We start from the raw sequence: 144179 nt of genomic DNA on the forward strand, positions 1-144179 counted from the left end.
ATATTGCTAACTGGTCAGCTTTAGATTTGCTTCGGTGGGTGTACAAGTGGAAGCTGCAAGAGAGTTTGACTAACTTTATTGATATTAAGAATCTTTCTAACTATCACTGTTTCAACTGCCAGTTGTGAAAGAAGTTTCTCAAAACTTAAATTAATCAAATCATATCAGAGATCTACAATGAGCCAAGAAAGACTGAGTAACCTAGCAATACTGTCTATTGAGAGAGATTTCAATATCGATTTCCATTCTGTTATTGAAAAATTTGCAAACATTAAAACCAGGCGATTTAAAAAAAAAAATCTGTGTATACTAGCATTAAATGCATTTTACTTTAATAACTTCTATTAGGAATTTTGCATTGGCGTCTGGGTGTTTGTCAGACCGTTGAATTTGAAGATCTGTTATTTTTGTTGTTAAAAATAAAGCTTTGTTTATTTTAAAACAAAAACCTGTCTCCTAAGTTGTTGATCTGGCTCCTAGATTCAAAGCAAATTTGCCAATCCCTACTGCTGGAAGAGACTCAGTTAGTGCTAATGGGTTAGGGGGGCGCAATTCTTACCTTGCCCTGGGCGCTGACAACCCACGCTACGCCACTGCTCACACACACAGCACCCACCCCAGTACCTTATATACACATATATAATATTATAGAGGTTCCCTCTGTCTCACACACAGCCTCCTCCCCAGTACCTTATATACAAATATATAATATTATAGATGTTCCCTTTGTCTCTCACACACACACACACAGCACCCTTCCCAGTACCTTATATAATATTATAGAGAAGTTTCCTCTGTCTCACACACAGCCCCCTCCCCAGTACCTTATATACAGATATATAATATTATAGAAAGGTTTCCTCTGTCTCACACACACACAGCCCCCTCCCCAGTACCTTATATACAGAAATATAATATTATATAGAGATTCTCTATGCCTAACACACAGCCCCACTCCTGTACCTTATATACAGATATATTATATTATAGAGAGGTTCCATCTATCTCACACACACAGCCCCTCCCGAGTACCTTATATACAGATATATAATATTATAGAGAGGTTCCCTCTATCTCACACACACAGCCCCTCCCCAGGACCTATATACAGATATATATTATATAGAGGTTCCCTCTATCTCACACACACAGCCCCTCCCCAGTACCTTATATACAGATAATTATATATATATAACTTTATAATACCCCTACATTATAATTACACTTTGTCCTTATATTAACCAACTATAACCTAATATCCCTCTTTCACGCACTGCCCTTATATTACCCATAACTTTATAAGAACCTCCATTACCCTCTGCCCTTATATTACCCCTCTATAACTTTATAAGAGACCCCTTTGTCACCCTCTGTATTGCCCATACATCAGCGTATAATACAGTTAATACTACCATTTGTGCTCTACCACATCCTTGTATTACCCATACATAATAACATTATAATGGCCGCCATTACCCCAATAATTTTAATGCCCCATATATCACTAACGGTTTCCTGTTCTTATAATACACGACTCACTCTACTCTACATAACCCGGTCTTTGTCCTTATATTTAACCTCCACCATGTTCCATCACATTATCCATCTATGATCTATCACCTCCTCCTGCCATTAATAGTACACATGGTTCATTACCACTTTCCTCTTGCCCCCCTCCGACAGCAGCCAGTTCCTTCACTATTACTTACCTTCGTCGTCGTCGTTGTCGCCTCGGCCCGTCCGACTCAATCCTCCTCAGCAGCCGGTTCCTTCACTATCACTTACCTTAGTCATCGTCGTTGTCGCCTCGGCCCGTCTGACTCAGTCCTCCTCAGCAGCTCGGCTCCTTCACTGAAAATCACATGTGGCCACTGTCTGTTTGCTGCAGCTGCCACCTAAGCCTCTAATGCGCAATTAAAATTGTGTGCGCACGGAGTGTGGAGGCGGAGCTGAGCAGCCAGACAGAGCCAGGGCAGCTGATCATTAATATGTGGACCGGATTCCAGATTTATACACACCGGCCAGTCCATATATTGCTGGGCAGGCTGCCGCTTACTTTGGCTCCACACTCCAGTCCAGTCTTTTCTTTCCTAGAATCCTACTTGTCACGTTACCTTCTAGGCTAACCGTCTCCTGCTTGAGCTAAGTTCCTTGACTTAATTCACACAAGTCTCCTCCACCACCGCACCGGGCCCCTCTGCAAAAAATTTTAAAAATAATTTAAGGCACATTTTTTTAAAATATATTAATAAAAAAAGGTAATAGAAAAAAAAACTGCAGCATCAGTATGATGCATGGGGCCCCTTTAAGAAGCCGGGCCTTGGGCCAGGGCCGGTTTGCCTGACTTGTCAGTCCGCCCCTCTTAAGAGCTAAACCCAAAATGTTGTCAGATTTTCAGTCTTGGGCCAATAAAGTAACATACATAGTAACATAGTAGATAAGGCTGAAAAAAGTTCATCTAGTTCAACCTATACAAATCTTAATATACTTACGCTCCAGTTGAACTTAAATGAATCCCATTAAACAAGCTGACCCATTTAACAATCAATCAATCATTTACCTGAATTATGTTTCTAGCCAGAAATGTATCTAAATCATTTTTAAATGTATCTAAGTAATGGTGCAACTGTCTTTAATCATTTGTAGTTCTGATAACAGAAACACAGAGAGCTTCAGGGGAGAAGGAATGCAGTGGAAGGTACAGTATGGAGATAGAATAATAATTACTCCCCCTTCTTATCTGTCTACAGCCCTGGGAGTGTGACTAAATTACAGGCCACCATAGGACAGAGAGGCTGCAGCAGTTGTGTTAGAGGAGGACAGCCAAGTTTCTGTGAATGCAAACAGGTTAAAGGTACATCGTACACTAGATTTTTCATTGCATAAATGTTTTGTAGATGATCCATTTTTGTAGTACATCTGGTAGTGTTTTTGTAAAAATGTATAGTTTTGCTTATTTTTAAATAGCATTGTGCTGATTTTCAGACTCCTAACCAAGCCCCAAAGTTTTGGACGTATACTGATGTCTACAGACTCCAGCTTGCTCCTGTTTGTGTAAAGAGTCTTTTCATAAGCAGGGGAGGGGGAGGTTTTATAATGGATTTTTATATCAGTATCTGTGCATATTCTTCTTTATAGTACTGTCTATCACATGCAGTTATATGAAAATTGGTCTATATGGTCCCTTTAAGTGATCATGAAATGAATAGGTCATGAATACAAGTGAGATTGTTGCATATAGAGCGTGCATTCAAAAGGGCACACGAGAATTGTGGGGTATTAGCGGAAGTGCAGTTAATGTGATTGAGAGGGTAACCCAGGCTAGCTTTTGGAGGTGTTAGTCATGGTAGTGACCAGAAAGAGACAGAGGGTGGACCTGAGTTAGGCAAGACATCTACAGCTTCAAGGAGGAAAAAAAGATGAGACAAACAAATGTGTTTTATGTGTGTCTAAGCATAGAGTCAGTAGAGCATGGTTGTCTGAGTGATGTGAGAAAGGAATAGAGTTCATGTGTGTTGTAGAGGGAAAAGAAAAGAAGAGACGGTGAGATATGAATAGTCTGAGTGTTGTTTGGTAAAGGAAGAGCTGTGATATTAAAGAATAGCATAGTCAATGCAAAAGCACTTAGTATAAATTTCATATGAGTACTAGATTTTTCCTGACACATTTCAAAGTTATTTTTATTTTCCTTCCCTCTGCATCATGTGACAGCCATCAGCCAATCACTAAATGCATATACAGTATGTATATTCTGTAAATCTTGCACATGCTCCATAGGAGCTGATGCCTCAGAAAGTGAATATAAAAAGATTGTGCATATGTAGATTATAGATGCAAATTGGAAAGTTGTTTAAAATTGTTTGCTCTATCTGAATTATGAAAGTTTTTTACTTTAGTGATCCTTTAAAGTGACAGTTTACCCAACATTTTTCTCCCCTTTAAATTGTTCCAAATGATCGATTTTACCTGCTGGAGTGTAGTACATGATTTACAAGTAACTCATTTACCATTATTTCTGCATTTAAAATAGCTGATTTAGCCTGTGGTATCCCCATATATACTAAAAGTTTCTATACTGAAGTATGAGCTATTGATAAGACTATGTAAACACAGCTTAAAAGTTTGTAAGAGGGCAAATGTATGCAATGGTAAGGTTGAAAAGACAACAAAAAAATCACAGGTAGCTGTGTATATCACCTGTCAGCAAGTTGCTGTAAGACATCCACATCCTCACATCCAAGTCATTTCAAGTAAAACATAACTTTTATTTAAAAGCATGAAGTAAAAATTGCAGACCTGAGTTGTCTATGAAGTACTGTGTACTATTGTAAATACCTCAGACCCCCTTGAAGCGTCACCAGACGTGTTTCGCCGTAGCTTTATCGATAGTGACTGATAGTTTGACCAAAACCGCCAGCTTTTAAATATCGCTCTGATCACGTCACCTCCAGGCTAAGAACCGGAAGCCTCGTTTCAGCGATATTTTGCCCAATTGAAAAAAAGCAAGAGATGCTAAGTAGTTGTAAGGCAGAATACCTGTCAATACACTTTGATACAAAGTCATATCTTTATGCATGTTCAACCGCAACATATTAGAATATAACTTTGTTAGAAATATCTTGTTGGGAAACACTAAAAGATGATTTGTTACAATTAATTATTGATTCCTTGCTAAACTATCTATACTTATTAAAATTCTTCAAGTATTAAAAGCTGTTAAATCCAATATTTGTATTCAGGCAAAACGAACTGAATTAGAATAGAGAATGAGTTGTATATATTTTATTTTATATTTTATACGAATAGTAGACCAGCCCTCTTTTAAGAATTTTATCTAGAGGGTTACAGCACTAATACTATACTTTACTATTTTTATGAAACCAAATTCATGTTAATTTATGCCCTTACATGTAACTTATTTTTCTGTGTTTGTCTAATTGATACTTACAAGGGCATAAGAAAATATAGAAATGTGTCTACCAATAAAGTGAACTAATTTATTGGTGTTACCCTAGAAACACAGCCAGAAGAAGAAATTACACTCCCAGTGGGGTGCAAAATAGTTAAAGTGAATGTAAATTTTGATGCTAAAGTGCCCGGTTTTTAAAAATTCGATTAAAAACAGGGGCACTTTAATTCATCAAAATTTACATTTCACGAGTGTTGTGAAAAAAAACGTACCTTTTAAACTTGACAGCCGCTCCAGCTTCCCCCGGTAGTCGCAAGCCATTTCTGATGTCAGAAATGATGCATCGGTCATCCTCCAATCACGGCTTCCCCCGGGGGAATCAGTGTCTGATTCAACGCCGTGATTGGAGGAAGCCGGATTACTCATTTTAGACCCAGGAAGAGGCTTTGCGACGGGTGGAGGAAGCTGGATCGGCTGTCAAGATTAAAAGGTAAGTATTTTTTCACAACATGAGTGAAATGTAAATTTTGATGAATTAAAGTGCCCCTGTTTTTAATCGAATTTTTAAAAACCGGGCACTTTAGCATCAAAATTTACATTCACTTTAAATAATAAAAAGTTAATTTTCCATTGTCCTCTCTAAGTATTGGGCTTTGGTTTACAGACAAATATAACAAAGCAAGTCTGTGTACACAAATATATAACATAATGAGATCTGATATTACTTGCAAGCTCAACCCATTTCAATAGGTTGTGGTTTAAAAGAACAGCTAATTTATATACACAAGTAAACCTGAAAATGAAATTTCTCATGCATTTATACTCTGCAACTGGTATACCAAATCTTTTAAAATACATTAAGGAAAAAACTATAAGGTAAAGGCAAACAGAAGAATGTGTAGCATGTTTAATTGACAAGGGAAATTTAGGAAGACAGACATTTGACATACTTAAAAGGACACTGAACCCAAATTGTTTCTTTCGTGATTAAGGTAGAGCATGATATTTTAAGCAACTTTCTAATTTACTCCTTTTATCAAATTTTCTTCAGTCTCTTGGTATCTTTATTTGAAATGCAAGAATGTAAGTTTAAATGCCGGCCTATTTTTGGTGAACAACCTGGGTTGTTCTTGCTGATTGGTGGATAAATTAATCCACCAATAAAAAAGTGCTGTCCAGAGTACTGAACCAAAAGAAGAAGCTTAGATGAATTATTTTTCAAATAAAGATAGAGAACGGAAAAAAAAAATTGATAATAGGAGGTAAATTAGAAAGTGGCTTAAAATTGCATGCTCTATCTGAATGACGAAAGAAAAAAAAATGGGTTCAGTGTCCCTTTAATTATTGTCCCAGCTAGATTATGGAGAAACACCATGGAGATAGATAATGCGAGTCCTTGGGGTTTTAGGGTGGTGTGGGGGTGCAAATGACCCCTAATCAATATTGTTGCACCTACTAATTAACCTTACCTTACCAGCCCATAAAGCACACTTGATAGAAACATAATTATGGAAAAGACGTTTAGTTTTAAAACATGTTTTTTGTTTAGCAGAGCTCATACGTAAAATTCTATAAAAATATATATAATTATATATATTATTATATATATAATATAATTATATATATTAGACTAATTGTTCACTCATATCAACACAACACGGTGGGCAGCGGGCTTCGGTTTTTACAGCTATCAGAATGAAACCCGAGTTCCGATTATTGCCGAGGAGCCGAAGTCCCGGAATTCTACAGGGGAACCATTTATGATACAACAGTCAATCTCTACTGTGCAGCCACACCTCCTTCTATAGCCTCTATTTCCCCGCCCCTGTCAGGCTGCAGCGCCACGTCAGGACAGTGTAGGTCCGGTTAGCTCAGTACTGAACGCCCCGTCTTAACGCGCTTCCGGAGGTAGGTGCCCTGATCTGGACCGGTGGTGTACTGAGGAGTAAGTCGGTTACTGACAAATTCATATGTGGCGAGAGACTGCTGAGTCAATGTAGGATCACCGGGCACTTCACTTACATGTTGATTATAATAAGGGAAACTGTCATAATACTCAATAATGATACATGGCTCACTTTTTATATCTAGGACGCTGTGAGACTGCAGGATGGAGAGCCTATATCGTGTACCGTTTACAGTTCTGGAATGCCCCAATCTAAAGCTGAAGAAGCCTTCTTGGCTACACATGCCCTCAGCTATGACTGTTTATGCTATGGTGGTGGTCTCCTACTTCCTGATCACTGGAGGTACTATACCTTACCTGTTTAATACAATAAGAATCTGTTGTATTATATTTATCTTGTGCTAAATTGATAGATATCTGCTAATATAACCCTGCTCCAGTCAGTACACTCCTCTGTATTGTTTTCCCATGTACTGTGATTCCTATTAACCAGCAGATTAATAAATTAAGATGCTGTAATATTTGAGCTTTCAGGAGTGCAATCTTGAAAGTTTATGGAATACATCTAGATTTACGGATGCATTGGTACATTAACATGTACAGTAAAACTACAAAAATTATATATATTCTCTCTGCAACCTATAATGCAGCTGAGCATTGTCCTCTAACACTAAATGACACAATTCAATAAGGCTGGGTACAGCTTTTCTGTTGTGCTATTCCCAATACTAAGTTGCATGTAGGCTTTCAAATCACTGACACTGCATTAAGGGAGCACAGAGCGTCTCACATTCACTCTTCCTGGTAACACATTAACAGGTATAGAATTAAATCTCAATTTGTTTTATTATCTCCTTAATATATTTAATTGATGATAATGATACTATATAAATGAAAGGTCTTTACAATTAAATGGACTGTAAAGTAAAAATTTAATTTTAGTAGTTCTGAAAGAACATGCAGTATTAAACAGCATTCCAATTTGCTTTGTTGTTTTGGCTTCCTTTGTTGAAGAATAAAGCTAGTTTGCTCATAGCAGCTCAGGGGCATGCACTTGTTTTTAGAACTTTATGGCAGGAATGTTATAAACTGTGCATAACACCGAACAAGTTCTGGAGACCCTATAAACCCGCCTAGATTTACTCTTCAATAAAGGATACCGAGAAAACAAAGACAATTTAAATATAGAAGTAAATTGGAAATTATTTAAAATTATATGCTGTATCTGAATTGAGTTTTTAATTTTGACTTGACTGTCCCTTTAATGTTAGATTATACCAGTCCTTAAAGGTGCACTGTACTGTACATTTTTTCTTTTTAATTTATTCCCAATTATCCATTTTACCTGGAGTGTATTACATTGCTTACAAGTAACTTATTTACCTTTATTTTGTAATTTGAAATAGCTGCTTTTGCCTGTGGTATCTCCACCTGTACTTAAAGGGACACTGTACCCAAAAATTTTCTTTCGTGATTCAGATAGAGCATGCAACTTTCTAATTTACTCCTATTATCAAATGTTCTTTATTCTCTTGGTATCTTTATTTGAAATGCAAGAATGTAAGTTTAGATGCCGGCCCATTTTTGGTGAACAACCTAGGTTGTCCTTGCTGATTGGTGGATAAATTCATCCACCAATCAAAAACTGATGTCCAGAGTGCTGAACCAAGAAAAAAAGCTTAGATGCCTTCTTTTTCATATAAAGATAGCAAGAGAATGAAGAAAAATTGATAATAGGAGTAAATTAGAAAGTTGCTTAAACTTGCATGCTCTATCTGAATCACGAAAACATTTTTTTGGGTACAGTGTCCCTTTAAGTATTGGATATATAAAATCTATGTAAACATAGCCCACAGTGGGGGGGTAGGAGACATAAGTAATATAATGTTAATTTTCCATTGTTCTCTATCAGCATTGGGCTTTGGGTTATAGAGAGATATAAGGAAGCGTGTGTGTATAGAAAGTGAAAAGATAATGAGGTCTGATTTTCCTTCAGGTTTAGCCTATTGAAATGGGTTGTGGTTTCAAAGAATAAAACCAGCTATTTCATCTAGAAAAATAAACACAAATAAGCAATTTATCATACATTTTATACTCTGCTGCTGGTATAACAAGTCATTGGAAACACATTAAGAGCAAACCAATTTTGAAGTACACAATTCCTTTTATCCTTGTCGTCATGGGCACAGTAATGGATCAGGATATTATAATAATGTTCCATCAGGAAAAAGCACCTTCAGAAGCTCAGTAATCTTGATTTGAGTCGCCTGCTCTCAAGCAAACATATCTTTAGATCCCAGTTTATTAGTGCAGCTTGCGGACACCATTGTGAATCTTTGCATTAGAGTATCACCTTGAGGAAAGGGGCTACAGTTTTGCTGCAGGACATATTATTATAAAGAGTAGATATGCAATCCTTGGCATTTCTTGCACTTTAAACATTCATTTGGGGTGACCATCTCTTTTTCTAAATCTTATGCTAAAGTATCAGAAAGTCATCTACAAGCTCCTTATCCCATACTATAGTAAGACACACTATCTGACAACCTCTTCACTATATGCTAAGGTGCATTCCAGCCTCATCCTGGGCTAACAGCACTATATTCTACTATCACTGCCTCTATACTAGCAATGTAAACAGTACTGAATGCAGAATAGTGATACACTGTATGTTACCTTAGCACAAAACGTAGATTTTATCATTGTTATACCTTAGTGCAGGGGTTTACAAACTTGGTCCTTCAGAGGTTTTGGAACTACATTTCCCATGATACTCAGCCAGCATTTTATCTAGCTGAGCATCATTGGAAATGTAGTTCCAAAACCTCTGGAGAGCCAAGTTTGGAAACCCCTGCCCTAGTGAATAGTACAAGGTGCATTGATACTAGGAAGCTACATTTTTATCTACTCTACATCTGTACTTAAATGACAAACCGCCTTCCCTAAACTATGCATCTGTTACAAAGAATACACAGCAAGGTGCTGTGATTGCCTCCTAATAAGCACATTCCCACAGTCAGTGTAGCATTTACTAATGTAAGGCTGGGTCATTTCAGAGGCAGGAAGCCGTTGTTCTTTGTCTCTTACTTCTAGCTTTTCAATTTTGGTACTTTTGTTTATCTACTAAATAAGTTTTTGTGTTTACCTCCTCAATTTTCTTTCAGGCTTGTAGATTCTAAATTCATTTATAAAATCACTGTACTTTGTAGATCAAATATATTTTGACATTGTCCTCATAATTGTTACACTATTGGAGAGTTGAGTTTAGTTATACTACCTCTCTAAACTATTACTAGTATTTTTGAGGGATGCCATTTTGTTTCCTACTCACAATAGGAATGTCAAATGAAGTGCAAATCTGAGAGTTATATCCATCCTCTGCTTATTGCACCTCATACTAAACACAGTTTCCATACTTGCCATTAGGGAGATTTTCATATACATCTTAAAGGGACAGGCTAGTCAAAATTAAACTTTCATGATTCAGATAGGGCATGCAATTTTAAACAAATTTCTAATTTTCTTGGTATTCTTTGTTGAAAGCCAAACCTAGGTACGGTCATATGCTAATTTTTAAGACCTTGTAGGCCTCCTCTTATAGAAAGATTAGGAAAAATTAGGGGATTTGTGACATTAAAGCCAAGTGTAGAATTATACACTAAATTATCAAAAGGAAAATGGTTAAAAAATTGCACTTTATTTAACATATATACAAATGGACACAACGATAGGAAGATGCTATAATGGATATCAGAGTTGAGAATATTCACTTTCAAACTCTTAAATCAATTCATCCAAAAATAAAGCATGTCACTGGTTAAAATATAAAGGACCAATGGACCCAGAGGAAGTGTGATTGGCTAATGTAATGAGGTAAAGCTAGAATCAGGGCACCTTACAGTATCAAACCCCACACATAACAATCTTATTCACACAGATTGCAAACAAACTAGGCTCTCAAGGGCGTCGTCCTGCCTGCGTACTGCTTTGATTGAACAAAGTCAGCTGATTTCTAGCTTTATCCCTATATATAAATTCATGCATTCACTGTACAAACATCAGTACACACTCATAAAAGTCAGATGGTGACACTTATATATGGCTCTTGTATAGATCAAAAGTGATAATCAATTTGTAAAATACAACTTGTTAGCTATATGGTACGCATTTTGTTAATCAAAGCTGTATCGAATGCCAGCATATTATCCTGACTATTCGCTCCCTGTATAGATACAAAATATCAGAAGCGGTATCAAACAGACCGCTAATAGGAGTGCTACGTGTTTGTAGGACCACACACTATCCAATGGGACCACGGTGGGCATGGTGATTATTTGATTATCTCTCACCTCTATAGTGAAACTTGGCAAGACACTAGAATACGCTCACGAAACATACATTTAGATCTTTTGCATATGAGACTTTTGATCTATACAAGAGCCATATATAAGTGTCGCCATCTGACTTTTATGAGTGTGTACTGATGTTTGTACAGTGAATGCATGAATTTATATATAGGGATTAAGCTAGAAATCGGCTGACTTTGTTCAATCAAAGCAGTACGCAGGCAGGAGGGCGCCCTTGAGCACCAAGTTTGTTTGCAATCTGTGTGAATAAGATTATGTGTGGGGTTTGATACTGTAAGGTACCCTGATACTAGCTTTACCCCATTTCATTAGCCAATCACACTTCCTCTGGATCCATTGGCCCTTTATAGTTTAACCAGTGAGATGCTTTATTTTTGGATGAATTGATTTAAGAGTTTGAAAGTGAATATTCTCAACTCTGATATCCATTATAGCATCTTCCTATCGTTGTGTCCATTTGTATATATGTTAAATAAAGTGTCATTTTTTTTTAACCAGGCCTCCTCTTATATCAGTACATTTTGACAGTTTTTCATAGCTAGACAGTGCTAGTTCATGTATACCATATACATAACATTGCGCTCACCCCCGAGGAGTTATTTATGAATCAGCACTGATTGGCTAAAATGCAAGTCTGTCAAAAGAGCTGAAATAAGGGGACTGTCTGCAGAGGTTTAGCTACAAGGTAATTACAGAGGTAAAAGGTGTATTAATTGAACAGTAGTGCTTATGCAAAACTGGGGAATGAGTAATAAAGGGATTATCTAACTTTTTAAACAATAACAATTCTGGAGTATACTGTCCCTTTTAAAGCTTCCCTTATATTCCCTTAAGTTTAGGGAAAATAAGCATAATGTATCTCTTTGTAGAACAAGAATGCAAGATCCAGTGGAAACAAGTCAAACGCAGAACCAATGGTTAGGAATCTTGACTAGTTACTGTAACTTTTAATTTTGTTTGGTATCTTTTGAGGATGTATTTGTAGCAATAAACTCACAATGTGACGTTAATAGAAAACAGATGTAATTTATGAGCAAAGATATGTATGTTCAGACATCTAAATTAAAGTGAAAGTCAACCCTAGCGTTTGTGGAATGTTATACTTCATGAATGAAAGTCCCCTTTATTTGTTTCAATAGTCAATCCTAGCGTTTCACAAACGCTAGGGCCGACTTTCACTTTAAATAAATGCTAATAGATTTAATAGGTTATTTGAATACCAGGATTTAGGTTCAATAAGATGCAGATATTTTAACAGTGCCTTGTAAAACCAAGTGCTTAAAACTGTTCCTCTTACCATTTAGTTATTGCCACCTGTGGTATACCAGGCTGACAAAATATCTCCAAAATTCACTGTGTCCTTACTTAAGACACAAACGAGATTCTAACCTGGTAATATCCGACTAAATCTTTTTGTCAATCCCTCCACTGAGTTCCTGTAGCTTCAATAATAAAATTAAAATCTTTGACCCTAACAAACAAAGCATTTAGCACTGCGCCTTTTATATATTTATTCTCCTCCGTTTGCTCTGTGCCAAACCTTTTTTCTTTATTCCTCATTTATTCATCACACCCTTGTTAAATGGAATTTTCTTGCACTGCACTGACTGTGCAATCCCTTGCCTCAAGCTTTCTGAGTTTTAAACGTTTTCTAACAAATATGCCTGTTTAGAAATGCATACAATCTGTCCTAACATTTCTGTTCTGAATCTTCCTCCTTGCATTCTGTTTAAAATGTTCCCAATTTGTTATTAGGTAAACTCACAGTCCCACCAGATCAACTTGCATAAAGGTGGTATATGCCAGATGTTCATTTACTGACGGAGCCCTCTTGTAAATATTATATTAATCTGTAATCTTGGGACATTTACCATTAAATATGAAATATGTTGGTGCTTTGTGAAAACTCCCCCCTACAAGACTTTTCTAGAACTGCACTTGATTACCTGCTGTGCTTAGGAAGACTTTCCTGTAGCTTTCAGCATTTCAGGGTTTTTTTTGTTTTTTTTGTTTACTCCTTAACAACCAGCGACATACCCTGTACGTCTCTGGTCTTTCTATGGGGGTGACTTTTTCAATAGCGCGGTCTTGCCGTTTAGAACGCCTGCAGGAGGAAGGGAGGGTCCAATATTATATTATATGCTATTATACGCACACAGGACCAGTGACATACAGAGCCTCAAAATAAACCGCTCATCTCTAGCATTCCTGCCACTGGAGCCTAACTACAGTGTATTTAGACAACAAAATTCTTCCACTCTATGCCCCACCACTAAACAAGGAATAGGGAGACTACAGCTTGTGTCCACTGCACGTTTATGCACAGCTCTCTCTGCAGCAAATATACTCTGTTCTTGTCACACTGGAACTTTGAGGATTTGTGCATTATGTATATTTTTCTACATTACCCTAATCTCTAATATAAATTAAGATAAACTACTCAGTGTGCAGCAAGAGAGGTTACTGCTTATCCCCACCCCAGAGGCAGAAATTAGGAAGTTACACTAAAGCACCAACTCAATTGCAGTGTTTTGATTAACTGGAGATATTTATATTACTTTGCAGCAAATAAAAAATACTTAGGGGTAAATTTATCAAACCCATTCTCCTTTAATTCCGTCCAAAATTGCGCATACGAACTGATCGTCATATTCATCAAAGCACTCTGCGCCTATAATTGTGCAAATCTGAAAGAAACTTAGAGTGCAACAATATACATTAGTAATAGGAGTAATTTAACAGCAATTGCGTGTTATATATTTCGCCATACAAACTGTGGCGAACACCATTATAATACATGTTTTTACTTCTTGTGATGCAGTACTTTCTTCTTTTTTAACTAATTTTTCAAAGGCTTAGCGCCAAGAAGAGATAGTTATTGCCAGAAATTTGTGCTTCCACAGGCGAATACGGTTACCAACAGTTTTTAGAGAGAGATATGGGGAAGCGGCACGCACCAGCATATCATCCACCTGGTGCACTTCAAACATGTAAAATACAAATATAATCCAGAACATACACCTGGCGGGGAGTATATGGAGAGTCCTTGGGAAAAAGTCGCTTTGGGCTCCATTTGAGAGAGGTTCTAGAGAGAACCGAAACGTTAAGGGTTAAGGCCCTCTTGTTTTTGCTTGGATGCATTTAAAGGCTTTTTATCTAAAATTCCTGTGCTGCCTGCTTTTTCCAAGGACTCTCCTCCAGGTGTATGTTCTGGAATATATATATATATATATATATATATATATATATATATATATATTCTTTCATGTAATTGGCAAGAGTCCATGAGCTAGTGACGTATGGGATATACATTCCTACCAGGAGGGGCAAAGTTTCCCAAACCTTAAAATGCCTATAAATACACCTCTCACCACACCCACAATTCAGTTTTACAAACTTTGCCTCCCATGGAGGTGGTGAAGTAAGTTTGTGCTAGATTCTACGTTGATATGCGCTTCGCAGCAGGCTGAAGCCCGATTTTCCTCTCAGAGTGCAGTGAATGTCAGAGGGATGTGAAGAGAGTATTGCCTATTTGAATACCATGGTCTTTCTCTAGGGGATCTATTTCATAGGTTCTCTGTTATCGGTCGTAGAGATTTCTTCTCCTACCTCCCTTTTCAGATCGACGATATACTCTTATATACCATTACCTCTACTGATACTCGTTTCAGTACTGGTTTGGCTATCTACTATATGTAGATGAGTGTCTTAGGGTAAGTAAGTCTTATTTCTATTCATGACACTCTAAGCTATGGTTGGGCACTTTATATGTAAAGTTCTAAATATATGTGTTTAAACTTATATTTGCCATGATTCAGGATAATCAGTATCCTTTTTTCAGACTGACAGTTTCATTTTTTTGGGAAAATGCTTATGAATTTTATTTTTTCTTACCGTAACAATTTTCAATTGACTTTTTTTCTAAATTGCGGGTTGTTAGGCTCGCGGGTGCAGAAAATTTATTGCGTCATTCTTGGTGCAAGACTTTTTTTGGCGCAAAAATTTTGTCATTTTCCGGCGTCGTAGTTGACGCCGGAAGTTTTCACATGGTTGCGTCATTTTTGATGTATGTGTGTTGCGGACGTTTTTGGCGCCAAAAAATATGGGCGTCATTCTTGGCGCCAAAAAATGTGGGCGTCATACTTGGCTCCAGTTTTTTTCACATTATTTCAGTCTCAGTTTTTAGTTGCTTCTGGTTTCTAGAGGCTTGTTTTGTTTTGCTTTTTTTCCCATTCCTGAAACTGCCATTTAAGGAATTTGATAATTTTGCTTTATATGTTGTTTTTTCTATTACATATTGCAAGATGTCACTACCTGACCCTGGATCAGAATCTACTTCTGGAAAGACGCTGCCTGATGTCGGTTCTACCAAAGCTAAGTGCATTTGTTGTAAACTTTTGGTAACTGTCCCTCCGGCTGTAGTTTGTGTTGTCATGATAAACTATCAAACACTGATAATATTTCCATTAGTAATAATCCATTATCTGTTGTTCCTTCAACATCTAATGTTCAGGATGTTCCTGTTAAAGAATTTGTTTCTAATTCTATTCGGAAGGATTTGTCTGTTATTCCTCCTTCTAGTAAACGTAAGAGGTCTTTTAAAACTTCTCATATTTCAGATGAATTTTTAAATGACCGCCATCATTCTGACTTATCTATTTCTGATGAGGATCTATCTGGTTCAGAAGATTCTGCCTCAGATATTGACACTGATAAATCTTCATATTTGTTGAAGTGTTGATTGCATTAGATATGGAGGCGTCTAGTCCTCTTGATATTAAAACTAATAAGCGTTTAAATTCAGTTTTTAAACCTCATGTAGTTATTCCAGAAGTTTTTCCAGTTCCTGATGCTATTTCAGAAGTAATTTCTAGGGAATGGAATAGTCTGGGTACTTCATTTACTCCTTCTCCAAGGTTTAAGAAATTGTAACCTTTGTCATCTGATAGATTAGAGTTTTGGAAAAAGATCCCCAAAGTTGATGGGCTATCTCTACTCTTGCTTAACGTACTACTATTCCTACGGCAGATAGTACTTCTTTTAAGGATCCTTTAGATAGGAAGCTTGAATCCATTCTAAGGAAGGCTTATTTATGTTCAGGTAATCTTCTTAGACCTGCTATTTCTTTGGCTGATGTTGCTGCGGCTTCCACCTTCTGGTTGGAGGCTTTAGCACAACAAGTGTCAGACCATAATGCTTATAGCATTGTTAAACTTCTTCAACATGCTAATAACTTTGTTTGTGATGCCATTTTCAATATCATTAGAATTGATGTCAGGTATATGTCTTTAGCTATTTTAGCTAGAAGAGCTTTATGGCTTAAGTCTTGGAATGCAGATATGACTTCTAAGTCAACGTTGCTTTCTCTTTCTTTCCAAGGTAATAAATTATTTGGTTCTCAGTTGGATTCAATAATTTCAACTGTTACTGGGGGGAAGGGAGCCTTTTTGCCTCAAGACAAAAAAATCTAAAGGTAAATATAGGGCTGCTAATCGTTTTCGTTCCTTTCGTCAGAATAAGGAACAAAAGCCTGACCCTTCCCCTAAAGGAACAGTTTCCGTTTGGAAACCTTCTCCAGTCTGGAATAAATCCAAGCCTTTTAGAAAGTCAAAACCAGCTCCCAAATCCGCATGAAGCTGGTAGGGGGCAGGTTATGATTTTTCAAAGATGTTTGGATCAATTCGATTCAAAGTCTTTGGATTCAGAACATTGTTTCACAAGGGTACAGAATAGGTTTCAAGGTAAGACCACCTGTGAGAAGATTTTTTCTCTTAACGCATTCCAGTAAAGGCTCAGGCGTTTCTGAAATGTTTCAGACCTAGAGTCGGCTGGGGTAATTGTTCCAGTCCTGGAACGGGGTCTGGGGTTTTACTCAAATCTGTTCATTGTACCAAAGAAAGTGTTAGGTGTTTTCCCAGGGGGGTAAGTGTCAGGTCAGGCCGAAGCCACGGGCCCAGTGTACCACCTGAGGCAGATGTAGATTATCTGATAAGGATCCCTTAGAATGACTCAGACCACGCAGCAATATGATCTAAAGCCAATCCTGTTTATTGAACAGTGCAAGCATTTCTTATAGTGTACAGTAACAGCATATAGGGTTAATGGGATGACACGTTAGGACCGCGTCATCTTACACAGTTTTACACAGTAGAGCACAGTGTGATTCTGGGAATTCAGCAGCTCATAACAATCATCTCATAGTCATAATAAGCTAACATGTGCGGAGACAGCAAGGTTTCTGAACCATCTTATTGACATTATCTTCTTCTGGGCGTATAGCCAAAGTACATTGACAAGGCCGAACAGCTAAAGAAACTAACATAACATGCACATAGTTCACCCTACGTAATAACCCATTATCATAAAGTCTAATCATTACAAAATGGATGTTAATCATCACAAAATGGCTGCGAGGAACAAGATGGCTGCCGTCAAGTTCATATTACCCCTAACATACCATCCTTTTATTCTAACAGAATAACATAAAAATAGACAGGCATAGAAAATTAGTAAAGCCTTATATTATGGTAACAGAACTCTGTGAGAATACTAAAGAGAAAAATATTCCTGTGTCGTGATATACTTTTATAGGCTAATTGTCACTGCATATAGGTACAGCCCCTCCAATACCTTCCATCTATCTTCCAGCCCTCCCAAAACTACCGGTCTACCGGCACAGAGACCCAACCAGCCCCCCATCTACCCCCAAACAACGCTGCATCGTTTATTTCTCCACCTGCATTGCTAGCACCCCCCAAGATGTCCAACAGTTCTTTCTCCACAGTAAAGCATGACATAGCAACAGCACAACTGTCTCTAGGTGGCCTCTGAGCACTTTAAGAACAGTCTTTGTCCATTTGAGAGCGCTGCACCTTGACACTTTGCTATAATACAGTTCTCCAACAGTTCATTTGCAGTAGGGGTGCTTATCCACGGTTCTTCCGCAGGGAGATACTGGAAATCTGATGGTTTGTTCATGGGGTAGACAAGGCAACCAGTGGATACCCATGGCAAGCAAACACTCGAGTCACAGGGAGTCTAGGAAGCAAACAGAAACAGTACAGGATGAGTACACACCGCAATACAATCACAATTATGTCCAAATAAAACGTCACTTTCATCCTATGTCATTTAAAATCAAACAAAACATTGTTGATATATAATACAAACTAAATACATTGATATTTCTCAGAGAATAATTTACAACTTCTCTATACACTTTTAAATGATACTTCATGAATACTAAGCAAGTGAAAACCTGCCAGACTTCATCAAGGGCCTGAAGGGTTATGCTAGAACTTATGCTAAGGCCTGCCCTGTAGCAAAAATGGAAAAAAAGAAAACAGTCAATAAAAATAAATGAATTTCTTTACAGTGTCACTTTGAACTTCTAAAAAATAAAAGAACCACGTGTAGCTTTATTCTGCATGGCTGCGATCTATAATGTTTATAATTCTCCAACCATGATCCTAATACTCAACAATCTCATCTGATATAAACACTACTAGTTTACTAATTATTTTATGCAACCTAAATTAAATTTCTAGTCTTTTTGTTATCTTTTCTGGTTCTAGGAAAGGTCAGAAGGCTTCTGCCATTTCTTTGGCATCTTGGATTCATCATGCTTATGTGGAGTCGGGTAAATCCCCGCCTCAAAGGATTATGGTTTATTCTACTAGGTCAGTTTCTACTTCCTGGGCTTTTTAGAATGAAGCTTCTGTTGATCAGATTTGCAGAGCAGCAACTTGGTCTTCTTTGCATACTTTTACTAAATTCTACCATTTTGATGTTTTTTTCTTCTGAAGAAGTTTTTGGTAGAAAAGTACTTCAGGCAGCTGTTTCAGTTTGATTCTTCTGCTTTATAATTTGTTTTTTTCATTATAAGATTAAAACTTTTTGATTTGGGTTGTGGATTAATTTTTCAGCGGAATTGGCTGTCTTTATTTTATCCCTCCCTCTCTAGTGACTCTTGTGTGGAAGTTCCACATCTTGGGTATCTGCTATCTTATATGTCACTAGCTCATGGACTCTTGCCAATTACATGAAAGAAAACATAATTTATGTAAGAACTTACCTGATAAATTCATTTCTTTCATATTGGCAAGAGTCCATGAGGCCCACCCTTTTTGTGGTGGTTATGATTTTTTTGTATAAAGCACAATTATTCCAATTCCTTGTTTGATGCTTTCGCTCCTTTCTTATCACCCCACTTCTTGGCTATTAGTTAAACTGAATTGTGGGTGTGGTGAGGGGTGTATTTATAGGCATTTTGAGGTTTGGGAAACTTTGCCCGTTCTGGTCGGAATGTATATCCCATACGTCACTAGCTCATGGACTCTTGCCAATATGAAAGAAATGAATTTATCAGGTAAGTTCTTACATAAATTATGTTATGGCAAAAACAGCACATAAACATTATATAATATAAATATAAGCTAAATGGTTACCTGAAACATGCTTTTTTAATAATCGAGACATGGCGGCGTAAATATTTATAGGGATGTACTGTGATAAATAGTGAGTAAATGCTTTTTCCGACAGGCAAAATTTATTATTGTTACGCCCCAGCTCGCCTGCACAAAGTTACGTCTATTTTTTTTTATCAATTCAGGCGCACATGTGCGCTTTTACAGAGGCGAGCTGGGGCGCAGTTACAGGCGAAGCACATACAGAGTTCACCTAGCCTTTGATAAATCTACCCCTTAAAGGGACAGTCTTCAGTTACACCTTAATCATTTTAAAGTCTTACCTTAGAATAAGCTGCAAATAGCCTCCTCTATATCATGCAGCAGGAAAAAATATCCAATGTTAAGTCTTAACTTAAACTACAAGAAAAACAATTCATTGGCAACAGAAGAAATACTAGACACAATGTTATCCAAAGTTGGAGGGTTTTCATTTATTTTTCTTTGCTATACTGATTTAAATGATCATTAATATTTGTCAACAGTTTCTACTTACTTTGATGTGCAAAATATAGCCAACCTCTCTACTATGCCCTATAGTAGGGGTTTATACACTATTCTCACTGTTCCTGAAGTTTTTTTTCTTTTGTGGAAAGTTTTTGTAATCTTCATTGTTTATATCCAGTTATAAAAGTAAGGCGAACATGGACTATGCAGATGCATTATGAAGAATAATTGAAATTATTAGTATTGTACAACTATATTCAACATATTATGCACATCAGTTGCTGAAATCAATATTACATTTACCCTGGCACGTTCTTCATGATTAACTGAACATGATGCTGTTTGTTTTTTTTTGTCCAATTAGGCATAATTTATGATGTGATTGTGGAACCCCCCAGCGTTGGGTCAATGACAGATGAGCATGGACACCAAAGACCAGTGGCATTTCTTGCCTACAGGTAAGAACCATCATATGGCATTAGTTATATAAAATTCTGTATCTTTGCTTTTTCTGGCTAATACGAGAGAGATCTCTCCCCTTCTGGGAGGAGACAGACTTGACCTTTATCCAAACCTACCCTATTAAGTCTATCCCTCATTCCATACCCTCTATCTTCTTTTTGTTCTTTTCATCTGTTTGTGGAGACCACTGAGAACCTCTCCTACCTGCCTTCGCTGTAGTGACTTCTGGCTTGTATAATCAGACATCAAGATGGTATTCTTGGTCTACAAAGGCTTCTGGATTTTCTTCTGTGTTCCTTGCAACCAGTTTTTGGTCTATGCCAGTTGAAACTGCAATGTTGGAGTGATGCCACTTCTGATGTCACCAGGTCATGACCTTTTAACCCTGCAGAGTGCTGCTTCTGGATCACAGAATGTTGTCAATTCTGCTTAACCCTGCAAGGCACCAAGCTGTCAGCTTCTTCCATTTTATTCAAACATAGCTCGGTTTGTATTGTCTGGCTTCCAGTGTTTCAGTTTCCAGGCAATTACTAGTTTCCACCCTGTTTGGGTGCTGGACGCTGCACCTAGGTTACCTGATGCCCAGATACATTAACATCACTTGTATGTTGCTTTCTTGTATAGGCTTGTTATAGAATTCAAATATATCTTTTTAGCTTACTAAATGTTTTCATCTCTGCTTATTGTGTCTTGTAGCCCTGGGCTTATCTGTGCCCTCTGTGATCTGACAAGTCACACAATTCAGTGAATTTTCTTTCCACTTAGATTCATGTTCAGACAAACTCATGCAAGTCCGTATGAGGTGCTCTTTGCCAGGGGTACTTTGTTAGTGGCAGGTGGACTCTAGCAGCTCCCCTCTTCTCTCAACTATTTTAGAAGTCCAGGCTATTTTATTAGGCCTTACTTCCAACCAATCTCTCAGTGCAAATTCATTAAGATATTAATGGACAGCAGGACAAGTTCTTATCTTCATTTACTTGGAGGAATAAGGAGTCCATTCCATCTGCTCCTGTGCTCGAAAGCATGTGCAGAATCTCACAGCAATTCATCTGCCAGGAATTTTGTACTTTGAGGTGGACTACTTAAGCAGAGTTAAGCATTTCTCCAACAGAATGACAGTCAAATGCAAGATTTTCAGTCTGATTGTGGACAAAGTTTGATGTGTCTTATAGTTTGCAGTGTCAATTCCCAGTCCTTGTCTGTCATGCCTCTCTTAGAGTTGATGCTTCGTCGCAACTATGGGAATACAGTCTAACTTGTTTCCTCTAATATATCTTGGGCAATTTATGTTAATAGTTGTATTGGGTTTCACAGTTAAGGCTAAAATAGGATCTGGTTCAATTTTCCGTTTAACCAGAGGGCAGGTTTTTATATTGGGTTAAAGTGACTTTTCAATCAGTCATAACTCTAGGCCAGGGTTTTTTAAAACTGTCTTTAGGGTTCCCTAACAGGCCAGATTTTCAGAATAACTTAAGGTGAGAGCAGTTTTATTACCATGGTTACTAATCCGCTATATCTGGTATAAAAACAAACATCTCGATTCCGCTATATGCCTGGCATTATTGCTTGGAATTAGAGGTACCTATATCAAGTTACAATGTACTTTATATTTTCATCCAAGCCCTTTATTGCATGTTGTAAAAGTTCTGGCTAAATTTCACCTCTCTGCTGATGGGTCAGGTTTAAAAATTGACTTAAGCCAAGGATGTATTTAATATTTGATGCAATTTAAAACATTGTTTGTTCACTTGGGAGGCAATGGAAAATTGCATGGTCATAATTTCCTTCTTTTATCAATCTCCCTTGGTGCAGAAAAGGATTTTAGTGTTGCAACTAAAGGACTATTGATATTTGTGTCCTTTTATATTCACGCAGTATTGCAATGTGTAATTCTGTTTAATTCTTTTTGTAATGTTAATGCACTGTGACTATATAATAAATATTCAGTTTATAAATGTTGCCTTAGTCTAAACCTGAAAAGACAACTTATAAATAACAGTATTGCATTTTTATATAGATTTTTATTAAATTTTGGGTTTTCAAAGAGGATTTCCAATTCCAATGATTCAGATTTGTTTCAGCCATTAGAAGTATATAACTGAGAGTTGTACTAAAAGGGGATTCTTTTGTCATTTTCTAAACCTAGATCAGACTAGAGTGGTTTTGTTAAAGGGACGGTAAAATCAAAATTAAACTTAAATGGATTGGATAGAGCACAGCATTTTAAATAACTTTCCAATTTTACTTCAATTGTCAATTTTGCTTGAGTAATCGTAGGTGAGCTCAGGAGCGTGCCCGTGTCTTTAGCCATCTGGCAGCAGTGTTTGCAAAATAGTTTACAGCGATGTTATACATAGTTACAAACACTGCTGCTGTAGAGACACGCACACTCCTAAACTCATATCAGCCTACCTACATTTACTCTAAAGAAGAGATATTAAGAAAACAAAGCAAAATTGATAACAGAAGTAAACTGGAAAATTGTTTAAAACTGCATGCTCTATCTGAATCATTTAATTGTGACTTTACTGCCCCTTAAACCCATGCAGCACACACTGAACTAAGTAACAGGTTTGCATAAGGTGGCCTGGTTATAAAACACTCATTTCTTGTTTGGTACCACTTTGTTCTCATCTGGTTGATGCATATTATCCAGGGAGAGCAAAGACAACAACAAATTAACACTAAAAATACAGTAATTTCTCTATATTAGGTCTTTTCCCTAGATAAGTCAGTGGGCTCCTCCCTACTTTTCTGTCCACTTTGATGGACACAATCATAGGAGGAAGAGGAGATGGAAGGATGGTTATACTTATATGGCTGTTTTTATGTAGTGAGTCAGTATAAGTAGCTATATCAAACCTCATGATAAAGTTAGTACTTAAATACAGCTTACATAAATACAGAAATACTTGTAAAGAAAGGACACTTAGTTTATAATCCACTATGTTTCCGTTTTGATTTACTGTCCATCCAACCACAATGCCGAAGCAATGTATTATGTAGATATATCTACTCCACCATCTCAATTATACAACTACTGTGCTGCAGAGCAATCACAATAAATCCTAAATTATCAAGGACCGCACTGTCTCTCAACTGCAAGCCGCAGATCTTCCTCTAACCACCAACTCTTGTGTTCCAACTTCTACCCAGGCACCAAAAATCATAGCAGCACAAAGGGGGGGATGCAGATGGAGGGTTTGCTGCTCTACTCACACCTTGACTTCTAACTGCATGTAGAAACTCCTATAACAATAAATGTACTCCAGGGGATTTCACATTAGGTGTCCTTATCCGACTGTAACGTCCTTGAGGGCTAATCTTTAGCTTTAAATAGATGGTTCAGAACAGTGTGCACTGAAATTCAGATATTATCCAAATATGTAAACAAAATTTCGGCACCCTAGGATTGCATTAAATGCATTGCATTAAAAAGCGAATGCTTATTGGTCACGTTAAATACATTTTAAATAAGCCAGAACGCAACTAACGCATTTCTGCTGTTACCTTAGTTCTATATGCTAGTTCTTCTCATGTAAATTAAACTTATAAAACCAATGCCACTTTACTACTGGATGATATAAGACATGTGACTCTACATTCTACTATCTCTTAAGGGGGACTTTGAGTTCCACTTTACTTCTCTCTGCAGTGCAGTTTAGTAAAAGACTGAAAATCGGGTAAACAGACGAAATGCGTTAGATGCATTCTGGCTTATTTACTTTGTTTCTAAATTTGCTTTTTATTGCAATGCTCCAGGAGTGGTGAAAATGTTACATATTTTGTTTTTGCGAGTGGTCAGGTCTTTCCATTCCCTGAAGGACAGGGGTCTCTCTGTAGATGTCTCAATGTCATATGTACTATGTAGGAAACAACCATATTTTACATTGCTAAATTATATATGCAACGGGAGCTATTTGTGATTAGTATACATGCTATGTAATTAATACATTTATTTGTGATTCATTCACTAAAATATTTGCTTGTTTGTTTTATTTTCCAGAGTAAATGGACAATATATTATGGAAGGTTTGGCTTCCAGCTTCCTGTTTACTATGGGTGGTCTTGGATTCATTATCTTAGATCGATCAAATGCGCCAAACATCCCAAAATTAAATAGGTTCCTGTTGCTTTTCATCGGTTTTGTCTGTGTCCTCTTGAGCTTCTTCATGGCCAGAGTGTTTATGAGGATGAAGCTGCCGTAAGTCATTTGTATCTTAAAATGATAAACTACGAGTTGAAAAAACTTCTATCAAATTAGATAATAAAGTCAAATTAGGGATGATTCAGAAAAGGCATTGTGTATAGAGAGCGCTGCGGAATCTGTTGGCGCTCTACAAATAACCGATAATAATAATAATAAAATAATAATAGAGACCTTTGTAGAATAACAACAAAAAGGTTAGAGACTAGAAGTAACAGCTGAATTTCAATGAGGTCCTAGCTGTGTATTTGTTCATACTTAAGCCCCATTTATCATAGCACTGTACATTTTTTGTTGTTATAACATTTTTCTTTTGTGTCTCAGGGCATACAATAAAATAAAACTTTTCCAAATTACTTCTATTATCAAATTGACTTTGTTCTCATGGTATTCTTTGTGAAAAGGATACCTTAGTAGGTAATGTGCACGTGTCTGGAGAACTACATGTCGGCAAACTGCTGCAATTTATTGCCATTGCCAATATATAACATTGCTAGCAGCTTTGCAAAAATACTTTTATCATATAGTGCTCCAAAAACGTGCGTGCTCCTGAGCCCAATTGTGTTCTTTTCAACAAAGGATACCAAGAGAATGAAGTAAATTGGTGGAAACTGGACCATGAAGAAATAAAATTGGGTTTCATGTCCCTTTAAAAATGTAGATTTCTCTGTGTAGCACAGGACACTTTTTTACATAAAAGCAAGAGGTTTTTATTTTAAAACTGTTCTGCTATTTATTGACTGTTGATAGAAGACGTACGGAATATTACTGCTCTGCGTTCTACCATAAACAATCTTGTTGTGAAGCTAATTTTGTTTCCTTATTTTTCCTTACAGTGGATACCTCATGGGATGAGCTCATCACAGTTGTAAGACAGGATTGAAGTTGTAAGCAGTAATCACAGACTGGCACATAAAGCCCAGCCGGTGGCCTAAAACCTCCTTCAGTAGTGAAGAACTGAAGAATAATTTCCTTTAAAGAATGTTGCTCATAGGCAGCAAAATATTTTTGTAAATGTTTTTCACTGCTTAGGTGTATCCATATCTGGTCCTAAATAATAAAATACTTTTTTTGTTACTTTGGCTTCAACATATTTGTGCACTTTTAAGTGGCTTCTAATATTCCTTCTATCATGCTAGTATGGGATAAACTTTAGCTCATTTCAGAATGTTTATATCATATTCTCATACAGATTGAATATAACAGTTGGTTTAATAAGGAGCCGTTTGGTGAATTTCATTTATAATTAACAAGCAAATAGATTTGTAGCTTGTAACCTAAAAATGTATTAAACTGATTATGATGAATACAAATGTTTTTAAATTAAAATCATATACACAAAGTGCTGTATACAGGTGTCTAGCTATATATGTCGGTGCTTAGAGAAACTGGAGTTAAAAGAAAATGCTTTGTGTTGTATACAGTTATAATTTATTTTAATTATGTACTTAACGTTAGCAGATGCAATAAACACATAGTTAAAGTCAGCTGCGGACCAACAATATACTGTTGTGACTTTTTGCTATTTATGGGGAAAATCAAGGTGAATGTAAATTTTGATGCTTAAGTGCCTGGTTTTTAAAAATTTGATTAAAAACAGGGGCACTTTAATTCATCAAAATATACATTTCACTCGTGCTGTGAAAAAATAATACTTACCTTTTTAATCTTCACAGCAGCTCCAGCTTCCTCCACCCGTCGCAAAGCTTCTTCCTGGGTCTAAAATGAGGAATATAATTTCCAGCCTCCAGTAAAAAGGTTAAAAGACCTTTATTTTCTCTTTGCAGGGTCCATCATACAAACAACAACGTTTCAAACCACACACTGGTTCTTAATCATGTCATGAGACCTGATTAAGAACCAGTGTGTGGTTTGAAACGTTGTTGTTTGTATGATGGACCCTGCAAAGAGAAAATAAAGGTCTTTTAACCTTTTTACTGGAGGCTGGAAATTATTTATTTGGATGTTGAATTAGGATTTGGCTGATCCTCTCCTGTGCCCCAGGTGCTGTCTTTCACTATAAATACCCAAAGATGACCTATCCATCATTTCTGAAGTCAGAAATGGCTTGTGACGACCGGAGGAAGCTGGAGCTGCTGTCAAGTTTAAAAGGTACGTTTTTTTTTTTGTTTTTTTTCACAACACAAGTGAAATGTAAAAGTTTGATGAATTAAAGTGCCCCTGTTTTTAATCGAATTTTTAAAAACCAAGCACTTTAGCATCAAAATTTACATTCACTTTAAGACCTTGGAATACTACTGATCCATGCGTGTATACTTTTGTAAGGAGAGAGTATCACAAAATGCCAAATGTATGCGATTCAGGAGTGTAAGCACATTAAGTGGCTGATTATATAAATGGAGCAAATGCTGAAAATAAGAGAGAGATTTAGGAGCGATATAGAACCAGTGCTCAACTCTAGCATTATCTTTAAATAAAATGATTATGCAATCTTTACCTTAAAAACACACACTTTATCAACATAAAAGCAAAACTCATTTAACCTTTTAATGTTGTTATGGCGTACTATTCTGTCCTAACCGTGCAGGGCTTTAGCGCTGTTAGGACGGAATAGAACATCCTAGCCGTTTGGCTGTCCTGAAACCAACGGCGCTTCCTGGATGTGATCGGGGTCTGGAGGGCATGCCTAGCATCATAGGGACAACCCCTGACCCAATCCCATAACTGAAATCTTGCGATCCCATGCACAATCACGGGATTTCAATTTGTCTACATCAGAAATTTTTGTGTTTCATGTCTCTAAGTAAAATGTCTGTTCCTGTTAAATGTAAAAAAAATATTTTGAATACACTAAGGCTAAGCTATTGATGATCCATAGTCTTAAAGGGACACTGAACTCAATTTTTTTTTTCATGATTCAGATAGAGCATGCAATTTTAAGCAACTTTCTAATTTACTCCGATTATCAAATTTTCTTCATTCTCTTGATATCTTTAATTGAAAAGCAAGAATGTAAGTTTAGATGCTGGCTGGTGAACAATCTGGGTTGTTCTTGCTGATTGGTGGATTGATTTAACCGACCAATAAACAAGTGCTGAACCAAAAAAATTACTTGGATGAAAATAAAGATAGCAAGAGAACAAAGAAAAATTGATAATGGGAGAAAATTAGAAAGTTGCTTAATTGCATGCTCTGAACCCAATTTTTTTCTTTTGTGATTCAGATAGTGTCCCTTTAATTGACTATTTTATTTTTTCAGATGTTTTTCTTAGAGTTAATACTGAATGATAAACTCCTTTTTTTTTTTTTTCTTAACAAATCCCCATATACAAAACAAGCAAATACAGACTTATTTTTTTACGTTTTTTTTTTTTTTCTGGTCACATTTCATTTGTACCATTTTTTTTTTTTTTTTAGGAAGATAATCCTCCATAACATTCTTACATTTAAAGGGACAGTAAACATAGATATTGTTTTTAATGAGATCATAGCGTGTAGTTATAATTGCTGCATCTCAATTACACTAAAATGTTAACCCCCCCAAAATTACCGTATAAAACCCCTCTGAATGGCTCCCGTGGCCACATTTTTCTTCAGTTGATGGTTTAACCAATTACATGTCTATCAATAGCATCCTTGTATTAAAGGGATATGAAACCCAATTTTATTATTTCATGATTCAGATAGAAAATGCAATTTTAAGCAGCTTTCTAATCAAAATTTATTAAAGGAGTAAATTAGAAAGAGCATGCAATTTTAAGAAACTATCTGAATCATGAAAGAAAACATTTGGGTTTTATATTTCTTTAAATGCCGACTCATTCCTGAATCTATGTCTACTTGGGCAGACATCTTGAACATGTGTATTTTATTCCACCACAGGGACACACACATGCAAGGCGTGTCTTTTCATGAAAGCAAAATATTCATATGCTAATTTCTTAGACTTTGAAGGCCTCTAATCTAGAATCATTTTGACCATTTTCATCACTAGAGGGCATTAGTTCATGTGTTTCATAGCAAACATTGAGCTCATGCACATGAATTTACCATGGAGTGAGCACTGATTGGCTAAAATGCAAGTCAGTTAAAAGAAATGAAATAGAGATAATCACAGAGGTAAAACGTATTATTATGACTGTGTTGGTTATGCAAAACTGGGGAATGGGTAATTAAGGGATTATCTATCTTTTAAAACAACAAAAATTCTGTTGTTGACTGTCCCTTTAAGTAAATCACATCTAGACATCCAACATACCATATCCAAACTCTCTTGTACTATGCTGTCAGGGTATCCTCAATTTTTAAACAGCTGGCTCATTCCCTTCAATCTAGTAGATGATCTTTCTGTATCGGTCACTATCCTTTTAACCCTGAGTAATTAACTTATAAGGTAGGGATTTTAAAAGAGATGGGGGGAGGGGCACACTATCATATCTTAAGATTATTCTGGTCTATATATTTCTTATAGATATCCATCTACAAACCGCATTCTATTTACACTCTAGTATCCAAAAATTCCAAACTAGATTCACTCCAGGATAATTTAAACTGAATATATTTAGAACAATGATTCAGATCCTCTACAAAGGCTAAAAAGGTTCCAACGTCGCCATACCAAAAATATCAATATAGCGCCACCATGGGGCCCATAGTGATGAAACTTTTTATTTTCATAAACATTTTATTCTTCAACACATTCAAAAAATATTGACATAATTTGGGGCTAAAGTTGGAACCCGTCGCCGTACCTTGTTTCTGAATAAAGAATTGATGCTGGAAGAGAAAATAGTTGCATCTTAAAGGGACAGTCAAGTCCAAAACTTTCATGTTTCAAATAGGGCATGTAATTTTAAACAACTTTCCAATTTACTTTTATCACCAATTTTGCTTTGTTCTCTTGGTATTCTTAGTTGAAAGCTAAACCTAGGAAGGCTCATATGATCATTTCTAAGCCCTTGAAGGCCGCCTCGTATCACATCATTTTTTATTTGCTTTTCACAACAGGGGAGAGCTAGTTCATGTAAACCATATAGATAACATTGTGATCCCACCTGTGGCTTGTGGCAGACACTGCACTAATTGTCAAAAAATGTAAGTTAATAGATAATAAATAAATAAAATGTCATGTGATCAAGGGGCTGTCAGAAGAGGCTTAGATACAAGATAATCACAGAGGTAAAAAGTATAATAATATAACAGTGTTGGTTATGCAAAACTGGGGAATAGGTAATAAAGGGAATATCTATCTTTTTAAACAAACAACATTCTGGTGTTGACTGTCCCTTTAACACAATACCCAATAGTTGCAACAGAAAATCACATTGTTCCTTTGAATATATACCACAAGTTACCAATACCTTACTGACTGCTCCCATACCACTCGTAAGTATGATGGACTTGTACAGGCTCACTACATCTAGAGAATACAAAAAGTGTTTATTGTTGGTAATCTGTAAATTTTCTACGTTAGGAAATCACTGGTATCCTCAATATTGGATTGAGACATTTCAACAAACAGTCTAAGGATCTTATCCAAAAAAATAGCTATATTTGAAAAGATAGAACCAGTACTGGCCACAATAGGACAACCAGGAGGATTCTTGTCATCCTGGTTGACTTAAGGTAATGTGTAAAAAATGGGTGTTCTAACATCTTCCATAATTAAGAATTTAAGTTTCCTGATTAATAATACCATTATGATCTGCTATTATCACTAAATGTCTTATTTCTTTACCAATTTCAAAAACAGGATCTCCAAAATATCATATATATTTCTGTCTGATAACTGGGACATAATCTCCTGGATATAATAATCCTTATCTAATATGACAGTTGAACCACCCTTGTCTGCCTACCTAAGAATAATATTTGTATTCTTTTTCAGGGATTCAAGGGCATCATACTCGATATTGGAGAAATTACTTTTGATCCTGTCACCGCTTTTTGTGATCAATGGTATACCTCAACCTCTCAACATCCTGTAAGACTACCTTAGAAAAAGTTTCAATACTGTGTACATGGGTACCAGAAGTAAAAGTACTTTTATGTTCTAAGACCTAAAGTTGTAATATTCAATGACTGGTTATCTTTACAAACCACCTCTTTAGTATCACTTGCAAAATGTGCTTTTAATTTTAAAGTGCAGAATAAACTATACAATTTCTGGTGCTATAGAAATAAAACATAATGTATGTAAGAACTTACCTGATAAATTCATTTCTTTCATAATGGCAAGAGTTCATGAGCTAGTGACGTATGGGATATACATTCCTACCAGGAGGGGGCAAAGTTTCCCAAACCTCAAAATGGCTTTATAAACACCTCCCACCACACACATACTTCAGTTTAAAGTATAGCCAAGTAGTGAGGTGTAAAAAAGCATACAAAAAAAGGAACTGGAAAATAATATTCTGCTTTTATACAAAAAATATAACCACCAAAAACAGGATGGGCCTCATGGACTCTTGCCATAATGAAATAAATGAATTTATTAGGTAAGTTCTTCCATATATTATGTTTTCTTTCATGTAAATGGCAAGAGTCCATGAGCTAGTGACGTATGGGATAAAATATCCAAGATGTGGAAGTCCACAGAAGAGTCACTAGAGAGGGATAAAATAAAAACAGCTATTTCCGCTGAGAAATTAAAAACAGAAAAATTAAACTGAGACAGCTGCCTGAAGAACTTTTCTACCAAAGACGGCTTCAGAAGAAGCAAATACATCGAAATGATAAAATTTAGTAAATGTATGCAAAGAAGACCAAGTTGCTGCTTTGCAAATCTGATCAACTGAAGCTTCATTCTTAAAAGCCCAAGAAGTGGCAACTGATCTCGTAGAATGAGTTGTAATTCTCTGAGGCGGAGACTGTCCCGCCTCCAAATAAGCCTTGTGAATCAAAAGCTTTAACCAAGATGCCAAAGAAATGGCAGAGGCTTTCTGACCTTTCCTAGAACCAGAAAAGACAACAAATAAACTAGAAGTGTTCCTGAAATCCTTAGTAGCCTCAACATAGTATTTCAAAGCCCTTACCACATCCAAAGAGTGTAACGATTTTTCAAGCGAATTCTTAGGATTCGGACACAAGGAAGAAACAACAATTTCCCTACTAATGTTGTTAGAATTCACAGCCTTAGGAAGAAATTTAAACAAAGTCTGCAAAACAGCTTTATCCTAATGGAAAATCAGAAAAGGATACTCACAAGAGAGAGCAGATAATTCAGAAACTCTTCTAGCAGAAGAGATAGCCAAAAGGAACAATACATTCCAATAAAGTAGTTTAATATCCAAAGAATGCATAGGCTCAAAAGGAGGAGCCTGCAAAACCTTTAAAACCAAATTAAGACTCCATGGAGGAGAAATAGACCTAATAACAGACTTGATACGGACCAAAGCCTGAACAAAACAGTGAATATCAGGACGTTTAGCCATCTTTCTATGAAATAAAAAAGAAAGAGCAGAGATGTATCCCTTCAAAGTACTTGCAGTCAAACCTTTATCCAAACCATCCTGAAGAAACTGTAAAATTCTAGGAATTCTAAAAGAATGCCAAGAGAATTTATGAGAACACCATGAAATATAGGTTTTTCAAACAAAATAATAAATCTTCCTAGAAACAGACTTACAAGCCTGCAACATAGTATTGATCACTGAGTCAGAGAAACCTCTATGACTAAGCTCTAAACGTTCAATTTCCATACCTTCAAACTTTGTGATTTGAGATCCTAATGGAAAAACGGCCCTTGAGACAGAAGTTCTGGCCTTAAAGGAAGTGACCAATGTTGGCAACTGGACTTTCGGACAAGCTCCGCATACCAAAACCTGTGAGGCCATGCTGGTGCTATCAGAAACACATGTGACTGTTCCATTATGATCTTGGAGATCACCCTTGGAAGAAGAATTAGAGGCGCATCCACCATCTCCGCCTGAGGATCCCTGGACCTGGAAAGGTATCTGGGAAGTTACCTGTTTAGATAGGAAGCCATCAAATCTTTCTGGAAGGCCCTCACATCTGTACAATCTGAAAAAACACATCTGGATGGAGAGACCACTCCCCCGGATCCAAAGTCTGACAGCTGAGATTATCCGCTTCCCAATTGTCTGCACCTGGGATATGAATCGCAGAAATTAGACAAGAAAGTTTCTGTGATACATCTTTCATTGCTAAAGGACTGCAAGTCCCTCCCTGATGATTGACATATGTCACAGTTGTGATATTGTCTGTCTGAAAGCAAATTAAAAGTTATCTCTTTAATAGAGGTCAAGCCTGAAGAGCCCTTAGTTCTAAGATATTGATTGGTAACCTTGCCTTTAGAGGATTCCAAACCCCTTGTGCTGTCAGAGACCCCCAGACAGCTCCCCAACCTGAAAGACTTGCATCTGTTGAGACTACAGTCCAGGAAGGACGAAAAAAAGAGGCCCCTTGAATAATACGATGATGGTCTAACCACCAAGTCAGAGAGAATAGAATGCTGGGATTTAAGAATATCATTTGTGATATCCGTATATATAATTTCTGCACCATTGATTCAGCATGCAAAGCTGCAGAGGTCTCATAGGAAAACGAGCAAAGGGGATCACGTCCGATGCTGCAGTCATGAGACCTAAAACTTCCATGGACATAGTCACTGAAGGTTTTGACAGGCTGAAACCAATTTCATTTGTCTCTTGTCTGTTAAAGACAGAGTCATGGACACTGAATCTATCTGGAAACCTAAAAAGGTAACTCTTGTCTGAGGAATTAAGAAATTCTTTGGTAAATTGATCCTCCAACCATGTCTTTGAAGAAACAACACTATTTGATTCGAGTGAGATTCTTCTAAATGAAAAGATTGAGCCAATACCAAGATACCGTCCAAACAAGGAAACACCGCAATACCCTGTTTTCTGATTACAGATAGAAGGGCACCAAGAACCTTCAAAAATATTCTTGGGGCTGTTCTACACCAAATGGAAGAGCGACAAATTGGTAATGTTTGTCTAGAAAAGAGAATCTCAGAAACCGATAGTGATCTGGATGAATCGGAATGTGAAGATAAGCGTCCTTTAAGTCTATTGCAGACATGTAATGACCTTGCTGAACAAAAGGCAGAATAGTCCTTATAGTCACCATCTTGAAGGTTGGGACTCTTACAAAACGATTAAAAAACTTCAGATCCAGAACTGGTCTGAATGAATTTTCTTTCTCTGGGACAATGAATAGATTTTAATAAAAACCCAGACCCTGTCCTGAAGCGGAACTGGTATAATCACCCCTGAAAGCTCCAGATCTGAAACACACTTAAAAAAAGCCTGAGCTTTCACAGGATTTGTTGGAACATGAGAGAGAGAGAATCTTCTCACAGGAGGTCTTATTCTGAGACCTATTCGATACCCTTGAGAGACAATGCTCTGAATCCACTGATTCTGAACAGAATCTGCCAAAATATTTTGAAATAATTTCAATCTGCCCCCCACCAGATGAACTGGATTGAGGGCCGCACCTTCATGCAGTCTTGGGGGCTGGCTTTGGCTTCTTATAAGGCTTGGATTTATTCCAACTTGAATATGGCTTAAAATTGGAACCAGAGTCCTTAGGGGAGTGGTTTTCTGTTCTCTATTCTGACGAAAGGAACAAAACCAATTAGAAGCTTTAGATTTACCCTTAGACTTTTTATCTTGGGGCAAAAAACTCCCTTCCCCCAGTGATTGTAGAAATAATAGAATTCAACTTAGAACCAAATAAATTATTACCCTGGAAAGAAAGAGATAGTAATCTAGATTTAGATACCATGTGCGCATTCCATGATTTAAGCCATAAAGCTCTTCTAGCTAGAATAGCTAAAGACATAGATTTAACATCAATCTTGATGATATCAAAAATACCTTCACAGATAAAATGATTAGCATGTTGAAGTAAACGAATAATGCTAGACAAATCTGAATCTGTTTCCTGATGTGCTAGGCTATCCAACCAAAAAGTTGAAGCAGCCGCAACATCAGCCATAGAAATGGCAGGCATGAGAATATAGCCAGAATGTAAATAAGCTTTACTTAGATAAGATTCAATCTTCCTATCTAAAGGATCTTTAAAAGAAGTACTATTTTCCATAGGAATAGTAGTACGTTTGGCAAGAATAGAAATAGCCCCATCAACCTTAGGGACTTTTTCCCAAAACTCCAAATTAGCCACTGGTAAAGGATATAACTTATTAAACCTAGAAGAAGGATTAAAAGAAGCACCAGTCTTAGACCATTCCTTAGCAATCACATCAGAAACTGCATCTGGAACAGGAAAAACCGCAGGAGTAATCACAGGAGGTTTAAAAACAGAATTGAAACGTTTACTGGTTTTGTTATCAAGAGGATCAGACTCCTCAATACTCAAAGTAACCAATACTTCTTTCAACAAAGGCCGAATATATTCAATCTTAAAAAGATAAGAAGATTTATCAATTTCAATGTCTGAATTAGGATCTTCTGAACCAGAGAGATCCTCTTCAGAGGAGGATATTTAAGTATCACAAATTTCATCAGTTTTATAAGAAGTTTTAAAAGACCTTTTACGTTTATTAGAAGGTGTAATAGCAGACATAGCCTTCTGTATTGCATCAGCAATATAATTTTTCATATCAACAGGGATATCATGTACATTAGATGTTGAGAGAACAACAGACGCTGTACTAGTACTAATAGAAACATTATCGGCATGCAAAAGCTTATCATGACAACTGTTACATAATATTGCCGGAGATATAATCTCAGCTTGCTTACAACAGATACACTTAGCTTTGTTAGATCTGTGTTCATGCAGCATGGTTCCTACAATAGCTTCTGAGACAGGATCAGACTGAGACATCTTGCAAAATGTTAAAGAAAAAATAACATTTAAAAAAATATCCAATTTCCTCATATAGCAGTTTCAGGAATGGGAAAAAATGCATATGCTAAATAAGCAGAAAAGCAAACAGCATAGCCCTCTAGAATATAAAGAGAGCAGGAGCATAAAGGAAGTGGAGTAATATAACAAAATATTTGGCGCCAAGTATGATGCATGAAGCAAAGTGAAATTTTTTTGACGCCAATCAACATCCGGAAATGACGCAACTCGCATCATAACAAGCACGCTAAACAACCTAACGTCAATAAAGATGCAGGAAATGATGAAATTTGCAACACTATAGACACAAATTTGCTCCAACAAAATTTCTCGCCAAAAATGATGCAATAAATAACAGCATTTTGCACCCTCGCAAGCCTAGATTTGCCCGTGAAATTTAAGGAAAAACTATTCAAATTGGAAAAAAGACTAAACCCCAGGTAAGAAAATATTAAAAAAATAACTTCCTCAAACATGATTCTCATACTAAAACTGTTAGACTGAAAAGGGAAATACACACAGACTTGACTCATGGCAAATATAAGTAAATACATATATTTAAAACTTTATATTAATACATAAGGCTCCAAACATAGCTGAGCGTGTCTTAAATAATTATACATACTTACCGAAGACACCCATCCACATATAGTAGACAGCCAAACCAGTACTGAAAACTATTAGCAGAGGTAATGGTATAAGAGTATATCGTTGATCTGAAAAGGGAGGTAGGAGATGAATCTCTACGACCGATAACCCTTGAAAAGATTTCCCATGAGTGAAACCATAAAAATCAACAGGCAATACTCTCTTCGCATCCCTCTGACAAACATTGTACTCTGAGAGGAATTGGGATTCAGAATGCTTAGAAGCGCTTATCATAGAAGAAATCATAAAAATCAAGCACAAACTTACTTTACCACCTCCATAGGAGGAACCGTTTGTAAAACTGAAGTATGTGTGTGGTGGGAGGTGTATTTATAGGCATTTTGAGGTTTGGGAAATTTTGCCCCCTCCTGGTAGGAATGTATATCCCATACATCACTGGCTCATGGACTCTTGCCAGTTACATGAAAGAAATCACAGTTTCTTTTAAGGGAAAAAGAAAGTTCCTTTTTCCAATACAGAGCATTCATATGCACTTGTTAATAGAAGAGGTATTTACTGTTAATGATGGTTGTTCTTCACCCTGGACCGGGTCTGGCGTGTCGATCGAGAGGGCTTCCCTCCAGTTCCGGTAATGTTTGATGCTGCCCCGGCAGCATCGCTGTCTGATTCCCCCGTTGTCGCATCCATAGATGACTCCAGATGAGGACACCAATGTTTTTGGATATAGTGAAATGGAAGCAGCCAGAATCACTACTTTGGTGCGGGGGTCGAGAGACTTTCTTAAAACTTCTCCTGCCAAGGTCTCAAGTAAAGTCTTTGAAAAGCTGTGTATTTGGCATTTGAGTTACATGCTACAACCTTGGTGGAATATCACAGGGTTAAAAAGAATCCCTCGTAGTCTTAGAATGACAGCATGCCCCAACTCTGATGCAAGATAAGTTTGAGCGGATATTGAACAACTGCTCACTTGATATTATTACTTTCACCGTAGAATGTTTACAAGGAGAGATGGAAACTCAAGAGAAGGAGTTAAAGAAAATGGAGAATGACTTACTTGAGCAGTTACCATTAGACTCAGCAACGAAGGTGTTAAGTGATATCAAGGAGACTTTGGAGGAGTTACAGAAGACGCTGGACGTTCCTAAGAGATGAGGAGGATTACCAGACTGGTCACATGTACCATTCAACATGTGATCTGATGGCGAGGGAACTTCTGAATGGAAAAGCATCCTGGCACTGAAAGGTGCGTACTAGAAGCAATGCCACGACGTGTGGATTCTCATCTGGGTCATCTACGGATGCGCCATTGGGGCAATAAGACAGCCTGAGCAGCAACAAACATCACCAGAAGCGGAGGGAAGCCCTCTCGACCGACATGCCAGACCCGGTCCAGGGTGAAGAACAACCATCATTACAGTAAATGCCTTTTCCAGTGACTTAAGTGCTTGAGGGACTCTCTTTTTCTCCTAAGAGGAACTGTGATTTTTTTCCTATAGCACCAGGAATTGTATAGTTTATTCCACACATTAAACTTAAAACTACATTTTGCAAGTGACACTAAGACTAAAGAGGTGGTATGTAAATATAACCATCAGTCATTGAATATTAGAACTTAAGTTCTTAGAAATAAAAGTACTTTTACTCCTGGTACCCATGTACTCAGTATTGACATTTTTTCTTAGCTAGTTATACAGGATGTTGAGAGGTTGAGGTATACCATTGAACACAAAAAAAGTGGTGACAGGATTAAAAGTAATTTCTCCACGATTGAGTATGATGCCCTTAAACCCTTAAAATGAATAAAAATGTTATTCTTAGGCAGGCAGATAAGGGTGGTTCAACTGTCATATTAGATAATGATTATTATATCCAGGAGAATATGGCCCAGTTATCAGACAGAAATATATATGATATTTTGGAGATCCTGTTTTTGAAATTGGTAAAGAAATAAGAGATTTAGTGAGAATAGCAGAGCATAATGGTATTATTAATCAGGAAACTTACATTCTTAATTATGGAAGATGTTAGAACACCCATTTTTTACACATTACCTTAAGTCCACCAGGATGACAAGATTTCTCCTGGTCGTCCTATTGTGGCTAGTACTGGTTCTATCTTTTCAAATATAGCTATTTTTTGGGGGGCTAAGATCCTTGGAATGTTTGTTGAAATGTCTCAATCCAATATTAAGGATACCAGTGATTTCCTGACTAAGGTAGAAAATGTACAGATTACCAACAATAAATGCATTTACATGTCCATCATACATACTAGTTGTATGGGAGTAGTCAGTGAGGTATTGGGAACTTGTGGAATATATTCAAAGGAACAATGTGATTTTCTGTTGCAACTATTGGATATTGTGTTAAAGGGACACCAAACCCAATTTTTTTTCTTTCATGATTCAGATAGAGCAGTGTTTTTCAACCAGTGTGCCGTGGCACACTAGTGTGCCGTGAGAGATCCTCAGGTGTGCCACGGCAGACTGACAACAGTGTGACATATTTTTTAAAATTTGCTTGTTTTTTACTCCCAGTGCAGGGGTAGTTTGTAGGAGGCATGGCATAACAGCACAATACATACAGTATGTGTGTGCTTGTGTGTATGGGTATATATATATGCTGTATTACGCTACAATGTGTGATTTTTTAAAATTTTTGGGATGGTGGTGTGCCACAGGATATTTTAATGTAAAAAAGTGTGCCACGGCAAAAAAAAGGTTAAAAATCACTGAGATAGAGCATGCAATTTTAAGCAATTTTCTAATTTACTCCTATAATCAATTTTTCTTCATTCTCTTGCTATCTTTATTTAAAAAGCAGGAAGGTGATGCATTGGAGCCGGCCCATTTTTGGTTGAGAACCTGGGTTATGCTTGCTTATTGGTGGCTAAATGTAAGCCTCCAATAAGCAAGCGCTATCCATGGTGCTGAACCTAAAATGGGCTGGCTGCTAAGATTTACATTCCTGCTTTTAAATTAAAGATAGCAAGAGAAGCGTACATTAGAAAGTTGCTTAAAATGTCATGCTCTATCTGAATCATGAAACAAAGAAAAAAAAAATGGGTTTAGTGTCCCTTTAAGGTGCAGCTATTTTCTCTTCCAGGATCATTTCAGAAACAAGGTACGGCGATGGGTTCCAACTTCGCCCCAAATGATGCCAATATTTTTATGAATGTGTTTGAAGAGAAATTTGTTTTTGAATATTATAAGTTTCATCAATATGGTGTTACATGGTGGCGCTATAGTGATGATATTTTTGGTATGGCGACGTTGGAACCCTTTTAGCCTTTGTTGAGGATCTAAATCGTTGTTCTAAATATATTCAGTTTAAAATATCCTGGAGTGAATCTAGTTGGAATTTTTGGATACTAGAGAGTTTATAGAGATAAAAGAGGTTTGCAGATGGATATCTATAGGAAATCTATTGACCGGAATAATCATAAGATGCACCCCCCATTTCTTTTAAAATCCCTACCTTATAAGTCAATTACTCAGGGTTAAAAGAATAGTGACCGATACAGAAAGATCATCTACTAGATTGAAGGGAATGAGTCGGCTGCTTAAAAATTGAGGATACCCTGACAGCTTAGTACAAGAGAGTTTGGATAGGATATGTTAGAAGTCTAGATGTGATTTACTTAAAGGAATAGTCTAGTGAAAATAACTTTCATGATTCAGCAAGGGCAGGCAATTTTAAGCAACTTTCAAATTTATTATCAATTTCTCTGCGTTCTCTTGCTATCTTAATTTGAAAAGCAATAATATAAGCATATGAACCAGCCTATTTTTGGTTCAGCACCTAGGTAGCACTATCTGATTGGTGTCTAAATGTAGCCACCAATCAGCAAGCGCTACCCAGGTGTTGAACCAACAATGGGCCGGCTCCTAGGCTTACATTCAAATAAAGATACCAAGAGAACAAAGACAAATTGATAATAGGAGTAAATTAGAAAGTTGCTTAAAATTACATGCTCTATCTGAATCATGCAAGTTTTTGTTGACTAGACTATTCCTTTAAGGAAAGAAAGGGTCTTAAAGAGGCTATACAAACAAAGGAAAAAAGTACTTTTGTAACTGAATTTACTAACCAGAGTGAAGATATACTTACAATATTGAGGAGACATTGGTATATCCTCAAATAATGTAATCCCAATGTAGAATTCCTTCATGCCTGCTTTTAAAAAATAACCTTCATTAAGAGATAAATTGATCAAGTCTGATATCGGTGCAGCTAAAACAGGTGGACAAAGATATATATCAGCTAACAAAGGCTGTTACCCCTGTTTGGGTTGTTTTAGCTGTAGTAAAATAATTAAAGGGGCCTCATTTGTCCATCCTCATACAGGTAAATCATTTTATATTAATGGTTATTATAATTGTAAAAGCACATTTTTCGTTTATCTTGTTAAAGGGATAGTCTAGTCAAAATTAAACTTTCATGATTCAGATAGGGTATACAATTTTAAACAACTTTCCAATTTACTTTTATCATACAATTTGCTTTGCTCATTTGGTATTCTTTGCTGCAAGCTAAACCTAGGTAGACTAATACTGATTTCTAAACTGTTAAAAACCACCTCCTATCTCAGTGCATTTTGATAGTTTTTCACAGTTAGAAAGAGTGAGTTCATGTGTGCCATATAGATAACATTGTGCTCACTCCCGTGGAGTTATTTAAGAGTCAGCCCTGATTGGCTAAAATGCATGTCTGTCAAAGGACTGAGGGGGCAGTCTGCAGAGGCTTAGAAAGAAGGCAATCACACAGGTAAAAAGTGTATTAATATAAAAGTGTTAGTTATGCAAAATTGGGGAATGGGTAATAAAGGGATTATTTATCTTTTTAAACAATAAAAATTCTGGAGTAGACTGTCCCTTTAAGTGTCCATGTGGTCTGTTATATGTGGGTAAGACCACTTGGAGAACCCGTGAACGGATGAACGAGCATAAATCCAGGTTAAGGAGGGAAGATTTGGAAGCACCATTATCCTATCATTTTGTTAAGGATGGCCACCAAATTTCTCAGTTCCGTTTTCAAATCATTGAACAAGTATTTCGGTCAAGAAAAGGGTAGGTAATAGGGAAAATTTACGGAAAAGGAGAGAGGTCTTTTTGATCTATTAATTAGGCACTCTGTACCCTAAGGGTCTTAACAGAGACCTTGACTGGTCAGTATTTTTTAAAATTATTTGTATTTAAACATGTTTTTGTGATTTTCATATCTACTTTACCTATGTATTTATTCACACTTTTTTTTGGATTTTGTATTGTAATTTTGGTGAGCTCCTCTAGATGGTGCTGTGATTCTAACAATTAGTTAATTGTACCTGATTATACCTGTCTATATAAACCTGTGAATAATGGCGATGTTGTATTCATCTGACTAAGGAGTTACTCCCGAAAGGTTGTGATTTCTGTTGCTGCCAATAAATGGTTGCTACTCACTATGCTGCTGTCCTTTGTGGATTTCAATTTTCATGAAAGCAAAGCAGTAATAAGAAAAAGTAAAATATATGCTTCACTGTATGGTGAATGAATAAGCTGCACTGTATACTGATGTGATTATCTATACACTGACGAGTATGCTGGGCAGTATAATAATGAAGAGTATCTATACACAGATAAGGACCACATATGTACATGACTATGTATGGACTGGCTGCTATGCCCCCCCAGCACTTGGACCCTGGTGCCACTATACAAGCTGCACCAATGGAAGTTCCGACCCTGTACATACAAATGTAATATAAATAAAATACTTGTACATTTTCCCCCCATCTATAATATGGCCACAGGTGCTTTATCTATACTGTCGCAGTGCTCCTGTGTAATTATTTAAGAAGGCTGGGTATTCCTGTGCTTCATCTATTAAAAAAAAAAATAGTGTAATATACACTTGATTATTCCTCTAAGGTATCATGTAACTAATGTTACAACAACTCCTATTTTAACATTAATAAAGTACACTTTAGGGAGCAGTGCAAACGCCTGACGTATGTTTCGTCCACTGCTTTTTCTATTACAGTACACTATTTTTTTTTAGTAGACGAAGCACGGGAATACACAGCCTTCTTAAATAATTACAAAGGAGCACTGCGACAGTATAGATTAAAGGTAGAGTAAACACCAGATTTTTTGTTGTTTAAAAAGGTAGATAATCCCTTTATTACCCATTCCCCAATTTTGCACAACCAACACAGTTATAATAATATACTTTTTACCTCTGTGATTACCTTGTATCTATAGCTCTGCAAACTGCCCCCTTATTTCAGTTCTTTTGACAGACTTGCATTTTTAGCCAATCAGTGCTTGCTCTTAGGAGCTTCACGTGCCTGAGCTCAATGTTATCTATATGAAACACATGAACTAACACCCTCTAGTGGTGAAAAACTGTCAAAATGCTTTCAGATTAGAGGTGGCCTTCAAGGTCTAAGAAATTAGCATATATACCTCCTAGATTTAGTTTTCAACTAAGAATACCAAGAGAACAAAGCAAAATTGGTAATAAAAGTAAATTGGAAAGTTGTTTAAAACTACATGCCCTATTTAAATCATGAAAGGTTTTTTTTTTACTTGACTTTCCCTTTAAGCCCTTGTTGAATATATATATAGATAGGGATCTTTTTAATGGTCGCAGTGCACTGTGTAATGGGAATAATTACCCAGTTTTGTGCTTGTCTAAATTGTACCTATACTCCAGTCTCATTATAGTTTAAATAGATATTTACACACCTTGGGAGCACTACATTTGTTTATGTTTTTAAATGATTTTAAGTGATTTTCACCTTTTTAACGATTTATTAAAAGCTATGTTTTATTTTTAGCCCTCCTTATCCTCCTCTTTGTTACTGTATACATCTACCCTGATAGTTTTACAGTGTGCCCAAAAGTGTTATCACTTTATACAATTTACTGGCACTAGGCACTGCCCTCCATGGACATATAGCTTTACCCTAGGAGGGATTGGGTAGTTTGTATCAAACCACTCCTCCTGACTAGCATCAGGATTATTGTACTTGTCTTCAGATAGCTCCCAGTAGTGCATAGCTGCCCCTTCAAATAAGGATACCAAGAGAAATAAGCAAATTGGATAACAGAAGTAAAGAGGAAAGTTATTTAAAATCACATGCTCTATTTGAATCATGAAAAATAAGAAAAAGAAAAATGTTGGGTTTCATGTCCCTTTAAAATGTCCAGTAAGTAGCAACGCCTTCTCTTTTACTCTTTGCTGCTCAGAGAGTTAAGTATAATATTGTTTTGGTGCATAAATAAAGTGATTAACTATTTTCTATCTTTCCCTTTTTTTTGTTCATTCATATTTAAATTCTTATTTTAATTATTATTATTTAAATTGTTTATATTTTTCTTTTATTTCCTTTTTTTCTTGCAAACTGTATTACTTTTTACTTTCATTTTATCTTTGTATTTTTACATATTTTTTCCACCTTTACTCTTACTTACTTCTCCAGGTGTCTTTATTCTTCTTTGCAAAGGTTCTCTGTTGCGGCTGCCATTTTCTTTCCTATTATGACATTGTAACACCTCCTTTTGAGTTACGTATTTCCTCACGTCCACTTTTCTGTCAATCTCCTCCTACTGTTTATACCACCCTCTTCAATTGCTTAAAGGGCCACTGTAAGTAAATATTTTCTATGCCTGTTACTAACTAACTACCCCAAATACGCTTTTTATCAATAGCATTTCATTAACATATCTCTACCGTATATCAGAAATCTTGTCTGCAAATTTAATTGTTTTCAAACCCACTCCGTGGGTATACTTTGCTCTGTACCAATCCCTTTACAATACCTAGGTTTCAAAATGGCGCTTTAAACACAAAGTTATTGGTTTAAGTATTTTGAACATGCAGTGCTGAAAATAGTGGGCCAGATAACGTGACATCATCGGCGAATAAAGATATAACTTTTAGAACGTTATGAAACTTCGTTTTGGAGAAAATATAGGTCAGTAGGTTTTAATTAATGTTTATTAACTTTAATATGTTAGTTGTTTAGCTTAAAAATTATAACAGAAAGTAATCCTTTAACCCCTTAACGACCGAGGACGTGCAGGGTACGTCCTCAAAAAAAAGGCAGTTAATGCCTGAGGACGTACCCTGCACGTCCTCGGTGTGGAAAGCAGCTGGAAGCGATCCTGTTTGCTTCCAGCTGCTTTCCGGTTATTGCAGTGATGCCTCGATATGGAGGCATCCTGCAATAACCTTTTGAAGCCATCCGGTGCAGAGAGAGCCACTCTGTGGCCCTCTCTGCACCGGAGATCGGTGGCTTCCTTCGTTGGTGGGTGGGAGCATTACCGGGAGGCGGGTGGCGGCCATCGATTGCCCTGGAGATGTGGAGGGGGGCGGGATCGTGGGCGGGGATGCCCGGGGGCGCGCACGGACGCGCGCGCGTGCACGGGAGGGCGGGGGCGGGCGCGTGCACGGGGAGGGAGCGGGTGGGAACCGCTACACTACAGAAAAAGGTGCAATCAGTTTAAAATAACTGAAGAAAAAAAACAATCAATGAGGTGGTTGGGGTTTGTGGTGGTGGTGGGGGGGGGGTTTGGGGAAGCTACACTACAGAAAAAAAAAAACTTAAGAAAAAAAAGCACTTTTTAGTATAAGATGGGTACTGGCAGACAGCTGCCAGTACCCAAGATGGCCCCAATAAGGCAGATAGGGAAGGTTATAAAGCTGTTTTGGGGGGGATCAGGGAGGTTGGAGGCTAAGGGGGGTCCTATACAGCAGAATAATTATTATTTTTTAAAAAAAAAAAACCTATACCCCCCAAAAAGCTTTTATTTTAGTACTGGCAGACTTTCTGCCAGTACTTAAGATGGCGGGGACAATTGTGGGGTGGGGGAGGGAAGGGAGCTGTTTGGGAGGGATCAGGGGGTCTGATGTGTCAGGTGGGAGGCTGATCTCTACACTAAAGCTAAAATTAACCCTGCAAGCTCCCTACAAACTTCCTAATTAACCCCTTCACTGCTAGCCATAATACACGTGTGATGCGCAGCAGCATTTTGCGGCCTTCTAATTACCAGAAAGCAACACCAAAGTCATATATATCTGCTATTTCTGAACAAAGGGGATCCCAGAGAAGCATTTACAACCATTTGTGCCATAATTGCACAAGCTGTTTGTAAATGATTTCAGTGAGAATCCTAAAATTGTGAAAAATTTAACATTTTTTTTTTATTTGATCGCATTTGGCGGTGAAATGGTGGCATGAAATATACCAAAATGGGCCTAGATCATTACTTTGGGTTGTCTACTACACTACACTAAAGCTAAAATTAACCATACAAGCTCCCTACAAGCTCCCTAATTAACCCCTGCACTGCTGGGCATAATACACGTGTGGTGCGCAGCGGCATTTAGCGGCCTTCTAATTACCAAAAAGCAATGCCAAAGCCATATATGTCTGCTATTTCTGAACAAAGGGGATCCCAGAGAAGCATTTACAACCATTTGTGCCATAATTGCACAATCTGTTTGTAAATAATTTCAGTGAGAAACCGAAAGTTTGTGAAAAAATTTGTGAAAAAGTGAACGATATTTTGTATTTGATCGCATTTGGCGGTGAAATGGTGGCATGAAATATACCAAAATTGGCCTAGATTAATACTTTGGGATGTCTTCTAAAAAAAAATATATACATGTCAATAGATATTCAGGGATTCCTGAAAGATATTAGTGTTCCAATGTAACTAGCGCTAATTTTGAAAAAAAGTAGTTTGGAAATAGCAAAATGCTACTTGTATTTATGGCCCTATAGCTTTCAAAAAAAGCAAAGAACATGTAAATATTAGGTATTTCTAAACTCAGGACAAAATTTAGAAACTATTTAGCATGTTTTTTTTTTGGTGGTTGTAGATGTGTAACAGATTTTGGGGGTCAAAGTTAAAAAAAGTGTGTTTTTTTCCATTTTTTCCTCATATTTTATAATTTTTTTTATAGTAAATTATAAGATATGATGAAAATAATGGTATTTTTAGAAAGTTAATTTAATGGCGAGAAAAACGGTATATAATATGTGTGGGTACAGTAAATGAGTAAGAGGGAAATTACAGCTAAACACAAACACCGCAAAAATGTAAAAATAGCCTTGGTCCCAAACGGACAGAAAATGGAAAAGTGCTGTGGTCATTAAGGGGTTAAGCCACTGACAGGCACAGTTTGTCTATTTCAAAGACACATTTTATGCAATTTTAAACATTTTATGCAATTTATCAGTTTTGTTTAACAACTTTAATTAAGTAATAGAATTGTTTTTCCTATCAATTATATTTCTTTTGAGACTGTTATTATATTTGTTATTAGTTATAAATAGTTTTTATTAAGCTTATTATAATAAGACTTTTATTCATTATTAATTATTAATTTTATATTCAATTTAAATTTATTTTTTCTGCTTTTTAGTTATTAATCTCTTTCATCATGTCTGATAATAATAAAACACATTATTCTGAAAGATTAATAGCTTGTTGGAGCCTTTTAAACAGCAAATGTTACAGATACAATTCTGTAATTAATTCTGTTAATGGAATGCAGGATTCAATTCCCAGAAAAGCAACTCATAAAACAAAACATTTAATTAAACCTGCTGCAAAAACTAATTCTCAAAATTTTTTAAGAGAATTAAGTGACGTCAGCTTTGTTCTGACATTTCCAAATCTGCTATTTAGCGCAGAAATAATATTTCCTCTGGTTCAGACAGTAATTCTAATATTGTTTTTAAAAAGAGACTTTTCTTTAGTAATTTAGCTCTTACATAAATACATTTAATTAATTAAATAACATTAAAACCAATACCAGAAAAATCTTTTACCAGTCTCAAAAACCTCAGAGTTTTTCACAGGGCTGGAAAGGGCGAAAAACGCTTTTCTAGTTGCAATTCAAACACCTCTAAGTCTCACTTCAATAACTTTGTCCCCCCTCATCCTCCCATACAAACATTTTTCCAACATGATCAAGGAGGCCAGTTACTAGAGCATTCAGGTTCAGACCTTCTAGAAGACCCTACCAAGGTAAGTTTTCTCACCTCTCACTCCACAATTTTTTCTCATCAAAAATAGGGGCAGGCTTATGTTGTTTCTAACAGAATGGCAAAATATCACTACAGATCAATGGGTGCTAGAAGCAGTATCTAGCATTCCTCTAGCTTTCATTCACTCTCCTTTCCAACATTAAATTCCTATCTCTGTAACATTTTCAAAAGAAGACCAATCTCTTTTAGACAAAAAGATTTCTGATCTGATATCAAAGAACATATAGAACTAGCCCCTTCTCAGATAGGTTCTTTCATAAGCAACATGTTTCTAGTAAAAAGGAAAGAAGGCTCATTCCATCCAGTCATAAACCTAAGGGATTTGATTTATTTTCTGGTTTCAACTATTTCAAAATGGAGTGCATACATTTATTAAGAGATTGTCTTTACAACAAAGATTGGCTTGGAAGATTGGACTTAAAAGACACTTACCTAACAGTTCCTATTCATTCAGGTTTCATTAAATATCTAAGATTCCTATGGAAAGATTCCCTCTGGCAATTTACTTGTCTTTCATTTTGCCTTTTTTCAGCTCCATGGGCATTTACAAAGATACTGAAACTTGTTACTGCTTGGCTTCGAAAGAGAGGAATTTGTCTGAAAATGTATCTAGACAAAATTCTTCTTATTCACCAATCTCCTTCTATTCTCAAAGATCACGTATCCCTCACAATTCATCTTCTTCGGAGACTGGGTTTCAGTATCAATTTAAAAAAAAATCCTCTTTGATTCCTTCTCAAAAGTTTGTTTTTTTGGGTTTCAATATAAATACTATGTCAGTTACCCTTAGTCTTCCGCAAGAATATAAAGAATAAGATTTCATACATTCTCAAAAATATATCCCCCCCCCCGTCTTTTAGCCAGAATAATTGGTCTCCTATCTTCAACCATTCAAGCAATTTTTCCTTCTCCAAATCACTACAGGGCTCTTCACTGACTGAAGATTTCTTATCTTCTGAAAGGTTTCTCTTATCATCAGATATTTCCTTATCCAAAGAAGCTATAAAGGAATTAAATTGGTGGCTTCTAAATGTAGAATCTTGGAATGGCAAGGCGATTTTCGGCAGTTCCCCAGACTTAGTAATAGAATCAGACACAAGCAAATTGGGTTGGGGTGCAAGATGTGGTTCCCAAATTACGAGTGGAAATTGTCTCATTCAGAGAAAAAGTTACATATCAATTGCTGAGAACTTTTAGCAGGAGCTTTTGCAATACAGAGTTTTGTAAGACACAGTCACCTTAAAACTATTTTGCTTCGTATGGACAACATTTTTGCAATTCGTTATATCAATCATCTGGGAGGAACTGCCTCAAAAATGTTATCAAATGTAACCAAACATTTCATTCACAATTGTTTATGTCAAAATATATCTATACAAGCAGAATACATTCTGGGTCTCAACAATCACATGGCAGACTGAGGATCCAGATGCCTCACTGACTTCAGTGATTGGCAGTTGAACTCCATAATATTTCAGAGAATTCAGATTTTATGAGGTCCCTTTCTATAGATCTTTTTGCATCATGACTGAATCGCCAAGTTCTCCCATATTTCAGTTGGAGACCGGATCCTCAGGCTCTAGCCATAGATGTCTTTCTCCAACAATGGCTAAAAACAGAAGCTATACCTTCACTCCTTTTTCAATGATTTTTCAAGCCTTCTATTTGTCAAATGACAACAAATCTCTCTTCTGATAATAACCCCATTATGGCAAACACAAGTATGGTATCCTCTTCTTCTAGAAATGTCTTTCCTTCATCCTATCCTATTAACAAGCCAATCGGACCTCATCACAGATCCATCTGCTCAATTTCACACCCTAGTTCTTCAAGGCAAATTACAGCTTAAAAAAAGACAGTAGATATGAAAAAATAAGCGCAAAAAAAACTGTGGTTAAAGCTCTTCTAGTGTAATATATGTCCCCCACATATAAAAGATCAAATTGATGAGGCCACTAACCCTATTTGAAGCACAATGCCTAGCTCAAGGTACATTGAGACACACACTATCTATAGCAAAACGCATAATAACAACAGGTAGAGACCAAGAACAGCCGTCATTTACACACAAATGGCACAAGGAATTAGAAATTGAATTAGATAATGCCACATGGAAACGCATTTTTCACTCCACCAAAACTACTTCTACATCAGCCAAAATTATAGAACTAAATTACAAAATAATGTCAAGATGGTACCTCACTCCATCACGCTTAAAAAGCATATACCCAACAGTGTCAGACAGATGTTGGAGAGGGTGTGGTCTCAAGGGATCCATGTCACACATATGGTGGAGTTGCCCAATTATTCGCCCCTTTTGGGACCAAATCGAATCCTTCCTAAAACATTTACTTACCCCTACATTTAAGCTTAAGCCAACCACAGTACTCCTAAATTTACCAATCCCAAAACTGTGCCGAATTCGCCAACACCTTCTACAATTTATTCTTAATTCAGCTAAAACCGTGATAGCCCGAAATTGGAAAAATCCAACAGCTCCCACACTACAAGAATGGCTTCATCACTTTGAAGAGACACTAGCATTAGAGGAATATGGTTTTTTCAGAACCCAAAGATTAGAGATGTTCTTAAACATTAAATTTTACTGGGATACAATTAAACAAAAGCAATTTGGTAGTCAACCCTGAAAGAACAGATACCTAAAGCCATTAGTCCTGTAGAATACAGTTAGATTGGAAGCATGCCTTTGGTTCAGACTGACATAAGGGTTTACATACTGTGAAGTGAATTGAAGATGACATTGTATAATGACAGCCCCATTCTATAAAATAATAAAATGGATGGTAATATGACAATAAGGGATTCCAGCATAAAGATTTATGTAAGACTGTAATTACTCATGATATTCTGCAATGCTTATATACTTGTTGTATGACTTGATGTTATTGTTGTTTATTGTTTATTCTTCTGTAAAATCAATAAAAACTATTTTTCAAAAAAATAAAAGATCAAATTGAAAAAAGGAAAGGTTCTAGGAAAAGTGCTATAGAGCTAAACCCAATGAAGGAATATATATGTATGTATGGTGTCACTATGTGTAAAAAAAAGAGCACAGATGTCTAGCAGGTGAAATTCATAAACAATAAAATTTAATGTAAACATACATAAAGTCAATCTGTATCTATATGCCTATATAGCAAACTACATCATGCATAATTCATATATTACAAAATACTGATGAATAAAAGACTGCAGTCTCAAAAATGGGGTTTGTGCACAAACCATAAAATAGTGAAATATACAAATAATCTTACTTGTCTAGGCAAGTGAGTTATTAAGTGTATATTTCACTATTTTATGGTTTTTAGTAATTTTATTAAAAGTTATGTTTTAATCTTAGGTTCCATCGTGCAACCTTTGTAATCAAAGTGTGTGCCAAGGTGTTATTTTTTTCTACTTTGTGTTTAAATATTTGGAAGATCTCTTGATTTTGTACCTCCGAGACTATTTTAGTTATGAACCGCTGAGACGTTGTCCATCTGAAGGAGAATGGGCACTGGAGAAGAAGTTGAATGAAACTCTTGAACGTGAAGGATCCTGCCAAAAGTTACAAACTGTTTATATGGAACTTTTTCTCCTAGAATGTCCATTTTACCCCAGTGATACAAGGGCCACAACGAGCACCCCAACCGGATCCGCTTGCATCCGATTATATTATTAAATCTGGAGAGCTGACAAAAATGACTCTCCCATTCCAGCCTTCCATGTTGGAGAGCCACCAAATGAGTTCCTCTCTTGCTTCCGACAATAATAAAATGATATGAATGTAAGAAAACACCTTTTTGTAAGTGAGATATTTCTAGTCATTGACGTTTGCGATAATGTAAGGAGGCAGGGAAAATAGCCTAAATAGAGAATGAAAGTAACCCTACTATCCTTGCTTTTATTCTGATAGAGGTATTGATTGTTTTGATAAAGTTTTGGAAATTTCTTTCTTTATGTTTTTTTTTTATCTTTTGAGAGAGAAGACTGGGGTTTATTTTATAGTGTGTATTTGGAAACCTAGAAAAACTATGGATTTGAAAGTGTAAAAATGTTTCTTTGTTGACAATGAAACAAAGGTTTTCTAAAAGAGAGATAGTTATCCCTAATTGGTGTTGAAGAGAGAGAAAATCTGATTCATAATAAGGATGCCGTCTAAATAAATTCTGAGTGATTTCCTCTGAGTCGTAACCATGACACCACTGGTTTCAAAAGTGTTTTGAAAATCCAAGGTGCTTAGGAAAGACAGAAAGGAAGGCAGGTAAAACTCTGGTATTGTTTTTTTTCCAACAGAAAGTCAACAATTTCCAATGTTCCTGAGCAATTGGAACAAAAATGTAAGCTTCTGAGAGATCTAGCCTTACTAACCAAATATTTGTCTATCAAGCATTCCCTAAGAAGATGAATACCCTCCATTTAGAAATGATGAAAGACAATGTAAGGGATTTTGAATTTATCACAGGATGAAATTGTCCATTTTTCTTTTTTTCACCAGAAACAAATTGCTTAGGTAAAGATCTTGAGAAAAAGAAACAGGGACTATATTTTATTTTTTAAAGATTTGAAATTTCTGACTGAACCAGAATTTTGTCTGATTTGGAAAAATGAATTGGATTTGGGTAAACAATCTGAACAGGAAGAGAAATTAACTTGATTTGGATTCCGAAAACAGCTTGAAGAATCCATTGGTCTTGGGTTATATAAGACCAATTATTAGAAAAATAGAGTAGTCTTCCACCAATTATATGAGGGGAAAAAAGGGGAAGCAAAGGAAAAGGAAGAAATACCTTGTGTATTGCAGGATATACCCTCTAAAGCGCAAACCTCTCTTGTCCAGGGACAAGATCTCATTGGAAAAAAACTGGAAGGTGGGCTTTGGGTTCTGTCTCTGACAGTTGTAATATAGTTGGATAAATTGTTGTTGGGAGTGATAATATGGAGGTCTGTTTCAGAATAAGGCTTGGCCCGGGAAAATGACCTCTGATTTTCCTGGCCCCTTCAGAGAAATTGTTTTGAGCACATATTTTCTTAAAGGATGTTTTCACTTTATTCAAAGTTGAAAAGGTATTAGTGTATGTATTTAAATCCTTCAAAAAGGAATCACCAAAAAGAAGGCCATTGTCATGTTCTGTCTCAGGATATTTTGTGAGAGCCTCATTGTCTGGAACAGTTGCTTTAAATGAAGATTAGTAGAAGCTATATAGATTGAAAAGATAACAGATTTATTTAAATAATAAAATACTTCGAATGAGCATATACTTCCAGGGTATTTTAAATATGTACTATTCAGGTATGTTATGTCCACATACGCCAGGAGTGGAAAGGAACAAACAAGTAGGCAGAGATGCAGATTCAAAAGGAAAGTCTTTCTCCTGGTAATAACTGAAGTGCTGGATTTTGCACAAGGCAGGAAACAAACTTGTAAACAGGGTAGCAGGTTCAAAGGTAAAGTCTTTCTCCTGGTAAAACTGAAGTGCAGGAATTTGCACAAGGCAGGAAACAAACTTGTAATCAGTGTAACAGATTCAAATATTAAGTTTTTCCCCTGTTAAAGGATTAAGTGCAGGAATTTGCACAAGGCAGGAAACACACTTGCAAACAATGTAGCAGGTTAAAAGGTGAAATCTTCCTCCAAATCGATACTGAAGTACAGGAAACAGGTTCTGGCTTGTGACAAAACAGAAACAATGTGAAGACAATGTGCAGCCTAACAGCCAGCCTTAAATAGGGAGGTTTTGCACAAGATTGGCTCAGAGTATATCCAAAATTGAGAGCACCTGTGTTCAGACCCAGCTCTTGCATAAAGGCAACTACGCAACCGCCTTAGGTGCACCAGCAGTGGGGCGCAAAATTGGAGAGCTCAGTCAGAGGAGTGTTTTATAATTATTATTTTTTATACATTTTATCAGTGTCAGAACTTCCAGGGTCCAAAAGGTTGCATAAACCATTTGCAGCCACCGGACCCTGGAGATCCTCCACTTAGGACTCCCAGCAGGCAGCAGCACTGTTTCCCTCTTAGGTACCACTGTACTGTGCCAGCAGTCAGTGCCTGTATAAGCTCCTCCTCCATCCAGTCCCTAAAGTGCCGTGCTCTCACTGCTCTGTCAACTCTCACCCACCCAGGCCTGGCACTTGCATAAAGGCAAACGGTTCACAGCAAACATAGCTTGTTCGCGTTTGTGGGCGAACACATGGCAATGTTCGATCCGCCCCTATGTGTCATCATTGTGGAAACTTTGACCCTTTATGTCACAGCCGCCTGACACATTAGAGCCAATCAACATCAGACACTCCCTCACAGACACTCCCAGCTACTCAGAATCCGCCATTTTAGACTCATAACGACCTTGCTTTTTTAATGAGAGGACGTGTTGTGTTTTTGCTCCTGACATTAATAGGAAAAACATAGCTAGGCTAGTGTGTTTACAGTCCAGAAGGACTCCACTCATCTCTGCTGCAAGCACAGCACCCCAAAAAGCCCTTTTTAGGGCTATATTTCGTGCCGTTTTTTTTTTTTTCTATTTTTTTTTATTAGCATTTGCCTGGCTTTCAGCTGTGTGTTTAAGGCTCACAGCATATGCTGTGACTACTGCCACCACTGATATCTTCCTAACAACATTAGTTTAAATTTAACTAACCCAAAAATTTAATTATTTTTCTAGTCTATTTTTTTTTCATTTTCTATCAGGCCAGTGTCACACAGCATATACTCTGGTTCATTGCTCTGTGCCAGCCAGCAGCCACCAGTGTTAATATCCGTTTATAACATTATTTTAAATTTAAAAAAAAAAAAAAACCCACAAAAAAATATTTTGCTAGTGTAATCTAATTACATTTACTATCATGCCTGTGTCTGTCAGGCTCACTCAGCATTAATATACCATTAATATACCTCATTTTTTTCAGTCTTTTGGTTAATTGGTCTGTGCCAGGCAGCCACCCAGCACTCATATCTATTCTTCTTCCCCTTAATTTTAATATATAAAAAAAAAAGTTTAAATTGGTTTGCTAGTGTAATCTAATATAATTTTCTATCCGGCCTGTGTGTTTTGCTGACATAGAGAGCCTACTGTGTTTACTTGCTGCCCTCCCTAGTCTATGAGCCACGACTCATATGTGTTTAAGCTTTTTTTAATTCCCCCCCCAAAAAAATAATTTCAATCATTTTTCTAGTGTAATCTAATAGTATTTTCTATTAGGCGTGTATGTATCCGACTTACAGAGCCTACTGTTTTTAATAACTGCCCTTCCAAGGCTATCAACCACGACTCATATGTATGTGCTTAACCTTTTTCTTAAAATTTCCAAAAAAAAGTCTTTAAATCATTATGCTAGTGTAATCTAATTGTATTTTCTATCAGGCCTGTGTCTAACTGTCTATCTGACTTACACAGCATACTGTTGTTATAATTGCTGCCCTACGTAGCAGCCAGCCAGTGCGACCACTCATAGAGTCATATGTGCATTGCACTTCTTAACATAATTTTAATATTAAAATCTAAAATTTTAAAATATTTTGCTAGTGTAATCTAACTTAATTTTCTATCAGTCCTGTATTTTTGTCACTTACACAGCATACTGTGTTAAATTGCTGCCCTACCTACCATCCACGACTCATATCTGCCAGCCTGTCTGCCAGGCCCAAGTATCCAATTAGTGGCACCAATCACAATTCTTGTAACAGTAATTAAAAAAAAAAAATCATAATTTTTTGGACTGCAAATATTCAGTGCAATTGAATTTCATTTACCTCCTGCCTGCCACTGCCAGCCTTTTGTGCCAGGCCGTCTAGCCAACTATTTACACCAATCATAATTGTTGTCACAGACAGTATAGTTAGTAATTTAAATAAAACAAATTTTTAGTGTTGATCTTAATCCTCAGTTTGCTCGTGCCCTAGAATTGCACTTTTCTACTGCCTTCCAAGCCTGTGTGCCAGGCCTACTTGAAAAATATTTACACCAATCATAGTTGTTGTGACAGTATTCTTAATAATTAAAAATTAAAATTGTTGGTAATAGTTGTTGTGAATCCTCAGTTTGCTGGTGCCAGTGAATAGCACTTTCCTCCTGCCTTGCAGCCTGCTGTGAGCCAGGCCCACCTAGCCAATTGTTGTCAGCAATCATATTTCTGTTAACAGTATTGCAAAAATTGTCAATCATCACTGTTTAGACTGTCAGTAATCAGTCTCCTAGTGTCCTTGAATTGCATCTACCTCCTGCCTGCCATCCTTTTGTGCCAGGCCGTCTTGCCAACTATTTACACCAATCCTAATTTTTTGTCACAGTATAGTTACTAATTAAAATTAAAAAAATCTTGATTGTTGATGATCTTAATCCTCAGTTGGCTCGTGCCCTAGAATTGCACTTTTCTACAGCCTTCCAAGCCTGTGTGCCAGGCCTACTTAAAAAATATTTACACCAATCATATTTGTTGTGACAGTATTCTAATAATTAAAAATTAAAATTTTTGGTAATAGTTGTTGTGAATCCTCAGTTTGCTGGTGCCATTGAATAGCACTTTCCTCCTGCCTTGCAGCCTGCTGTGAGCCAGGCCCACCTAGCCAATTGTTGTCAGCAATCATATTTCTGTTAACAGTATTGCAAAAATTGTCAATCATCACTGTTTAGACTGTCAGTAATCAGTCTCCTAGTGTCCTTGAATTGCATCTACCTCCTGCCTGCCATCCTTTTGTGCCAGGCCGTCTTGCCAACTATTTACACCAATCCTAATTTTTTGTCACAGTATAGTTACTAATTAAAATTAAAAAAATCTTGATTGTTGATGATCTTAATCCTCAGTTTGCTCGTGCCCTAGAATTGCACGTTTTTACTTCCTTCCAAGCCTTTGTGCCAGGCCTACTTAAAAAATATTTACACCAATCATATTTGTTGTGACAGTATTCTAATAATTAAAAATTAAAAAGGCCTGAGGATAAATAAGTGTAACGGGTGTCTAATCAATTTTTTTTTCTATTTCACGGGTCATATAAATGATCTGTGGGTTTCTAAAATCAATGCCTTTCCTGTAATCTATTATTCAAAAGGATGACATATCTCGTCTTTCATGCTGTTGTTTCGGTTGAGGCTCCGGGAACCTCTTATTAAAAATGCCTGAGGATAAATAAGTGTAACGGGTGTCTAATGAATGTTTTTTTCTATTTCAAGGGTCATATAAATGATCTCTGGGATTCTAAAATCAATGCCTTTCCTGTAATCTATTATTCAAAAGGATGACATATCTCCTCTTTCATGCTGTTGTTTTGGTTGAGGCTCCGGGAACCTCTTATTAAAAAGGCCTGAGGATAAATAAGTGTAACGGGTGTCTAATCAATGTTTTTTTCTATTTCACGGTTGCAAATAATGATCTGTGGGTTTCTAAAATCAATGCCTTTCCTGTAATCTATTATTCAAAAGGATGACATATCTCCTCTTTCATGCTGTTGTTTCGGTTGAGGCTCCGGGACCCTCTTATTAAACAGGCCTGAGGATAAATAAGTGTAACGGGTGTCTAATCAATGTTTTTTTCTATTTCCCGGGTCATATAAATGATCTCTGGGATTCTAAAATCAATGCCTTAACTGTAATCAATTGTTCACAAGGATGCCATATGTCCTCTTTCATGCTGTTGTTTCAGTTGAGGCTCCGGGAGCCTCTTATAAAAAGGCCTAAGGATAAAGAAGTGTGCTGGGTGTCCAATCAATGTTTTTTTTTATTTCACAGTTGCAAAAAAATTATCTATGGCTTTGTAAAATCTATGCCTTACCTGTCATCTATTGTTCAAAAGGATGCCATATGTCATCTTTCCTGCTGTTGTTTTTGTTGGGGGTCTGGAACACTATTCTAAAAAGGCAGAAGGAGAATGACCTGTACGGTACTGGGTGTCCAATCATGTTTTTGTTTTCTATTTCACGGTTCATAATAAATATCGCTGTGTAACTAAAATCAATGCCATACCCGTACTCGGTTGTTCAAAAGGATGGCATATGTGTTGTTTCATTCTGTTGTGGTTGTTGAGGGTCGTGGCCGTGGGACAGCGTATAAAACGGCTGAAGGAGAACAACCTGTACAGCCTTGCTCCTCTTTTTAGGCAGGCCAGCTCTTTGCATACATGCCCACAGACTCTGTAACGCATGCCTCTTTTAGGGAGAGGTGCAGCCATAATGCAGGGTCAGAACCTCTGCCTGCAACTGTTATACTCGATTTTGCGAAAGGAAGTAAGCTTACCATGGTTCCCTGCACGCACGAATTGTTGTTATATTTTGGTGAGGGTAATCATGATGGCCATGTAGACCACCACCACTGAGAGTCCTGGAAGTACCAGGGATGAGATGAAAGAGCTAAGAATAGTAGAACTTGAAACAACAGAGTTAGCCATGGGTGTTAGTGCAAAACCGCTTGGCTTTTTTTTGGCTTTGGGTGCGGCTATTCATGCAGGCCATATAGAGCTGCCACCATTCGGTGTCGTATCAGCTATTAAACTAATAAGAACAGTACTACCAAAATACAGCCAATGAAGGGCCTTAGGAAGACTGAGCCAAGGTTGGATTGTAGTATTTGGTTAAGCTAATCATGATGGCCATGTAGACCACCACCACTGAGAGTCCTGGAAGTAACAGGGATGAGATGAAAGAGCTAAGAATAGTAGAACTTGAAACAACAGAGTTAGCCATGGGTGTTAGTGCAAAACCGCTTGGCTTTTTTTTGGCTTTGGGTGCGGCTATTCATGCAGGCCATATAGAGCTGCCAACATTCGGTGTCGTATCAGCTATTAAACTAATAAGAACAGTACTACCAAAATACAGCCAATGAAGGGCCTTAGGAAGACTGAGCCAAGGTTGGATTGTAGTATTTGGTTAGGCTAATCATGATGGCCATGTAGACCACCACCGAGAGTCCTGGAAGTAACAGGGATGATGAGATGAAAGTGCTAAGAATAGTACTACTTGAAACAACAGAGTTAGCCATGGGTGTTAATCCAAGACCGCTTGGATTTATTTTTGTATTGGGTGCGGCTAATCATGCAGGGCATATAGAGCTGCCACCATTCGGTGTTGTATCAGCTATAAAAATAATAAGAACTATACTATCAAAATACAGACAATGAAGGGCCTATGAAGACTGAGCAAAGGTTGGATTGTAGTATTTTGTTCGGCTAATCATGATGGCCATGTAGACCACCCGTAACAGGGATGAAAGTGCTAAGAATAGTACTAATTGAAACAACCGAGTTAGCCATGGGTGTTAGTCTAAGACCACTCTGCTTTTTTTTGGATTTGGGTGCAGCTAATCATGAAGGACAGATAGACCTGCCACCATTTGGTGTTGTAACAGGTATAAAACTGCAAAGAACAGTACTACTTAACACAACCTACTTACCATGGGTCCCAGAGCATATGTTTGGTTGTTATATTTTGTAAGGGTAATCATGCAGGCAATATAGACCTCCACCAATAGGGTGAGTATGAGTAACAGCTATTAAAATGCGAAGGACATTACTAATTAACACAACATAGTTTTGTCGCATACCAAGAGCAGATGTCTTATTATTATATTTTGTATGGGTAATCATCCAGGCCGTATAGACCTCACCAAATAGGGGGAGTTACAGAGATTAAAGTGCTAAGAATGGTAGTACTTAAAACACAACCTAGTTAAAATAGGTAGCAGACCGCATGTCTTATTATTATAATTTTTCAGGGTAATCTGGCAGGCCATGTAGAACACCCCCGATAGGGGGGGGGGGGGCAGGGATTAAAGTGCTAAGGAAAGTACTAATTAACACAAGCTAGTTGGGTCCAAGAACGCATGTTTAATTATTAGACTTTATTAGGGTAATTATATATCTAACAAATCTATCTATTTCTCTTCTATCGATTCTATCTAACTATCAATCTATGTATATCTATCTATCCTATCTATCAATCTATCTTCTGTCCGGGATGTTTTGAGACAGCCACTTTGGGAATGTTAGTTGATTTAGACCCATTATGGCTTAAAAGCAGACTCTGCATAAACTATGTAATTTTCCATGGGAGTTTTGCCAGGGATCCCCCTCCAGCATGCGACAGTCCAGGTGTTAGTACCCTTGAAACAACTTTTCCATCACTATTGTGGCCAGAAAGAGTCCTTGTAGGTTTTAAAGTTTGCCTGTCTATTGAATTCAATGGCGGTTCGCGGGTTCGCAAACAATACCGGGTTCGCGACATCACTACTTCCAGGGTCCAAAAGGTTGCATAAACCATTTGCTAGCTTTAAATATCAGTACCAGCATGATATTATATATATATATATATATATATATATATATAAATCCAGAGAAAAGAGCACTCACCGGGCCTTTAAACATAAAAATCAGTAATTCTTTATTTTACCATAAGGTGACGTTTCTGGGACTTTAACCCCGTCCTCAGACCATACAAACAGGTATACATGCCTCTCTCCTTAAATACGCAACACCAACTACTCACGCCGCAGAACCGGAAGTCAACCGGCGTCCTGACTGCACTAATGCGCATACTCAGTCTGTCGTTATGGCAACCGGACGTGGCATAACTGAAAAAACACCACAAGTCAATATTCTAAGTGCAATGCAATATGGAGAGTGTCAGTTAATATATATAAGAGACATACAACTAGTCTGTATTCCTAAATTATGTACATTCTTACTAGCAATGGTAATCCAATTATCATTAACGCAATTAATAGGAAATAAGACTGTAAATTATATTGCCGTATTACAATCTAATGCACTATATACAGGGAGTGCAGAATTATTAGGCAAATGAGTATTTTAACCACATCATCCTCTTTATGCATGTTGTCTTACTCCAAGCTGTATAGGCTCGAAAGCCTACTACCAATTAAGCATATTAGGTGATGTGCATCTCTGTAATGAGAAGGGGTGTGGTCTAATGACATCAACACCCTATATCAGGTGTGCATAATTATTAGGCAACTTCCTTTCCTTTGGCAAAATTGGTCAAAAGAAGGACTTGACAGGCTCAGAAAAGTAAAAAATAGTGAGATATCTTGCAGAGGGATGCAGCACTCTTAAAATTGCAAAGCTTCTGAAGCGTGATCATCGAACAATCAAGCGTTTCATTCAAAATAGTCAACAGGGTCGCAAGATAACTGCCCATGAACTGAGAAAAGTCAAGCGTGCAGCTGCCAAGATGCCACTTGCCACCAGTTTGGCCATATTTCAGAGCTGCAACATCACTGGAGTGCCCAAAAGCACAAGGTGTGCAATACTCAGAGACATGGCCAAGGTAAGAAAGGCTGAAAGACGACCACCACTGAACAAGACACACAAGCTGAAACGTCAAGACTGGGCCAAGAAATATCTCAAGACTGATTTTTCTAAGGTTTTATGGACTGATGAAATGAGAGTGAGTCTTGATGGGCCAGATGGATGGGCCCGTGGCTGGATTGGTAAAGGGCAGAGAGCTCCAGTCCGACTCAGACGCCAGCAAGGTGGAGGTGGAGTACTGGTTTGGGCTGGTATCATCAAAGATGAGCTTGTGGGGCCTTTTCGGGTTGAGGATGGAGTCAAGCTCAACTCCCAGTCCTACTGCCAGTTTCTGGAAGACACCTTCTTCAAGCAGTGGTACAGGAAGAAGTCTGCATCCTTCAAGAAAAACATGATTTTCATGCAGGACAATGCTCCATCACACGCGTCCAAGTACTCCACAGCGTGGCTGGCAAGAAAGGGTATAAAAGAAGAAAATCTAATGACATGGCCTCCTTGTTCACCTGATCTGAAGCCCATTGAGAACCTGTGGTCCATCATCAAATGTGAGATTTACAAGGAGGGAAAACAGTACACCTCTCTGAACAGTGTCTGGGAGGCTGTGGTTGCTGCTACACGCAATGTTGATGGTGAACAGATCAAAACACTGACAGAATCCATGGATGGCAGGCTTTTGAGTGTCCTTGCAAAGGAAGGTGGCTATATTGGTCACTGATTTGTTTTTGTTTAGTTTTTGAATGTCAGAAATGTATATTTGTGAATGTTGAGATGTTATATTGGTTTCACTGGTAAAAATAAATAATTGAAATGGGTATATATTTGTTTTTTGTTAAGTTGCCTAATAATTATGCACAGTAATAGTCACCTGCACACACAGATATCCCCCTAAAATAGCTATAACTAAAAACAAACTAAAAACGACTTCCAAAACTATTCAGCTTTGATATTAATTAGTTTTTTGGGTTCATTGAGAACATGGTTGTTGTTCAATAATAAAATTAATCCTCAAAAATACAACTTGCCTAATAATTCTGCACTCCCTGTATATCTGCAACACTAATGAACAGTATATACTATACAAGGGTATAGCAAGGGTATTAAATATGGCCATATAAACTCTATAGATAAATAGAAACAAATACATGGACAACCAGTCACAATAAAATAACATAACACACAGCTTGATGAAAACATCCAGAACACCATCTGGATGTAAATGCACTGAAAAATTAAAAATAAAAATAATAAATAATAATAATTAACCCCATCAGGAGGCTGTGAGCAGAATATTAATGGACAACAGGAAAAATCAAATCCTTCTTGAATACATTGCCCATATATATTCAATTGTGTTATATACATAACATATAATGTATTATCTATGCCCCAATAAATTTGAGCTATATAAAGCTCCTACCAGAAATATAGGCCTATTGCTTTGAAGTTTATAATTATCGTAGAAAATCACAGCATCTGGGCATAAGGGCCTCTAGTTATCATTGTCTGTTGCACCTGATCCGACAGTGCGGATCAGGTCCGACAGACATCGCTGAATATGGCGAGCAATACGCTCGCCTTATTAAGCATTGCACCAGCAGCTCACAAGAGCTGCTGGTGCAACACCGCCCCCTGCAGACTCGCGGCCAATGGGCCTCCAGCAGGGGGGTGTCAATCAACCCGATCGTACTCGATCGGGTTGATATCCGGCGATTCCTGTCCACCTGCTCAGAGCAGGCGGACAGGTTATGGAGCAGCGGTCTTTGTGACCGCTTCTTCATAACTGCTGTTTCTGGCGAGTCTGAAGACTCGCCAGAAACAGAGGCCATCAAGCTCCTTACGGAGCTTGATAACTAGAGGCCAAGGTGTCCATATATATGTTATTAAATGTGTATCATGGGATACACCTGCTATAGATTTTACTTAGAGCTAGTGCCATATCAAGATTGTCAGTATTAGATCATTGGAAAGGTAAATCTATAACTTCGTCTATAAATGACAGGTGACCAATGATACCTGGGAATAAATATAACAGAAAAGGCACGGGAAAATAATCGTAACTTAAACTAAGCATTACTGGCGTGACCAGAAGTTAATTACATCCCCATCGATGTTAAAACCTGCTGGTCTCCTAGTTTTGATTCTTCAGGTGTTCTCTAATTCTACTACGTGCCTCCCTAGAGGTGCACCCTATGTACTGCTTCCTACACTGGGTGCACTCCACCAGGTAAACTACAAAGGTAGTACAGCAATTTGTGTAGCTGTTGACATCATAAACCCTCTGGGTTACTCGTGATTGGAAATTCTTAGACACTTCAGTGTGGCCACAAGCAATGCAATTGGAAAAATGGCATCTATAATGTCCCTTAACATTCAACCAGCTACCAGCTGCCGTCCCTGATGATTGCAGCATACTGGGAGACAGGATGTTACCCAGGGTACAGCCTCTCCTAGATACAAAGTTACAGCCTGATGACACATAGTTCCTCAGGCTGTCTTCAGCAGTAAGTATGGAGTGATGTTTCCTAATGATATCACATATCTGGGTAAACTGGGCACTGAAGGAAGTTATGAATGTTGGTTTTTGGACATCATAGTTGGTTTTATGTTCACGGCTCTTCTGATCAGACAATGTCTGATTCCTTCTATACGAGAGCCCTCCAAATATGCCCTATTGACCACTTTCCTGGAATATCCACTCTCTAAGAGTTGAGACATCAAAAGATCACTCTCATGTTTATAATCTTCCTCGCTAGTGCAATTTTGCTTAATGCAAATAAATTACTCCTTAGCCACCCCAAATCCAGTGTGTCTGGGGTGGTTACTGCGAGCATGTAAGATAGCATTGGAGGCTATCGGTTTACTGTATAAAGTGGTCTTTACTGATTGTGAGTCAGTGTCCCCAATGAGTAGAAAATCGAGGTAGGTCATGGGCATATGTGAACTGTAAGTTCACATTGTTATCCTTAAGAACTTCCACAAACTCTAAACATTTCTGTTGACCTCCTGTCCAAATGAACAGGAGGTCATTGATGTATCTTTTATACATGATGGTACTACTTTTGTGGGGATTTCCATCCCCAAAGACATGGGTAGCCCCCCACCAACCCATTAAAAGGTTGGTGTAGGCTGGGGCGAACTTTGTCCCCATAGCTTTACCACGCCTTTGGAGATAGAAATCCCCATCAAATTGAAAAAAATTATGGGTCAACAAGAAATCAAGGGACTTCATTAAATATTGTTTGAGAGCATCATCATAATTGCTCAAAGTATCCAGTGAATATTTAATAGCGTCCAACCCATATTGATGGGGGATAGCCGGATAGAGTCCCACAACATCTATGGTTAACCAAATACACTTATCACTCCATACTACCTTCTCAACACAGTTAAGGAGATGTTTGGTATCCTTTAGGTATGAGGGGACTTGGTACACAAGGGGTTGGAGTAGTGACTCGACCCAGCTTGACATATTCACCTCCTCTCCGCTTCACCTCCTCAAAGGATTTATGTACCTTGGGGAGGTGATGGAAGATCGGAGTAATGGGGTTAGACACATAAGGAAAATCAACCATGGTCTAGGATATCCTCTTCGAGGCCATCGTCAAGTAGGGCTCCAACTTAAAACGCTCATTAGGGTTACCAGTTAGTTTTAAATAAACATGCTCATCAGACAGCTGTCTCCTAGCCTCTTGAATATATGATGCCTTGTCTTGTACAACAATGCTGCCCCTTTATCAGATTGCTTAATCACCAAATCATCTCTATTTTAAGAGCATCTAGTGCTTGTGCTTGAGTGGCTGATAGATTGGGGTTGGGCTTTTTGCTTTCAGCTGACAGCAAAACGAGATCTTCCTCAACCCTGCGGTGAAAGGCCTCTATGAAGGGTCCCCTTTCCCTAGTTGGATAAAAAAACGACTTTGACCTATAGCCCACATGTGAAGATTTTAGCAAGCTCGGATCACCAGTCGTGAAAATGCCCAATTCTTGTATGGTTACATAGTCACATGACTCTTGAAAATCCACAAGATCATAGATCTTAGGTAAATTAATGCTGGGCTTATATTCAGTACTGGCGTGACCAGAAGTTAATTACATCCCCATCGATGTTAAAACCTGCTGGTCTCCTAGTTTTGATTCTTCAGGTGTTCTCTAATTCTACTACGTGCCTCCCTAGAGGTGCACCCTATGTACTGCTTCCTACACTGGGTGCACTCCACCAGGTAAACTACAAAGGTAGTACAGCAATTTGTGTAGCTGTTGACATCATAAACCCTCTGGGTTACTCGTGATTGGAAATTCTTAGACACTTCAGTGTGGCCACAAGCAATGCAATTGGAAAAATGGCATCTATAATGTCCCTTAACATTCAACCAGCTACCAGCTGCCGTCCCTGATGATTGCAGCATACTGGGAGACAGGATGTTACCCAGGGTACAGCCTCTCCTAGATACAAAGTTACAGCCTGATGACACATAGTTCCTCAGGCTGTCTTCAGCAGTAAGTATGGAGTGATGTTTCCTAATGATATCACATATCTGGGTAAACTGGGCACTGAAGGAAGTTATGAATGTTGGTTTTTGGACATCATAGTTGGTTTTATGTTCACGGCTCTTCTGATCAGACAATGTCTGATTCCTTCTATACGAGAGCCCTCCAAATATGCCCTATTGACCACTTTCCTGGAATATCCACTCTCTAAGAGTTGAGACATCAAAAGATCACTCTCATGTTTATAATCTTCCTCGCTAGTGCAATTTTGCTTAATGCAAATAAATTACTCCTTAGCCACCCCAAATCCAGTGTGTCTGGGGTGGTTACTGCGAGCATGTAAGATAGCATTGGAGGCTATCGGTTTACTGTATAAAGTGGTCTTTACTGATTGTGAGTCAGTGTCCCCAATGAGTAGAAAATCGAGGTAGGTCATGGGCATATGTGAACTGTAAGTTCACATTGTTATCCTTAAGAACTTCCACAAACTCTAAACATTTCTGTTGACCTCCTGTCCAAATGAACAGGAGGTCATTGATGTATCTTTTATACATGATGGTACTACTTTTGTGGGGATTTCCATCCCCAAAGACATGGGTAGCCCCCCACCAACCCATTAAAAGGTTGGTGTAGGCTGGGGCGAACTTTGTCCCCATAGCTTTACCACGCCTTTGGAGATAGAAATCCCCATCAAATTGAAAAAAATTATGGGTCAACAAGAAATCAAGGGACTTCATTAAATATTGTTTGAGAGCATCATCATAATTGCTCAAAGTATCCAGTGAATATTTAATAGCGTCCAACCCATATTGATGGGGGATAGCCGGATAGAGTCCCACAACATCTATGGTTAACCAAATACACTTATCACTCCATACTACCTTCTCAACACAGTTAAGGAGATGTTTGGTATCCTTTAGGTATGAGGGGACTTGGTACACAAGGGGTTGGAGTAGTGACTCGACCCAGCTTGACATATTCACCTCCTCTCCGCTTCACCTCCTCAAAGGATTTATGTACCTTGGGGAGGTGATGGAAGATCAGAGTAATGGGGTTAGACACATAAGGAAAATCAACCATGGTCTAGGATATCCTCTTCGAGGCCATCGTCAAGTAGGGCTCCAACTTAAAACGCTCATTAGGGTTACCAGTTAGTTTTAAATAAACATGCTCATCAGACAGCTGTCTCCTAGCCTCTTGAATATATGATGCCTTGTCTTGTACAACAATGCTGCCCCTTTATCAGATTGCTTAATCACCAAATCATCTCTATTTTAAGAGCATCTAGTGCTTGTGCTTGAGTGGCTGATAGATTGGGGTTGGGCTTTTTGCTTTCAGCTGACAGCAAAACGAGATCTTCCTCAACCCTGCGGTGAAAGGCCTCTATGAAGGGTCCCCTTTCCCTAGTTGGATAAAAAAAACGACTTTGACCTATAGCCCACATGTGAAGATTTTAGCAAGCTCGGATCACCAGTCGTGAAAATGCCCAATTCTTGTATGGTTACATAGTCACATGACTCTTGAAAATCCACAAGATCATAGATCTTAGGTAAATTAATGCTGGGCTTATATTCAGTACTGGTATTTGGGGTGTCAGTAGAGGCATAAAATATTTTTTTCAGTGTGAGGTCACGTACCATTTTATTCACATGCACTATAGTGTGGAAGAGGTTAATCTTATTGGTGGGGACAAATTCCAAACCTAGACTCAAAACCTCTTGTTCAGCTGAATTTAATACAGTAGTGGATACATTTACAACATTCATTTGACGTATTTGTTTCGACCCCCCTCCTGTATCTGACTGCCCCTCTGCCTCCGAGGCCTCTTCCTGCATCTCCCCTTCCTCCTCCCTCCAGTGTTGTGGTGTCCCTGTGAAAAACCTGTTGATTAGAGTTTTTAATACATGGTGTGACATTCTGAGTTATTCTAGTTGTATCATTATCATGGTTGCTTAGGAATTCTAATCTGCGTTGTTCTGTTTGTGCAAGTAGGGTGGACTGCGGTGTTCATTTCTTATTATAATTCCTAGTAATTATGGGATCAGTCCTACCTCCTACTGCCTCCTTGTGCCTAACAGATTGATCCCCTGCAACCATCACTAGAAATAGACTGCTCCCCCTCTCCTCATCTGATTGGTCAGTGTCCGAGAATGTTACATGTTTCTCCTGAGTTTGCATATTATGTGTGACGTATCTGCCTCTGGATCTAGATCTAGACCTGGACCTGTTCTGTTGGGAAAAATTGCGGTTATGCCAAGTGTAAACTCTGTTATGTATATGATCATCATTATCCCTGTTAAACTGTTTAAGCTTCAAATTGTCCAGTTCTATCCTGAACTTATCCACAGTATTTTTCAACATTTGGTCCATTTCATCATATTTGGGATGAATAGTAAAGACTTTCAATTTGCCCTGTTACTCTGATAAATCTTCCCTTATTTAAAAGGTAATAATTAGTTCCATAAGTTTCCTGGAACGTTCTGTAAGGATATTATTCCAGTCCTTAACAAATGTGGGGTCATCCACCTGGAACATGGGAAATTTCTTGAGCCTTAAAGGGACACTGAACCCAATTTTTTTCTTTCGTGATTGAGAAAGAGCATGCAATTTTAAGCAACTTTCTAATTTACTCCTATTATCAATTTTTGAACATTCTCTTGTTATCTTTATTTGAAAAAGAAGGCATCTAAGGTTTTTTTTGGTTCAGTCCTCTGGAAAGCACTTTTTTATTGGTGGATGAATTTATCCACCAATCAGCAAGGACAACCCAGGTTGTTCACCAAAAATGGGCCGGCATCTAAACTTACATTCTTGCATTTCAAATAAAGATACCAAGAGAATGAAGAAAATTTGATAATAGGAGTAAATTAGAAAGTTGCTTAAAATTTCAAGCTCTATCTGAATCACAAATTAAAAAAAATTGGGTTCAGTGTCCCTTTAACGCTCTAGGGATAAGATCCATAAGGAGATATTTTTCAAGGGCCCTTTTGTCCCACCATAGTTAGTATTCCTTAATCAGAGTCCTTTCCATAAGTAGGAAGATAGCACTAATTGACAGGGTTTCTTGCTGGTTCACAAAAGTGTCCTCTATAGACAGTCTCTCTGAATCAAAATTAGTAAGGGACTTTAAGGAAAACAAATCCCTCTTCTCCATAATTCAATAGTTAGTCCCAGATATTATATATAGATTCAATCAAGGACGTATGATGACTAAAGTACCAAGCCCGCTGGGGAACAAATATGTAAGATATATACACAAAGCGAGCAACCCCCCTACAAGTAGCTCAAAGTACAAGGAAGAGTATGTACAGCTGTGCAAAAGTCTTAGTTTTAACTCACCGCTGCTATTTGTGGGCTTAGTTGGTTGAAGGAACGTCACTCCCGGTCTGGATCCGTATATGTACAGAGTAACCAGTCACAGAAGAACATTTAAGCCCTAACCTTCATATACCCTATAACGGGCCCACAGGTAGTCCTGGCTTCTGGTTGCATTGTTGTGTCCTGACGTACTCACAGTATATATAGTGTGTGTGTATATATATATATATATATATATATATATATATATATAGTGTGTATATATATAGTGTCTATATATATAGTGTGTGTATATATATATATATATATATATATATATAGTGTGTGTGTATATATATATAATATATATATATATATATATATATATATATATATATATATATATAATATAGTGTGTGTGTATATATATATATATATATATATATATATATATATATAAATATATAAAATTTTATGGGGTAATGGGAAATTATATTTTCTTTTTCTAGTACATCTTTGTAACAGTTTGTAAAAACCAGCAATGGTATAGTATGTAATTGGGGGGATGCAAAATTTACCAATGCCTGTGTGGCCAAAAATCCTAGCACGGCCCTGCCTGTGTTTTGCACAAGTTAATATATAATTAGACAAATACAGCTTTGGCAGTTCTTTTAAGTTGCATGATATTGCATTTGAGATTCCCAGACTTCTAGAACTGGTTGTGGCTCAACACACAAATAAACAGAGTAGTAAGCACAGGGCAAGGGGTTCAAATCCCTGCACAGCCCTGTCGAGCAGAATGGCTCCCAGACCTTTAATTTTTAGTCTGGACGATTGGATTGTAATTTATTGAGTGCAGAATCCGTAATTTTTGGATCAATTTTCCTCAGTAGATTTTTATGTCTTTCTATAATCATTGCAAAATTTGTATTACCCATAAAACATTACATTTTTTGTACCCATTTTCTAGCCATAGAGGGATTGAGTAATTCACTTTGTAAAATGGAATTTTCAGATATCTCCAAGAGTTTAGTAATTGGTCCACTGGAGTCTAGAAGCTAATCCTGGCAATTCTTTAAGGATTTGTCTATCCCTTTTTAAATTTTGTATCCAGGTGAACCTATAAATTTTAACATTTTTGGGTCAATTTCGGGAGTTGTAGCACTGTTCATTGGAAGAATGGGTCTAGGGCATTCAGTCCTCATTTAGTTTCTAGATTTAAGTGGTTTCCTAATTTGGTAGTCAATACATTTTGAAATCAACAAGAACCAACAGAGGAGTAGCGCTAAAATGAAAATAAGATATTACCCAACTGGAAGTATCTGAAGGAATTTGATGCAATATCCAATATTTGTAGAAATAAAAATAAAACTCCATTCATGGGTTGTGAGCCATTCCAGTTCTTTAGATTACTGTATCCGTCACAGTTTTTTGTAGTCTTTGGGATATTTTCCATTAGCAATGAGCTAAAGTGTCCGACTTATGCAGGTATTTGGCTGTGTATCATCTTAGGTCCTTGATACCTGTGTGTGAGAATCTCCCCAGCGTTCTTTTATGCTCTGATAGCTATCTGTTTAAAGCTATGCCTCCTTTGTCAGATAACGGCGCCCAGCATTCTGTAATCTATGCTCTGCCTTTAGTACTAATTACTGGTTGCCAATCTGGATGTCCCGCTACGCATTTCGGCTACATCAGCTTTTGTGAAGAGTACCTGATTGGCTTCCTAGGTTCTCTTTAAAGCGTGCAGGATTAACTCTTTCAATCCTGTTCAATCCTTCCATTACAGGATGTTTTTCATTACCCAGAAACAGAGGCTTAATACATCCTATTGACCAAAGTGTTCAAAATTGTCTCAACCCATTTAATTCATTCTATTAATCTTTTTTCATTAAATACCAGTAATTGATTTAATCAGTCTTCTCGTCAGACATTGGAACAAGTCCATAATACTAAAATTGTATTAATATGCATATTATAATTTGTTCATAAATGTTTTATTAGTCTTCAAATTTATGGTGTTAAAGCTTCTAAATAAGGTTTACATCAATATACAAATTTACTATGCAGGACTCGTATCCATGTTCTCATCCTCCTCCCAGTGGTAAAATAATAGTCTTAATCACTAGACCACACACATTCATTTGGAGGGTGTTGAACTTCTATGAACATTAAATTAACCTGCTTTAGAAACATATACAGAATAAATATTCATAGTGCCCTTAATTTCTATATCATATCCAAAACTCATTATAGAATAGATATTATTTTCTTATGTAATGGTTATTCTATGTGTCAAATTTAGGTCTCCAATGTTTGTATTACACTTCATTTTTACAAAACTTTAATTTCTTATATGGTTTTATAAATTAGCTAAATGGGGTTCAAACTTATGTCTATGTCCCCTACACATTAACGAAAATGATTACCCTAACCCCTAGACAACAATTATTCAACCAAAAATTATTTGTCTTATATAGGTTATGAACTTGCTTTTCACACTATGGAGAAAAAAAATGTTATATTTAATAATAATTGCTTATGTTCAAAATATTTAGAAAAGAGGGTATTGTATATTTTTCTTCCAAATAATTCAAATTGTTTAAAGTTGTGGGTAGAATTTAATTTGCAATTATGTCTTATATCTGTGTTTATAAAACAATGTACGAATGTACTAAGCAGCGAGAGCTGCTCTGGAGCCCTTGCGGGGCAGGTTCACATATGCGAGTCTGCTTCCCGAAAATGTAAGAAGCAGCGGACAGCTTCGCAAGTCGAGAAGCTGTCCGCCCGCCTGTTAGTACATGAAGCCCATAATGTATAACAGATAGAAATAAACATAGCTGTTAAAATATTAAAAGACAAACTAACGAACCATCGGGGATCTGTTTCATTGGGACCATTTAATTAAAATATTTTTAGATTGAATTCTGCTTTTAAGTCTGATGGATGGAGCGTTTCAAACTCATATATGCGTTTAACCTCATTCTTAAGAAAAAAGTTTTTCATAATCTCCCCTCCACCATCAGGTTTATCCCTTTGATACCCCAGAATTTCATATCTTTGCCGTTTTTCCCATGTACCTCTCTGAAATGTTTGTATAGGACAGTATCAGTATTCCCTTTTTCAATTTGCCAAATATGCTCTCTAATTCAGTCCCTCAGTTGTTTACTAGATTTTCCTAAATACTGAAGGTTACAGGAATACTGTAATAGCTATATATTTATTTTTATCTGTGCATCGTATGATGTCTCTAATTCTGAAAGTCCCATTTGTTTTTGACTCTTATTGCTTTTGTCTTTATACTGAACTGATATGATTTACAATCATGACACAGAAAAAAATAACATCTATTCTCTCTGCTAATAAATCAACCTGTTTCTTATTTTTTCCTTTTGTTTAAATTCACTCTGAGAAAATGTTCTTGCCTTCTTAAAGGTGAATTTCGGATTAGTACTATTTATTTTTCCTAATATAGAGCCTCTTTCATTAAATACCAATGTTTTGAGATTATACTTTTAATAATTCTATGTTGCGCATTAAAGTTGGTGATACAGGGAACATTCTATTCATTTTGTTTAAATTTCTTTGGTTTCTGTTTATGATTTTTTAGGAGCACACTATTTTATTAGTGTTCTGTATTTCATCCATGTCATATCCCCTTTCTTCAAATCTCTCGTCTAACACTAAAGATTGTGTATCATAATCTTTAAGGTCAGAGCAGTTTAGTTTTAATTTAAGAAATGGTCCCTTAGGATTTAAAGGACATGTATATATATGTGTGTGTGTGTGTATATTTATGTAATTATATGTGTATATATGTATTTACAGACATATATAAACACATAAATACATATGTACACATATATAGATATACATGCACGTGCATTGGAGCCCTTTGCAGTTAAGTAGATGAAAACATGAAAAAACATATTTATGCAATTCATATTTAATAATGTGTTATACTGTGTTTGTACTGTAATATTTCACATTCCAATGTTTTGCACATAGCAGAATATGTTCTAAGTATTTTAAATAGATATTCCTATATATATCTGTATATATCTATACAAATATATATTATCATGTAACAATATATATTTATATATATATATATATATATATATATATATATATATATATATATATATATATATATATATATATATATATATATATATATATATACCTATGAATGGGGAGAGGAAAAAGGAGTATATCACAAGTTCTAGAATTTGTATAAGGTGCAGACCCTGAAAAAACACATTTAAAGATTAAAGCCAAGAGAGAAGATAGAGAATATATATATTCTCATAAAAAGGCAGGGATTTCAGCACTCAAATGTAAAAAAGGTAACCCCTAAACCCGTAATACCAGCGTTGTCTGCAAGTGAGCGGTGAGCTTAAACTGCTCGTTAGCACCGCACCCCTGTTAACACAAAACTCATAATCTAGGTGATAGTATTTTGGTACTATATATATATATATATAAAGATTAAAGGCAAGAGAGAAAATAAAGAATATATATATTCTCATAAAAAGGCAGGGATTTCAGCACTCAAATGTAAAAAAGGTATCACCAATTCGATTCAATAATTACATGTGATTTATTATGGCTATGTCCACACACGTGCATAAACTCTGCAGACAAAAACCTCCAAAAGGATGTGTCCGAGCTGTAATAAATATAATAACATAAATACAATGATGTCATATGTATTATATGTAAAAAAAAAAAAAGAAAAGGAAAAAGCATGGCCAGCTTATAACCAATATATGTAGACTTATTGGTTATATGCACATAAGTCTACATATATTGGTTATAAGTTGGCCATGCTTTTTCATTTTTTATTTTTCATTACATATAATACATATGACATCATTGTATTTATGTTATTAAATTTATTACAGCTCGGACACATCCTTTTGGAGGATTTTGTCTGCAGAGTTTATGCACGTGTGTGGACATAGTCATAATAAATCACATGTAATTAGTGAATCAAATTGGTGTGATACCTTTTTAACATTTGAGTGCTGAAATCCCTGCCTTTTTATGAGAATATATATATTCTTTATTTTCTCTCTTGCCTTTAATCTTTTTATATATATATATATATATATATATATATATATATATATATATATATATATATATATATATATATGTATATATATATATCTATATAAGTATATATATATATATATCTATATCTATATATATATATATATCTATATCTATATCTATATATATATATATATATATATATATATATATATATATATATATATATAGTACCAAAATACTATCACCTAGATTATGAGTTTTGTGTTAACAGGGGTGCGGTGCTAATGAGCAGTTTAAGCTCACCGCTCACTCGCAGACAACGCTGGTATTACGGGTTTTTAGAAACCCGGCGTTAACCGCAAAAAAGTAAGTGAAGAGCAAAATTTTGCTCCACATCTCACCTCAATACCAGCACTGCTTACGGTAGCGGTGAGCTGCTAAAACATGCTTGTGCACGATTTCCCCATAGGAATCAATGGGGGAGAGCCGGCTGAAAAAACACCTGCAAAAAAGCAGCGTTCAGCTCCTAACGCAGCCCATTGATTCCTATGGGGAAATACTTTTAATGTCTACACCTAACACTCTAACATGAACCCCGAGTCTAAACACCCCTAATCTTACACTTATTAACCCCTAATCTGCCACCCCCGACACCGCCGACCCCTGCATTATATTATTAACCCCTAATCTGCCACTCCCAATGTCGCCGAACTCTACATTATATTTATTAATCCCTAATCTGCCACCCCCAATGTCGCCGCAACCTAACTAAATTTATTAACCCCTAATCTGCCGCCCACAATGTCGCCACCACTATATTAAAGTTATTAACCCCTAAACCTAAGTCTAACCCTAACCCCCCTAACTTAAATATAATTTTAATAAATCTAAATAAAATTACTACAATTAACTAAATTATTCCTATTTAAAACTAAATACTTACCTGTAAAATAAACCCTAAGATAGCTACAATATAACTAATAGTTACATTGTATCTATCTTAGGGTTTATTTTTATTTTACAGGCAACTTTGTATTTATTTTAACTAGGTAGAATAGTTATTAAATAGTTATTAACTATTTAATAACTACCTAGTTAAAATAAAGACATATTTACCTGTAAAATAAAACCTAACCTATGTTACAATTACACCTAACACTACACTATAATTAAATAAATTCCCTAAACTAAATACAATTAATTACAATTTAAAAAAATTATCTAAAGTACGAAACCCCCCCCACTAAATTACAGAAAATAATAAATTAATTACAAGAATTTTAAACTAATTACACCTATTCTAATCCCCCTAACAAAATAAAAAAGCTCCCCAAAATAAAAAAAAAGCCCTACGTACACTAAATTACAAATAGCCCTTAAAAGGGCCTTTGCGGGGCATTGCCCCAAAGTAATCAGCTCTTTTACCTGTAAAAAAAAAGTACAAATATCCCCAACATTAAAACCCACCACCCACACAACCAACCCTACTCTAAAACCCACCCAATCCCCCCTTAAAAAAAACCTAACACTAACCCTTTGAAGATCACCCTACCGTGAGACGTCTTCACCCAACCGGGCAGAAGTGGTCCTCCAGACAGGCAGAAGTCTTCATCCAAGCCGGGCAGAAGAGGTCCTCCAGACGGGCAGAAGTCTTCATCCAGACGGCATCTTCTATCTTCATCCATCCGGCGTGGAACGGGCCCATCTTCAAGACATCTGACGCGGAGCATCCTCTTCAAACGACGGCCGACTGAAGGATGAAGGTTCCTTTAAATGACGTCATCCAAGATGGCGTCCCTTCAATTCCGATTGGCTGATAGAATTCTATCAGCCAATCGGAATTAAGATAGAAAAAATCCTATTAAGGTAGAAAAAATCCTATTGTCTGATGCAATCATATTTTTATGTTGGGTTAGCGCACTTGAGAATATGCAATATAATTTGTTTTTCTATTGGGAAATAGGTGTTAGCGCAAGAGCAAAAACAGTTAATTTTCAACTCATAATACGAGGGCAACCCGACGAGCGCACAGTTAACGCTCAAGCGGGAGCATTAAATAGTGCTCTACTTGTAATCTGGCCCTAATTCAATTACTGGAATATAATGGAAAAAAGCAGTAATAGACTGAATTAACTGGGTTGTGACAATTTGGAACACTAAGATTATAATATGGCCAATAGGATGTATTAAGCCTCTGTTTCTGGATAATGAAAATCATCCCGTAATAGAAGACAACAGGATTGAAAAGGTTAACCCTACAAGCTTTAAAGAGAACCTAGGCCAATCAGGTACTCCTGTCAAAGTCCGATGTGGCCAAAATAAACATTACTAACGGCAGAGCGTGAATTACAGAAAGCTCGGCCCCATTATTCACCAAAGGCGGCGTACCTTCAAACAGATAGTTGGCAGAATGTAAAAGAACACAGGGGAGATGCTCACACACAAGTATCAAGGACCTGGGATGATAATACCTGCATAAGTAAGACACTTTAGCTAGTTGTGGATGGAAAATATCCCAGACTATGAAAAACTGTGACAGATACCGTAATCTAAAGGACTAGAACAGCTCACTCTCTGTTGAAGCAGTTTTTAAAACTGTTGCTAAAACCCCTGAGGTTTTTCCTATTCCAGATGCTGTTTCTAAAATAGTTTCTAGGGAATCGTCTAAGCCAGGTAATTCTAATATGTTAGACCCTTACCTGCCTTTAATATTCATTTGTGATAGAATGTTCTAAAGTCGATTGGGCCATTTCTACTCTGGCTAAGAGTACTACTATCCATTTGTAAGACAGTACTACTTTTAAGTATCTTTTAGATAGGTAGTTAAAATCCTTTAAGCAGGCAGGTTGTTTAGGCAAGCTATTTTGATGATGTAACTACTGCTTCTTCTTACTGGTTATCTAGTCTTTAAGAACAGTTTTCTAATGATTCTGTATATATATAGGTACAGATATATATACCAAAAATCATCAGATATATAGAAATATGTATTTATTTCTGCTAGTGAATATTGTTTGAACTCTTGGGATGGCTCAAAAGTGCTAATTCATTTATTTGTGATGCTGCATTTGACATTTTTAAGACTAATGTTAAAAACATATCCTTGGCAGTTCTTTCTAGAAGATCTTTATGGCTTAGGTCCTGGTCTGCTGATATGGTTTTTAAATCCAGACTTTTTTTTTTTTATTATTATTTGATTTTGCAAGAAAAAGTGTAAACAGAAGACTTGACATTTTTCTGGATACACTATGGTACAGTATCAAATCAATACATGTTATACATTGTCATATTCCTCCTGCTAACAATGAAATCTCTTTTGTCAGTCAACGTTACTTCAATAAGGCTTATGTTAGAAACAAACATAACCAACTATCCAGGCAAATAAAAATAGCCTTACAATTAAAATTCAATCCAAAAGAATTTAACCAAAAATAACTCAAACTTTGCTCTCTCTCTCTCTCTAATATATCAATCATCAATTGGCTTATCACTGTATACCTTATATGAAAGATTCATTCCGAGTAATTCCCTATTGTTTGCTCCAGACCCGTCCCACCTACTACTGCCATTAAATCATATGCCGTGTAGAGACTCCTCCCACAAAAACTTTATATTATGAATATCGTCCAATTTCTGTCATTTGAGGAATCTTTGTTCCTCTAATGTAATTAAGTCAGATATTTTCTCTGTCAGCATGTGGCATGTTAGTGTGTCCTGAGTTGTCCACTTAAGTGCTATTAAAGCTTTAGCTCCGTTCAACCCTATCTATAGTAAGGTCCGTCTAAGTCTACATGGGATTTTTGGTAGGTCATTTAAAAGAGCTATTCTAAGGGTTAGGGTAAAGTCCGTGTTCACAATTTTTTTAAAGTGTGATTCTATTCCGTCCCATAGCGGTTTTATTTTAACACAATCCCATCACATGTGTCTGTAACTTCCCTTAATGTTACAACCTCTCCAACATTTGTCACTGGCCGTGCTATATATTGAGTATAGACGTGTATCTGTCAGGTACCATTGTAAGACTACCTTAAAGTTAAGTTTCAACAGATGTGGGGAGGTGGATGCTCATCTAGTATTATTAAATATCCTATTTTATTCCTTCCTGTCTAAATTCACCCCCAAGTCTTCGTGCAATTTGATCGTGTATGCTGGGTAGGTTTTGTCTTTTGGGCATTGTAATATTTTTCTCGAGAGGGACAAGGCATGCAGCGTTATTATCTTAGTATAGCATAGCCTTTCAAAAGGGGTACATTTATGCAAGTAGTCTGTTCTGAATGGGGACGTTTGTATAAAGTTTGACAGTTGTGCATGCTTGAGCCAACTAGAGTAGTTACCTCCTGCTACTTCTCCCATATCCCTCCTATCTAATAAAGTACCCTCCGAAGTAAAGTCCTTTATGGGGGTAGTGTAGCCCCATCCCTTCTGTCTCTGATAACCCTTATCAAGACCACCTATAAGTTCTGCATTTATGGGTATGGGAAAAATTGGTGACCTAATCCCATGACATGCTTATTTCGTGCAGTAATGTTGTCCCATTTAACAAACGCATTTTTATATATCTCGAAATCTGAGCATTGTGGGGGCCTCAAGGCCTTCGGTACCCAGCATAGTGCCCCTACCGATGGAACTCTTAAAATGTAAGAAGCTTTAGTTTGTCCCGCCCCATGCCAATCTAAGATTCTTTGTAGTGTAATATCTTCCAAATAGCTAGCTATACATGGCAGTCCTAAACCTCTATTTCTAGTGGCTTTATACATTGTGTCTTTACAGACTCTAGGTTTACTTTGACCCAAGATAAAGGCATTTATATGTTTCTGTATTTGAGATATGAACCATTTCGGAACTCCTATTGGGAGAGCTTGCATTATATAGAGAATCCTAGGTAAAGTAGACATTTTTATACACTGGACACACCCCCACCAGGAAATTGGCTTTACCTCCCATTTTTTGAGATCTTGTTCTACTGTATTCAGTAATGTAAGGAAATTACTGTTGAATAAAGTTGTCTCTGATGTCGAGAGCTGGATCTCTAAGTACTTAAGTGACTTATTTTGTAATTTGAAAGGACATATTGTAGCTAGTGTTTGGTATTCCCTATGGGGCAGTGAAATGTTCAGCAATTCTGATTTTTGTGGGTTAACTAAGAGGGGAAAACTGACCAAAATTGTTTAGTTCTAATATTATTGCCAGGATTGTAATAGCTGGCGATGTTATTGTGAAGAGCACATCATCTGCGTATAACACAATTTTCAAGCTATTGGTGCCTACTTCGATACATTTAATAGTATTATTTGCTCTGATATGTGCTGCCATGATCTCCATGGTTAGTATAAATAATGTAGGAGACAGGAGACACCCCTGTCTCGTTCCATTCCTAATGTTGAAAGGTTTAAAGAGCAGGCCATTTGCTTTTACCTTTGCAGCAGGCGAGGAATACAGACTAAGGATCCGTGTTATCATCTTGGGGCCAATTCCAAATGTCGTTAATGTTTCTTTTAGAAATTTCCAATTGATCCGGTCAAACGCCTTTTCGGCATTGGTCGTGAGTATCACTGCCGGTATAGCCTTTTTTTTAGCATAGGACATTAGCGTCAGTGTTCTAACAGTATTGTCCCTTGCCTCTCTATAGGGGACAAAGCCCACTTGATCAGTGTGGACAATGTCTCCCAGAAGGCCCGCTAAATGCTGTGCAAGACTTTTCCCCAATATCTTTATGTCTGTATTTAACAGAGAGATGGGCCTATAGCTACCCGGGTCTGTGGGCGGTTTGTCTTGCTTCGGTATAACTGAGTTATGTGCCAAGAGCATTTCTTTGGGTAGCTCCTGTCCACTGTCTAATGAGTTAAAAATATTTTGTAGTTTAAATTTCTTGTAGTACGAGTTTGTAAACCCATCCGGTCCTGGGCTTTTCCCAGAAGGTAAACTTGCTATTGCTTTTAGAATTTCTTGTAGTGTGATTGGCTGCTCTAATTTATCTTTATTGCTAACCTTTAATTTAGGGACATCTGCCGTCTTAAGATATTCCTTAATTTTTCCAGGTGTTCTGGATCCTCACTTGTGCTAAGATTGTACATTGTTTTATAATATGTAAATGGCTATCATATATATTGCGGTTGTCTGAGGTTTTAAGTGCGTTTATCTGTGTATTAATCAATTGTGTCTTTAACAATCTTGCCAAGGAAGGGCCTGATCTATTTTTCTCATAAAAAGACTTTCTAAGGTATAGTGCTTTTCTTTGAGCTTCTTTTATTAAAATTGAGTGTAAATCTTGTCTTTCCTTAGTAAGCTGTAAAAGTGTTGTTGTATTTTTTGGGTTGTTCTTATGTTTAAGTTCAAGGCTCCTAATCTGTGTCGTCATGGCATCTACGGTGGCATTATATATTTTCCTCTTGTATAACTTAATCTTAATACATTACCACCTTATGTGCCTCCCACACATTCCCTGGGGAAGAGTCTGCTATGGTGTTAATTTGAAAATATTCTCTGAGGAGTTTTTCTATAGATTCCATAGTATCCGGATAATGCAACAATGAATCATCCTTTCTCCAATGGAAAGGAATCAGCGGTCGGTCAGGCCAGTCCACTTCGGCACAAATTGCCAAATGGTCCGACTTCATCGTAGGCTGTATATTGGATTCTCTTAATTGGGAGAATTAGTTCCGGTCCATTAACAAATAATCTAGCCTAGTGTAGACCGACCAAGAGTGTGAGAAAAAGGTGTAATTGCGCTGGGTTGGGTGCTGCACTCTCCAAGTGTCTATTTGGCCTAAATGTTCTATACATTTGTAGACTATATTAAGGGGTCTAGCTTGTGTTTGGGTGTCAGGTCAAGCGTGACAATCAGATCTCCGCCTAAAATCAAAACTCCTTTTTTTATGTTCCATCACCATGGACAAGAGTCGTTGAAAGAACCTGTGTCTCTTAGAATTGGGAGCATATACAGTCACCAGCATTACTGGTCTATTAAAAAGAAGGCCTACTAAGATCAATAGTCTCCCCTCGCTATCCGTCACCCTATTTAATAACTGGAAATGTAGGTGCTTATGAAAAAGGATTCCCACTCTTTACACTTTTTAATGTTATGTGAGTGAAAGAATCCTTTTGAGAAATCTTTAGATTTACATTTAGGCTCAGCTGTTGTTAGGAAGTGTGTCTCCTGTAAAAATATTATAGAGTCCCTATGTTTAGCGAAACTCCGTAATGCTATGGATCTCTTTGTGGGAGAATTAAAACCCTTGACATTTTGTGTTACTATGTTAATCTTTGTATCATGCATGAGTCATACGTGAAAAGATGGATCTGATCTCACCTGCCTGCAGGGTCGGGAAACATTCTCTGCAGGAAAAGGATCATGAGCATAACTGGAACCTCCTAGTAACATTTTGAAATACATAGGTAGAAAGCATCTCTTTTCAACTTTCTGGAGAGCGAGCACTACAAATAAACCAACAATAAATAGAAAATATAGACCAAACAGGTTATAAACTAATTTTTCCAACAGCATATTTCCTATACTAAACAACATTGTGGAGCAACTAATTGCTACTCCGTATTACGGGGGAGAAAAATTTGGCAAAATCAATTGCCAACCATCTCCTTTTGGGCATCCATATGTGATTAAAAGTTTGAAAACTAAAATAAAATGTCAGTGCAATGAAAGTTCCCTAGCAACTTCGTTTTGGGAGCACTCCCTAATCTTCTATGTTACAAGATTGTTGCTTTGGTAAGAGTCAGGTTTGATCTGTAGCTGCTTCTACTGTCGATTTTGACCACGAGGCAGTATTTCGTCTTTTGGCTGGTACAGAGGTCCATCCTGAGCGTTGAGGCTTGGGTGTGTTTTTCTTTAATTGCTCGTTTTGATCGTTGACTAAAATCATGGGGTGTAATGGTTGAGGGATACCCAATTTTTTGCAAAACTGCTCCAGGTCATCTGACTCCTTATAAGTAAAGGTTTTATCAACTTTTGTTACATTAATTGCAAATGGGAATCCCCACCTATACTGGATCCCCAAGTCCTGCAGGTGTAGAGTGAGGTATTTCGCCTCCTTCCTTTTTGCAAGTGTGATCGGGCACAGGTTCGTATATATTTGAAATGAGTCCTCACCAAATCTTCTAGGAGCTTTTTTCCTTGCAGCTTATAAGATGCGCTCTTTGTCCCCAAATTTATGACAACACAGGATGATGTCTCTTGGCGGCGCTGTAGCTGTGGGCTTTGCCCTTATGGCCCTATGAGCTCTGTCCAAACTGATAGTGTCTTCCAAATCCGTTCCCAGTAAGAATTTGAATGAATTCTGCAAATACAAAGAAATTTGAGCGGGAAGGATCTTCTCAGGGACCCCGCGTATCCTAAGATTACTACTGCGGCCCCTATTAGCCAAGTCATCAACTTGCATTTTCAATTGGTTTATGATTTCATTCTGCTGTTTTAAAGCAGAGGACATATGATCTGTTGACAGTTCCAACTCTTCCGTGTGTTCTTCTAGGCAGAGCACTCTGTTGCCCAATTCATTCATATTCCTTTTCACTTCGGCTATTCCATCTTTAATAACCTTGCTGAAAAACCGAGAGATCAGTTTTGGTTGTTAAATTGCTCAGATCAGCCTTAGTAATAGGTGAATCTTTTCTAGCTCGTGAATTATTACCTATATTATCAATTACAGAGGTTTCCCCCTCATCTGCTGATTGATGCTCCATAGTTTTAAAAAAGGAGTTAAGTTTCCCTCCCGTTCGATTTGAACCCTTAGGCGCTTTTTCTGCCCTGTTTGTGGATTTTGCAACGGTGCTCAAATGAATTCTGGGCTTATGCGTAAGACCTTTGGTAGGATGCTCCTATAAAGTCTCTTTTATGTTGCCACACTGTAAAAGCTATGTCCCTATTCACTGATCAGTGTTTATGCCGAGTTTGTGCTTGTGTGTCAAGACCTTGTTTATCCTGGGGTTTTAGAGTTACGGTCTCTCTCAGCTGCCCCTCCTAATGTTTCTACTGCTCTGCGTAAACAGCGACAAACTCGGTTCTGGTTCCAGCCCCTTCAGCTCTCTGTCCCCCTCCTACAATAGCACTTCAGCGTACCTTTTGAAGGGTCTGCTTCCTCCGATGTGGCACCCGGGACCTGAGCTATTACTGCGATACAAGAGGTGTGTGAGTTGGGCAGCGGTTCTAGGCCTCTGATGATTCCGCTTATTTGCTTCTTATTTCGGCCCGTTTTTGCCCATCCTGAGGCTCTGTGAAGCTATTCCTTGTAGACAGTGATATTTGGGGTATGAAACGTGTTCTCACACTGACATTCTTCTGCCTTTAAGAGCGGTCACTGTCGGAGTTTTAACATAAAGCAACCATGTTGGATTGTGGCTGGCTCCACCCCCAAAATCCAGACTTTTATCTCTTTCTTTTCAGGGAAATAAACTGTTTGGCTCTGATTTTGATTCTATCATTTCTATTGTTACTAGAGGTAAAGGGACTTTTCTTCCTCTGGACAAAAAGTCCAAGGGGATGTCTAAAGCCTTTAATCATTTTTGTTCCTTTCATCAGAAGAAGGAACACAAGTTGATTCCTCCTCTCAGAAGCAAAGCACCTCTGGCCAAGTCTAGAGGCCTAGTGAAAATTGGAACAGATTTAGGCAAGCCAAAAAGTTCACCCCTACTTCCAAGTCTGCATGAAAATGCAGCCCCCGATCCAAAGGCTCTGGTAGGGGGCAGGTTATGCCTTTTTTTAGGAAGCTTAGTTTTAATTTTTTTCAGATCGCTGGGTTCTTAATATAGTTTCCCAGGGTTATCGGATAGGTTTCAGAACAAGGCCTTCCAGAGAGAGGTTTTTTTCTGTACACTGTTCCAAGGAATCCCTTAAAGGCCCAAGTCTTTTTTCAGTCAGTTTCCGATCTGGAAACTATGGGAGTAATTTCTCCAGTTCCTTTGCAGGAACAGGGGATATGATTTTATTCAAATATCTTTATTGTCCCAAATAAGGAAGGTAATTTCAGACCAGTTCTGGATCTGAAAGCTCTGAAGAAGTTTTCCAGAATTCCTACTTTCAAAATGGAAACTATTCAGACTATTATGCCTTTTGTTCAGCAAAGTCTGTTTATGTCCTCAATATATTTAAAGAATGCTTATCTTCATGTTCCAATTCACAGGGAACTTTACCAGTTTCTGAGGTTTGCCTTTCTAGAAAAGCATTTTCAGTTTATTGCTCTACAATTTAGTCTGCCCACAGCTCCAAGAATTTTCACAATGGTTCTGGGTGCACTATTGTCTGTGATCAGATCCAGTGTTTCCTTACCTGGACAATATTTTGGATCAAAGAAAGGGTTAACCTCAGCGCAAACCTATTTCTGTGTCTGCAGGTCTGAAATATACAGCCTACCCCTATGGCTGGAAAATGTCATTTGTACAAGTAGTGGGAAGTCAGACCCGCGCTATAGCAAAGCTGCACACAAACCTAGTAAAAAAAAACACTATATGTGAAGCATACACATGCCTAAGCTAAACATTTATTATAGGTTCAACCACACATAAATTTGAAAAAAATTCATAAAAAATAGTGACCAGTCATTTGAAAAAACTGTTGTTATGGCATAAATTCCTCACAATATTAATAGCTTTTACAATGAACAGAGATTATCATCAAGGTAAAACCTATTAATATTGTGAGGAATTCATGCCATAACAGCAGCCCTAGAGATTGGAGAATACATCACTCATACGGAAGCGTTTAAGAGACATATACGGTGTTTACCTTTTGTCTCTTCCTAGTGGATTGTATATCTTACAGGTGGTGTATGGATTAACTGTTTATTATTGTGAGAAATCTATGCCGTAATTACAAGCCGTAATTGTAAGCCCTTAAGATTTTGGAGAAAACAATATACATACGGCAGTGATCTAGACACTGTTATAAACTGAGTTAATTGTATCTCTTCCAAGTTGTCCATATATTATATAGGTGGCAATTGGACTAAGTGATTTAAAAAAAAAAATCTATATATATTTTTATGATTTTAACTCATATGAGTTTTTTCAAATGACCGGTCACTATTTTTTATAAGATTTTTTATGAATTTATGTGTTTGAACCTATAATAAATGTTTAATATGCTAAATGTTTTATATGCTACACATATAGTGTTTTTTACTAGATTTGTGTGCAACTTTGCTATAGTGCGGGTCTGACTTCCCACTACTTTTTGGATCAAATTCCATCTTTTCTTTTAGCAGAATCTGACACCAACAGCATGGTCGGAAGATCAATTTTCCAAAGAGTTCTTTGGTGCCTCAGACAAGGGTTACTTTTCAGGTGTTTCAAATAGATTCATTCTCTATGAGTCTTTTTTCTAACAGATCAATGATGGCTAAAATTGGTGTCAGCCTGTCTGAACCTCCTGCCTCTCTCCTTTCCCTCTGTTGCTCTTTGTATCAAAGTGCTGGGTCTCATGATTGCAGCTTCTGATGCAATTCTATTTGCTTGATTTCACATGAGACCTCTTCAGCTTTGTATGCTTTGCCAGTAGTGCAGGGATCATATTTAACTATCTCAAAAGATTTTTCTGGATCACAGTATAATTCAGTCTCTGACTTGGTGGCTTGATCATCAGGTCATTATTCAGGGGGCTTCTTTTGTTTGTCCTACCTGTACTGTGAACACTACAGATAAACGTTTTTCAGGTTGGGGAGCTGTTTGGTGGTCTCTCAGAGCACAAGGGATTTTAGCTCCTCGAGAGGCAGGGTTGACAAATAATGTCCTAGAACTCCGTGATATTTTCAGATCTCTTCAGACTTGGCCTCTGTTGAAAATGGAGTCTCATCTCTGCTTTCAATCAGACATTGTCACAACAGTGGCTTATATCAATCATCAGGGGGAACCCACAGTTCCCTAGCCTTGAGGGAAGTGTCTCAAATTCTCTCATGGGCAGAAGTCAATTTCTGTCTAGTCTCTGCAGTTTATATTCCAGGAGTGAACAACTGGGAAGCAGATTTTTTTCAGTAGTCAGTCTCTGCATCCATGGGAATGGTCTCTTCACCAGAATGTGTTCAATAAGATTGTGGATCTTTGGGGTCTTCCAGAGATAGATCTGATAGCTTCTAGTTTGAACAACAAACCTCCCAGATACTTTGCGAAGTCCAGGGACCCTCAGGTGGAGTTTGTGGATGCTCTAGTAGCTCATTGGTCATTTAATTTGTTTATCTGTTTACTCCTCTGGTTCTTATTCCTAGAGTGATTTCCAAGGTAAGGCTAGACAAATCATCAGTAATTTTGGTTGCCCCAGCTTTGCCATGCAGGATTTGGTATGCAGATCTGGTTCAGATTTCCAGTTGTCCTCCTTGGCCTCACCCGCTTTGACCAGACCTTCTACCATCAGGATTTCAAAATTCTAAGCTACGTGGAATGGAGATTGAATGGTTAGTTCTTAAGCATAAACGTTTCTCAGATTCTGTAATTTAAACTGTATTTCAGGTTCGTAAGCCTATGACTAGAAAGATTTATAAAAAGGCCTGGAAGGCTTCTATTGATTGGTGTATAGATCATTGCTTTTCCTGGCATTCTTTTAGAATTCCTAGAATTTTGCAGTTCTTACAGGATGGTTTGTATAAGGGCCAGTTCTCTGAAAGGGCAGATTTCTGATATTTCAGTTTTGTTTTATAGGAAGATTGCTAATCTTCCTGACATTCATGGTTTTGTTCAGGCTTTGACACAAATTAAGGACAAAAGTTCAAAGTAGAGCTGCTCCATCCATGATATTTACATCAAGGCATATAGAAACATCAGCAGCATTTTGGGACACAGCTGTTCCTAATGCTTATACATATACTTAACATCAGCAACTTAGGCCTCGCTTCCATTGAGTCGTAATTCAGTTTGCGTGCACTCGCAAACCGATAAATATGCTGTCGGAAGCAATATCGTTTATCGACTGTTTCCAATGGCGCGTTATACCTCAATATCGGCAGCCGGACTTCGGCTGCCGAAAAGATCTTCGCGTCCCATAGAAAGTAATAGAAGCCGTTAATCGATAAATTATACCAGGTTTCCAATGAAAGCGCTAACCGTTAATACATTGTCGGAGGCTGTCGATACATTGAGAAATATTACCCCCAGCTCAACTAGGTGTAAAAGAGGAAAATTGTGCTTTCTGAGACCTATTTTCTATTTAAATTATAAAACTTGCAAATAATGCAAGTGTTTTAATGTAGAAATAAATTGTTATAAGTAATATTTATTGTTGTCTCATGTATAGAAATAGTTGAACTTATATTCTAATAGAAATATCAATATATATTTAAATATAATAATATATGCAAGAACATATATACAGAATGCAAACTAGACCTATGCCTAGGGCAGCAATAAATATTACTTATATTTATGAAGTGTTAAATATAATTATATTAGAAAATAGTATTTGATTATTAAAAATATGGATAAGTGTTTTTTATTTTTCTTGAGAGGCGATCACAGGTAAGAAGCACGGACGTTAAACGTAAATTCTATAGCGTAAGGTCGGGTTACCTTAGCAACTAATTGATTTTCAAGAAATCCGACGTTAGATGGAAGCGTTAACACAACGTTAACTTACAGCTACACGAAAAGAGCGACTGCGCGCAACACGCTAATCTTTTCAATGGAAACCTGGTACTAAAATGCAGCCGTAAATTACTTTTAGCTGTCGGCTCCATTTTTAACGACTCAATGGAAGCGAGGCCTATGTTAGGTAATAGGTACATTAAAACATGCCCCATTAGTTTAGGTGAATTAACATCATCAGTACTGGACAAAATATCATCCTAGCACACCCTCTAGTGGAAATACCACACCTCCACCATTAAAATAAATCACATTTAAATAAAACAGCATCTAAGAAATAAAGAACCTATTTACAAAATATAAGATAATTTAGATTAAAAGAAGAGATACAAGTCCATGTCCCTATTCATACCATATGGAAACAGGGCGTTAAGTGTGAAAATCAAAAAAATCTCTTTCCATTTTAACTGAAGCTCCCTATTGCCCCCTCTCCTTAATCTGGGTATATTGTCAATAACCTGAAACATTATTTGATTAATATGGTGTTTTGCTTCTTAAAAATGACAGGCTACTGGGCCCCTAGGACCTTCTGTCAGATGTTGGAATTTTGTTCAAGATTTCTGTCATGGACTCTCCTCGTTGTCTCTCCCACTTACATTTTACCAAAAAGGCATTTAAATAAGTAGATAACAAAATTCTGAATTACAAGTCTAATGTCCCCTAATGTTGAAAACCTTACCGTTAGGCGGATGTGGAAATTGTGCTCCCTCAATCATGCTATTGCTACTTGAACAACCCAAACCAGGGTAACACCCATCATTGCATTTACCAATGTAAATATTTTTTTATCTTCTCAATGACATTGACAAAAAATATAGGATAAATTAATACAGTCAAGTAGAATACAGTAATAAACAATGGATTCAAGAGAAGCTTTTCTCAAAGTTCGTATTGTCCGAAACATTGGTGGAGTATTCAATAGTACTTACTATGAGTTTGTAATCTGAGAACAATGTCCACTGAGATTTTAAATTAACTACATAAATCATACAAACAAAACAATATTAAACCAAAAAATCTAAATACAATAGTAGACTCATAAGCTATTAGTTGTGATATCCAGTATCAATAGTAGTGCATTCAGTTCATCATTGAAAAACCAGAAACCTTTAATAACCTTAGCATTGATACTGACTAATCAAAATTTAACATCCTTTCTCCTCTAAGTCTTTCCTGTAAAATCAACTGTGTGTTTCTTAAAGGATATAGTTACTGTCGGCTAGATTTAGAGTTCTGCGGCCAAAGGGGTGCGTTAGCTACGCATGCTTTTTTCCCCCCGCACCTTTTAAATACCGCTGGTATTTAGAGTTCACAGAATGGCTGCGTTAGGCTCCAAAAAAGGAGCGTAGAGCATATTTACCGCCACTGCAACTCTAAATACCAGCGTTGCTTACGGACGCGGCCAGCTTCAAAAACGTGCTCGTGCACGATTCCCCCATAGAAAACAATGGGGCATTGTGAGCTGAAAAAAGCAGCGTTCAGCTCCTAACGCAGCTACATTGTTTCCTATGGGGAAACACTTCCTACGTCTGCACCTAACACTCTAACATGTACCCCGAGTCTAAACACCCCTAACCTTACACTTATTAACCCCTAATCTGCTGACCCCTGCATATTATTTTTAACCCCTAATCTGCCGCTCCGTATACCGCCGCAACATACATTATAGTTATGTACCCCTAATCTGCTGCCCCTAACACCGCCGACCCCTATACTATATTTATTAACCCCTAATCTGCCCCCCACAACGTCGCCGCCAGCTACCTACAATAATTAACCCCTAATCTGCCGATCGGATCTCGCCGCTAGTCTAATAAATGGATTAACCCCTAAAGCTAAGTCTAACCCTAACACTAACACCCCCCTAAATTAAATATAATTTTTATCTAACGAAATAAATTAACTCTTATTAAATAAATTATTCCTATTTAAAGCTAAATACTTACCTGTAAAATAAACCCTAATATAGCTACAATATAAATAATAATTATATTGTAGCTATTTTAGGATTTATATTTATTTTACAGGCAACTTTGTAATTATTTTAAACAGGTACAATAGCTATTAAATAGTTAATAACTATTTAATAGCTAAAATAGTTAAAATAATTACAAAATTACCTGTAAAATAAATCCTAACCTAAGTTACAATTAAACCTAACACTACACTAGCAATAAATTAATTAAATAAAATACCTACAAATAAATACAATGAAATAAACTAACTAAAGTACAAAAAATAAAAAAGAACTAAGTTACAAAAAATAAAAAAATATTTACAAACATTAGAAAAATATTACAACAATTTTAAACTAATTACACCTACTCTAAGCCCCCTAATAAAATAACAAAGACCCCCAAAATAAAAAAATGCTCTACCCTATTCTAAAATAAAAATAGAAAAGCTCTTTTACCTTACCAGCCCTGAAAAGGGCCCTTTGCGGGGCATGCCCCAAAGAATTCAGCTCTTTTGCCTGTAAAAAAAACCCCATACAATACCCCCCCCCAACATTACAACCCACCACCCACATACCCCTAATCTAACCCAAACCCCCCTTAAATAAACCTAACACTAAGCCCCTGAAGATCTCCCTACCTTGTCTTCACCTCAACGGGTTTAGCGATCAGTCCAGAAGAGGGTCCGAAGTCTTGATCCAAGCGGCGGCTGAAGAACTCCATCATCGGGCTGAAGTCGGAAGTCCATCATCGGGATGAAGTCTTCTATCAAGCCGCATCTTCAATCTTCTTTCTTCCGGAGCAGAGCCATCTTCTTCCCAGCCGACGCGGATCCAACCTCTTCAAGCGACGCCTACTCGCCGAATGACGGTTCCTTTAAATGACGTCATCCAAGATCGGAACAGCCAATAGAATGCCAGCTCAATCTGATTGGCTGATCCAATCAGCCAATCGGATTGAACTTGAATCTGATTGGCTGATTCCATCAGCCAATCAGAATTTTCCTACCTTAATTCCGATTGGCTGATAGAATCCTATCAGCCAATTGGAATTCGAGGGATGCCATCTTGGATGACGTCCCTTAAAGGAACCTTCATTCTTCAGTTGGACGTCGGAAGAAGAGGATAGATCCGCGCTGGAGGTCTTCAGGATGGAGCCGTTCATCGGATGAAGATAGAAGATGCCGCTTGGATCAAGATGGTTGCCGGTCCGGATCTCCTCTTCTTCCCGGATAGGATGAAGACTTTGGAGCCTCTTCTGGACCTCTTCAGCCGACGCTTGATAGAAGACTTCAGCCGGATTATGGATCGCCAGCCCCTGCTTGGGCTTGGATGAAGACTTCGAAGCCAGGACGGATCGGTGTGATACCCGGTGTGGTGAAGACAAGGTAGGATGATCTTCAGGGGGGTAGTGTTAGGTTTATTTAAGGGGGGTTTGGGTTAGATTAGGGGTATGTGGGTGGTGGGTTTTAATGTTGGGGGGGGTTGTATTTTTCTTTTACAGGCAAAAGAGCTGAATTCTTTGGGGCATGCACCACAAAGGGCCCTTTTAAGGGCTGGTAAGGTAAAAGAGCTTTGAACTTTTTTAATTTAGAATAGGGTAGGGCATTTTTTTATTTTGGGGGGCTTTGTTATTTTATTAGGGGGTTTAGAGTAGGTGTAATTAGTTTAAAATTGTTGTAATATTTTTCTAATGTTTGTAAATATATTTTTATTTTTTGTACTTTAGTTAGTTTATTTCATTGTATTTATTTGTAGGTATTGTATTTAATTAATTTATTGATAGAGTAGTGTTAGGTTTAATTGTAGGTAATTGTAGGTATTTTATTTAATTTATTTATTGATAGTGTAGTGTTAGGTTTAATTGTAACTTAGGTTAGGATTTATTTTACAGGTAATTTTGTAATTATTTTAACTAGGTAACTATTAAATAGTTATTAACTATTTAATAGCTATTGTACCTGGTTAAAATAATTACAAAGTTACCTGTAAAATAAATATAAATCCTAAAATAGCTACACTATAATTATAATTTATATTGTAGCTATATTAGGGTTTATTTTACAGGTAAGTATTTAGCTTTAAATAGGAATAATTTATTTAATAATAGTTCATTTATTTCGTTAGATTTAAATTATATTTAAGTTAGGGGGGTGTTAGGGATTAGGGTTAGACTTAGCTTTAGGGGTTAATGCATTTATTATAGTAGCGGTGAGCTCCAGTCGGCAGATTAGGGGTTAATGCTTGAAGTTAGGTGTCGGCGATGTTAGGGAGGGCAGATTAGGGGTTAATACTATTTATTATAGGGTTATTGAGGCGGGAGTGAGGTGGATTAGGGGTTAATAACTTTATTATAATAGCGGCGCAGTCCGGTCGGCAGATTAGGGGTTAATAAGTGTAGGCAGGTGGAGGCGACGTTGAGGGGGGCAGATTAGGGGTTAATAAATATAATATAGGGGTCGGCGGTGTTAGGGGCAGCAGATTAGGGGTTCATAGGGATAACGTAGGTGGCAGCGGCGTGCGGTCGGCAGATTAGGGGTTAAAAATTTTTAATAGAGTGGCGGCGATGCGGGGGGACCTCGGTTTAGGGGTACATAGGTAGTTTATGGGTGTTAGTGTACTTTAGAGCACAGTAGTTAAGAGCTTTATAAACCGGCGTTAGCCCAGAAAGCTCTTAACTACTGACTTTTGTCTGCGGCTGGAGTTTTGTCATTAGATTTCTAACGCTCACTTCAGCCACGACTCTAAATACCAGTGTTAGAAAGATCCCATTGAAAAGATAGGATACGCAAATGGCGTAGGGGGATCTGCGGTATGGAAAAGTTGCGGCTGCAAAGTGAGCGTTAGACCCTTTCCTGACTGACTCCAAATACCAGAGGGCGGTAAAAACCAGCGTTAGGAGCCTCTAACGCTGGTTTTCACGGCTACCGCCCAACTCTAAATCTAGCCGTGTGTTTGTAATTGTTGGGTCGGGCTATGCAAGTAGTTTTCCCATTTATTCATAAAACTAGTTGTTCTGTGTGTCATGTTGCCTACTGAGTCATATAATTCAATCGTTAATTGGTGAAGAAGAGAGTTTTTAAACTGTTTTAGGGTAGGTACGTTTGAAGTGTTCCATGTCTTGAACACCAGTCTACTAGCTATTAATATGATCCTCCCCAGTAGTTTGTCTCTTCTTTTTAAGCCTTTAGATAGTTTCAGAAAGAGTTTTGTTTCATTATCCAGTGAAAAGTCAATATTACAATTAACAATAAGCCAGTGTGCAGTTAATTTCCAATATCTTATTAGTCGTGGTCAGCACCAAAATAAATGTATCAGGTCAGGGTTCTCTTTGTGGCATTTGGGGCAAATATTTGCTGTTAGTGGTGCCCATTTTTGGTAAATTTTAGGGGTTATATAGGCTTGATGTAGCAGTCTAGTATGAGAGTCTTTTAAATCCTGAGACAGCGTAACGTTACGTAAGGTTTGTATACTAGATTGAATTAGTGGCATTTCCACTAGCTCACCTGTGGAATTGGTCCAGTTTTCAGCTATTTTTTCAGTAGTAGAGGTATTTATATTTTCTAGCAGTAATCTATATATTGGAGAGATAGAGTGTATACCCTGGGAGACTAATGAGACAAGTTGGTTTATAGGTCATGCATGCTTAAGTGTGAGTTTGTGGAACTTTCAGCCATTTACAGAGTGACCTCCATGCTTTCAAGGGTTTTGTTAGTGGGGGCATATCTCCTATGTGCCGATGTATCTGTTGTGGGGTTAGGTGAGGTAGTACTGCTAATGAATAAGGTTTGATTTGTTCTTCCTCAAGAGTTTTAAAAGTGAAATGGTATTGTTGACCTAGCCAATCTAGCACACATTTTGAGAGAGCTGCCTAGTTGTATAATAAAAAGTTTGGAAGAGCAAAACTTCCATGTAATACTGAGCTCAAGAGTTTCTGAAAGTCTATACAATGTTTTTTTCCTGCCCAGAAAAACGTGAGAATTTTGATGTTAAGTGATTTTAGGTCTTTTTTTCCTATCAAAATTGGTAACATTTGAAATGTATATTATAACTGAAAGTAATCATTTTGATTAGGTTTATACGTCCGCATTGTGAAAAAGTTAATCCCTTCCAGTTTTCCAACTGATCTATAACTTTTTTTGAGGAGAGGAGTAAAATTAAGGGCATACCAGCATTTAGGATTGAGTGATAATTTGATTCCCAGATGTTTAAACTCATCTGTGACTATTTTAAAATCAAAACCAGGAATTTTACAAGAGCCTTTTTGAGTTAACTAAATCAGCTCAGATTTATCATGGTTTATATAATAGCCTGAAATGTTGCCAAACATCTGAACAAGTGCCATCAACTGGGGTCGATTGTGGATCTGAGAAGAATAGGATCATATCATTCGCATATAAGGACACATGCATAGTGGAGGTACCAATTCTCAAGCCTTTACTCTCTACTCTTATAGCTTGAGTAAGGTTTGTATACTAGATTGAATTAGTGGCATTTCCACTAGCTCACCTGTGGAATTGGTCCAGTTTTCAGCAATTTTTTCAGTAGTAGAGGTATTAATATTTTCTAGCAGTAATCTATATATTGGAGAGATAGAGTGTATACCCTGGGAGACTAATGAGACAAGTTGGTTTATAGGTCATGCATTCTTAAGTGTGAGTTTGCGGAACTTTCAGCCATTTACAGAGTGACCTCCATGCTTTCAAGGGTTTTGTTAGTGGGGGCATATCTCCTATGTGGCGATGTATCTGTTGTGGGGTTAGGTGAGGTAGTACTGCTAATGAATAAGGTTTGATTTGTTCTTCCTCAAGAGTTTTAAAAGTGAAATGGTATTGTTGACTTAGCCAATCTAGCACACATTTTGAGAGAGCTGCCTAGTTGTATAATAAAAGGTTTGGAAGAGCAAAACTTCCATGTAATATTGAGCTCAAGAGTTTCTGAGAGTCTATACAATGTTTTTTTCCTGCCCAGAAAAACGCGAGAATTTTGATGTTAAGTGATTTTAGGTCTTTTTTCCTATCAAATTTGGTAACATTTAAAATGTATATTATAACTGAAAGTAATCATTTTGATTAGGTTTATACGTCCGCATTGTGAAAAAGTTAATCCCTTCCAGTTTTCCAACTGATCTATAACTTTTTTTGAGGAGAGGAGTAAAATTAAGGGCATACCAGCATTTAGGATTGAGTGATAATTTGATTCCCAGATGTTTAAACGCATCTGTGACTATTTTAAAATCAAAACCAGGAATTTTACAAGAGCCTTTTTGAGTTAACTAAATCAGCTCAGATTTATCATGGTTTATATAACAGCCTGAAATGTTGCCAAACGTCTGAACAAGTGCCATCAACTGGGGTAGATTGTGGATCTGAGAAGAATAGGATCATATCATCCACATATAAGGACACATGCATAGTGGAGGTACCAATTATCAAGCCTTTACTCTTTACTCTTATAGCTTGAGTAAGAGGCTCTATGGCAATGTTGAACAGGAGAGGGGGAAGTGGACAGCCTTGTCTGGTGCCCCTGTGTAGGTGGAAGGCCGGGACGAGTCTGCCATTCACAATGACAGCTGTCACTGGGTTACTTTATATGTTTTGGATGGCCTGAAGGATGTTTCCGTTAAAACCAAAGTGTTCAAGTGTTGAGAAAATGTATCTCTATATCACCTTATCAAAGGTCTTTTCTGCGTCTAAGACTAACATGCATGGCCTAGGTTGGTTCAACAACTGGGGGTCGTTCCAATTTTTCCAAATATTAGATAGTATTAGTTGAACCCTTCTAATGTTTTTGATTGGGGATCTATCTTGTATAAATCCTGTTTGGTCCTCATGAATTATTGATGGTAGTATTAGACTTATCCTAGTAGCCAGACATTTTTGTCAGTATCTTATAATCCATGTTGAGTAAGGAAATTGGGCGGTATGATTCTGGCTTTAATGGATCCCTCCCTGGCTTTAAAAATAATACTAATGTGGGCTTCAGTAAATCTTTGGTTGAGTTTGGTTTGTCCTGAAATAACTTGTTAGAGTTTCAGAAATTTCAGTTTTCAGCAGTTTATAAAACTCAGCTGGCATGTGTCTGGGCCAGGCGTTTTCCCAAGGGGGGTATTTTGTATTACTTTAGTCACTTCCTCTACTTTAATTGGGGCATTTAGCATGTGCATTTGGTCATCTGAGACTTTTGGCAATTGCAAGTTTTCCCAAAATCTATTTATCTGGTCCCTGTATGAGTTTTGAGGACTATATAAGTTAGCATAATAGTCAATGGACACTTTTTGGATGTCTTCTGAACTTGTGACGATATTTCCCTTACTGTGAATTGCTGGTATTATGTTTGGTGGTCTAGTTAGTCTAGTTAGGGTTGCAAGGGATCGGCCAGTCTTGTTACCAAACCTATAAAATCTCGCTTGTAATCTATTTGTGTTTTTTAAAGTTTTTTGTAATAGAAAATGATCTCTGGTAGATTTAGTTTGTTTTTTAATAGTCTCTACTTTGTGCATTCGGGGCTTTGAGATATCTATTTTGAGCATTTATTAATTTTTTAAACAGTAGCTCTTCCTGTGCTGCGGCTTTCTTCCGAATTCCAGCAGCATAGTTGGTGATAACTCCTCTCAAGGCTGCTTTAGCAGTTTCCCAAAAGAGTAAGGAGGTTTTGTGTGTTTAGGGCGAGGTAAGCCTGCCATTCTCCAGTTAAGTAGTTTAAGAGATTGGGGTCTTTGTAAAGATATGTTGGAAAAAAAACATCTATTCTATTTAGGAATTTCTTTTTTGATGGTCATGGTTAGTTTTACAGGGGCATGATCAGATAATGTAGCTATGTCGTTTTTGACGTCTGTAATATATGTATTTAATGCTTTAGAAACCAGGAAATAGTCAATACGAGAAAGAGTATGTTTGGAACGGGTAATGCACGTATAGTCTCTGACCTCAGGATTGTGTAATCGCCAAATATCTATCAACCTAAGTCCTTTCTGGAACTTAATTAGAGTTCTTGTGTCTCTTTTAGCATATGTTCCAGGTGGAATCGTGAGTGGGGTAAAGGCAGGGTTACTGAACCTGTCTAATGGAAGATGAGCAGACTTTAAAAGGTGTTTATGCATTTTAGACCAAAAGGCGTCTTTATTGTTAATATAAAAACAAAACAGAACAGAGAGGGCACTATATCAGAGTGCAGTTGATATTGTGATAGTGATACAAATAAGTAAAATATGTTACAATAGTCCCCAAGGTAAGATGTCATGCAACAACTATGCAGTCCTGTACATCTTCGCAGGGAAGAAAAAGGTTGAAGGTGGCTGCTCTCCTCCTCACAGGAAAGTCAAGATTGTACTAAAAAGCAGAAAACATGGAGCAGCGCCTCATGTGCAGATCAACCAATGAAAACAGATCCAAATAATAATAATAGTGTAGCCAAATGGGTACTCACATTTATGGAAAGCACCCTAATGTGCTAGCAGCAGCAGACTGATAACTCAGGGTGTATCAGCTGACCCTCTCCTGGTAGCAGCAACCGACCAACTTTAGGAAGCAGGATACACAAGAACACAGTGGGAGCTCCACAGCAAACAAATAAAGGTGCTATCACTTAGCTTAAGTTAAAAAACAATTTATTTTAAAAACAATAAGCATTCAGTGAAAAGGGGACATTTGTGATAAGGCCCCTATCATGCAACGCGTTTATCGGCTTAGTAAGTAGCCATTTCATCACGCATATAGCACCTAGTAATGATAAAGTCCTTTTAAATACTAACAAAGCTAAAAAATTGTAACCAGACCATTCTGGGCATGTGTTAGACATGTGGAACAATTAGCAAGTCAAACAGCTGATCTGCTTTAGTAAGCCAATACAAATAATGAATATGTTAATACCTTGTATATCCATAGATCCATTCTAAAGATAAATCCTAAACTTAACATTCAGGCGATATCATATAAAATCAAAAAAAGTATATTGTAACTTCTATAACATAACATTCTAATAATATCATATGAAAATACATATATGGGGGCCGATTTATCATGTGTCTGGCGGACATGATCCACTGTAGCGGATCCTGTCCACCAGACATTGATAAATGCCGACAGCATAGGCTGTCAGCATTTAACATTGCACAAGCATATGCAATTCCGCCCCCTGCAGATTGGTGGCCAATTGGCCACTAGCAGGGGGTGTCAATCAACCCAATCGTATGCGATCGGGCGGATTGCTGTCCACCGCCTCAGAGGTAGCGGACAAATTAAGGAGCAGCGGTCCTGAAGGCTTGCGCGGAAACAGCTGCATATAGCAGCATTCGGGCCTTAATAAATCGGCCCCATTGTAGGTAATACTGACCCAAATAGCAGATGTCAATATAATAGAATCCCTAAACCAGTATTTGTTATTAAAACTTTTCTTAATGATAATTTGTATCAAAGCTCTGTTTATACATTCAACCTAATTTGTTATCTGATTTCTTACCTGCACTTTGGGACAAAACGGTATTTTGGATGCGCATTAGTATTTCTCTCATACATTTAAATTTAAATTATCTGATATATATTAGTTTACTCTGGTGTGTTTAGAATTGAGTGTTATTAATACCAGAATTATTCAATCAAATCGTGTTCAAGGAAGCACAAGAATATAGTTAATAGAAATATTTACCGGTATAGTTCATAAAAATTCATATAAAATTATAATAAACAATAAATAAAAAAGTGACACCTTATTTTAGTACATTACATTTAAATACATCTAAAACAGTTAATAATATCATTTTGGTATTAATAACACTGAATTCTAAAGACACCAGAGTAAACTAATATAAATATATATATATATATATATATATACAGGTTATGACTATGGCTTAACCACTGAAACGCGTAAGCCCAGTGCTGCGCTCACTCTGCTAAGCTGCTGTGATTTCCATTGTTTGTATCTCTTTTAATAAGAAAATAAAAGTCAAGTTTTAATCCTGGCGTGGATCATATATTCTTCTGATGGTCTATATATATATATATATATATATATATATATATATATATATATATATATATATATATAATAATTTAAATTTAAATATAGTAGCATTGCATTTTTTTAAAAATCCAGGTGAGACGCACCACAATAGACAGCCAAAAAAATACTCCCAAACTAAGGCCTAGATTTGGAGTTTTGTCGGTAACGACCCGAAAAACTAACGCCGGCTTTTTTCTGGCCGCACCATAAAAATAACTCTGGTATCGAGAGTCCACATAAAGGCTGCGTTAGGCTCCAAAAAAGGAGCGTAGAGCATTTTTAACGCAGCTTCAACTCTTGATACCAGAGTTGCTTACGGACGATTATAATCCGATTATAATTATATTATAGCTATTTTAGGATTTATATTTATTTTACAGGTAACTTTGTATTTATTTTAACCAGGTACAATAGCTATTAAATAGTTAAGAACTATTTAATAGCTAAAATAGTTAAAATAATTACAAATTTACCTGTAAAAGAAATCCTAACCTAAGTTACAAATAAACCTAACACTACACTATCAATAAATTAATTAAATACAATTGCTACAAATAAATACAATTAAATAAACTAGCTAAAGTACAAAAAATAAAAAAGAACTAAGTTACAAAAAATAAAAAAATATTTACAAACATAAGAAAAATATTACAACAATTTTAAACTAATTACACCTACTCTAAGCCCCCTAATAAAATAACAAAGCCCCCCAAAATAAAAAAAATGCCCTACCCTATTCTAAATTACTAAAGTTCAAAGCTCTTTTACCTTACCAGCCCTGAACAGGGCCCTTTGCGGGGCATGCCCCAAGAAGTTCAGCTCTTTTGTCTGTAAAAAAAAACATACAATACCCAAGCCCCCCAACATTACAACCCACCACCCACATACCCCTAATCTAACCCAAACCCCCCTTAAATAAACCTAACACTAAGCCCCTGAAGATCATCCTACCTTGTCTTCACCATACCAGGTTCACCGATCGGTCCAGAAGAGCTCCTCCGATGTCCTGATCCAAGCCCAAGCGGGGGGCTGAAGAGGTCCATGATCCGGCTGAAGTCTTCATCCAAGCGGGGCAGAAGAGTTCTTCCATCCGATTGAAGTCTTCATCCAAGCGGCATCCATCCGGAGCGAAGCGGCAGCATCCTGAAGACCTCCACCGCGGAACATCCATCCTGGCCGACGACTGAACGACGAATGACGGTTCCTTTAAATGACGTCATCCAAGATGGCGTCTCTCGAATTCCGATTGGCTGATAGGATTCTATCAGCCAATCGGAATTAAGGTAGGAATATTCTGATTGGCTGATGGAATCAGCCAATCAGAATCAAGTTCAATCCGATTGGCTGATCCAATCAGCCAATCAGATTGAGCTTGCATTCTATTGGCTGATCGGAACAGCCAATAGAATGCAAGCTCAATCTGATTGGCTGATCGGATCAACCAATCGGATTGAACTTGATTCTGATTGGCTGATTCCATCAGCCAATCAGAATATTCCTACCTTAATTAATAGGATTCTATCAGCCAATCGGAATTCGAGGGACGCCATCTTGGATGACGTCATTTAAAGGAACCGTCATTCGTCGTTCAGTCGTCGGCCAGGATGGATGTTCCGCGGTGGAGGTCTTCAGGATGCTGCCGCTTCGCTCCGGATGGATGCCGCTTGGATGAAGACTTCAATCGGATGGAAGAACTCTTCTGCCCCGCTTGGATGAAGACTTCAGCCGGATCATGGACCTCTTCAGCCCCCCGCTTGGGCTTGGATCAGGACATCGGAGGAGCTCTTCTGGACTGATCGGTGAACCTGGTATGGTGAAGACAAGGTAGGATGATCTTCAGGGGCTTAGTGTTAGGTTTATTTAAGGGGGGTTTGGGTTAGATTAGGGGTATGTGGGTGGTGGGTTGTAATGTTGGGGGGCTTGGGTATTGTATGTTTTTTTTTACAGGCAAAAAAGAGCTGTATTTCTTGGGGCATGCCCCGCAAAGGGCCCTGTTCAGGGCTGGTAAGGTAAAAGAGCTTTGAACTTTAGTAATTTAGAATAGGGTAGGGCATTTTTTTATTTTGGGGGGGCTTTTTTTATTTTATTAGGGGGCTTAGAGTAGGTGTAATTAGTTTAAAATTGTTGTAATATTTTTCTTATGTTTGTAAATATTTTTTTATTTTTTGTAACTTAGTTCTTTTTTATTTTTTGTACTTTAGCTAGTTTATTTAATTGTATTTATTTGTAGCAATTGTATTTAATTAATTTATTGATAGTGTAGTGTTAGGTTAATTGTAGGTAATTGTAGGTAGTTTATTTAATTAATTTATTGATAGTGTAGTGTTTGGTTTATTTGTAACTTAGGTTAGGATTTATTTTACAGGTAATTTTGTAATTATTTTAACTATTTTAGCTATTAAATAGTTCTTAACTATTTAATAGCTATTGTACCTGGTTAAAATAAATACAAAGTTACCTGTAAAATAAATATAAATCCTAAAATAGCTATAATATAATTATAATTTATATTGTAGCTATATTAGGATTTATTTTACAGGTAAGTATTTAGCTTTAAATAGGAATAATTTATTTAATAAGAGTTAATTAATTTCGTTAGATTAAAATTATATTTAACTTAGGGGGGTGTAAGTGTTAGGGTTAGACTTAGCTTTAGGGGTTAATACATTTATTAGAATAGTGGCGAGATTCGGTCGGCAGATTAGGGGTTAATAATTGAAGTTAGGTGTCGGCGATGTTAGGGAGGGCAGATTAGGGGTTAATACTATTTATGATAGGGTTAGTGAGGCGGATTAGGGGTTAATAACTTTATTATAGTAGCGCTCAGGTCCGCTCGGCAGATTAGGGGTTAATAAGTGTAGGCAGGTGGAGGCGACGTTGAGGGGGGCAGATTAGGGGTTAATAAATATAATATAGGGGTCGGCGGTGTTAGGGGCAGCAGATTAGGGGTACATAAGTATAACGTAGGTGGCGGTCGGCAGATTAGGGGTTAAAAATTTTTTTTCGAGTGTTGGCGATGTGGGGGTCCTCGGTTTAGGGGTACATAGGTAGTTTATGGGTGTTAGTGTACTTTAGAGTACAGTAGTTAAGAGCTTTATAAACCGGCGTTAGCCAGAAAGCTCTTAACTACTGACTTTTTTCCTGCGGCTGGAGTTTTGTCGTTAGATGTCTAACGCTCACTTCAGAAACGACTCTAAATACCGGAGTTAGAAAAATCCCATTGAAAAGATAGGATACGCAATTGACGTAAGGGGATCTGCGGTATGGAAAAGTCGCGGCTGGAAAGTGAGCGTTAGACCCTATTTTGAGTGACTCCAAATACCGGCGGTAGCCTAAAACCAGCGTTAGGAGCCTCTAACGCTGGTTTTCACGGCTAACGCCAAACTCTAAATCTAGGCCTATAACTCCAAAAATGTATTAGGGCAATTTAAAAGCACAAAGGGCTCAAAGGCCATAAAGCACACTATATAAAATCATCTGGAAAGAGTCAGGATACACCTCAGACGCGCTTCGTGAGCATGCTCACTTGCATTTTTTTAGACTGAGTATTCTATGAGAGAAATACTAAGGCGCATCCAAAATACCCTTTTGTCCCATATTGCTTTAAATAAACAGTTTTTAGGTTTTTTACTGTTTTTTTAATGTTTAGTGCTTGCTAACTATTAGCACTATATACTGTTGAATCTTAAATTTCTTTCTTACCTGCACTTACACATACGGTAAGTAATATGATAAATTCCTAAATCCAATCATGCGCTAAATATCTCCTAGATGTTTGTGCACACAAGGGTGAATGTTTGTGCACATTTTTCACCAAATATGTGGTATATGAAAAAACCCACTATATATATCCTAAACATAATATAGTTGTGTATTAGATTCGCAGATGTATTCCGCTTAGGCTAAAGAAGTGACACTTATCTTAGTGCTCCGTTATAAACTAAACTGCGACTCTATTGTTACTGTGCCAAAAAGATGTTCACTAAATATCTCCTAGATGTTTGTGCACACTTGAGAATGAATGTTTGTGCACATTTTATACCAAATATGGTGTAAACGGAAAAATCTGCTATATAATCTGTGACTCTATTGTTGATGTGCCAAAAGATATTCACAAAAAATGTTCATTAAATATCTCCTAGATGTTTGTGCACACTTGAGAATAAATGTTTGTGCAAATTTTTTACCAAATATGGTGTAAATAAAAAAATTCTGCTATATTCGCGGATATGTTCTGCTTAAACTAAGGATGTGACACTTATGTTAGTGCCCCGTTATAAATTAAACTGTGACTCTATTGTTGATGTGCCGAAAAAATGTTCACTAAATGTCTCCTAGATGTTTGTACACACTTAAAGATGAATGTTTGTGCACATTTTTTTACTAAATATGGTGTAAATGGAAAATTCCGCTATATAAAATGTTACTCTATTGTTGATGTGCCGAAAAATGTTCACTAAATGTCTCCTAGATGTTTGTACACACTTAAAGATGAATGTTTGTGCACATTTTTTTACTAAATATGGTGTAAATGGAAAATTCCGCTATATAAAATGTTACTCTATTGTTGATGTGCCGAAAAATGTTCACTAAATGTCTCCTAGATGTTTGTACACACTTAAAGATGAATGTTTGTGCACATTTTTTACCAAATATGGTGTAAACCGAAAACTCCGCTATATAGTGATAGATATATAGTGATGTATTAAATTGGCAGATATATTCCGCTTCAGCTAATGATGTGACACTTATCTTAGTGCTCCGTTATGAACTAAACTGTGACTCTATTGTTGATGTGCCGAAAACTTCCGCTATATATATCCTAAACATAATATAGTGATGTATTAGATTTGCGGATAGGTTCCACTTCAGCTAGAAATGTGACACTTATCTTAGTGCTCCGTTATAAACTAAACCGTGAACTAAATCCTAAAAGTAGATCACTCTATATACAAAAAAATAATATACATATATATATATATATATATATATATATATATATATATATATATATATATATATATATATATAATAGATCAAGAAAAATACATATAAAAAAAGTATTAGAGAAAAAAAGTGTATAAAAAAATTGAAAAGGATTCTAAAGTTGACAAATGACAATTGGCTAAGCCAGTCGTCCTCACTGTAGTGAGATATCATTAAAGTGGATAGTGAAATATTATTAGTTAATATATTATTATTAAGTGGGTCATATACCCCTACCAAAGCCATCTTGAGATCTCCAAATTCTAAGTGTATTAAAGGGACACTCAGGTTAAATTAAATTTTCATAATTCAGATACAGCATATAATTTTAAACAACTTTCCAATTTACTTCCATTAAAAAAAATGTGCACAGTCTTTTATATTTACAATTTTTGAGTCACCAGATCCTACTGAGCATGTGCAAGAATTCACAGACTATACGTATATGCATTTGTGATTGGCTGATTGCTATCACATGGTACAAGGGGAGTGGAAATATACATAACTTTGAAATTTGTTATTAAAAAATCTACTACTCATTTGAAGTTCAGACTAAGTGCTATTGCATTATCTTGTTATCTTGCATTGGTTGATTATGCAAATCTAATGTGTTGACTGGTCCTTTAAGACAAACCTACCCTCTGGGTCTAAATCAGTGTGCAAGATTTTATAAGATTAACCCTTTTGAAATAAGAGAGCCACTCCTCTAGCCCGACCTCCTACATATGAAGAGCTAATAACCTCTTGGACCCAGCCTTGTTTCATCTTTAAGTGTTCCTCCATAGTGAGGTGCATTTCTGTTAGTATAGCAATATCAGTGTTCTTACTTTTAATATAAGGTTATGAGGGGGCACACACTATATAAGATGTAACAAATCGGTGAATATCAATCCATACATCTATTAAAAAAATAAAACAGTGGTTAAAATAGATAATAAGTCCCAAAAAGGTCCAATACGGTGTAATGTTCATAATATTTAAATGGGAAATCAAATATCAACAGCTGCTATCCTCCTCACAGATGGATCCGGATAGAACTATGAAAAAAGCATAAAACAGAGGGGCGCCTCATGTGTGTATCAGCATATTCAAGTATGAGCATATGGATATTCAAGCCAAATTGGTACTCACATTTGGTAAAAGTACACTTATGTACTGGTAGGTACGGGCCGGAAACTTGGGGTGTACCAGCTAACCTTCCCCTGGCTCCAACAAGGTGTACAGGTGCAATCCAACCCACTACAGAATTAGGCAACTCCAGGTGCTCAGGTGCAGTGTAGTAATCGGTCAAACATGTACAGGTGCTTCCACTAAGCTTGTAGTAATAAAATTAATTTATTTAAAACTTCAAAAGTTTTAAAGCATGCAAGCAGTGGCTATAGGGGTCATATGCAATATACCCCCTATCTATACAACACGTTTCTCAGCCTTAAAACTGGCCGTTTCCTCAGGCATAAAGCACTTTACAACAAACAGCTATTTTAAAACACAGTATGACAAATTAGCAAGTTGATAACGCCCACCGTGGGAATACTAGCACACCAGAGTCCTTAATTAATTGCTGGATAAACAACTCACTCAATATCTTACACATTCAGCCTATTTCAAAACAAGAATTAGTAACCTATATGTGACATTTATAACTAAGTGGTATACATTCAGACATCATCTCAATAGGAAACATTTATCTTACGATGTTACAATTTTAATAAACAAAATATGATCAATGATGGTCGTTATGTCCCACTTGGTAATACATATATTTATGCTCATTTCTGGTGGCTTAAACCCGTTTATTCAAATTCAGTCTTGAAATCCCAATCTATTTGTTGCTCCACTCCATTATTATAGACTTATGATTGGTTTACCTGTTTTGTTCGTAATATGTGGCTAATAATTAGAATCGAGGGTAATAACTAATCTCTTTATAGAACAACATTTTAAAATGACGAGTCATACATAATCTCTTTATAGAAAAAGCAAATAACTCCTATTGATCGTAAAACTATTGACAGTACCTTTCGCTGTGTTTACACTGCGATTTGTATGTTGTTATTATAGTGTCCATTACACATATGTTCTGTGTGTGATCTATTTATGGAAGCCAACCCCGTGATTATAGCATAACCACATGGTTGGGAGTGGCCTATGAGAATCTAATTAAAAAATGTATGTCATAGTTACGATACGTAACTACGGCATAACCACATGGTTGGCAGTGGCCTATGAGAATCTAATTCCAAAATGTATGTCATAGTTACGATTCGTAGTGCTGAAAATAGTAAACAAAAAGGGGAGTGTTAATAACGTACCTAAGGGGATGTGTAACTGATGTGTACCTGATCTTAGTATTTAGATTAAAACCACATCAAAAGCTTGTTATTGTGGTGGGGGGAGAATGTACATTACATACTAATTCATAACCGTGTTATGCAAGGTGGAGGCGGTTAAGAAATATATGCCTCATTGTGTAACAGCAGCAGGTAAGATAGTCTCTCTGACAGTATTAAGTGTTAAAGTCAGATTAAAGTATTTTGCATTGATCAATCTTTCTTATGACCACTAGATGGCAGAAAAAGATCAGTTTGGCAGTCCCAAGTAGGAATAGAAAACTTTCAGTGTATATGATTCAGAGGAATGCTGTACTTATTTGTACCTACAGTTTAGTTAAAAAAATGCTGTTTGCTGTAACTGTATGAACTTTGTCAGCATTCCAAGGAGAGATGGTCTATATATTAATATACTTAATCAGGATAGCTCTATAGTGTAGTTATTGTGCACAAGAGTGTGCGTGGAGCACGTTAGTAACTTCAGTCAGCAGCCAGGGATATAAAAGTTAAGATAGTTAGAGTCAGATATTACCCTTTTCTTTTCGTTCCTGCGGTATTGAGTCCCCAAATAAGATGCTTTCTGTAAGCCACACTGAGGTGAATAAGGTGATCACTGCTTGTAGTACTTGGTCAGGGGGTTATGTGGACCTGTGGAGTGCAGTAGGGTCGTTTCTAGTCACCACGCGGTGCTACGGCTGGATCCAAGATGGCGCTGATGCGCTTTTCCTCTCCTATGCAGCCTTTCGGTACCAGGCACATATAATGGCCTGCACGCTGAGACGCCAGAGATGAAAAAAATACTGCCCAATTGTTCCTCAGGCAGCGGCTCGACAAGGCTTGTGCATGGGAGTGATGTTATTTTTCAGGCCTGCATTTACCAATATAATCCATCTGCATCACTTTACCTGCCCAGCATAAACCTTTACCAGCTTATCTCTTAAATTCAAGGGTCTTTTTAAAGCAAACATAGGGACAGTTTGGAATTCCTTAAAGGGACAATCTATAATAGAATTGTTATTGTTTTAAAAAATAGATAATCCCTTTATTACTCATTCCCCGGTTTTGCATAACCAACACTGTTATATTAATATACTTTTTACCTCTGTGATTACCTTGTATCTAAGAACCTTCAAGCCCCCTGATCACATGACTGTGACTGTTTATTATCTATTGTCTTAAATTTAGCATTGTATTGTGCTAGATCTTAAATAACTTCTGTGCCTGAACACAGTGTTATCTATATGGCCCACGTGCACTTTCTGTCTCTTTGTGTTGAAAAGGAATTTAATAAGCATGTGATAAGAGGCAGCCCTCAAGGGCTTAGACATTAGCATATGAGTCTGCCTTGACTGCCTAGGTTTAGTTTCAAATAAGAATACCAAGAGCAAAAAAGCAAATTGGACAGTTGATTAAAATTACATATCCTATCTGAATAATGAAAGTTTTTGACTAGACTGTCCCTTTAATCTGATTACAAAATAATACATACCACATTACTTAAGTTATTAAATTCTGTGCTAAATATTAGTCCATCCCTATCACCAGGCTTAGTCCTTTTACTCAATAGAACTTTTCTTTTCATTTTAGATACCTTCACAATTTCTCCCTGTATCAGATAAGTTGGAAATCCTCTAGCCTTCAACAGATCACCCATCTCCATAATTCTCTGTATTGCCAACTCCTCATCTGAAAAAAATCCTTTTAACTCTTAAAAGTTGGCTTTGTGGTAGAGATATGATCAATGCAGGTGGATGTGCACTCTCAAAATGTACAAGACTATTACTGTAACTAGATCTACCTTTAAATTAGAACCAATCAACCTGACAGTAGTGTCTAAAAATATCTATAGATTGTTCACTCCAGGTCAGTTTAAATTTCAAATTTCTAGTGGAGTCATTAAAATCCTGTACAAACTCCAACAGGGTCCCAAATGCCACCCCTCCACACTCCAAAAATATCATCAATATAGCGCCACCAAGTGGTGGCATATCCTAAAAATTTAGGATTTTCAAAAACAAATCTTTCCTCAAACAAATTCATATAAATGCTAGCATATGTAGGGGCGACATTGGAACCCATAGAGGTCCCCTGGACTTGCAGATAGTATATATCCTGGAACAGAAAATAATTGCAGGATAGTACTATTTGTAATAATTAAAAAAAATCTTTATGTGCACTAGAGAATTAGAGTATAGCTCTAATTGCCCCCAAACTACTCTCATGGAGTATCAATGTGTATAGACTAACTACATTGAGGCTAAAAGGTTACATTTACCTCCTATAGCTTTACGATGATCTAATTTGTACAAAAAAAATCTCCTGTATCATGCAAATAGGATTGACTCCTCCCTACATAAGGTCGCAAACTTCAAAAAAAAAAGCAATATTACTCAGAATGGAATCTGTATGAGCCACTATGGGGCAACCTGGGTGGGAGTATTGGCAACCTTGGGCACTTTTGGTAAAGTATAAAAAAGTGGTGTAATACATTCTGTTTAACTTAGACATTTTACGGTATCATTATCTATGAGACCATTGATGTAAGCAGGATACACAAACTGGCTTATTTCCTTTTTAATCTTAAGCACACGGTATATATTTAGAGCTTGTTAGACTAGGGTATCAGACTGTTATAAAATCTCATGAATATAATATTGTCTATCCATGGCCACCATGGCTCCACCCTTGTCAGACTGTTTTAAGATGACATTTTTATTCTCTCTAAGTGAATGTAAAGCCTCATAGTCTGTTGCAAAAAAATATATTTTTATTAATTATAAGGGAACTTGAGTGCTGGATTTCTGTGTTTGGCACAAATTAAGCTCGTGATCAAGCCAATTTTCCCCTGGAGTCTTAACTTGGTGTTAAAGGTTTTGCAAGCTCTTCCTTTGAGCCTATGCATAAAGTGGATATTAAGCTTCTTTCTTGGAACGTTTTGCTTCTTTTAGCTATCTGCTAGAAGAGTTTCTGAATTGTCTGCTCTTTCTTGTGACCCTCCTTATCTTTCATCAGAATTATGCAGTTTTAGGGACTAAATTTGATTTCTTGCCTAAAGTTGTGTCTTCAGACAACATCCGTTGGGAAATTGTTGTCCCTTCTTTGTGTCCTAATCCCAATAATGCTTCAGAGATATCTTTGCATAATTTGGATGTTGTTAGAGCATTGAAGTATTATATTGATGCTACTAAGGATTTTTCTGGTTCTAGGAAAGGACAAAGCTTCTGCGATAACCTATTCCACCATAGAAGTTAATGGACACCCAACTTATGTGCAAACACGATCGTATTTTCTCATGTGCGCTAACCCGACATAAAAATACAAATGTTTCACATTTATTCTTAAATAAATATTTCTCTATATATCTGATGTTTTTTTGCACAAATATATATTTATACCTATATATATATGCATGATTATATATAGGTATAGATCTGGGCAGAATGTAGTTTGGCGTTGTCCTGCTGGAAAATGCAGGGATGTCCCTGAAAAAGACAACATCTGGATGGCAGCTTATGTTGCTCCAAAATGTATGCATATCTTTCTGCATTAATGATGCAATCAGATCTCAGATGAGACCGAGCCCAGAGAATTTGACGGCTCTTCAGGACAGTGTTGATGTATGGCTTCTGCTTAAAGCCTTAACTTGCATCTGTGGAAGCAGAGGCAAATGTTGTTGACTGACAAAGGTTTACCAAAGGATTTCCGAGCCCATGTTAGGATATTTATTACAGACTCATGATGGTTTTTGAGACAGTGACATCTGAGGGACCGGAGATCATGTGTATTCAGAAGTGGTTTTCGGCCTTGCCTTTTACACACTGAGATTTTACCAAATTCCTTGAATCTTTTAATTACAGTGAGGGAAAAAAATATTTGATCCCCTGTTTGCCCACTCACAAAGAAATGATCAGTCTATAATTTTAATGATTTATTTGAACAGTGAGAGACAGAATTACAACAAAAATTCCAGAAAAACAACGCATTTCAAAAAAGTTATAAATTGATTTGCATTTTAATGAGTGAAATAAGTATTTGACACCTTTGCAAAACATGACTTAGTACTTGGTGTCAAACCCCTTGTTGGCAATCACAGAGGTTAGACGTTTCTTGTAGTTGGCCACCAGGTTTTCACACATCTCAGGAGGGATTTTGTCCCACTCCTCTTTGCAGATCCTTATCCAAGTCGTTTGGAGGGTGACTTTTGGCAACTCGAACCTTCAGCTCCCTCCAAAGATTTTCTATGGGATTAAGATCTGGAGACTGACTAGGCCACTCCAGGACCTTAATGTGCTTCTTCTTGAGCCTCTCCTTCATTGCTTTGGACGTGTGTTTTTGGGTCATTGTCATGCTGGAATATCCATCCACGACCCATTTTTAATGCCTTGGCTGAGGGAAGGAGGTTCTTACTTAAGATTTGACGTTACATGGCCCCGTCCATCGTCCCTTTGATGCAGTGAAGTTGTCCTGTCCCCTTAGCAGAAAAACACCCTCAACGCATAATGTTTGCACCTCCATGTTTGACAGTGGGGATGGTGTTCTTGGGGTCATAGGCAGCATTCCTCCTCCTCCAAACATAACGAGTTGAGTTGATGCCAAAGAACTTGATTTTGGTCTCATCTGACCACAACACTTTCACCCAGTTCTCCTCTGAATCATTCAGATGTTCATTAGCAAACTTTAGATAGGCCTGTACATGTGGTTTCTTGAGCAAGGGGACCTTTCGGGCGCTGCAGGATTTCAGTCCTTCACAGCATAATGTACCAATTGTTTTCTTGGTGATGATGGTCCCAGCTGCCTTGAGATCATTGACAAGCGCTGGGCTGATTCCTCATTGTTCTCATGATCATTGAAACTCCACGAGGTGAGATTTTGCATGGAGCCCCAGACCGAGGGAGATTGACAGTTATTTTGGGTTTCTTCCATTTGCGAATAATCGCACCAACTATTGTCACCTTCTCACCAAGCTGCTTGCCGATTGTCTTGTAGCCCATTCCAGCCTTGTGTAGGTCTACAATCTTGTCCCTGACATCCTTGGACAGCTCTTTGGTCTTGGCCATGGTGGAGAGTATGGAATCTGATCCATTGATTGCTTCTGTGGACAGGGGTCTTTTATACAGGTAACAAGCTGAGATTAGGAGCACTCACTTTAAGTGAGTGCTCCTAATCTCAGCTGGTTACCTGTATAAAAGACACCTGGGAGCCAGAAATCTTGCTGATTGATAGGGGATCAAATACTTATTGCACTCATTAAAATGCAAATCAATTTATAACTTTTTCAAATGTGTTTTTCTGGATTTTTTTGTCGTTATTCTGTCTCTCACTGTTCAAATAAACCTACCATTAAAATTATAGACTGATCATTTCTTTGTCAGTGGGCAAACGTACACAATCAGCAAGGGATCAAATAATTTTTTCCCTCACTGTATATTGTGCACTGTAGAAGGTGATGCCCACAATCCTACTAATTTGTCTTTTTGGAATGTTGTTCTCAAAATGTTAGATTATTAGCTGACGCATCTGTTGGCAGATTGGCGAGCCTCGTACCATCAACTTTTTTGGAATGTGTTGCAGTCATCAGATTTGAAATAGTGTATATTTTCAAAAATAAATTAAATTCCCAAGGTAAAACATCAAATAATGTGTTAATAATGTGTTTTTAAAATAGTACAGGGTGAATTGAATTTTCAAATGACTCTGTTTTTTTGCATTTTCCATACTGTCCCAAAAGTTAAAACCTTTATTAAATATAAATATTGCATAAATATGTTTTTTCATGTTTTCAACTACTTAACTGCAAAGAGCACTAATGCACTTATATATATATATATATATATATATATATGTGTACATATGTATTTATGTGTTTATATGTATATATATATATATATATATATATATATGTCTGTAAATACATATATACACATATAAATACATATATACACATATATAAACATATATGTATATACATGCATATCCATCTTTAGACATGTATGTGTGTAATGTATTTATCTTTATGTTAAAGCCCTTTGCCTACCTTTTTTTAACATCTGAGAACTCATATCTTTGAGCCCTTATAACTTTTTTGTACAATAATTTTTTTAAATAATTTTTATTAGGCGTTATAATGAGTGTAACTGTACTCTGTAATGTATTTTTGATGTGTTTTGTGATACTTTTTTGTTTTGTGAAACTGTTAACTAGAGCTCTGAGGACGCGCTAACCCGATGAGCGTTAACTTGAATTGCACTCAAGTGAACATGTTTACTTTTAACCTGTAATACAGGTGAAACTCGAAAAATTAGAATATCATGCAAAAGTTAATTTATTTCACTAATGCAACTTAAAAGGTGAAACTAATATATGAGATAGACTCATTACATGCAAAGCAAGAAAGATAGTTCAAGCCGTGATTTGTCATAATTGTGATGATTATGGCTTACAGCTCATTAAAACCCCAAATCCACAATCTCAGAAAATTTGAATATTGTGAAAAGGTGCAATATTCTAGGCTCAAAGTGTCCCACTCTAATCAGCTAATTAAGCCATAACACCTGCAAATGGTTCCTGAGCCTTTCAATGGTCTCTCAGTCTGGTTCAGTAGGAATCACAATCATGGGAAAGACTGCTGACCTGACAGTTGTGCAGAAAACCATCATTGACACCCTCCATAAGGAGGGAAAGCCTCAAAAGGTAATTGCAAAAGAAGTTGGATTCTCCCAAAGTGCTGTATCAAAGCACATTAATAGAAAGTTATGTGGAGGAGAAAAGTGTGGAAGAAAAAGGTGCACAAGCAGCAGGGATGACTGCAGCCTGGAGAGGATTGTCAGGAAAAGGCCATTCAAAAGTGTTGGGGACTTTCACAAGGAGTGTGCTGAGGCTGGAGTCAGTGCATCAAGAGCCACCACACACAGACGGATCCTGGATATGGGCTTCAAATGTCATATTCCTCTTGTCAAGCCACTCCTGAACAACAAACAATGTCAGAAGCGTCTTTCCTGGGCTAAAGAAAAACAGACCTGGTCTGTTGCTCAGTGGTCCAAAGTCCCCTTTTCCGATGAGAGAAAATTTTGCATCTCATTTGGAAACCAAGGACCCAGAGTATGGAGGAAGAATGGAGAGGCCCACACTGCAAGATGCTTGAAGTCCAGTGTGAAGTTTCCACAGTCTGTTTTGATTTGGGGAGCCATGTCATCTGCTGGTGTTGGTCCACTGTGCTTCATTAAGTCCAGGGTCAACGCAGCCGTCTACCAAGAGATTTTGGAGCACTTCATGCTTCCTTCCGCAGGCGAGCTCTATGGGGATGCTGACTTCATTTTCCCGCAGGACTTGGCACCTGCCCACACTGCCAAAAGCACCAAAACCTGGTTCAATGACCGTGGGATTACTGTGCTTGATTGGCCAGCAAACTCGCCTGACCTGAACCCCATAGAGAATCTATGGGGCATTGCCAAGAGAAAGATGAGAGACATGAGACAGAACAATGCAGAAGAGCTAAAGGCCGCTATTGGAGCATCCTGGTCTTCCATAACACCTCAGCAGTGCCACAGGCTGATAGCTTCCATGCCACGCCGCATTGAGGCAGTAATTGCTGCAAAAGGGGCCCAAACTAAGTACTGAGTACATACAGTATGCATGCTTATACTTTTCAGAGGTCCGATATTGTTCTATGTACAATCCTTGTTTTATTGATTACATGTAATATTCTAATTTTCTGAGATTGTGGATTTGGGGTTTTAATGAGCTGTAAGCCATAATCATCACAATTATGACAAATCACGGCTTGAACTATCTTGTTTTGCATGTAATGAGTCTATCTCAAATATTATATTCACCTTTTAAGTTGCATTAGTTAAATAAATTAACTTTTGCACGATATTCTAATTTTTCGAGTTTCACCTGTATGAGCAAAAAAAACGACGCACACAAACACCTGCAATATACCCATATCGCTCACTCGTAACTGTTAGCACTCCACTTGTAATCTGGCCCTTAGTGTGTAATGTTTCTTTAAAAACTAGAATGTATTTAAATCCATATAGAAAATTAGGAAGTTGCATCCCAAATTTAAGTGAACTTATTGTGATTGAAAGTAGTATCAGCAGTTATATATACACACACAGAGAGAAGTACACTCACAGGAACGAACAACTGGCTCAATACTATTGTTAGCCTGTTCTATGGTGATTTACCACCTGGGTGCAGCTTCTTTTAGCCCAGTAATGCTTTTCACAGAAAATAACTTTCCTGTAGTATATCAGTCTGATCCCGCCTATTATGGTCAGTCCAGCACCGAAATACCAGGCAATTCCTCTCTGAACAAGGAACACAGTAAACAGATGATCATTTTGGCCTTCATTGGACCTCATCAGTGAGGTGTAGCCATATTCCTCTAAGCACACTGAGCAAGGAGTCCACGTCTGGTTTCCCCTTTTTCCCATAGGGAGACTAAATACACACAGAGAGAAGCACACTCACAGGAACGAACAGCTGGCTCAATACTATTGTTAGCCTGTTCTATGGCGATTTACCACCTGGGTGCAGCTTCTTTTAGCCCAGTAATGCTTTTCACAGAAAAGAACTTTCCTGTAGTATATCAGTCTGATCCCGCCTATTACGGTCAGTCCAGCACCAAAATACCAGGCAATTCCTCTCTGAACAGGCTAACAATGCTATTGAGCCAGTTGTTCGTTCCTGTGAGTGCACTTCTCTCTGTATGTATTTAGTCTCCCTATGGGAAAAAAGGGGCAACCAGACGTGGACTCCTTGCTCAGTATGCTTAGAGGAATATAGCTACACCTCACTGACGAGGCCCAATAAAGGCCGAACCGATCGTCTGGGGTTGCTGTGTTCCTTGTTCAGAGAGGAATTGCCTGGTATTTTGGCGCTGGACTGACCGGAATAGGCGGGATCAGACTGATATACTACAGGAAAGTTCTACTCTGTGAAAAGCATTACTGGGCTAAAAAGCTGCACCAAAGTGGTAAATCGCCATAGAACAGGCTAACAATGCTATTGAGCCAGTTCGTTCCTGTGAGTGCACGTCTCTCTGTATATATATATATATAAATATATATATATATTTATTTAAGAATAAACAGAACATATCCTTATATGTGAAGAACATTGGAATGTGAAATATTCATATTTTATGTTGGGTTTAGCACTCTTGAATAAACGTGGTCGGGTTGGAGCACAATTACGTTTCTTATGCAGTTTTCACGCTCTAGTGAAGTCTATGAGAGAATACGTTAATGCGTTTGTGATATTCTAAGTTCCAATTTTTGTGTGCGTTGGGTTTACGCTAGCGTGATAACTTTTTACTTTCAACTCATAATACGAGCGCAAGCTGACAAGCGCAAAAAGCCTCCGTATACTCTACTGAAGTTAACTTGCAAGCGGGAGCGCTAAATAGCACTCCACTCATAATCTAGCCCATAACATTGGTAAAATAAACTTGGTATGAGGAAATAATAGATTCTGTATTAATAAGGACTTCTCCGCCATAGGAGCAATGCTAGTGAACAAAATGTGAGAAATCTAATAGATCCAGGAGTTACATAGTTACATGCAAACAATAGCACAATTATTAAAAATGCTCACTTTATTTTGGTTTTGCACTTTCATCCCAGGACAAACAGGATTACTTTAGAGACCATCCTTGAGTTATTTGATGATCATGAAACTACTTTAGAAGTAAATTGCACATAGCAGACATCAGCAGACTTGTAAAGTCATCAGCTAAGGTAAAAAAAATTATGGGTGATGACTTCAGAATGAATAGCATATTACCTTACTGATTACTTTACAAGCATGAACAGCCTGTGGGCATACTTCAGGATGGCTTCTGATGAGTAGTCTGGAGTCATTGATTTCTTCAAAATTACTCCAGAAAGATCATCCTTTTAGACTTGAGATGTTCTTTGCAGTTGCTGTCCATGCAGGTGCCACCTCATTTCCAGCTTAGCTTCCTTACAGTAGTATTGGTGCAGCCCCCAGACCCAGTGCTTTCTGTACCCTTTTAAGTAGCTGTGTGCAGTGTTTCCACAGTTGGCAGTCTATAAAAACATAAGTGAAAAGTTTACTCAAGTATAATTTATTAAAAAGTAAAAAAAAAAGTGCAAACAAATCCACTCACTAGATATATAAGTCTGTCATATAAACAATTTCTGTCTGGGATCGAGCCACAGAAACCGGTTCAGCTCGCTGTCCTCACTCTGATGATCCAAGTAATCTCCACCCAGCTGTTGCTTACTCTATGGGATGTGCTGTTACACCAGCTATGAAAGCCTTCTCTGGTTTTTCCCTTACGTACTCTCCTAGGTCAGCTGAGTGATGTGCATTGTATGTGATCTTCACAGTAACAGGAGACTTTGTGAAACTGCAATTTTAATTGCTGATAGACTGTCAAAATACAGTACAGGTTCTACACCAGTACAGTAGCCTCAATTAAAAAAGGGTGATTCAGTACAAGAATATTAGTTCAGTGTTAAAGAAAAAAATAATTTTGTGCAAACTCAGATTTTCTATGCCGAGCACATACACAAGTAGCCCATACTAAAAAACTTCAAAAAATGTAGACGCATCTTACTAAAGTTTGGGCACCTCTGATATATATCACCATATTTTTAATTGAGTCATTGTGATGACAGGCTTATAGCTAGATGATTTCTTTAGTACACCAAGTATATCCCACAAGGATTGTGGTACAGAAATGTGTCAGAAAGTGATAGCTCATAGTTAAATGTAACACTGCATCAGCACTATATGTCTTTTCAGTTGGTCAGATGGTGGTTTTGCTTTTTAATTACTTTGGATAAAAGATGAATACAATTACATCTGATGTCTAAGTCATTTTTGTATCTTTTTAAATTACACAATTTCTTTTTACAGAACTTGTTCTTAATAGTTGCTATAATTCTGGTCAAAAGCAGTCCACATCTAATATACATTGTTATATGTAGCATTAAAATAAGGTTTGCTTGTGACATTATTAGGAAAACAATGGCCAAATAATTGGTTGTCCGCAATAATAACAGGATTTTGTAGACTAAAATTTTGTATAAATAGGATTAAGGTTTATAAACTGTCCTTTCAGTATATATGAAATGAAAATGCTTTGTTGACAACTCTCTCGTGTATAATATTATTACAACAGCTTCAGTAAAACCTTCAGGAATGAAAAAATGATGAATCATGATGACTGCCTGTCCCATCTATGGTGAATAGCTCTGTTTGAACAAACCATAGTAATTAAAAATAACATTGCCACATATGTGCAGTATTATTTATAGAAAATCCACAGGGGTCTGACACCAGTAGCTATGGTTCATGTAAGGTTTTGCTCTGGCAAAGAGGATGGGTGTGTGGTAACCTTAAATAACTCCAGACCACATAATAAAGTAGTCTGTTTGTTATCATGGCAGCTAATAAAATGACACATAATTCCCAGGCATTGGCACATTTGCTTTAGATAACTTGGAGATTAAAAGCTGGTTTAAGATTGCACAATATAGCCTGCTCAGCACACTTAGCAACAGGCCTAAGGATCAATCAATAAATAAATAAGAGTGTTAATGCTACAGAAATATTAAATTCAATATTTCCCTCAATAGTTTATTGACTTAACTAAATGTAAACAGTGTAAATATTTGTTGATGTAGACGGCCACTAGTGATCCTTGGAGTCCTTCTCTCTAACCATGGTCATCTGCAGAGAGTTGTACAGGTGGGGGAGCAGAAAAAAATAAAATGGCTTGAAAAAATAATCAATTGGCATCAAAAAAAGCACCTCAGCTGTGTGCTAATGCATTGTTAGAGCAAAATTTACTGGGGGTATTTGTCCTCTCCTGCTCTCCCCTCTGGATGCCCATGTCTGAAACAGTCATCTTTTTTTTCTAAGAAGTAAATGGTTTGGCTTACAGAAAACACACAATCACTTATTGTTTTATTTATGTTTTTTTTGCTGCAAAACCCCTGCATTAGCCCCATCCTCCCCCTATACACACACAGTAAAACCAATGTTTCTTACAAACATTGAATTTATATCTGAAGGGAAAAAAAGCATACCCAAAATACCTATATTTCTTTCAAAACAGGAATGAAGTGTGTGATTAAGTTTGTACATTTTTAAGTAATTATGGAAATTATTGCACAGGCAATTAGCACATCTAGGAAATCCCAGCTGTGCTTGCCTTTACCCAGTAAAACTCCATATACATTGTTACCAATGCACACTCACTCCATTAGGCGACTGTTGTGTGTTAACACAGTATTTGAAGCAAAAATCCTGAGATAATGCATATCTAATTTGCATATCTTACCCATAATCCTCTTGTGCATTGGTAAGATTTCCTATAGATTTAAATGGCTTTGAGCTTGAGAATGTAATGAAAAAACAAACAAAATAATAATAATAATAATAATAATAATAATAATAATAATAATAATAAAATGCAAACACCATTCACACACCTCTTGTCCTGGATTGAAATAATGACAAATTTAACTGTAATTACATTTTCTGCCAGAAGATGGTACCATTTTCATTATTAACATTACTTACAATTTTTGCCATGTTAATCTTCTGGTGCGAATGATCAATCATATGACTATTTCTGTCACATTAATCAACAACTTTAGCTCATATCTGTGTAATATATTTGTCACACACCCAAGGCCAGGTATGCATGGAGGTGTCATTAATCCTTTCGATGCTGGGCCATTTTCATACCCCTGTACAAGAGGTGTTTTTAGTTGTTTGTGCTTTATTGCATTTACACATACATGTTAACTTTTTTCTGGGAGATACACAATCATATTATATATAATTTTTTTTCAGCAGACCAGGTATTTTTAGAAAAGAACTTTATTTTGCAGAAATATAATGTGAGAAAATGCCACCATATTAAATGCAAAATCCCCCCCCAAAAAACACACGTGCGCTCACACACAAATTTAGCATCAGTTCCCCTTCCCAAGAAAGGGGCCTCTTTGCAGCCACTATCCACCATACATTAAAACCATTAAGTAGGTGATTTGCATAAAAATATCAATCACCTACTAATGACAGGGGTGTGAGACCCCATACTGGAAAGGGGGGTTCCTCTATTTTAAACTAAGGTCTCATACACCTTTGTGCTTTATGGGGAGGGAAATGGGGATTCTAAAAGTGCCCCCTCCTCAAACACAGTATGCATTTTTACTTGGGGCACTTGATCACCATTACTGTGGTGATCACCTGAAAATTAGAGGGGGGGTTTCACCATTTTTAATGGTTATTAGCTGCATCCTAGGCACACAAATGACCCCAAAGAGGAGAGAAGATAGGGGCTCCATTAGGGCCCCCTCGGGTTAAACAGCATTTTCAACGCTGCTGCAGGTAATGCTGTAGGGATATGCAGACTCCCCTCTTTCAAATGAGGGGTCACTGACTCTCACTGCCAACTATGACAGTTAGCCCTGCCCAGTTTTGACTTCATCACAGGGCCTACAGGGAAGAGTTATTGATGGGAAAGGAGCTGCAGTATTATTTCCTCATTTGCAGTGCAGGGATCCCCAGGATTCAGATCAGAAGAGGGATATCCTGGATGACAAACCTGTGTTCATCATCCGAACTGCAGGAGAGATGTCCATGACAAGGATGCCTCATCATGCACATCTAAGAGGTTTATTTATAAAATAATTTATAATTAAACCAATTGGAGAGCATAGGAATGGGAAGGTATCATGCCAGAGAATAAACTCAAGCTTTGCTGCCCTCCCTTTCAAAATCCTGCTGCATAGTTGGCCTAGGCCAGGGGTGGTGCACCGTTTTCATTGTGTATGACCAAATTGGCTATAATGTGGTACCTTTTTAAAGTTAAAGGGACGTTAAATAACATTAATGTTGTTTTTTTTTATTTTTAATCCATAGTATATAATAATTAAACTTAAAGGACCATTAATACAGTATAATTACATATTCAAAAAGGGAACAGAAAAAAAAGACAATGCAAAAACTCTTACTTAGGATTTTATTGTGGAATATTTTATAATACATGCTGTTCTCAACACTCAAAGGTAGCAGCACTTGCTTGTTTCAACAGCCCAGTCAATTTGAGGCAAACAAGACAGAGTGTGGGAGTAATGGCGCTTTGGGGCCCCAGCGTACACTACCTACCTCTAATGCTCCTACAATGGACCTGAAACCCAGTGCTGTGGAACCGCCAGTGCACACTAAGGAATGGTTGGTGTGGCAACCAGAGAACATTTCAAAGAGCCTCACTACCCGACCCAATCAGTTTCACCACAGAGACATGAGATCATGAAGCATCCCCTGCAAGCAACCTCAACAACAAAATTGTGATAGAAGCTCACATACTGCGTTCTCCTCTCAGCTGTATCATCTGATGAGCTCTTCCACATAGCCGCGCATTCCAATAAATGGGACACTGCCGATTCATTTCTGCTGGACGCCACCACGAGACAGCCAAGCTACCCAAATAGAACAGAGTCACATTTGGTCTTCATACCAAACTTACAAGTTGTAATCCATTATCATATGATCAGTAAATGAGAAGACATAATTTGCATATAATCTATAGTAGCTAATCATCTTCTAAATCTAAAGCTAATAGATTTTGAATAGCTAATTTAACACAAAAAGTCAATTCAACTCATCTTTAAAAGGCATTATGTCCAGCAGGCTGGATTTGCAGGCACCAAAATGTGAAGCGACCCATGCTCCCCACTCAACGTTCACAGTTGTGCCGGCAACCTTATCTAAGATGGCCGGCACTGAAATAACAGCACCGCGCATGTGCGGCGGCCATCTTTGATAAAGGCCTCTGCAAGCTTTTTTGTGGGGGGAGCTGGATGTTGTGCATGCATAATACTTGCGGTGACCATTGTTTTCTCTAAGTATTGGTGATTGGTTTATGGATAGGCTGACCATATTGCCGCTCTAAGAAGGGACACATATGAAAAATACATATGTTAGGGTTCTTATACAAAACATTTCTTTAAACAGCCCTGAAAACAGCCCTGACATATGTATTTTTCATATGTGTCCCTTTTTAAAGTAGCAATATGGTCACTCTATTTATGGACAGATATAAGATAAAGAAGCAGGTATATTATAATGTGATAAAGTAATGAGATCTGATTATACCTACAAGCTCAACCCATTTTATTAGGTTGTAGCTTCAAAACACAAAAGTAGTAGTAAGGGATCATTTGCCTGATTGGGCCCAAAAGAACTACTAGAAGCATCACCCTGCACAGGGGCATTATACACAGGTTCATTGTGAACAATAAATGCTTAGCTCAGGACAAATGAAGGGTTAAAGATAATAAGTAAATATTAATACCGGTGCTGAGTTCTGGATTGTTAAATTAATCAACTTTAGAAGAGAAGAAAAAAAGAGATCTCACAAAAGCACTCTTATGTTATATGAACCAGTTTATTCACTAGAGGAAACATTTTCCTCTATAGAGTGAACACTACACACCGTCAAATGACAGCAATAATATACAATTAAAAGAACATAATATATTCTGTAATGAAAAATAAATACACTGTATCAAATTCAGCAAACATCTCAAATTGCTACTATAGTGAAATACAAAGTATAGCATACATCTGAGTAACAGAAGGAAAAATACTTATCTGCATAATATCATATACACTGAGGGCAACAATAATAACATGCCAGAAGAGAGTTCTTATAAGTCCTCCTTATGTTGCTTGCAGATCCTCACTGGTAAATGTAAATAACGTTCCTCCAAGTTACACAATGTGTAGGTGGCTTGATATTGACTTCAATATGTGGCAGTTAGGATGTAAAGTAGCTATAGGGGAGTGACAGTAGTTGTTATCATACAACCAATATTAACAACGGAGATGCCGGTGTATATATAGCCGACAGGTTCATTCCCTTGCTCAGGTTCCTTTTGACCTCTTGTTAGCTCCTCTTCTGTAACCTGAGTAGCCACCCTTTTATTACACCGTTTTTCACATAAGGCTTTATCAAACCTATACTTATTTTCTCAGCGTTCTCACCAAGTTTTGCATTGTTTGTGATTGTCTAAAAATAAATCAGAATGAGTAAATGGAAATATATCATGGGGACTTTCAGTAACCACTTCAGGCACTACTTCTCTCAAAGACACCTGGGATTGTATCAAGTTGCACACTTTCCCCCATGTCTGACAAGCATATGAGTCCACAAATGTCCTTTGGGTCCTCCCCAAGTCCGCATTGCATGGGTGCTGGGAGATTAGGGCACCTTGCCCTCACATGTCTTTTTCTCTCCACATTCAAAACAGATTACAGAGGTTTTCCTGAAATCCATCTGTTTTAGGTCATCATAGTTCTCTTTCCAGTGACGAGGACTCATTCCAGGCCCGACTTCCTCATCCTCCATCTTAGCCCTATACCTTTGGGACTTAGCAAATTAATTAGTTGTCTGTTAGGGCACACCACCAGTGGCAGTCTTATATACCCCAGGAGAAACTTTGACAAAGTATTTGGCAGACAGGTATCTCTCAACCTGTGTCACCATGGCATTATAAGTAGTAAGTTTACTCAATACATTTGATATATTTTGTAGCAATGTGTAGCCTTTAAGCGTTACTCTGTTGATTGGGGATTGAATAAGCCAACTAATGTGAATGATTCTGTAATGATGCTACGTTTAGCTACTTGATACACTCCCTGATAAGGGAGCGTTAACTTAAGCTCTATAAATCCCTTGAATGTATGCCTTTAAGTATTAGGGACCACAGCCAGAAATCGGCTGACTGTGTTCAATCACAGCAGTACGCAGGAAGGAGGTCGCCTTTGAGCGCATAGAATTTGTATGCTTGTTTTTATCCCTATACTGACTATTACTATTCCAGAGTCTCTCACAGCTCACGCAGCCTTATTTAATTAGCAGCCGGACACCAGATTAGCATTTAGAAAGTGGAAGTGATTTACCCACTAGCATCTGGGACACTAGCTGGGTATTTTAAATGTAATGTGTTACATTTATGTTAATAAAGTGTATTCTTTTAACCTTATATAATTTAAATAGTGGGGTTACTTTGTGCGACCCATTCATGGAAACCTTGGGGGCAGTACCTGATAAAAAAATGGTCAAGTACAAGGGTTTCCAATTTTTTTTCCGATCCCTGAGTCTCTGGTTTCAGCCACTTTTGTGCCAAATGTCTCAAATCAAACATCTGAGACCGTGGGGGCTTCCTTCATAATATCGCCAGTTGTGGAAACTTTGTGCTCTCACAGTAGCAGTAACTCCCATTCTGGCTAGTATTTCTGCTTTTAGATGGTTGCATCTTCCTCCTTAACATCATAGTAGGCTTTCTGGGCTTCTCCCAGCAGAAAAGCAGCAATGATTCCTGCGCGTTGTTCCTAGAGCCAGGCCTCCCTAGTTGCAGTGTGTTCAAAGGTAAGGAAATATGCCTCCACGTCATCTCATGGAGTCATTTTCTGATGGCAGCCACTTGCCTCTATCCTGTCTGAAATACTAGCTTGCACAGGAACTCCTGGGACCACAAATCTCTGGCCTATCTCTTTAAGAATTTTTCTGTCACTTTTTTGTGCCTCCAACAGTGCTGTTGCAAGCTGTGTAGCCAGCAAGCCATTGCATTCCTGCTGTGCCTGATTAGTCTCCTGCTGGACTGTTGTAGCATGTAGGAGGGCTCTTACAACATCTTCCATGTTTGCAAAGTCTGTAGTAATTGCAATGGGTTCTGCCTCTTTAAGGGGTTGACAAAGTGCACTCCTAGTCACTCCAATCCCACGTCTGACACCACATGTTACAAAGCAGTTGCTACTGCACTTAGATAATCAGTCAGGGCAGCTAGTAGTTGCAGAATTTCATCCTTTTTATTATAACAAAAAAAGTCCATTTAAATTGCAACAAAATATATGAAAAAAAGAGAGAGAGACTTTAAGAAAGTGTTATAGTGTTTATTTACTGTAAATAATTTACATTCCAATGTTCTGCACATAGTAGAATATGTTCTGTATTTATAAATATATATTCTTATGTATAACGTATATATATATTTTTTTTATAAAAATATTTTACCAGGAAAGATACATTGAGATTTCTCTCGTTTTCAAGTATGTCCTGGGTACACAAAACATTGCATTGATACAATGGGTACAATAAAATAAAAAACAATAATAATACACGATATATGCACAAAAATTTTACATAGAACAGGTAGGAAATATATAATCAACCATGACAGGCACATTCTGTTTTGAGATATGTAGAGAGGGATCTCTTAAAGGATATTAGGCATGGGGAAGGTTTGAAAGTGTGCGGGAGGTCGTTCCATAATTGTGGTGCTCTGTAGGAAAAGGAAGATCGAGCTGCTTTCTTTTTGTATTGAGGCAAGCTAAATAATGTGCTGGTATTGGATCAGAGGTTATGGGAGATGGGAATAGCCGGGGAGAGCATTCTGCTCAGGTAGGGTGGGAGCTTCCCAGAAAAGCTTTTAAACACAAGGCAGGAAAGATGGAGGGTGCGTCTGGATTCCAGCGACAGCCAGTTTAGTTCTTTTAGCATGTCACAATGGTGGGTCCTGTAGTTACATTGTAGCACAAAGCGGCAGAACGAGTTATACAATGTATTACGTTTATTAAGGTGAGTTTGCGGTGCTGGTGCATATACTACATCCTCATAATCCACGACTGGCATCAGCATTTGCTGTACAATCTTTTCCTTTACAGTAGGGCTGAGGCAGGATTTGTTTCTGTACAGGGCACCTATTTTTGGATAAAGTTTAGATGCCAGTTTTTCTATATGGAGGCCAAAAGATAGATTGGGGTCTAACAACATACCTAAGTATTTAAAAGAGTGGACTGCGGTCAGTGTGCAATTTGATTTTGTTTTGATGCATAGATGGGAATTTTGTAGTTTGTGTAGTTTAGGTCCTGTTCCAAAGATCATTGTGACAGTTTTGTCAGTGTTTAGGAAGAGTTTGTTTTTTGAGATCCACATTTCTACCTCTGTCAACTGGTCTTGGAGCACTGCTTCAAGCTGTGGTAGATCGGAATTGTTTGCATATATTACTGTGTCATCTGCATACATGTCTATACATATATATGATAATATTTATATATATATAGGTATAGATATATATTGTACCAAAATACCATCAGATATATGTAATAAATTTGTAATTATGAATAAATAGAACATATTCTGCTATGTGAAGAACACTGGAATGTGAAATATTCATATTTTCATATCAGGTTAGCACACTTGAGAATATGCGATCGAGTTTGCTCTCGCATTGGGTGTTAATGGGACAGTATACACCAATTTTCATATAACTATTATAAAGAAGAATATGCCCAGATACCGATTTAAAAATCCAGTATAAAACCGTTCAAAAATGTACTTAGAAGCTCCCAGTTTAGCATTGTTGATGAGGTAGTCTGGGACAACCAATTAAAGGGGCTGGGTAAACAAAAAGAGCAGACAGTGATTGTTGTTCCACTGCCCTCAACTTCACCAACAGGGCTGAGTAAATTCATTTAACTATGTATACAAAGGGTCCCGAAAAGCCCATCTTTTCTGGGACAGCATACATGTATCCCCAGTCAATTCTGTCAAACACCTTCTCTGCATCCAGTGAAAGGAGCAGAGAAAGCCTTTACAAAATTTCACTTAATAGATATATTTAAATAATTTATAATATTCCACAGGAAAGCCATTCGGTCCTGATACTTTGCCGGTGTTCTATCAAAGTAGCAAAGATATCAGATCATCAAACGGAAGTGACGTTCCATCAGCTGTCTTACTGAAAATACTTATCATGCATGCGTTCCTCCGTGTTTGCTAATCTGATAGAACACCAGAACGTCTCAACCCATCAGATTCTTGGACAGTGCACATAGGCATTTACAAACGGACGGCTAGATTTAGAGTTTTTTTGGTAAAGACCCGCGTAGCTAACGCTGCTTTTTTTCCCAGCGCACCCTTTAAACAACGCTGGTATTGAGAGTTGTCTGAGGGGCTGCGTTAGGCTCAGAAAAGGGTGCGTTGAGCCTAATTTAGCTCCACTTCAACCCTCAATACCAGCGTTGCTTACGGTAGCGGTAAGCTGGAAAAACGTGCGCGTGCACGATATCCCCATAGGAAACAATGGGGCAGTTTGGGCTGAAAAAAAACCTAACACCTGCAAAAAAGCAGCGTTCAGCTCCTAACGCAGCCCCATTGTTTCCTGTGAGGAAACACTCTCTAAGTCTGCACCTAACACCCTAACATGAACCCCGAGTCTAAACACCCCTAACCTTACACTTATTAACCCCTAATCTGCCGCCCCCGCTATCGCTGACACCTGCTGTATATTATTAACCCCTAATCTGCCGCCCTGAACACCGCCGCCACCTACATTATAGCTATGAACCCCTAATCTGCTGCCCCTAACATCGCCGACCCCTATATTATATTTATTAACCCCTAATCTGCCCTCCCCAACTTCGTTGCTACCTTACTACAATTATTAACCCCTAATCTGCCGACCAGACCCCGCCGCCACTATAATAAATGTATTAACCCTAAACCGCCGCACTCCCGCCTCGCAAACACTATAATAAATTTTATTAACCCCTAATCTGCCCTCCCTAACATCGCCGCCACCTACCTACAATTATTAACCCCTAATCTCCTGCCCGCAACGTCGCCGCTACTATAATAAAATTATTAACCCCTAAACCTAACTCTAACCCTAACCCTAACACCCCCTTACATAAATATAATTTAAATTAAACAAAATAATATTCCTAAAATTAACTAAAATAATCCTATTTTAAAACTAAATACTTACCTAGAAAATAAACCCTAATATAGCTACAATATATTAATAATTACATTGTAGCTATTTTAGGATTTATATTTATTTTACAGGTAACTTTGTATTTATTTTAACTAGGTACAATAGCTATTAAATAGTTAATAACTATTTAATAGCTACCTAGTTAAAATAAGTACAAAATTACCTGTAAAATAAATCCTAACCTAAGTTACAAATACACCTAACTCTACACTATCATTAAATTAATTAAATAAATTACCTACAATTAGCTAACTTAAAATACAATAAAATAAACTATTCTATAATACAAAAAAAAACAAAACACAAAATTACAAAAAATAAAAAAGAATTACAAGATGTTTAAACTAATTACACCTAATCTAAGCCCCCTAATAAAATAAAAAATCCCCCCAAAATAAAAAAATGCCCTACCCTATTCTAAACTACCAAAGTAATCAGCTCTTTTACCAGCCCTTAAAAGGGCTTTTTGCGGGGCATTGCCCCAAAGTAATCAGCTCTTTTACCTGAAAATAAAAAATACAATACCCTCCCCCAAAATTACAACCCACCACCCACATACCCCTACTCTAACCCACCCAAACCCCCCTTAAAAAAAACTATTGCTAACCCCCTGAAGATCATCCTACCTTGAGTCGTCTTCACCCAGCCGAGCCGAATTCTTCATTCAAGGTGCGCAGAGGAGGTCCTTCATCCGATAGAAGTCTTCATCCAAGTGGGGGCAAGAAGAGGTCCTCCATCCGGTAGAAGTGTTCATCCAGGCTGCGTCTTCAATCTTCATCCATCCGGAGCGGATTCTATCAGCCAATCGAAATTAAGGTAGAAAAAATATGATTGGCTGATGCAATCAGCCAATCAGATTGAAGTTCAATCCGATTGGCTGATCCAATCAGCCAATCGTATTGAGCTCGCATTCTATTGGCTGATCGGAACAGCCAATAGAATGCGAGCTCAATACGATTGGCTGATAGGATAGCCAATCGGAATTAAGGTAGAAAAAATCTGATTGGCTGATGCAATCAGCCAATCAGATTGAAGTTCAATCTGATTGACTGATCCAATCAACCAATTGTATTGAGCTTGCATTCTATTGGCTGATCGGAACAGCCAATAGAATGCGAGCTCAATACGATTGGCTGATTGGATCAGCCAATCGGATTGAACTTCAATCTGATTGGCTGATTGCATCAGCCAATCAGATTTTTTCTACCTTAATTCCGATTGGCTGATAGAATCCTATCAGCCAATCAGAATTGAAGGGACGCCATATTGGATGACGTCCCTTAAAGGAGTAGAATCAGAATGGGGGATAGTGTTCATATACTTTATAACTAAATATTCCCCGTCAGGCACTAGGTTATCACAAATTAAACAATAAAGATATATTCTCCCAAATTGGGAAAGATAATACTTCTATATATAATGATATAATGTAGCCAATAAAACCTGGGGAGGGTGCTCACTGTTCAAATAAATGTAGAAAAAATGGAGAGAAGCGAACAGAGATAAGAGCACTCACAAATGGAATGGCATATGTGGCTGGGCAGTGTAGGTGTATGATATTAAAACTTAACATTTATTATTCAAAAAAGGAGATAAAAACTACTGTTGAAGTAGTGAATAATACTTAGATTAAAAGATATACAAGTAATGGGTGGCTTTCTATCCACATAACCCCAAACAAAGTGTAGCAATAAAGCTCAAAAGCAAATAAGAGGGATTTTGGGCAGAGACACGCCATAAAATGGTTCACGGATTGCACAGTTACTATCTGAAAAAGAGGATTGACCTCAAACAAATTAAGCTATCTAGTGCAATACTGGACCGGTGTGAGTCTGTCCAAAGAATCTAGGTATACAAAATTAGTATGGGGAAATGAAAGTGGCAAGGTCTACACAGACGAAAGTGTGCTATATAATACACAATTAAGTAAGTGAGAGGATATGCTCACAAATCAACTTCTTGCAAGAAAAAACATCAATTAGGTTGCAAATAAGGTAAATCTCATAGGAGTTAGTGCATGCCTAATAAAGTGTGACCAGCCAAATTACTGAGTGGATAGAAAGCCGGTAGAGCGCTTGATTTGTGAGCATATCCTCTCACTTACTTAATTGTGTATTATATAGCACACTTTCGTCTGTGTAGACCTTGCCACTTTCATTTCCCCATACTAATTTTGTATACCTAGATTCTTTGGACAGACTCACACCGGTCCAGTATTGCACTAGATAGCTTAATTCGTTTGAGGTCAATCCTCTTTTTCAGATAGTAACTGTGCAATCCGTGAACCATTTTATGGTGTGTCTCTGCCCAAAATCCCTCTTATTTGCTTTTGAGCTTTATTGCTACACTTTGTTTGGGGTTATGTGGATAGAAAGCCACCCATTACTTGTATATCTTTTAATCTAAGTATTATTCACTACTTCAACAGTAGTTTTTATCTCCTTTTTTGAATAATAAATGTTAAGTTTTAATATCATACACCTACACTGCCCAGCCACATATGCCATTCCCTTTGTGAGTGCTCTTATCTCTGTTCGCTTCTCTCCATTTTTTTTACGTCCCTTAAAGGAACCTTCATTCGTTGGGAAGTCGTCGGTTGAAGAGGATGGCTCCGCGTCGGCTCCTTTGAAGATGGCTCCGCTCCGGATGGATGAAGATTGAAGACGCTGCCTGGATGAACACTTCTACCGGATGGAGGACCTCTTCTTGCCCCGCTTGGATGAAGACTTCTACCGGATTAAGGACCTCCTCTGCGCACCTTGGATGAAGAATTTGGCTCGGCTGGGTGAAGACGGCTCAAGGTAGGATGATCTTCAGGGGGTCAGGGTTGGAGTTAGGTTTAGGGGTTAATAATTTTATTATAGTAGCGGCGATGTTGCGGGCAGGAGATTTAGGTTTAATAATTGTAGGTAGGTGGCGGCGATGTTAGGGAGGGCAGATTAGGGGTTAATAAAATTTATTATAGTGTTTGCAAGGCGGGAGTGCGGCAGTTTAGGGGTTAATACATTTATTATAGTGGCGGCGAGGTCCGGTCGGCAGATTAGGGGTTAATAATTGTAGTTAGGTAGCGGCGAAGTTGGGGGGGAAGATTAGGGGTTAATAAATATAATATAGGGGTCGGCGATGTTAGGGGCAGCAGATTAGGGGTTCATAGCTATAATGTAGGTGGTGTCCGGTCGGCAGATTAGGGGTTAAAAATTTTTATTAGAGTGGCGGCGATGTGGGGGGGGGGCTCGGTTTAGGGGTACATAGGTAGTTTATGGGTGTTAGTGTACTTTGTAGCACAGTAGTTAAGCGCTTTATATTCCGGCATTAGCCCATAAAACTCTTAACTACTGACTTTTTTTGGTGGTAGGAGTCTTGTCGGTAGAGGGTCTACCGCTCACTTCTTCCAAGACTCCAAATACCGGCGTTAGGCAGATCCCATTGAAAAGATAGGATACGCAATTGGAGTAAGGGGATCTGCGGTAGCCTGGAGTCGCGGTGAGGAAGTGAGCGTTAGACCCTTTCCTGGCTGACTCTAAATACCAGCGGGCGGCCAAAAGCAGCGTTAGGAAACCTTAACGCTGCTTTTGACGGCTAACGCAGAACTCTAAATCTAGCCGATAGTTTGTGGCAAGTTTAATTAATATATATAAAGACGTTGGTAAATGCAAATTAAGTTAAATGTAAGGAAAGAAATATAGATATATTATCTATAAAATAAACATGCCCAGTAGCTGATTTTTGTGACAGGTTTAATTATTATTATTATTAGGTTTAATTATTATATATAAACGTGTTTGTATTTTGCTTTGTTGTTAGTGCACTGTCCAGGGGCCCGATCCGATAAAAATCGTCGCCCGCAAAAGCTGGCGACGCCAATATTTGCGCTGGTTTGGTATCCTATATACGGCGTAACTTAGAAGTTACGCGCGTATATTTCTGGTGTCGCCCGTAGTTTTTTGGGCCATAGGCAGGTATACCAAACCAGCGCAGTTTGGTATCCAATATACAGCGTAAGGACTTACGTGGCGAAAATGGAGAAATCTTACTCCATTTTCACCTTGCCACAAAAAGCAGCCGTAAGAAGCCTTACGCTGACTATTGGAGCCCCGTAACTCCCTAAACTAGCTACAAAATAAACCTAACACCTAACGCATGCGCAATGTCTATCTACCTGTCAACCGTGATCCCCTGCCACAATCCCTAATAAAGTATTTAACTCCTAAACCGCCGCTCCCGGACCCCGCCGCCAGCTACATAAACTAACCCCCTACTGTGAGCCCCTAAAACCGCCACCATCTAACTGATCTATCCCCTAATGTGAACCCCTAAAACCGCCGCCATCTACCTGATCAATCCCCTAATGTGATCCCCTTACACCGCCGCCATCTACCTTATCTATCCCCAAATGTGACTCCTTATACCGCCGCCACCTATATAAAAATTATTAACCCCTAATCTAATCCCCCTATACCGCCGCCAGCTATATTAATATTATTAACCCCTAATCTAATCCCCCTAAAATAATTATCTCTATTACCAGCCCTTAAAAGGGCCTTTTGCGGGGCTTTGCCCCAAAGTAAACAGCTCTTTTGCCCTATAACCTGCCCTCCCTACACCGCCGCCACCTATATTAATAGTATTAACCCCTAATATAAGCCCCTTACACTGCCGCCATCTATATTAAAATTATTAACCCCTAATTTAATCTACCTACCCCGCTGCCAGCTATATTATCTATATTAACCCTAAGTATATTATAGTTAATATAGTTATTACATTAACTATATTAACCCTAATTATATTAGGGTTAATCTAGTTAATATAGTTACTATAGTATTTATATTAACTATATTAACTCTATCTAACCCTAACACCCCTAACTAAATTCTTATTAAATAAATCTAATTCATATTATAAACTAAAATATTCCTATTTAAATCTAAATACTTACCTATAAAATAAACCCTAAGATAGCTACAATATAATTAATAATTACATTGTAGCTATGTTAGGGTTTATATTTATTTTACAGGTAAATTGTTAATTATTTTAACTAGGTATAATAGCTATTAAATAGTTATTAACTATTTAATAGCTACCTAGTTAAAATAATTACCCAATTACCTGTAAAATAAATCCTAACCTAAGTTACAAATACACCTACACTATCAATAAATTAAATAAACTACAAATATCTATCTAAAAATACAATTAAATAGACTAAACTAAATTACAAAAAAAACAAAACACTAAATTACAAAAAATAAAAAAAAGATTACAAGATTTTTAAGCTAATTACACCTATTCTAAGCCCCCTAATAAAATAATAAAGCCCCCCAAAATAAAAAAAAATTCCCTACCCTATTCTAAACTAAACAAGTTCAAAGCTCTTTTACCTTACCGGCCCTTACAAGGGCCTTTTGTGGGGCATGCCCCAAAGAAAACTGCTCTTTTGCCTGAAAACCCCCCACAATACCACCCCCCAACATTACAACCCACCACCCACATACCCCTAATCTAACCCAAACCCCCCTTAAATAAACCTAACACTACCCCCCTGAAGATCTCCCTACCTTGTCTTCACCCTACCAGGCCGAACTCCTCATCCGATCCGGGCGATGTCTATCCAAGCGGCAAAGAAGAAGTCTTCATCCCGGCGATGTCTTTATCCAAGCGGCAGCAAAGTCTTCTTCCATCCGGCAGCATCTTCCATCAAGCGGCATCTTCAATCTTCTTTCTTTGCTCCACCGACGAGGAGCATCCATCCCGGCCGACGACTGAACGACGAATGAGGTACCCATAAATGACGTCATCCAAGATGGCGTCCATCGAATTCCGATTGGCTGATAGGATCAGCCAATTGGAATTAAGGTAGAAAAATCTGATTGGCTGATTGAATCAGCCAATCAGATTCAAGTTCAATCCGATTGGCTGAACCAATCAGCCAATCAGATTGAGCTCGCATTCTATTTGCTGATCGGAACAGCCAATAGAATGCGAGCTCAATCTGATTGGCTGATTCAATCAGCCAATCAGATTTTTCTACCTTAATTCCGATTGGCTGATAGAATCCTATCAGCCAATCGGAATTCGACAGACGCCATCTTGGATGACGTCATTTAAAGGTACCTCATTCGTCGTTCAGTCGTCGGCCGGGATGGATGCTCCGCGTCGGTGGAGCGAAGAAAGAAGATTGAAGATGCCGCTTGATGGAAGATGCTGCCGGATGGAAGAAGACTTTGCTGGCGCTTGGATAAAGACATCGCCGGGATGAAGACTTCTTGTTTGCCGCTTGGATAAAAACATCGCCGGGATGAAGACTTCTTCTTTGCCGCTTGGATAGACATTGCCCGGATCGGATGAGGAGTTCGGCCTGGTTGGGTGAAGACAAGGTAGGGAGATCTTCAGGGGGGTAGTGTTAGGTTTATTTAAGGGGGGTTGGGTTAGATTAGGGGTATGTGGGTGGTGGGTTGTAATGTTGGGGGGTGGTATTGTGTTTTTTTTTTCAGGCAAAAGAGCAGTTTTCTTTGGGGCATGCCCCACAAAAGGCCCTTTTAAGGGCTGGTAAGGTAAAAGAGCTTTGAACTTGTTTAATTTAGAATAGGGTAGGGATTTTTTTTTATTTTGGGGGGCTTTATTATTTTATTAGGGGGCTTAGAATAGGTGTAATTAGCTTAAAAATTTTGTTATTTTTTTTTGTAATTTAGTGTTTGTTTTTTTTTGTAATTTAGTTTAGATTATTTTATTGTATTTTAGTTCAGATAATTGTAGTTTATTTAATTTATTGATAGTGTAGGTGTATTTGTAACTTAGGTTAGGATTTATTTTACAGGTAAATTGGTAATTATTTTAACTAGGTAGCTATTAAATAGTTATTAACTATTTAATAGCTATTGTACCTAGTTAAAATAAATACCAAGTAACCTGTAAAATAAATATAAACCCTAAAATAGCTACAATGTAATTATTAATTATATTGTAGCTATCTTATGGTTTATTTTATAGGTAAGTATTTAGATTTAAATAGGAATATTTTCATTAATAATATTAATATTAGATTTATTTTAATAAGAGTTTAGTTAGGGATGTTAGAGTTAGATAGGGTTATTATACTTAATATATATATAATATAATAACAATATTAACTATATTAACCCTAATATAATTAGGGTTAATATAGTTAATATAGCTGGCAGCAGTGTAGGGGGATTAGATTAGGGGTTAATACATTTATTATAGGTGGCAGCGGTGTAGGGGGATTTAGATTAGATGCAAAAGAGCTGTTTACTTTGTGACAAAGCCCCGCCAAAAGTCCTTTTAAGGGCTGGCAAAAGAGCAGTTTACTTTGGGGTAATGCCACACAAAAAGCCCTTTTCAGGGCTATTTGTAGGGTTAGACTTAGGTTTAGTGGTAGGGATAGTTTAGTATTTTAGGGGTTAAATAATTTAATATAGATGGCGGCGGGGTAGGGGGATTAAATTAGGGGTTAATAATTTTAAAATAGATGGCGGCGGGGTAGGGGCTCACTTTAGGCGGTAGGTAAGGTAGATGGCGGCGGTGTTAGGGGCTCACTTTAGGGGGTTATAGATTTAATATAGCTGGCGGCGGGGTCCGGGAGCTGCGGTTTAGGGGTTAATAACTTTTTTATTGTTAGGATAGTGAGGGGGGATAGCGGATAGAGGGTTAGACGTGTCGGGCTATGTTTAGGAGGCGTGTTAGACAGTGCGGGTGATTTTATAACTTTAGTCAGGTTTTGTAGGCGCCGGCAGTTTCTAACGTGCCGTAAGTCACTGGCGATGCCAGAAATTTGTACTTGCGCAGATTTATGGACATCGCTGGTTTATCCGACTAACGGCACGTTAGCATCTGATGGCGCCGTATATTGGATAGCTCGAGTTGCGAGCTGAAACTGCGGGCGACGCGGGTTCTCTCTCTTGCGCCGCAAACTACGCCGTATATCGGATTGCGCCCCAAGAATCTATTGTCTATGTTGTTAGTGCCCTGTACAACAATCTGATGGCTATGTTGTTAGTGCACTGTCTAATAATCTATTGTCTATGTTGTTAGTGCCCTGTACAACAATCTGATAGCTATGTTGTTAGTGCACTGTCTATTAAAGGGATACTGAACCCAATTTTTTTATTTCATAATTCAGATAGAGCATGCCATTTTAAGCAACTTTCTAATTTACTTCTATTATCAATTTTTCTTCGTTCTCTTGCTATCTTAATTTAAAAAGAAGGCATTTAAGCTAAGGAGCAAGCAAATTTTTGGTTCAGAACCATGGGCAGCACTTGTTTATTGGTGCTGTCCAATCAGCAAGGACATCCCAGGTTGTTCACCATAAATGGGCCGGCATCAAAACTTACATTCTTGCTTTTCAAATAAACATACCAAGAGAATGAAGAAAATTTGATAATAGGAGTAAATTAGAAAGTTACTTAAAATTGCATGCTCTATCTGAATCACGGAAGAAAAAAAATTGGGTTCAGTGTACCTTTAATCTAATGGCTATGTGTCAGGAATCTGCTCAGTTCCTTCCATCTATGACATCAGCCTCACTCTGAATCTATAAATCTAACCTACGCCCTGTTCCTAGTGCTTAGTAATTGTTTAGACTTCATGTTCAGCAGTCTATATACCCTGAGCTCTCTACAGTTAAATCCTAATGAATCTTGATTTCAGCAACTATTTTGGATAAGTACCTACGGTACTTCAACAGGAACTTTCTCATCCTATCATTACAACTCTATGTGATCAGTTTTCACTAAAATATCCGCTGACCAATTTCGTCTCCTTTCACCTCTTGGTTACTGCATCAGGAGTATAACCAATATCACATACCGGCAAACTTCCTAATCTTCATCAAATTTATTGTGGATTACAAACTTACCGCTACAGCCTGTTTGGAGATCTACAAACTTTCCGTATCAAGCGAGGAGCGGCGTGTGACGTCACCTGTCACTCTTGCCTAACACTGTCGGCTCACGCCCACTTGCCTCCGCTCTATCTGGAAACTGCAGCCGCTGCATAAGGAGACTTCAGCGTTACTCGCTGCTGAGATATTTGGTCATAATCGATCCTCACACTCAAAACCAGTATTCCTGAAATACTCCTCACTGTGAGTCTAGTGTATAGCAAAGGGAAACTTCCCCTGTCAGGCAGAGACTGTTTCACCTTATACTCGTATTACATCCTCAAGAGTTATCTGATATCCTAGCCTAACTCTCACTTCGCCTCTAAGAGTAACATAGCACCATTACTAAGCACTGCTCTCAAATAAGTCTCATAGTAGATTGAATAACAATATTATATCAATCTGACTCTCAATTGAAAATACTTCACTCAGGATTATAGCTATTGATTTTCAATATTAATAGTTCATTCTTTGAGTGGTACAAACAACCTTAAATCTACAGCTGTGATTTGTATTACGTTACTGAATAGAAACAACTCAGGGTTGGGAATAAATCCAGACATATTACTAAGCCTGAAAATGACAACAGATCCAGTAGATTTACTTCAGTTCGTTTATGCTCTCTCTCAGAGAGTTGACCAAATGGGCATAGCGATAAGAGAATTAGATCAGGAGAACCAATCCTTAAGGAGAATAATACGTGATTCCCTTGCTCCAAAACCAGAACCAATCCCTGAACCAACTGTCTCACTTCCAGAACCCTTCTCTGGTAATAGGAAACATTACCGACAGTTTAAAACAGCATGTCAATTATTGTTTGGATTGAAACCAAAGACCTACTGCACGGAAAGGGTTAAAGTCCTTACAGTAATCTCTTTCCTTCGGGGTGAACCCCGGGTGTGGGCAGATGCTTCCTTCGAAACCAATCAACCTATCCTAGCATCTTTAGATGATTTCTTTACTCAGATGGATGAGCTTTACCTGGATTCCGATGCTCAGCTTTCAGCAGAGACCTCAATGAGAAACTTGAGACAAGGAAAATGTCTCGTTGAGGATTATATAACTGAATTCAAGCAGTATGCCAGAGATTCTCAATGGAACCCTATAGCTCTCCGCAATCAGTTTCGACTAGGTCTAGCAGAGAACATTAAAGATGAGTTGGCACGAACCGACTTACCAAAAACTTTGGAAGCACTCATGACACTCGTCATCCAAATAGACAGACGTCTAAGAGAGAGAAGGTCAGAAAGGTGTCATACGGATCAGATACCAAAAACAGCACAAACTCCTTATCCCTCTTCTCAAGCAAGACCAGGACCTGAACCAATGGAAGTCGGCTTAGCAAGAGCCCTATTGACTTTACAGGAAAGAACCAGGAGGAGGTTAAATTCACTTTGCATGTACTGCGCCAATGCCTCCCATGCTGTCACAGACTGTCTTCTACTTCTAAAAGCAAAGAAAAGTAAGTGTTTTTCCTTATCTGCTACACAAACTCCTCTGACCACACACACTTACTGCAAACTTTCTATCTCTTTACAGTGGGAGCAACGAAGCCTACACTCTGAAGCTATCATTGATACAGGAGCCTATGGGAATTTTCTCAATGTAGATATTGTAAATAATAATAAAATGTGATAAATCATACACCAGTAGCAGTGCGAGTTATTGATGGGTCTTCCATAGCAAGTGGTCCTATAACACATCAAACCATTCCTCTCTTAGACCTAGATTTAGAGTTTGGCGTTAGCCGTGAAAACCAGCGTTAGAGGCTCCTAACGCTGGTTTTAGGCTACCGCCGGTATTTGGAGTCACTCAAAATAGGGTCTAACGCTCACTTTTCATCCGCGACTTTTCCATACCGCAGATCCCCTTACGTCAATTGCGTATCCTATCTTTTCAATGGGATTTTTCTAACTCCGGTATTTAGAGTCGTTTCTGAAGTGAGCGTTAGACATCTAACGACAAAACTCCAGCCGCAGGAAAAAAGTCAGTAGTTAAGAGCTTTCTGGGCTAACGCCGGTTTCTAAAGCTCTTAACTACTGTACTCTAAAGTACACTAACACCCATAAACTACCTATGTACCCCTAAACCGAGGTCCCCCCACATCGCCGCCACTCGAATAAATTTTTTAACCCCTAATCTGCCGACCACCACCTACGTTATCCTTATGTACCCCTAATCTGCTCCCCCTAACACCGCCGACCCCTGTATTATATTTATTAACCCCTAATCTGCCCCCCTCAATGTCGCCTCCATCTGCCTACACTTATTAACCCCTAATCTGCCGACCGCAAAGCGCCACCACCTACGTTATCCTTATGTACCCCTAATCTGCTGCCCCTAACACCGCCGACCCCTATATTATATTTATTAACCCCTAATCTGCCCCCCTCAACGTCGCCTCCATCTGCCTACACTTATTAACCCCTAATCTGCCAAGCGGACCGCACCGCTACTATAATAAAGTTATTAACCCCTAATCCGCCTCACTAACCCTATAATAAATAGTATTAACCCCTAATCTGCCCTCCCTAACATCGTCTACACCTAACTTCAATTATTAACCCCTAATCTGCCGACTGGAGCTCACCGCTACTCTAATAAATGTATTAACCCCTAAAGCTAAGTCTAACCCTAACACTAACACCCCCCTAAGTTAAATATAATTTACATCTAACGAAATTAATTAACTCTTATTAAATAAATTATTCCTATTTAAAGATAAATACTTACCTGTAAAATAAATCCTAATATAGCTACAATATAAATTATAATTATATTATAGCTATTTTAGGATTTATATTTATTTTACAGGTAACTTTGTATTTATTTTAACCAGGTACAATAGCTATTAAATAGTTAAGAACTATTTAATAGCTAAAATAGTTAAAATAATTACAAAATTACCTGTAAAATAAATACTAACCTAAGTTACAATTAAACCTAACACTACACTATCAATAAATTAATTAAATAAACTACCTACAATTACCTACAATTAACCTAACACTACACTATCAATAAATTAATTAAATACAATTCCTACAAATAAATACAATTAAATAAACTAGCTAAAGTACAAAAAATAAAAAAGAACTAAGTTACAAAAAATAAAAAAATATTTACAAACATAAGAAAAATATTACAACAATTTTAAACTAATTACACCTACTCTAAGCCCCCTAATAAAACAACAAAGCCCCCCAAAATAAAAAATGCCCTACCCTATTCTAAATTAATAAAGTTAAAAGCTATTTTACCTTACCAGCCCTGAACAGGGCCCTTTGCGGGGCATGCCCCAAGAAGTTCAGCTCTTTTGCCTGTAAAAAAAAACATACAATACCCCCCCCCCAACATTACAACCCACCACCCACATACCCCTAATCTAACCCAAACCCCCCTTAAATAAACCTAACACTAAGCCCCTGAAGATCATCCTACCTTGTCTTCACCTCACCAGGTATCACCGATCCGTCCTGGCTCCAAAATCTTCATCCAACCCAAGCGGGGGTTGGCGATCCATCATCCGGTGGCTGAAGAGGTCCAGAAGAGGCTCCAAAGTCTTCATCCTATCCGGGAAGAAGAGGCGATCCGGACCGGCAACCATCTTGATCCAAGCGGCATCTTCTATCTTCATCCGATGACGACCGGCTCCATCCTGAAGACCTCCACCGCGGACCCATCTTCTTCCGGCGACGTCCAACTGAAGAATGACGGTTCCTTTAAGGGACGTCATCCAAGATGGCGTCCCTCGAATTCCGATTGGCTGATAGGATTCTATCAGCCAATCGGAATTAAGGTAGGAATATTCTGATTGGCTGATGGAATCAGCCAATAAGAATCAAGTTCAATCCGATTGGCTGTTCCGATCAGCTTTAAATAGGAATAATTTATTTAATAAGAGTTAATTAATTTCGTTAGATTAAAATTATATTTAATTTAGGGGGGTGTTAGTGTTAGGGTTAGACTTAGCTTTAGGGGTTAATCCATTTATTAGAATAGCGGTGAGCTCCGGTCGGCAGATTAGGGGTTAATAATTGAAGTTAGGTGTCGGCGATGTTAGGGAGGGCAGATTAGGGGTTAATACTATTTATTATAGGGTTAGTGAGGCGGATTAGGGGTTAATAACTTTATTATAATAGCGGTGCGGTCTGCTCGGCAGATTAGGGGTTAATAAGTGTAGGCAGGTGGAGGCGACGTTGAGGGGGGCAGATTAGGGGTTAATAAAAATAATATATGGGTCGGCGGTGTTAGGGGCAGCAGATTAGGGGTACATAGGGATAATGTAAGTAGCGACGGTTTACGGAGAGGCAGATTAGGGGTTAAAAATAAAATGCAGGTGTCAGCGATAGCGGGGGCGGCAGATTAGGGGTTAATAAGTGTAAGGTTAGGGGTGTTTAGACTCGGGGTACATGTTAGAGTGTTAGGTGCAGACGTAGGAAGTGTTTCCCCATAGCAAACAATGGGGCTGCGTTAAGATCTGAACGCAGCTTTTTTGCAGGTGTTAGGTTTTTTTTCAGCTCAAACAGCCCCATTGTTTCCTATGGGGGAATCGTGCACGAGCACGTTTTTGAGGCTGGCCGCTTGCGTAAGCAACTCTGGTATTGAGAGTTGAAGCTGCGTTAAAAATGCTCTACGCTCCTTTTTTGGAGCCTAACGCAGCCTTTATGTGGACTCTCAATACCAGAGTTATTTTTATGGTGCGGCCAGAAAAAAGCCGGCGTTAGTTTTTCGAGTCGTTACCGACAAAACTCCAAATCTAGCCGTTAGTTACTACATCAAGTGGTCATACTGAATTGATAGAGTTTGATGTTCTACCATCCCCACTCTTTCCCATTGTTTTAGGTTTAGCTTGGTGCAAAAAACATCAACCTACCATAGATTGGTACACATTGAAGGTTGACTTAAATTCTACCTTCTGCAAACAACACTGTGTTCCGAAAATCACTCTTTTTTTCGGTAACACCAGTTGTACCTGATCTACCAGAGGTTTACACTGATTTTAAAGACGTCTTCAGCAAAGTAGAAGCAGAGTCACTTCCACCACATCGTATTTACGATTGTCCGATTGACATAAAACCTGGTTCATCAATCCCTTACGGTCGCTTGTATCCATTGTCCACTCCAGAACTAGAACATCTCAAACTTTACTTAGAGGAGAATCTCCAAAAAGGCTTCATCTGTCCTTCAACTTCCTCCGCGGGGGCTGGAATGTTTTTCGTAAAAAACAAAGACGGATCTCTTCGACCCATCATCGATTACAGGGAACTGAATCATTGTACAATAAAGAACAGATACCCACTTCCTCTGATCCCTGAATTGATAGAACATCTCCAACATGCCACCATCTTCACCAAACTCGACTTGAGAGGTGCGTTCAATCTCGTGAGAATCCGTGAGGGAGATGAATGGTTGACCGCCTTCAGAACTAGGTATGGTCTCTTCGAGTACCTAGTTATGCCTTTTGGTCTCTGCAATGCCCCAGGAACATTCCAACACTTTATTAACGATGTTTTCAGAGATCTACTTGACGTGTGTTTGGTCATATACCTAGACGACATTCTCATCTACTCAAGTTCTTTAGAAGATCACATAAAAGATGTACGGCGAGTACTCTCACAACTTCGTACTCATAGGCTATATGCGAAACTTGAAAAATGTCAATTCCACACTGATACCATCTCCTTCTTAGGATACACCATCTCTCCAAGTGGGATCAGTATGCAGGATGATAAAGTCGATGCCATCAAAAACTGGGTTACCCCTAAAAGCAAAAAACAGCTTCAACGTTTCTTGGGTTTCGCTAATTATTATCGGAAGTTTGTTAAGAACTTTTCTGCTATAGCCAAACCCTTAACACAACTTACAAGTACTCTTACCAGATTCTTTTGGACCAAGGAAGCTTCATTAGCATTTGATCAACTTAAACAGAAGATTACTTCTGCACCAATCCTCCATTTCCCCAATTCAGAATATCAATATATACTTGAGGTTGATGCCTCTGACTTCGCCTTAGGAGCAATACTCTCACAGAAGTCCTCTCCCACTGAACCAATGTATCCTGTAGCTTTTTACTCTAAGGTCTTGTCTTCCCCAGAAAGAAACTATCCAATTGGAGAAAATGAACTGTTGGCGATAAAAAAGGCATTGGAAAACTGGATACATCTCCTTGAGGGAACCAAACTGCCCATCATCATCTTCACAGATCATAAAAACCTTGCTTACTTACAAACTAATAAAACACTCTCTGATAGACAAATGCGTTGGAATCTCTTCTTCACTCGATTTAACTTTCACATTGTATACAGGCCATCTTCCAGAAATGGAAAGGCAGATGCCTTGTCTAGAAAAGATGACCCTCCACAATACGTTCCTGAATCCTCTTCAATAATTCCCTCTCAGAAATTCATCGGTTTAACTCCTTTTCTATTAAATGCTTTCAAGGATTCCTACACCTCTGATGAATTTGCAAATAATAACAACCTTCATTTCAATTCAAATGGCTTGATTTTCTACAATGAGAAATTGTATGTACCACAAAGTCTGAGACCACTTCTGTTACAATTACATCATGAGGCTCCCCTTGCAGGACATCCTGGAGAAAGAAGAACAAAGGAAACCATCAGCAGGTCGTATTGGTGGCCATGAATGGGAAAGTCCATAAAGGAATATGTGAAGACCTGCAATATTTGTACCACATCCAAGGCAAGCAAATCAGCACCTTATGGCACTCTCATTACTTTACAAAAATCAGTGAGAAACTGACAAAAGGGTACAAATATAGCACTCTATGAACGTTTAATGTGATGCAAAAATTGGAAAATTAAAATATAACTTTTACTAGATCATGTTAAAAACAGGGGATTAACAAACATTTTAAAAGAAGTGTAAATTTGGATCCACCACTTTATAACCAGGTACTGTCACTCCTGGTTAATAGAGACAAACACCTTTGTTAGGTATATGTTAAGTCTCTTGTAAATCAAATGACAAAATTGTCTCTTGGCATATTACTCATGTTAGGTAACGATAATCCTTATTTGAGATAGGTTCAGATATTAAAAATAGATGGAAAGATGTGTGGAGTATACACTAACCACTAATAATGGAGGGTATTAGTTGAACGTCTCCACTGATAATGGAGGGTATTAGTTAAACGTCTACCAACTATAGTGTGTATATAGTAGCGCTGCGGAATCTGTTGGCGCTCTACAAATAACCGATAATAATAATAATAATAATATACACCCCAGATTGTCTGTAATTATCTTTGTAGGTTGGTTTGGTTATTACATAGACCTGTGGCCTTATAATAGTGCAGTAATGAGTTGTGGGTTAGTGAGTGCTGTGCTGCTCACACTACTGATAGAGAGTGGGAAGTCAGATATATATCAAGTAATTACTAAGTACTACCGCAATAGCGAACACTAGAGTTCCAAAAATGGTTATTATATAGAGGTAATGAACTAGAATATTGTGCAACCTTTAATACCTTTTATTGGATATCTCTAATACTTGTCTGGATAAATATAGATATATACTGTACACCCACACCACTATAAGACATTTGTGGTCTGATATGCTTCTGGTTTTTAATTATCAGTGCCGTATTGACTTATAATAGGAATTCCTAGAGTGTTAATGTAAGGAGTCAATTAATAGACTCTCATATAAGGTTGCCTCTAGAAATTATTTTCCACTAGTAATTTTCTATGTTAGAGGAAACTGAACTCTGGATAACTATTATGGATGCCACTGATAAATTACAGTGAATTCGACTATCAAAGGTAAAAGGTCAGATAGACTACTTATAGTTATCCATTAATGTCTTAATGGTTTGCACTTAGATATCTTAGCATATAATTGTAAAGATTCATATTATAAACTCTGATATTAGATTACCTGTGAATACCGTTAGTGAAATATTGCTACTAAGTATCTATAAATACTGTGCTACCCACACTGTTGTAGAGAGTGGGATATCTAACACACTCCTGATTTTTACCTGTTAATACCGTTAATATCTAACACATTCCTGATTTTTACCTGTTAATACCGTAAAGACTTGTACTAGATTTTTCTAAAGTATTAGGTAGAGAGTCCGAGTCTTATAAGTACCACTAAAAATATTGTGAATTAAGGTAGGTATGACTCTGTTACCAACTTTATTTTATGAATAACTTGAATAATATATATACTGGGTCAAGCCTTAATCAAAGCCTGTATTACCTATGAGTAAACAAAGTTTGTGGTACACCTAGTGTAGCTCAATCAGCTTAGACTAGACACCGCGACGCGGCAGCAACTATTTTTGTACCATTTTATATTGTCATTTGAATAAGGATGGTGGATCAACAAATTAAATTAAAAACAACAATTGGGGAAGGACAGGGGGACGCCACTGACGCGTTTCGCTGTGGTGGCTGTATCAAAGGGCAGTCTCACTCTGTTTTCGTGAGATTTAAATACCCTAAGGTGTTGGCGGATTGGCTGTTAGGGGAGGCCTTAGTTGTAATCATTGATTTGATTGGTCATAACCGAGGGTGTGTAACATAAGATGCGTATTGATTGGTCCATTTGCCTCGGCTCTTTATCTGTATTTCTGTCGATAATGTTATTATCTGCTTACATTTAGCAATGTTATTTAGCTGGCAACATGATCTTATTGAGCCTCATATACGATAATGTTTGTGTCATTCATTTATTTGTATATACTAGTATACTAGTTAAATGACTGCGTCGGTCGTGATCGTAGCCGTTCTATTATTGGGTATCGCATCTGTCAATCACGGTGACTTGGGTTGTGAGAGCAGAGACACTGATGGTGATTGGCCTGAATGCGCTCTTGGTCTTGCATTCATATCAGGTCGTTCAGATTTACGTCATCTTCATTCGTGACTTGGCTATCATACGCCCATCTCATGTTATTGGGTGACGGATCTGTCAGTCAATGTCATTCAGTATCTCTGCCGTTTTTGTGTTCTCATATCATGTTTGTAACTATGATAAGCGGAATGATCGTAATTAATTGTATAGTATATATAATACATGTTGTCATTGGTGTGTATCGTATACCGATTTTGATTTTATATTTGAGAGTTAACCACGATATTTGTATTATCTAATGTCATATTTGATTTAAAGTATACTGTTAGTTAGTTTTTTGGATCTTTTTACATACCAGGCTATTTGATGTTTAGGGGAATCCCTATCCTGTGATGAAATAATGTCTAATGATGAAATTAAGTAGGTGCAA

At 37.6% G+C, this 144179-nt stretch overlaps 1 protein-coding gene and 1 long non-coding RNA gene across 4 annotated transcripts; one reads left to right on the forward strand and one right to left on the reverse strand.

Annotated features, from left to right (window-relative positions):
- The first annotated feature begins 6718 nt into the window (after positions 1-6718).
- OSTC (oligosaccharyltransferase complex non-catalytic subunit) lies at positions 6719-25840 on the forward strand. Of its 3 annotated transcripts, none has more exons than XM_053703532.1 (5): positions 6719-6817; positions 7001-7158; positions 20459-20552; positions 24563-24760; positions 25600-25840. In XM_053703532.1, the coding sequence occupies exons 2-5, from the start codon at positions 7020-7022 to the stop codon at positions 25616-25618; spliced, it is 450 nt and encodes a 149-aa protein (XP_053559507.1). In that variant the 5' UTR covers positions 6719-6817; positions 7001-7019; the 3' UTR covers positions 25619-25840. The 3 variants fall into 3 exon arrangements, with proteins under 3 accessions (XP_053559507.1, XP_053559506.1, XP_053559505.1); XM_053703531.1 differs by having other exon boundaries at positions 6732-6854; XM_053703530.1 differs by having other exon boundaries at positions 6750-6905.
- Positions 18105-115452, reverse strand: LOC128649955 (uncharacterized). The gene is made up of 3 exons (XR_008400708.1): positions 115320-115452; positions 114974-115239; positions 18105-18220 (listed from the first exon to the last, which is right to left on the reverse strand). It is a non-coding gene; the product is annotated as an uncharacterized LOC128649955 (long non-coding RNA).
- Positions 115453-144179: the final 28727 nt, after the last annotated feature.

This window comes from Bombina bombina, chromosome 2 (assembly GCF_027579735.1).
Source record: "Bombina bombina isolate aBomBom1 chromosome 2, aBomBom1.pri, whole genome shotgun sequence".
In the NCBI taxonomy this organism is placed as follows: domain Eukaryota; kingdom Metazoa; phylum Chordata; class Amphibia; order Anura; family Bombinatoridae; genus Bombina; species Bombina bombina.

Bases quoted from the DNA above. Each gene is read 5' to 3' on its own strand.
- OSTC (XM_053703532.1), top strand. From the start codon at position 7,020: ATGGAGAGCCTATATCGTGTACCGTTTACAGTTCTGGAATGCCCCAAT. The intron at 7,159-20,458 runs GTACTATACCTT...TTGTCCAATTAG, and splicing joins CTACTTCCTGATCACTGGAG to GCATAATTTATGATGTGATT. The intron at 20,553-24,562 runs GTAAGAACCATC...TTTATTTTCCAG, and splicing joins GTGGCATTTCTTGCCTACAG to AGTAAATGGACAATATATTA.